The following is a 144179-nucleotide window of genomic DNA, read 5'->3' on the forward strand; positions in this document are numbered from 1 at the left end:
GACTTATCTGTATTTACACTTCAATAATTGCACAGCAGTGGAGGAAAGAGACAAGTCATTGCCCTCTGAATGCGATGTTTCCGACAGTCTATGTTGTCTTTACAGGGATTTTCAATCATTAAGATATTTAATATGCAAATCACATATTTAAAATGAAAAACTTTGAAAAAATTGAATGCCCTTCAAACGGGCTACGAACCATACAGGTGCGCTCCACAAGCGTCAAAAATGCACAACACTTTTAATAGGTTGCAAGTAATATTAAGCGATAATAGTGATTTACTTACCATCCAATCATCCAGTGCACTAGGGCTTTTTAATGTGCCCAGTCAAGCCAGTAAACTGGTGGCTCGCGAGGTGCAGGACAGGGCATACTATGGTTTTTTTTTAAGAAGATTAGATCTTGGTTCACACATTACAGCGTAATTTCACCTCTCCCATCAATCGTTCGTTTTCGCATGCTGCCTCGGTACACAGCTATTGTCTCCGCATCGTTCTTGGTTGGAAATGAGGGTTTTGCAAACGAGCTGTGCAAAACTCCAGCCCACCGAGGTCGTCAGCCAATGGCAGCTCAATTCGAGCACTAGCGCGATGCTCCCCTCGCCTCCCGCTGCCTCTCTCCCTCTCTGTGCGTGTAATCAAAGCCGGATTTAATGAATTACGAATTAAATGCCTCAAGATATATTGAGGTCCATATTATATTTCAGATCAAAGAAATTCATTTCGATTCGAGTCATTGTAAAGGCCGGTTCTTTTTTTCAGTTAGTCTTCATCATTTTCGCATTAGATTAATAATGATCAAACCTGACCTTTGGTATTGCCACTTATACATTTTGTGATTGCGTTTAATGAATTCCATTCGCATTGTTGCCTAGATGATGCACCAGGCCTTCTAAAGGCAACTTTTAAACTTAGCAAAAATCAAAGAGTCAATTTAGACGAACTACTCATCTGATTTGCCCATTAGATCATTTGCTCATTTACGCAGTTTTAAATTTCACTGACTGCGCGTTTAACTTAACGTTTGCTGGCCATGTATTTTGTAAATCTCTACCCCCTTTAAAAAGGCTGCCCTCTTTTCAAGATACACTGTCATACGAATTCTGTATACTTTAGCGTCAACTCTGTGAGTCAGCTATAGTGAATCAATACTGTTTTCTAATGCAAATGTAATCAGTCTGGTTCGTTCGTGTATAAAAGTAAAAAAGTTCAGTGTGCAATGACTTCTTTTAGCATGTACTCAAACTTTATAAAGAGATTACATATTAATAGCTAAAACTGTATTCACAATACATTTGGAAACAGAAATAACACAGTAAGAAACAGAGAATAAAATAAAGAATTATAAAATACATCTTAGAAAAAAATCAATAAAATTATGCAGAAAATGTGGAAAATATGACAGAAGCTCAATTTGCCATAAAAAAAAATAAAAATTAAAAATTATATGTTTGTCATTACAGAACATTTACCAATAACATACAAACATTTTTTTACTGTTAAAAAAAAAGCCATACTTGCAATAGTGCATTGATTTACCATACAAAACTGTTACATAGTAAAGAGAGTAACCCGAAGACTAAAAATCACAAGAGTCAATGATTTTATCATAGAACATTTGACAGTAGTTTTGTTAAAACACATTTTGAAATACATTTAAAAAGAGCTAAACTGAAAAAAAGAAAAAAAAAATCGAATAAAAAACAAATAAACACATTCTAAACAAATAAAAACAACTCCAGTGTCTTGGAATGCAGATGCTGAGCCAGGTTTTTGATGCGACACAGTCGCACGTTCTGTGAGTCTCCGGCGCTGTACACCCTGTATATGTGATACCTTTCTTTTTCCTTGAGGGCAAAGTCTAGCTCGTTGGCGGAGAGGTGAATGAAGTGTTTCTCGCGCTTCACCGTCGTTTTCACTTCCACGAAGACCTCGTGACCTTGGCTCTCTCCGTTCCTTACCGCGAACGTAAGCTTGAAGTCACACGGCTGCCCGGTCTCTCCGTTCTGGTTATACCAGACGATCTCCTTGGGAGCCTGGGGACCTCCGTTCTCCATCCAGTGGGTAAGGAATGAATGCACCAATCTCTCCCCCCACTCCCCAATGTCTACAGTATCGCCAATGTCTTCTGAGAACGTCACCATCTCCGGCAGTGTGCAATCCAGCGTCAGGTCCTCCAAAACCGCCTCTACCGCCGTCGCTTTGGTCCACACTGCATTATCCAGCGCCATGGGAGGTCGAAGTGCACTTCCATTGCCTTGGAACTGACTGGATACCACTTCTGGTGGTTCGGCTGGTTTATGATTTCTAGATATGAGAGAAGAGAGGGATATGAAATGCAGGCTCAAAATGGAAGGCTCAAATGAAACGCAGAACCAATCAAGAGACCTTTGCTAAAAAGGACCATGAAAATGACAGAATAATAATCCTCACTGTTGAGAAGGCTGGTGTGTATGCTGGTCTTCGGAAGAAGAATGAGGGGCTGTCCTGTTGCTACTAGGCCTGTCCACTTTGGGTTCTGTTTGGTCACCCTCTGTTTCTCCGCTGGAGCTCATGTGAGAGACATCAGTGGGTTGGACCACAGGCATCGCTTTAAGGTCCTTTTCATGGGGTAATGCTATAGAAATGGTGGAGAATGCGGTTTCACAAAGAAATGAGAGATCAATTCGGTAACATCAGCTAACATCGCCCAGTCTTCACGCTTTAAAGCAGAGCACCAGAAATTTTTGATTCCAGCCAGAATACATGTTTTTTTTGGGGTGGGGGGGGGTGGGGGGGGGGTTTGCACAGATTCTTACCGGCTGAGTGTGCGGAGCTGGTGTTGGTGCTGCCACTCGACCTGAATCCCTGAGGGTGCGACAGTCCTGATTCTCTTGGCAATGGCGGCTCCCCTGGGCGATCATGGCCGCTCACACCCCGCGAGATCTGCTCCTCGCCAGAGCTTGGAGGTGCAGGGGGAGGCCACATCTTCATCACCGCCTCCACTGCTTGAGCTGGATTCACAGTCAGTCAATCAGTCAGTCACACTGAGCAGCACTCGATTCAGCATCAACAATACACCGCAAACACCCACGATTACCGCTGTCTCTTACTTCAAAGATTACTTAGTGCATGGGTTCACACATTCCCAGTCACTGTATTTTTCATCTTTGTTTACGGTCCTACAAAATTCTGCTGCATATGTTGTGTTACCTGTATGGCCGGCTCCAACTTTCCCAAAGGAGGATTTGGGAGGCCAGCACACCAGTGTGTTCTCTCCATCCCCCTCTGTCTTTCTCTCTTCCTCCTGTGCACCTACAGCACGAGCCAGTTTAGCAGCAGAGGGCACTGCGATCGGAAGGGTGAGGACAAACACGTCAGTGTTGTTTATTAGAGATAACACACATCAGCCATTCAGTCTGAATAGACATGACATCACAATAGAATTTAAAAAAAAAAAAAAAAAAAAGGCATTTTCGGGGTTTCCAATGCACTTCACTGGAACGTACAGAAAAAGTGTATTTTTTCCTTAAAATATTAAAAAACGATTTAGCATCTCTGTAAAAAGAGAGAGGGCCCGTAGTTTTTCTGCTTGGCCGTTTTCACAGCTGAAGCATGTCTGTGTGCTGAAGACAGGGATCTGCTCGCAGCCATATCTGAGCCCTGGCAACAGCTGCTCTTTCATGTCAGCGAACACAGTGACAAACAAACCCAGATTAGCATATGTGCAATACTACCACTGCACGCGAGTTACCCGTCCTCAACGCGTGAGGGGAAAATGAAGGGGAGATAGGAACTAAATGACCGGGATTAAAACAGGGTTACGGAGAAAACAGAAACAGATTACAGAACCAGTGTAAACCAGTGACTACTATATATATATAACAGTCACACGTTTTTTTACTTATTTATTTATTTTTAAATGAATTCCTACCATCCCAGAACATCACACTAATGGTTCACTGCTCAATAAACAACAAAAATAAAAAAGCAGAAACAGAGGGGCAGCACGTTTTCCCTGGTGCCACTTTCATCTCCTGTAAATCCAGATTCCTGTCTTATCCTTTCAAGAATCCAATCTAGAAACATTACCTGTAGGTTCAGGTTTCATTTCCATTGGCTCCGGAACTTCCCATTCCTCCTCGTCGCTTGGAAGTTCGTGAATGTCATGCCTGTCTAGGAACCGCTTCAAAGCAGCTTTATCCTGGTTTAAAACACATCAGAATGACAAGAGACGCAAAGATTGGTATCCGACATCGAACCTACCCCCTTCTATAAAGAACAAAATGATTCATTTGAAAACATGACCACAAGACAGCTGCTTTTTACCACTGCGCTTTTCATAGAATTATAAATGGGAAAGGAATCTGTGATCTAAGGAGATGCCAAAATATAATTTGGCGCATACATAATGACTAACACGCACACTAATGATAGGGATCACTCAATAACAGACTGCTATGCTCATGATACTGTTCCATTACCACCCACCCCCCCCCCATCCTCTTTTTATGTTAAATGTTTCCCTTAGATGCATAAGTGATGTTCTAATTAGCGTAATCTTAGCATGTACTCGATCGGCTCATCAGCTTTATTTGCCAAACGGGTTTAATAAATCCCCCAGAGACTTGGCACTGTAATACGAGCTCCTTTTTCTGATCTCTGGAGAAAGCAGCATGACTCATCTGCTCATCTGAGTATTAAACACAGCTCCATATCTACGAGGGGACAAACAATATCCGTCGCATATATACTACAAGTCCCTTTATATAGCGATGCCACCTCCATCAGCAGCAGAGGCTTGGCGTTGTTTTTTGCCCTCTTCATTTAAAAGTAGAAATAGAGCATGACATGATGTTACATGGTTTAATTAATTCAGTCTTTTAAGCTAACTGAACACAACAGGCATGCTTAGCCCGCAGCTGGCTGAGGAAAACGAAGTCTCTTAAATTGGTCTTAAAAAGGGGTTTTGCAGTTGGGTATACTTACAGTAATAGAGGCGGCGAGGCCTCCTAGAAAGTGTTCCAGCTCCTTCCCAAAGTCATTTTCAGAGCTGAACAGTTTTACCAGTTCTCTGCAATGAAAAAGTACAAGAGCAAGGTCAGTCAACAGGAGGCTGAAACGGGGAGGGGGGGGGGGAGGGGGGTTACTGATTACTGCCATTACTAAAGAGTTCCATTGGTACCTGCAGATGTCCAACTTGGATGAGAGATTATCTTTCTGGACATAGAGCTCCTTTTTGTCTTTCAAAAGACAAATGATATCCTCGGTCTCAAAGATCGGATCCCCGTCCGGCACATCCAACCGATAATTAATGTACAGTTTTCCCACCTGCACAAACATGATTGCTCTGAAAGGTCTGCACTCGATTTCACTTTAACAAACGTTGCAGTGAGGTGAAATGATTCATTACGTCCTGACGCTATGACACGTAAAGTATTTCACCTGGAATAAGCAGAGGTTATAAAGCCCGGATGCCTACCTGTCCAAACTTCAAGTTCTTTATCTGCTGGCTTATGTTGTTCTCCTTCAGTTCACTGTAAACTTCCTCAAGTTTCTCACTGTGATAGATGAACCTTTGAACGTACGGCACAATGTTTCGCACGAAGGTTTGCATGGCTGGACAAGGCCTGTAGTTCTCTGTCAGAGCTTCAGCGATGACACACTCAGAGAGTCTTTTAACTCCACAGATCTTCAGAAACAGGTCTCTGTCCTCCTCACTGAACGTCAACCTCTCGTCATTCTGCAGCGTCTTACCTGAGGAACATTACCCGAGTTACTGAGCGAACGCTAAAATCCACATCACTTCACATCGCTTGGTCCTCAAAATGCCAATACTAAAGAGGGAAAAAGAAAAAAAACAAACAAACAAACATGGAAAAACACCTTGTTTGGTCTTCTTAGCTGTTTTCTTCTGTGCTGGAGGCAGGTTGAGGAGACAAACTTGACGGTGAGATTTGAAGATCTTCTCCAAGTTTGTGCTGTCTGGTATCATGGGTTTACGAGACAATGACACCCAGCCACTGTTTTTTGTGGGGAAAACTCTCTGATCAGTCACCATATCTGTTCAAACAAAATACGAAAAACAACGAGATGAGATGAGAAGTTATACTTTAAAAGGAGTTTAATGAAGAGACTGGTGAGCATCTGAGATCGAATTCATGCACAAATTAAGGAACACTGGCAGGGCATAGTCATACTCACTTTTGAGAGAAGTGCAGTAGGACTTGTCAAGCTGAACGGTGTGATCTTGCTCATCATGCACACGGATTTTACATTTGTTGGCTAAAGTTAAGAGAACACAGGAACCAAAATCAAGAATCTCGAGGAGTCAGACAATCACCTGTCGGCATGGCAGAAAATTCAGTGCAGTTATTTAACAGCACTCACCCAACTTGGCAAAGATGATGGAGACATCTTGAAGAACCTCTCCGGTGGGAAGTTCTGATGTCTCACAGACGAGCACCAAAAGATCCACATACTGTTTCATAGATGGATGGGACTCCACTTTCAAGATCTAAGAGAATATGACATACCGCTTCAAACGCTTTTATCTCAAAAGACATTCATCTCTACCTCCCTGCCACTTATCCTCCTTACATAAGAAAGTGAGAAATCTTGTTAATATTTTTAGTCAATAACAGCAGAAAAAAAACAAGGGATTAAGAAGTGTACCATCATGAAGAGCTCCCTCATGTCTGGCAGATGGCTGTAAAAGGGAGCCAGGACCCTGGGCTCCTGAACACCACCATCAGATTTCCGGATTGCCTCCTTATATCTCACAAACATGCCAGTAGGATCACTCCAGCACACTTCTTTGAGATGATAGAATTTTCCAGAGCACCAGTCATCCTTCCTGGAAAAAAAAACAAAACAAAACATGAGAGATATAAACTAGTACGTGCATAGACAACATTACTCATTGTGCAGTAATCTTGGGACATGTGTGTAAAACTGTTTACAAGAGCAAAGATGGTATATACAATGGTTAATAAACAAACAAACAAACAAAAAAAAAAAAAGACAAATGGACTCAAAGAATGTGAGGCATTCTTAGGAAACTTTGGAAAGTAACGTTAGGCTTTCTTTTTGCCTATGTATCTTCTCTGACCTCTCGTATTCGATGAATACAGCAGGAGACCGCTGAAACAGGCTTGTCAGCTGGCCTGGGGAACAGCTGCTCTGAAGGTACTGATAAACTGTGTGGATGTGCTGAATGGTAGTGGTGAAGTGGGCACCCTCAGCCTCAGCTTGGTTTTCATCGGAGACCTTAGTGCACCATTGCTTCAGATAGTCAACCATGTCCTTCACCTGCACACTGTTCCTCATTCCTTATGTAAGGCAAACAGAGAGAGATTACAAACTTACGCTGTGTCCCACGTATTCTGCAGGTCTCACATGAAATTTTGTCCCTGAGATTTAAAGAGGATTGTGTTTCACATCATCAAAAAAAAAAAAAAAAAAAAACCTCTTTGACACAAAGCACAGACGTGGAAATGACCCATTTGTCTTCTAGAAAGCTCACCTATAGTTCTGGAAAATTCACTGGGAGTCATGTCCACATAACTGACATGGGTGCCTAACAGACGGTACACTTCATCAGAATAGAGATAAACGGAGCTGGGACGCAGGTAGGACCAAGAGCGACCCTCGTCCCGGCTTAACTTGTAGGCGGGCATCCACGGAAGTTGTGTGAGGAAGTGGCAGAAGGAAGACTTGGTGTCCCTGAGGCTGTGACCTCCATTGTCCAGAACATGAGCTTTGAGATACTGGGAGTATTTGTCTCTGAAACAGACAAAATTCAATTGAGGTGATGTGCAAAGAAAGAGACAGAGAGAGAGAGATGTGTTTGTATACCTAATAAATTAATTGAACCTTTTATTACAGTGGTCATGAAGTAAAAAGCACTTTATCTAATCTCAAGACAAGATAGAAACGAATTCCTTGCTCAGTCCTGCTGCATTAGCGGTGGCGGCATCATAATCTATGTATTTGTTTGTTTCAAAACGTCAGTTCTCTCAGAAAAATCTCCTGTGAAGTAAGTAATGCAACACAAACCAATCAGATCACGCAGTCAAAAGTCACGTTGCACAACGATAAATCTAAATATGAAAATTAAAGCTAAGTGCCTGAGAAATATGAAGCAGAGAATGGCTGAGAGCACTTCTGCTTGAATGCGATAAAACGGCCTTAAGTGTGTTCCATAACAAGTATAACCGGGACAAATAGAGGACAGTAGCATGAGTCACACACGGCGGTAACGATAGCTAATGATGGGGATCGCCCATCACAATCTGAGTGGTCTATCTGATAGAACACAGAGTTTGGAACAGTCAGTAACACATATTCCCCCCAAGGCTGGATGTTATATTTTGGGCCACACTCCAGTTTATTCCTATGGGGGGAAAAAATTATACGCTGATTCTGTATGTTTCTATACGGTCCCGATTCAGAGGGTGAGGAATATTTCACGGATCACAAGTGAAAAACCTCTTTTATTTATTTTTTTTGGTCTTATTTCAAAGAAAATCATGCACCGTGGAAGCGGTTATTTCTCCAAAAACGAGTTCTTTACACATTTTAATTGTGACGTAAATGCACCGAGAAATGAGTGCTTTGCCGCAGCCAGATCTCGGTCAGACAGATTCCCTGCAGGGTGTGAATCTGTAAACATACATTTATAAAACAAGCATATGTTAAATTTAAATGCATAGTGAAAGCTAATATAAAGCCAACACTGTTCTCGACAGTTAACCAGCAAAAAAAAACCACACAATATTTTGTCTTTGCAGAGCTTATGAGATCAAAACAGATAAAATGATAATAAGGACTTCACTTCCTTCAAGTCAACTGTTTAATGTGCAAGTCCAGCTGGTGTAGAGTCAAGCTCATAACAACTGGTAAAATAATAAGAATTTCATATCTGTTTTCTGGGAATATATCCGCAGGAAATGGAGATTCAGAGCATAGTCATAGAAAAATGGTTGTAATCTGTAGATGGAGAAAAAAATGGATTTCCTCACACCCAGCAATGAAATGTGAGGACTGGAGTATCTAGCTGGCAAACAAGCAGGCATCGTATATGTCTGTGCTGGAGTTCATTTATAGTCATATTCACAGTCTTGGTCAGAATAATAGTGTGACCGCTGATGTAATTCTATCAGAGTAAGTATGAAACATTTGTACTGTGATCTGTAATGTGAACCTTGCTTGGGGTACAGTGTAATTAAAGTCAATACAGGTTACTGTCGTGTTGGATGTATGATGAAATGTACTGCTAATGGTGCGAGAGCTAAATTACCCAGTGTCCCAGTTCTTGTCCAGCAGGTTCATCAGGGTCTGTCTCTGCTGTCGTTTTTGTTCCTGTGGAAGTTCGTCTGCGGTGGCCAGCGAATGGAACTCTTCACACTGGTAATCCTCTATCACCACATCACCTCCTGTCTTAGGCCAGAACTCACTATCCATCCCCCAAGGGCTGGAGCTCTGAGAGAGAAAGAGAGAGCAAGGAGGGAATGGGTGGGAGAGAGAGAGAGAGAGAGAGAGAGAGAGAAAGAAAGAAAGAATAGTTAATAGTATTTCAGCAGAGAACTACATCTTTAAACTCAAACTGAACATAAAAACAGGTCTTTCGGAGTTTCAAACACAGGCTGGAACGACTTACGGGAAAGAGCTCGAATGTAATCAATCCTAGTACCACATTAAGGGAACTTTTGTCATTTTTCTCATACTTAAATTGTGTTAGAGCCGGTTACAGTAAAAACCCAACCTCTGTAACACACAGGCATGCACTTATCTTGGCAGGGAAAGGAAGGGTTAATGGATGAGGGCACTGGGATTAGGGTGTCAAAGCCCCTTTAATACCAAACACTCTAAACCAAGGGGCTTTACAGGGAACAGTGTTTCTGTGGTGAACTCGATTATGACTTTAATTATGCATGGCACCAATGTAATGACTGCAAGTTTTTGGGGGGGTTTTTTTCCCAAAAAAGGTGAACAATCCGACAAATGTTACGGGGTTAGGCGTTAAAACGGTAATAAATACAATTCCAATCACGTCATTTATATCTCAAATCTTTCCCTCTTTGCCCCTTAAAGGGAAATGAGTGAAAGATACCATCATTACTCAAAAACACAATAGTGGAAAAAGTGGGAGGTATTGTGCAAAATCAATTTGGGTGAAGCTGCTGGCACAGGGTGATCCATTTGTCATGGTCGGCGCTGCATGCATTAGAAAAAGGGCCACTGAAAGACAGGTTTAGTGGCCCGTTGAGAGACTGGAAAACACGGACAATGGTCCTTGCGTAATCACTGCTGTAACTACTGTTTGACTCAATCACTCCAAAGTGTTATGTCTGTTAGTCTTTCTCATTTTATAAGGAGAAACTGACTCATGCCCCTATTTAATAGATGAGTCATGGGTTTTTGTAGAACAATAAACTAATAGCAAAAATATGAGGCACCTAGACTTTAAAAAAAAAACAAAAAAACATTGTTTAATCCAAGAATGATTCATAGAGGTCTGAATTTCATTGTCCTTGATCCCCCCCCCCCAAAACCAATGAATGTTTATTGTTTTGTCCACGTCTCGGAGATGGGAACTGTGCAGCTGGGACAAATAAAGTCACTTTTCCTGATGTCTTTCCTCCTTTCACCTAAATCCTACGGCGTCCATTGAGAAGAATCCCACGCCCCCCCCCCCCCTTCCTCCCCACCCCTTTCAAAGCTGTACTGTAGTACACTCAGCAGAAAATCAAAGGGAGCACTCACACGCTTCATTAAACTGGCTTTTTCTGCCATCAGCAGGACATGCTATGTGTCACTCACTAGATCTACTCTCTTGCTTTCTTTGTGTGTGTGTCTCTCTCCCTCTCTCTCTCACTGCCTCACTTTTTTCCTTCTATCGCGCACACACACACACACAGACATGCATACACGCAAGCCAGAGAGAGGGTAGTGTGGTGCGGGCAAAGACGTGTGATCTCGTTGCTGCTGCTCTTCCTCCCCGAGCACAGGGGACGATTGTGCCCCACACACAAAGCAGACTCAGCGGGGGCCTCCGTCGCTCGTGTCACATCCATACTTCGTCAGCCGCGCATCTTACCAGCTCCGTGGCCGTGAAGCGGAGCCTCTCCTTTCTAAAGATCAGCAGGTCTCGCACCCCCAGAGAGCTGAAGAGCTCCCTCCATCCGTTCAGGTCATCGTCAGCCGCCAGATAACAGGGACTGAGCAAGACCCAGTCCACTCCTGGTAGGGTGACCCAGAGAGAGAGAGAGAGAGAGAGAGAGAGAGAGAGACAGGGTGTGTTGAGAGACAAGAGACAACAATTCTAAGCGCTGTCCAAAAATCCTTCCCGTCCGGCCTGGGCCAGGTCGGCTCCGGAGAGGCAGGTCAACCATGCTAACAATTTTTCCATTCTCTGGTCTGTTCTCCGTCACTTACGTAACGCTCATTCCTCCACATTTCATGCTTTCTTTCTTCCTCACAAAAGACAAGCCTGTGCTCTAACGCTGTGCCAGCCCGGCCCCGTTTCTACTCCCAAATATGAACAATCACCTCTTATTTGGGATAGCACAAAAAAGACAGGGACAATGTTACTGACACAGAAATCTGGTTTCTCCTCAATGCTTTCTATTAAGTATAGAGTACAACTGTGCTTCGGAAAAGTCTATTTCTCAGTTCAGGCCAAACTGAAGGGGCTCAGTCATTGAGTATTCCAAACATGGGTCCACTCACACCACTCATGCCTACTAGAGTGATTTGGGGGGGGTTGTGAATCACTATACTCCTATCACTCCTAGTAGGCACTTGAAACATGGTGAATATTACAACAGCCTAATATAGCAAAGAGACAGAGAAAGACGGGGGGGGTTAGACTGTCAGAGTGATGAAACTGTGCTTACCGGGCAGTTGGCTGGGTAAGTCGATGTTGCCATAGTCTTTAGAGAACCATACTTTGCTCTCTGCTGGGCAACGGAGCCCTTTGTTAGTCAGCGCTGGGATGGTTAACCCTTTGTAGTCTTGGTCCTGAGAGTGCTGCTTGATGAACACCAGGTAACTGACCACAATGTCCACTGGCTTGGTCTGAGGGATTAGACAGGTACACCAGAAAACTTCAGAAGAGCATACCTAAGATGTACTTGTTATAGTTTACATTGTGCAAGTTCCTACCAGTGTAGCTAGTTCAGTTTATGACACACTTTATCATTTAAACAGCTATTAAACTTAAAAATTATAGCACAACCACAGTCTCTACAGAAAAAGACTAAAACTGAAAAAAAAAAAAATCTCCCCCATGGCGCCTCGTGACTCAGCTTTAGTAAGAACTTTTTCCTACTTTTCCAGAGGCCTGACCGGGGAACGTCCATATGAGCTCTCACCTTCCAGGAGCCGTTCCTCAGCGCGGGGTAGATGTGTTCACGCAAGACCTGCCGCGGCTCCAGCTCGTGCACCTGCAGTCTCCGGAGAAGCTCTCGCACCTGCGAGTTCCCCAGGTCGTCCAGGCAGGACAGCAGCCCCGGCTCCACGATGCTCAGGTCCCTGTAGAGGGCCTCCATGCCTGCACAGCCAGCACGGGAAGAAAGAGAGGAGGAGGGAGAGAGAGAGAGAGAGAGAGAGAGAGAGAAAGAAAGAATGAACGCCAGTGACCCACTTCCTCCAGCCCTGGCACGGTCTCACCGGATCTGATCTCTCTTATTTAATACATGAGAATCCGGCTTTTAGCAGATACACTCTACCTCATCTGACAAAGGGACTTAGCGTTCTTCTCACAAATTCTTGGAGGACAGACTTTTTTTTTTCTTCTTCTTCTTCTTCTTTCTTTTTTCCTCCAGATATAAGAAATGATTTCTCATAATTAACGTGACGGCGCAGCAACGGGAATGGGACATGTCCACGAGCAGGTTCAGAGAGACTGCATGGGAATTTCGTAAAGAGTGTATAGAGGAATCTACAAGGCTTGATCAAATACTAAGGATTCTGCTTGAGGGATGTAAGACGAAAAAACTGAAGCATGCGCGAGTTTGTAATGATAAATATTGTAAGCAGACTCATGCAATATTTATGGTCTGAGCTTCATTCAAAAAATGCCCTTTCCCTTTGCTTTGTGGATGTGATGACGCAGGTGGCTGTTTCGCCCCTTGCGACTAGTGCCGAGTGACTCACTGCATTTATTTTGAGGCAGAACAGTGTGAGAAGAGTAACCTTCAGTGTGCAGGTGGGTGAAGGCAGACTTTTCTCCCAATGTGTGGAGGAAGCAAAAATACATTTATTGAGGTTCGGGTTTTCTCGTCTGTCCAGAAGCTATCTGTGGGGACAGAGCAGGAAAATGGGAAGCTTTTTAAAGGAGATGCCGCGCTTACCCGTGTGAGCGTCTTTGGCATCGCCGAGAGGGAAAAACACCCCCTCCCCGCTCAGCGCCACCACGCGGCCGTCTGCCAGGGGGAGCATGGGAATTTCTCTAAGGCCCTGGAGCAAGGTCTCCACCTCCCCATACTCCTGCTCCAGAGCCCGGAAGTTACACACGAGCAGTTTAGCCAGTTTCTTCAGGTTATCAGCTGAAATCAAGACAGACAGAGCAGCCGTCCAATCACGGGCATGAACCTTTTGATACACAGCTCGGCTTCTGCTGTTAGTTCACATTTTAAGGATTTAAATTATTTAGAACAGCCAGAGTAAATGTGGATGTAGAGGATCTCTTTAAGCAGTGGCAGTCGCTTGTTTTCTGTTCTACCTGAGTGGAAGTTGCTGGACTGAGCTAGTTCTTTGACCAGGGCACAGCTGACTGCGGAGACGTCTGCTGCTCTCAGGCGGTGTACCCCCAGGGCAGACAGCAGCGAGTTAGTCAGGGCTGACTGCAGCATGGGATGAAGGTAAGACAGATTGAGATGTCTGCTCAGGTCTTCTCCTCCAATCACATCCTGGATTAGAGGATCCTGACACACCGCCACTTGAGAAGGAAGCTTGAATTCCACCCTGCCATCTGCAAGGAACAACAGTCGCAGTCAGTGAAAACTGACATTATTACGTCCTTACAAATTTAATCTATGATATGTACCATAAAGAAAACATTTTAAGAATTAGTCAAAGAGGAAATACCAGTAGAGATAATATACAGAAATACATATACATTATACAGTATATACATATACATTATTTTCTTTATTCTGTTGATGGTATCGCACATCATAACTAATCTGCATCATAACGTTGGAGACAAAACATTACAGTCTGGATTAAGAGGTTCTTCCAGTCCAAAATCAGGCTTAGTAGATTCACCTGTGTCCTCCTTTGTTGGCAGGAATGGTTTGCCTTTGAGTAACTGTATGATCTGATTGGCCACTGGGTTGAAGAAGTCCAGAATCTCACTGGGTTGAGGGATGAACTGTAGGAAGTAACAGAGTCCTTTCAGGCCACTGAACTCCGGGTGTTCCTGTGTGATTTAATGGAGAAAAAAAAACATTTTTAATAAATACTATAAAATAACCATAAACACTCTACATTGTGCAACAGGAAATACTATCTCTTCAGGAGAGGCTGTTAGCTTTTCTACTAGTCCAGAGGATTCAAACCTTGCCTCAGTATTCATGTTTTGTTTATGCGTCATGAATCATAATGGGTTTTACACAAGCTACTGATTAAAGCATTCAGTTCCGGACTGTGTACTGATAGACGGTACAACCTTATGGTGTAGTACCGGTTTAGTTTGTGAGAGGGAAAATTGTGCCTTACACTAAACGTGTCCATCGCGTGCAGGAAGAGCTGTGGGATCTCGGAGCGGAGCCATTGGTTCCAAGAGCTGTCTCTGTCTATGTTCTCCCGCGAGGACGGGATATCAAAGTCAGCTGGAGTTAAAAAAAAAACAAAACAAAACAAAAAATATATCAACAATGTTTCATAGGAGGTTCTCCTTTCCACATACCAACAACATCTCTCTGCATCAAACCCCTTTACATTATATCTGGCAACCTCTGTTATGATTATTTAATTCCACCAACGAAACACTACAACAGCGTGCGGCCTCCCTGACCTTGGATGATGAAGCGAAACCCGAAGTTGCAGAGTGGAAGGAAGGCAAAGACAGGCTGTTTCTGAGGTTTCATGTCAGACACGGAGGCATCTCTGAGCTGGAACGCCAAGGCCAGCTCCGTAGACTCCACATCTTCTTTAATCTTTAACAACACAACAAAACATGTAGCTTTTGAGTGAAAGAGCCCTCGAAAACGTGTTATCTTGAAAACAGTCACAGTCACTGTTTGGGCCGTGGACAAACTCGATAAAACCGTATGTGACTGAAAGTACTTAATATACGCTAATGGCAATGGAAAAAGCCTCGCAACTAAAGGTCCACGGGCTCAAGTCTGACTTCAACTAAGTGTGATGAGCAGTGCAGCATTATTTTGTGGAGGTGGGACATGTCTGATGAATAAAAAAATCTGCATATAAATGCCGTGGATACGAGTCAAATGACTAAATGTAAACGTAACAAAAGACTTTCAGACAGTATGCATTCAGTCCCTTATCTCACAGTAAAGGTGAGGAAAAAGAAAATGGATGGGGAGAGGAGGAGGGGGGGTGATTTATTTGAGAACACAAACCAGGAGAGAGCCCTCAGACACACCGAAAAACAGAGAGGGTACACTCTGTCTATACCTGCGTCTGAAATGTCAGAGAGTTTGCCCCTAGCAGAGAAAATGTATTCACTGCACTCTGTTAATGAGTACGCCTGCATGAAGAATGAATAAGATCAGAGTCAAAAGTGTTTTCAGTCTCAAGGGTGTTAGCTGTGGGACGCTTATATAACACAGAGAGAGAGCCCCCAAAAAGACGCACTTTAAAAGAAGTCAGCGTGCCGAAAGATGAACTTTCCAGAAGACTTTTTGAATTCCAGTTAATGAGAGGTAAGACTGGGACCAATTGTCTGGGATAAAGGAAGAGGCCATAATCAGTTTTTGGCCCCATCTATTGTACATGGACATATGGAAAAATGAGCAAAGAGAGAGATATATATGAAAATGAGAAAGATATAAGGGGTGTGTGCAAAGGTGATGTGTGTGTGTGTGTGTGTGTGTGTGTGTGTGTGTGTACTTGTTTTTGCTAACTTAAGAGAACAATTTAATTAAACCACACGGTTCTACCGGAGACACTTGGTCAAACTGGGGTCAAAGCCACAGGCTCCATTAGTGAAAACAAAAATGGTGCCGATGCTATTTTTTTTTTAAATAAAATATATTGCCGTTATTAGTAAAACGAAAAGTGTGAAAGTGTTTTCTGGGGCAGGATTAGAGTCATGTTTTTATTTTTTATATTTGCTGTAATAGAAGTCACTGAAGGTTACCCAGAATCTAGCACATAAGATACATGTGTTTGTGTGTGTGTGTGTGTGTGTGTGTGCATGTGGATGTGGGTGTGTGTGTGGATGTGGGTGAGTGTGTGGGTGTGGGTGTGGGTGTATGTGAGTGTGTGTGTGTGTGTGTGTGTGTTTTAGAGAGTGAAAGTCTTGCCTTTTTGGGGTAAAGGATTCTTTTGACCACCAACCAACGTTCCACACCATCCGTGTGCTCCACCTCCAAAATGTTGTGGCTCAAATCTCTGCGAGTCATTGTCACCAGCTGCTTATCAGTCTGTGAGGGAACAGAAACAGGGGACGGACTGTTAGCACACAGCTCTGAGCTACACCGGCTAGCGCTACTCCTCTGTGCTGTCAAACTGTCTGTGTTATGCTTGTGAAGGAGAGGCTTTGTACCTCACTATAAATAGTGACAGAGCGCAGGCGATGGAGGAAGAGAAGAAGAGAGGGATGAACGTCGTGGAAGAGATTTCTGGTCTGGTAGCTCTCTGATCGCAGAGGCAGCGAGATCTTTGTGGTCCAGCTGCAAAAATAGCAATCAGGTTTTACACGACCGATTTATGCAAACAAGACAACGCAAAAGAATTCTTTTACGCGGAGCGTGGAAAGAGAACTGGAGAACTGAAAAAACGGATAACGACTAGAAACTAAACTGTAAAATAGCTTTTTTTAATACTGAGAACACTCAGAACTTTGGCACATTTCGCCGGTATTCTTCGGCTTGCATTTGAGATACTCGGAAATCAATGTTTCACCTGTTCCGTGTTATCTCCTTGGCAACAGCTTGAAGAGGCCTCTCTTCCTCAACCCAGTGGGGAAGAATGTATCCCATGGGGCCGCTGGTTTTGTCAAAACGAATGTGGAAGTCATTGGAATGGATCTCTGGGCAGTCAGTGACTTTGAAAACGGATTTAAAGCCAATACCCTTTTGCCCTGTGTTTAAAAAAAAATGTAATTTGAGAATTAGTCTGCATCTTGAAAATTTAACAGAAAGTTATAATGAAAATACACAGAAATTAATGTTACTTCTTCACAGTTTATGTATGGTGAACTATGCTTCTGCACTGAACTATGATGAAATCAAAAACAAACTCAACCTAATTCTAGAGCTATAGTTATATAAAGCAAGAGGTTGCACTTCATCAGAGCCAATAAAAAGCTCTATAAAGCATTTTTAAGAGCTGTGTCATTGGGCTGAAGGGGCTTTTATAGGCGAGATTCCCAGCAGGTCTGTTATCACCTGCAGGAGTTAGCACTTCACTCATCTCACAGCCTGAGGAGAGACTCAGTGCACACGATACAGCAGGCTCTCCAAAGTGACAGCTGCTATCTCTCAGAACTCAGTGTTTCCCAAACTCATGACCCGGAGAGACAGAGACAGAGACACACGGAAGGGAGAGAGAGAGACAGCAGGTGAAAAAGATAGAGTGAGAGAGAGAGAGAGAGAGAACGAGTGAAAAAGAGAGAATGAGCAAGAGAGTGAGAGTGAGAGAGGAGGAGAGAGAGAAAGAAAGAGAGAATGAGCAAGAGAGTGAGAGAGAGAGAGAGAGAGAGAGAGAGAGAGAGTGTGAATGGGTGAGAATGAGCAAGAGAGTGAGTGAGAAAGAGACAGACAGAGAGAGGGAAGGTGAGCAAGAGAGACATTTGGAAGGCATTTGACACTGTTTAGCACAGCACGCTGACAGCTGTTTGCACAGCACACACGGTTTCCAACTTGGTTTGAGGGTCTGGTATTCCTTCAAAAAAATTCAGACACGCGAGTTCTGAGATGTTTCTGGAAATGTCGTTGTAAACATTACCTATGTAGCCATATTTGTGCTTTCCCTTGGTGCTTCTGCCCACATCACAGATGGCACGGATGTTTTTCTCCTCAAAGCCACACTCATTGTTGAGAATGGTGATGCAGTCTCTCTCGACCACAAACGCCAGCGCGGGCTGAACAGATTCACCCGAGGGGTAGCAGTTGTCGTCCGCGTTCTGCACGGGAAAACGTTCGTTTAAAGCACTGTTTTGGCGCTTTAACACGTTTAAAACAAACTGTCTCCTGAGGAAGAAAGGCAAATCACCTGAATAAGCTCCAGCACAAAGTGGGTGTCTTTGCTGTAGAGTTCAGTGGACAGTCGCTCCAGACTACGGCCCAGTCTTTCCTGGTTCCTCTTCATCAGGTTCTGAACTTCTTCGTTTAACTCCACGCCAATACCAAACTCACTCTTCCTGCATACGCAGAAAATATTCCCAAAAAAAAGGAAGAGAAACATCCACATGATAGAATTACAGCTCTGGGCAGACAAATATCTATTGTGAATATGACTAATCACCAATAATTAAACTGAAGACTGCATTTGAGAGACGTGACAAGTGAAATTTATGTCGGCTTCTCTCTTAAGTAAGCATAAATCTTCAAATACTACATAAGGAGATCGATTAACGTTTTCTTCGTGCATATATACAGTAAGTTGACCTCTACTAAAATACGCGCACATTCAAAGACTAATGTGCGATTTGTGAGGTCACGTCCATGAAGGTTTGGTTTGTCAGTAGGGTTTTGACGTCCATACCTGATGTCATCGACGATAGCTCTGTGTTCAGTGAGCCTGTCCTCAGTCAGAGCACGTGTCGAGTCTGCTCCCTCACGTTCTGCTCCAGGTGACTCCTTCCCACTCTCTCCCTCACCATTAGCACTGCTGTCTGTCTCCCTGTTCTCCTCCGGCAGCAGCTCAAACAAATCCTCATCTTCGTCATCATCATCATCATCATCGTCGTCGTCATCGTCACCACCATTGACGACCTTCTCGCTACCAGAGTCATCTAGAGAAAAAAAAAAAGGGTTTGCAATGTTAGAAATGTTCGCATTCCGCTACAGCTTTGAAGAAAAGAGAATATGTTATTTTGTGAACTGGTGTATCAATTCTACGATTAATTCTAATGCATATGATTCATAAACATTAACAGCAGCAGGGTGTAATAAAAAATAAAAGCACCCATAAATGTATCGTTTATCTCCAGTAAAATCATTTTGAATGAATCTCACCTTGGCGACCGGTCTTGGCGGTCACTGTCGCAGGCATAGTCTCGTCTGCGAGGTCCACGCTCTCATCACGACTGAGCGCCGACGAGCAGTTGCTCCGTTCATCATCAGCTATTCTCTGAGGGAAGCAAAAGTACATTAAGAGTATGAAGAAAAAAAAAAAAAATTTTTCAAAGTCTGATATGCTTAAACTAAAAGAGCGTCGTCAGAACACAGAACTGCACGCTACGTGAGAAGCTTCCGAACCTTGTTCAGCTGCGTGGGGACTTTCGGGAACTGAGGTAAGACCAGTTTGGTGTGGAAATCCTTTCTCCACTCTGTTATACCGAGCAGAATACCCATCTGGTGGAGTTTCTTTAGGTGACTCATGTCAGACTTAGCTGCCTCCAGGAGAACAGCTTTAGACTTGGCTTGGCCAAGCACTCTGGACAGAGGCTCCAAAAACACCTAAAACACACGTTTTCAACATGTGAAATACACAAGCTTGTCGCAGACACGGTCAAAGGTACTATTAACAAACGCATTCTTCAAACTTGCTGTACCAAAAGCAGGTGAGTAAATTAACACTAGCCTTAACCCTAAACAGCTCTGGGGTTTAGCAATTTTTTTTCCTGCCCTTTTGTATTAAAATGATATTGTATAATGAGTGCCAAAGAGCAGCGCTGGAAGCCAGACGCTAAAAAACTGACAGGAGCGCTTCTTCTTGACCCCTCCAGGAATGCACAAAGCAAACTGACACGAAGTAACGGTTGGCATGACAACAACCTAGATATTTCTTTTGTCTGAAGCTGGTGGCCACCCACCTGCTGCCCAAACACTGAGAGTTCTCTCGAGTTTATCTCAAAACAGACGAATTTTCAACACTTCACACTTTAGATCGTATCTGTCTGAACGCTGTCTGAAGGTTATATGAAAATATGAAACACTACAGACTTGTATTCTGAAGACAACTACCTTCACGCATAAGAGAAAAACACATTTGGAGAATGGCAAGGTCAAGAGATGAAGTCAATGAAGTCAGTAACTTCTCTAAGCTTTTCAAATGGTCGTCTGTACAGCGCTGCGTCTTTCTGTTTAATGTTTAAATCAGTTTTGATTCAGCACATTCAGTGCAATGAGAACTGATGACTTATGAACTGAAGAGGAATTTGATTCAAAAGTCAGAGATAAACACAGACGGTTCTTTCTCAAAGCCCAGTGAAAGTGCAAAAACAGCCAGTGCTACGTCTCTCTCAGCACATGCTGTCAGAATGAATTAAGACAGACAGAAGTGTACCTGCTGAAGGAGCTCTTTACAGATTCTCGTTGGCATCCGCGTGATGCACTCAAGGATGAATTTAGCAACTGTGCTGAAAGAGGAGACACCCTCAGCATGTGGTAAATCTGAACAAAGCAAAAAAGAGCAAAATTTGAGTTCTCGCTAGTACCTGAACTTGAACAGAACATTGCACGCATCTTAAAAAGACTTACAGGGGCAGAGCAGCTCTTTACATATTATAATTATTATTATTAGTCATCACAGAAAAGATATCATGATTATAACAGAAAAAAGTAACAGAATAACAGACAACAAGCAGAAATTACTGGTGCTATATTAATTGGTGGTAAAGTACACATTAATCAGCTTCTCCTAAGCTGTGTGTCTGTGTGTGTGTGTGTGTGTGTGTGTATGAGAGACAGAAAAGAAAGAGAGAGAGAGAGAGAGAGAGAGAGGTCATGTGCTAATGTGTAATGACCAAGCCAGTTCACACCAGTTTGAGTCACGCTGGTGTAGCTGACAGTGACTAGCGCTAATGACACAGCGCGATGCCACTCAGCCCGTGTTCTGGTGAAACCTGGGGACCACCTACCTTCATGCGCCACTGCGGCTGCCAGCGAACTCTCCATGTGGTTGGCCAGGAGAGCCGTGGGGGCGTTGGAAACCCCATCAGCCACCACAATAGAAACCAAGTGGCCAGCAGCCTCAACAGGGTCTAAGGCAAGCAAAGCCTCAGAGAACAGTTTGTCATTGGTAACTCTGGTGATCCTCAGTAACACACCGGGGGTCAGTTCCAGGGCAAGCAGATCTGTTTTGTCTATGTCGTAAAAAGACAAACAAAACAAACAACGCCTCTTTAAACGACAAGGACACACCAACACTGCTGACTAAGATGATACATCCTGGCTGAATTCCTACATTTGACCAAAACTGGCATGAAAAAAGAAAAAAAAACAGAAATCATCTCTGCCCTACTAACAGACTTTGGTCACTTTCCGTCCCCTCCTGGATAAGATGACCTACCACAGTTTTTCTCGATGAACTCCTTCAGTGAGCCCAGGCTGGGCTGGAACACCAGCTCCCACTCACTCCACTGTGCGAGGTCCTCCAGCAGGGGGGCTGACAGGAGGCATGCCACAGCCTGTTCACGGGTCACATCTCCCAGAAGCCCCACTGTCTCTGCCACCCAATCTCTGAAGTGACACAGAGGACAAACACACACAAACAGTGAACACAGCGTGCTTTTTTTTTTTTTTTTCCCTAACACACTTTCATAAACTCTCACCGAGCGTTAAAATCAAGCAAAAAAAAAAAAAAAAACCCTCAGCCATAACAGCTGAGCTGGGCTGATGAACACATTGAAGCGTTGAACGTGTGAATTTGAATTTTGACCTTAAAGTGAAGTGAGTTTTTGAGCATTTGAACTTTACTCTGAGCTTTGCGTATAAACTTTGCATTGGCTCACACCTGTTTTGGCTTCATGTGATATAACGTTGAATCTTACCCTGATTTTTTGGAGAGGAGAGGAGCTTCGTAGCGTATCAGGCTGGCGCTTACTCCTCCGCTCAGCTCCTTCTGCTTTTGGGCAAGGTTCACCATATTGTGGAGCTGCCCCCATCCCAGCTCCCGGACGTCTCGAACCTTATAGTGACTTCTCAAAGCTGCCTCGATGAAAGGTAGCTGAGGCAGCGAGAGAAAATTAAAGGTACATCTTTTTTTTTTTATAGTGAGTTGTATCAGATTAAACATGCTTTTAATATATTCTGTTACACGCTGCTCCAAAAGAGGAGTGTTTTTTTACACTGTAAATCCCATGGATACAAAACACAGAAGACAATTCATTTAACGCTACAGAACCGGAAACATATATTTTCATCTTTTGGAAATGACTATTAGTCTGTGAGTGAGATAATACTAGGAATGATTATCTTAAATCATCCAAGCAGAAAATCCATTACACATCATACATGCATAGGCATGTTCAGTAGGCACTGAGAACTCACTCTGTCAGAATCTCCATCCCCACACTGTTTGATGAACTCATACACGTCCTGCCGGCTGGGCCTAAAACCACAGGCTTGTACATCCTGGTTGCCAATAGCTACAGCGCCCCCTGCAGTCTCTTGTAAGATCTGCAAGGAGAGGGAGACTATGTCAGAAATGTAGAATCCTTCTTCTCAAAGGGAGCCTAACAAAATCAAATCATTCATACAAACCAAGGCAACGTTTATAATCATGCATTTTATAAATTCGCATGGCTTTTTAAAGGTAATACCAACAAATCCGTAGGATTAGTGTGTAACTGGATGTGTTTTTGTCACTTTGCTCTCTTCACGGAAGCCTTTTGTCAAACTCAATACCGTAACGGAGACATAAGAAAACTAAAGTGCTGTTTCTCTAAACACTGTTACTTTGAAGAAATGTATCTAATATCACGCGTATTATTCATTCACAGATTACACCAGTTTAAACAGTAGAATTATTGAGCACGTTGATGAACCTTTAAAAATAGAGCCAGTTTTGGTTTTATCAAAAAGACGGACTTGACTTGCCTGTGTGTGTTTTACAAGAAAATCCAGGAAGGTACCCTTTTCCAGCTGATGAAAATCTTTGAATTTGAAGTGGGTTGCCACCTGCTTTTCCAGTCTGCAGAGGTAGGGCAGGGTGACAGTACCAATAAAGCAGGACAGGCGCTCCTGGAAGAACTGCTTTACTGCATCTAAGGCAACGGATCATTGAAGCACAACTTTTGTTTAGTATATCAGATAATTGCAGCATTAGTGCGAAGAGAATGACATTAACCAAATGGCATGTTTCTAAGTAGAGAAACTGCTTAATATGAAAGAGGCCAATCATGAGGTGTAGAACACACCGTACACACCTTCTGTGGGAGGGGCTTCCTTTCTCTCTGCTGTCTTTCTCTCCTCTGTTTCTTTCTGAGGTTTCTGCTTGGCGACCAGGTCCTGAGGGACTTCGAGGGAGCCACAGCAGATGGCCAGCTGGAACAGGGCTCTGGCCAACCTGTCCGCAGACACATGCATCAGGAAGTCCTGAACGCGCTGTTAGCACAGACACACACACACACACACACACACACACACAAAAACAAACAAACACAGTTAGGGCTCCAGCTGGACTTCTGAATTCATCAGCAAAAGAATGAAAAATGTATTCCCACTGAGTACATTTGGTCAATTTCACCAGAACAGCAGGGTGAAAAGGACATACTTACTTTTTTCATAAGAATAGCTCCACACCCCCCCCCCCACCCCCCCATATACACACACATACCAGAAAATCCCAAAACTAAACAAAAAAAAAAGTTGGTGATGTAATTGGCACCACTTAATGGCCTTTCCATGAGTTTTGACTGGGATTAGAAGATTATAGAGACGGCATCATATTAATGAGCAGGGAAGCAGGGAACATTTTGATCCCTCTCTACTGCTAGCCTGTCTCACACACACACACACACCCACACACTCACACACTCACACACACACTCACAGCCTTAACATGCAGCTTATAAGGATTACCACCAAGGCTTTCATGCCCAAAATGCAGTATAAAAGAAAGACAATTGTGTTATGACATTTTATAAGGGACACAGGGACAAATCTCTGACAACTGGATATCCACTCCGCTCATCCAGTCAAGTGTAATATCTCACGAGCTTTATTAAGCCCTGTCTCATTACGCCCTGGGTACGAATGGTAAGAGAGCAGAGGGGAGAAATAAGAAGCCAAAATAGGTGGAAATTTAAAGAAAGAATTACAGCGGGTTATCAGAATTCTGTCTTGCCAAAAAAGAGGCATGAGTGTGATTTACAACATAATCTGGAATCCTTCTGAATCAGGCATAATGGAATAACACGTCGGTTCAACTAGGCAAAACGTACAAATTACATGACATCTTTACACTGTCTAATGCAACTGCTTTTAAGTGGTTAATCACTGAAATACGGATACTGCACAAACAATAAATAGCTGCACGCAGTTATTCTCACAGCAGCGCAATCTATGCAAACATGTTCACTTTCGCCATCAGAAGCAACCACTGAAAAATCAAAAACAGAACAGCATACCCTGGTCATTCTGGCATTAAAGATCCCCTCTGAGTTGGTGAAGACCTCCAGTACTGCCTCAGCAGCAGTCAGCGTGGCATACTTCTTCCTCTGGTCTAGACTTCCCACAGAGGAGAACATCATGGCTCCCTGAGCTGGCTCCAGCAGGCTCCTCTTGATCTTCCTCAGCTTGTCCTGCACCTCCTCTTCTATCTCCCTCTGGATGGCTTCTCTGGCCCTGTCCATGCAGCCGTGCTCAGCATTTGACGCTTTTATCAAAGTCTGTCAATGTCACAAAGGAAGACAAAGTTGGTCACGAAGCTGTGGTGCCGACCATGAACATTCAGCTTTGAAAAAACTGACAGATTTTTTTATTAACATCACAGTGTTTGGTACCGACCGCAATAGGTAGGCCAACGCTCTGGATCCTGATGCCAAGGTCATAGGGTGTCTCACAGTTGTACTGGTCAGCCAGGTATTTCATGAATTCTGCCAGGTCCACTTTAGGCTTGTTCTGCTTTTTCCTGAAGACTCGAAGACTCTGCATCACCAAAAGAATAAAAAAAAAATTAAAGGAAAAACAAACTGGACTGGAATATCAGAGAAGAGAATATCTTGGATACATTTCTTGTGAAGCTACAGTCAAGGCTGCTTGTAACTAATTTTCACTTCAACAACGAACCACAACTTGAAGCAAAACCAACAACATATAGAGGCTGGATGATAACAACTGTCTCTCACTTACCCTTAAAATATCCACAGTTTCAATCTGATGGATGTCGTCATCCTTGGTGTTGCTGTCCACCTTGAACATCCTGTGAATGAGGGGGTTCTTGCAAAGAGGGCCCAGATGAAGCTCCTCAAATCGCTTCTTATTCTTGAGACTGGCCAAGGCTTGTCCCAGTTCATGAAGAGTGCACACAGCAGACACCGCCTCCACCGACTGTGATCAGACAGACAATGTTCGAGAACAGAACGCATTATGACAAGCACTGGGTTCTAATGTGAAAAAGAATTTAGAAACAGAGAGGTATGGGGGTTGGTCTTGAAACAAAAAGGAATTAACAAAAGACACCAGAAGAAATACTCAGTGAATATTTTGGAAGCAAATATTTTGGAAGGTAAACAATAGCATAACCAAGGGTAAGAGGTTGGGGGGGGGGGGGGGGGGGGGGGTTAACATTGGGTTAACCCTGAAAGAGAGAGAGAAAGACCTCTTACCTGAATGAACATGTTGATTTCTTTAATTGTGCGCTGAAGATCCTTCAAAGCAGGCAGCTGCCGATAAGGATCAATCCTTATATGATGCAAAGAAGACACTTGCAAAAGATGACAAACCCTGAACATCACCTGCGGAGATTAAACACGAGCACTGTTCACCTACAGCCTTAAGAAAATTATTCACAGTAAAACAGCGGTCATACAAACATGATCAAACACGATCGGTTCTTCACAATCTGGAACCTTTTCATGGGTGACGAATTCTCCCTCCGCAGAGATGGCTCGGATCACGTCCTCCACCAGGCTGTTCACTTCATCTGGGTCCCTAACCTTTTTCCGCCGCCTGTCTGTAAGTTCGCCTTCGTTTTCCAAGGCCTCGAACGCCCGAACATTAGCCCCATGCACTTCCCTTTGCTGGGTATGGTAAGCCTCACGGAACACAAGCGATCCCTCTTGTTTCAACTTCTTCTCTTCAGCTTTGGATAATTTGGAACCCAAAGCTGGAAAGTCAGAGGTGGACAGATTAGCGGGTGGAGTTAGAGGTGCGGATGATGGTTGGAGCTGGAAAAGTGGGGCCCCTGTTGTCAATTTTTTCAATTCTTCTAATGCTCCACTTGATTGCTTTGCCTGTGCTTCTTTACCGGCTTTCGCCTTTGGTACTTCTGCAAAAAGGACAGGACAGGGGCCAAAATCAGCCTAAAAAACAGAACCAGTTTGATAAACCAGCAAAAGCTGGCCTGAACTAATTTTTTTTTTGCGAATTAAATTTTTTTTTTAATGCTTACAAAACTTGTATGGTTTGTTGTTTAATTACCTGTGGAGCACACTGCTCCTTGCGCTCGGGCGGACGCTGCTGGAGTTTGATCGGTTGGCTGTTTCACTACAACATCGTCATACAGAGACATGTAAAGATTCAGCGGTAATGCGGCGCCAAAAACAAGGAAATAGCCATTCTGCAGCTGAGTGATGGAAGTAGCCGCGGCAGGATAAACTTTAATAACTTCTGTGACCTTTTCCAAGAGCTCTTTCTTGGTCATCTCAGCGCCAGGGCTACTCCCAGAAGACAAGTGCACGCCAGAGGTGGAAGCCTGTACGTCATTACCTGTCTGTGCTGCGGTGGGAGGAGCATCCCTGTGAGCTCTGTGGAAAGCCACATCCTTTTCCACAATCAGATCCTTACGCAATGACTCAACGAATCTGGCTATGGAGGGGAAGCCTAATTCCGACACAGCTAAGTTCCGCTTGTACTCCTTGTTGAAACAATTTGCTAGCTTTTTGAGAGGAATACCTTTAGGGTGTTTTCTGACCAGCGCTATCACATCTTGATCCATGTTTACACCTACAAAACAAAAACAAACCACAGTCTTAAAATGCAGCGCAACCAGAAAGAAGGAGAATAGCACAAACACTCCATTAACAGACTTTCTCATTTCTGTCTTCTGAAAGACATACATTTCCCTCATCATACACACACACACACACACACACACACACTAATATAAAAGCAAACAGCAACCACTTCATGATTTACATTGCCTGATCAATCTTTTGGACTATTGTTCCTTTTCTGTCTGAAACATCATCCAATCTTCGCTACTTCTAAAATTCAAGCCACAGGAATTTTTCCTTATTGAGCAACAGAATTGGGAATATGATACAATTCATTTTTTCTCTTTAAGCTTTTCTTTTTCCTGAAAGTGCTGGTATTGGTATCATGTTTATCTTCATAGAGGCATAGTACAGCACTCTTACATACAAATTATTGCACACAATAAGTCATTAAATACACAACATATATGTAAAATGGAATATATGTAAGATGTATCAACTGGACAAGATTTATGTAAAATCATTAGACTAAATTTTCATAACACCTCAAAATAACCAAAACGTAGCTATGGTAGAAAAAAAACCCTTGCCTTACCAGTGTCAAATTTTCAGTCTCATATGTTGCTTCCTGTGTGGTCTGAGACCTGAACAGACTAAAATATAACTAAGAGGATCTGTAGACACTCCTACTTTGAATGTGCACAAACACCCAATGACAACTGCACAGTTTTTAGTTACCAGAAAATGAGTATGAGTACAGCACACTGTTAGTTTCACTTCTCAAGAAACAGAGACAGAAAGCAACATTCCTGAACCCTTCAGGGTGCTTAGAAAACGACATTTATTTGGACAGAAATATGTGCTCAGTGTTAATTCCCAATCCATTAAAAGCTTGGGTTAGAAACTTTCATGAGTGTATGTTGAATATTTGTTTGTTTGGTTTTTTTTTTTTTTTTTAAATAATTAGCCAGTCACCACAGAAACAAAACAGAAAGGCTCTGGATGATGACATCACTGAGCATTAGGTTTCGGTTTCCTCCTGTTTGTGCAAACAGCTGATCAAACGACGGAAGCCAAGGAAATCATGTGACCCAGTTCTTAGAGGCTGCAGCGTCTGTTTCACTCACCAGCTGCAGCCTTGGATACACGACAGACTCGACATTCTCGGAATGCAAAACTAAGTGGCGCCACGTCCAACTCCGGTTTCATCAGTTTCATTTTTGCTAGGACTAACAACTTTCTGGAAAGTTCATTAAGATGAAGTTAAATTTAATCTGGCCTAATAACTTTGCCCATGCCGTCTCAGACCAACAGAGGGTCATTTCGGAATGTGACATTACTCAGTTCGCTGTGACAAATTAACAACCTGGGATGGGAAATGTCACAATCCCTTTTCCAGCCGGACAAATTATCTGAAAGCATTCTGACAATCCAGCTAACCAGGGAAATTCTTATCTATTTTACTTGTAAAATGATTAACTGAGCATTCGTGTGTATTGTATATATGATGTCCTTCGTGAGATTAGTGGAAAGGACATAATAAAGTAAAAAAGCAGCTCTTCCCCAGATACAACATGTAACTGCACACATCAATACCAAGTGTACACAGAGTAGATGTAAACCGCCACTCACTCATTTAAATAAGACACGTTTGGACTGTAAAGTAAAAAAAACAAAACAAACAAACCGTGCAGCACTCACCGTGCTCTGTGGGAGAGTCCGGAGTTTCTTCACATTGGGCAACAAACTTGACCACATTTTTATTATTAATCCTCTCCACGCAAATCTGCTCCCCTAGCAAAATAAACAGCTCTTGGAGACCTTTTAGACCATAAAGTGTCAAAGGCCCAAGTGTCTTGCCATGGAGTCTCTTGTATTGTCCACTCAATTTGGCCACTTCAATGCCCTGTGGGGCGAGCCGCAGCATGTCCAGCACCTCCTCCTTAAGCTTCTGCACTGAGGGCCCTATGAATGCAAAAAAAAGTCATTTTCAGACATGATATAACTCCATTCATCAACAGAGCATTCAGTAGTGTTGCTATTTATTAATGAGCAATTAAATTTGGCACTTCAAACTAAAAGAAACAAAGATAAGATACTGTAGGGTTTTCGTACTCTTAAGACTTTCTCTGATGCCTGAGGGTTCACCTTCACTGGCATCAAGTGCTGCAGGTAAACGGGATTCTCCATGGCCAGAGGGATCGCGGATCAGGCGCGAATGAGAAGCGTTCTTCTCGCGAGCAAGTCGCGTGGAGGTGGCTGTTCCAGGTTTATTTGGCCTGTGCGCCATGGTTATCGGTCAGTATTAAGTCCGCACTGTGAAACCTGTGAAAGCTTCTCTTCGTGATTAATATATGAACACAGTCCAATATTCAAAATACTGAAGAGAGAAGGAGTAAAGTGCCATCTGACAGTTGTCTGGCTACTTGTCTTCTGTGTGAGCGCTGACATGCCTTCAATTTGCATTAGTGTTCATTTCCAGACATAACCGACCTTGTACAATGGGCATTACTTTCCAAGGATGCAGAAATTAAGCACAGTTTACTTACTGAGCGACGTTAAGTGAACTTCCGTTTTATCTGTTAAGTACATTTATACCCTCAATATTACCTGATGATGGCTGATCTAGTGATAATTGCGAGCGGTAACTGCAACATTTACTGAACCGCGATCTCAGAAACATCGCGGCAGTTAGGACCGCAGCAACTAATACACCTAAATGCTTTCATTAGATCGATAGACCTAATAACATCATATGAGATCTGTACTGATAACTGATGCGCTCACAAAAGCACGAACTGCTGTTAGCCATCTTGCAAATAATTTTAAAATGAATGTGTACAGAGCTAGCGAGCCAACTAACTGTGTATAACGGAGTGTGCACTTGGGTTCCATTTAGTGTTATTCTTCATTTGCTGCTACTGCTGTAACTTCATTTGAGCCTGACCTAACACGCACATACTCCCACCGCTGCGATTTCAAAATATTTCCGTTGTTGGACTAATATGTACATCTGTTGTTCCATTTGATCGAATCCGCAACAGTAAAGAGAGAATGTTGCCCTCTGGAGTGTCGGAGTATACTACGAGTACTATGCACGCTGACAAATAAGGAAGTTTATTAGGAAACTCAGCAGAATTTCTTTCAAGGCTTATCTAATATCAGCTTTTGTCATCTTTCCTGTACTGTACTAGTTGATTCATGCTCTTAGATTAGCGCAAAAGGGCAATCACTAGCAGGAGCCGATGCAGACCTGCAGAATTACTTCAAGCAAGGGGATCCAGTACATCAAACAAAGCTGCTACGAATGTTCAGATAACAGAAGGACTAACACTTTGTTAAATTATAAGGAAAATACATGAAAGGTTTAAAATGAAAGGGTGAATCTGCACTAAAATACCAGTTCTTTGAGGTACTGGAGAGCATAGTGGGAAAAGAGTTAGCCTCATCTCATTTGCCTCATTTAGAGGGAACTGAGATGAGAGAACACAGAATTCACTTGTCTGTTAGTGTAGCCGATGTGTAAATGTAATACATTTATATTTCACCAATAATCCATTTTCAATTTCCGTATGCACTTTGTTGTTTTTCTGTGTACACATGCTTATGTATATGTATTTCTTTTGGGGAGCTTTGATTTTATTTATTGTACTTTTGTTGTGTGACCTCTGACATCTAGTGAGGTTACTCTGTAAATTCGCGGCTTTCTCCTCAGTCGGCTGGATGCTGTAATGAGGAGAGAGATGTACATGTAGACAATCGCTTGTATGAAGTTCTTGTGCTGCTGTTTTTGTGTGTCACACGGTCGGCTGGACGCTGTGATCAGGAGAGAGTAAATCTTGCCCCTGTGTCGGCCTCCGTGTTGTATTTTTGTTGTGTTTGCAGATTGGGTGTCAGAGTGAGAGGGTTGTCCTGGTTGATATCGGGCACCTGGGTGTTTTGATCCCCAGGTGTATAAAAGCCTAAAGGGAACTGATGGTCGCCCACCCCCCACCCTTTTCTCTTTCTCTCTTCCTCAGGCCTCCACCATTTGTTTCCTGAGGATTTTGGTTGCTGCATTACAACACCCCCACACTTCTCTAACACACATCCATACTTTGCCTACACTACTGATACTGCTGACTACCAGTCTAATCGTTAAATTATGGGTGTTTTTTTCTTTTATAATAAATTTGCTTTGTCCTTAATGTGATCTGTGTGTGGTCTGCCCTCCTTTTTTGTCACCTCTGTCGAGCCGAGTCGTGACAAAATGGGGGCTCGTCCATTCTTTTTTTTGGTTGTTTTTGGTACAATGTTGAGGTTGTAGGGTTTTTTGTATGTTTTGGCCTTTGGTTTGGTTGGGCAGGTCATGCATAGTTGGCTTTTTATTTTCTCTTTTGTTGTTTCAAAATTTGTGGGGAATTTGTTTATAGTGCTTGAGGGAGGAGCTCTTTTGGACCTCCATTGTTTTGTGGCCTGTGCTTTGTGGGGTTAAGTTGTGAGTTGTGGCAGGCCTGAAGGCAAGCCTGATCCTTTGTTTTGTGACTGTTGGTTTATAATCTGGAGCTATCTACCCGTTAGGCTTAACCATGTTGTCCCCTATTGGACTCCATTGGTGTTTATTTTTTTTATTAGTGTGGCGGTGAACGTGGATGCGGCAGTTGTCCTGGGAGCACTTCCGTGGTGGCTTGGAGTCGCCATTTTTCAGTTGCTTCCCGTGCCAGCGGGCTTTTAGTGCATAAGTACCCACCACAAGTAATCGTATGAAGACTAGGGTTGAGGTTAGTTAGTTAGTTGGACATCCCACTTAGTTAGTTAGGGGTGGGGATGCTCCAGGTAAAGTGCTTTACTGTTGCAAAAGTGTTTCGTGTTGTCGCAGTCTTTTGGATCAGTGTTTTAGATCGATTTTTTTCAGGAGTTGTTCAGGAGAGCACAGGATTTAGTCCAAATGATTTGGTGTTTGGGCATACGGAGCGCGGTCTTTTAGCTGTATCGAGTGACGATTGGAAGTCTTCAGAACCCCCTAAAAATTTGCTTGATTATGTTAACAGTTTTCATTATAGACTGTATGTCACAGCCTGCACCTCCATTTTGGACTCTTGTTTTGTTCTGTCTTTGTGCTCCTGTTCTGTGTCTGCCTCCGCCCCTCACCTGTTCCTGTTTGTCTCGTTTATTAACCTCGTTAATTTGTACAAATCATGTTTTGCCCTGTTTAGTTCTCCCTCTGTATTTAAGTCCTAGTGTTTGCCTTGTCTTTTGTCTATTGTTGTTTGTGTTTTGAACACACTGTTTTGCTGCACCTTTTTGTTATCGGTTTGGTTCCTGTTTGCACCTGTATTTTAATCTTCATTTTGTAAGTAAAGTCCTCCTTTTGTCACCTTCATCATCGTGTCTTGCACTTGGGTCCTGCACCACTCCACCAGCGTGACACTGTATACAGCTGGAGAGTTAGCAAAACAGAAACTTGAGGTTTCTCAACGAAAAATGAAACAATTATATGACCGTCACGCTGAACAGCGACAGTTTAGTCCTGGTGACCAAGTCCTGGCCTTATTACCTGTTGTAGGTTCACCATTTCAAGCCAAATTTAGCGGTCCTTGTACCATCACTCGTAAGATTTCTGATCAGAATTATCTGATTGCGACCCCCTCTCGTAAGAAGTCCACTATGCTTTGTCATGTTAATTTGTTGAAGCCTTATTATACACGTTCAGCTGAATTGGGGCCTGTTGAACAGAAGGACTCCGAAAAGGTCCGTGCAGTGTTGTCGGTTCATTCTGCTGCAGGTTCTGCTTCTATTTCTCATTCAGGGGAATTTCATGGGGAGGAGGACGAGTTGTTGGCGCCTGACGATGCCGTATTGCGGGGTCGACTGAGAAATACTGAGTCACTTGCAAGGTTGCATGATTTTTTGGGCTATTTGGAGGAGCCCCATCGCAGTGAATTGGTTGCTCTTATTCAAAGTTGTCCAACTTTGTTCTTAAATTCACCTTCTCGGACACATCTTATCGAGCATGATGTGATTGTCGGCAACGTTGAGCCAATAAAACAATGTTTTTATAGAGTTAGCCCAGAGAAACGGAGATTATTAGAAGCTGAAGTCTAGTATATGCTGGATAACGGGATAGCGGAACCATCTCGTTCTAGTTGGGCGTCTCCTTGTCTGCTGATGAGGAAACCCGATTTCACTTTCAGACTTTGCACAGATTATCATAGAGTTAATAGCGTAACCAAGACAGATTCTTATCCACTTCCTTGGATGGAGGATTGTGTTTATCAAATTGGTTCAGCTACATTTTGTGAGCAAGTTTGATTTGCTGAAGGGTTGATTTACTGGCAGGTTCCTTTGACTAAACATGCTCAGGGGATTTGTGCTTTTATTACTCCCTTTGGCTTATATTCTTATGCTGTAATGCCTTTTGGTTTAAAAAAAACACACCTGCCACATTTCAGCGTTTAATGAATCACGTAGTTTCAGGACTGGAGGGTTGTGCTGTTTATCTGGACGATGTTGGTTGGTTAACCAGTGGTTGTCTTCTTGTTATACACAATATACAACACAACGCAGAGTTCAGACAGTGTCAGACTAGACCGGTCACATTAGCGCTAACCAAAAAGCATTTCAGCATTTTTGAGAAAAACAAACATAACGCGTATTAACTTCATAAGTACTTACACCTGGCTTTTAAAATGGCTAAGAAACTATTTGTCCCTCAGCAAGTGAACCTAGCCTTTAAAATTGTCATTAAAATATATCATCACATATACCTTAACACATGTTATAGCACAGAGAAGTGTTTTTTTTTTTTTTCACAACAGAAAAAGAGGTAAATGTTACTGTTTCAGTGCTGTTGTTAGCAACAGAAACACGTGTAAAGATACAGCTGAGGATGACAATCACATTTTTTAAATGTTTTATGTCTAAATAAGTCAAGTACAACATGAGATGAAGAGTGAGAATCTGAATAATGGTCCCTCATGACATAAAACTATACGGAAATCTGTTTTGCAGACCTGTCACATTTGCTCTTTATGATAAGACTCAATCGGCATGACAGCATTCACAAAATCATAAAATCAAAATTTGAAAGGGAAATAAAGAAAAAAGAATACCAGTTTTTAAATACCAGGTATGGTAGTCATGCACCAGTACACGTGGTCCATCATAAAACAAAATCAAGTCTCCAAACTGAAAGTTATGAATAAACAAATAATATTTTGAATGATGATTATGATTACGAACAAAGGATTCATATTTTGGGTTTTTTTTTTTCTTTTTTTCAATGAATGAACATGGACGTGTCAGCATTTAAATCATAATTTGAATGAGTTTTTTTTTTTTTTTTTTTTTTTTCAAAAAATTCATTTAATCCCATATAAATTTAAATTTAACGTCCCTCATTTTGTCCTTGTATGCAGCATCAAACCGTTCTGCTTGAGCTACAGTCAAAAGATTTTTCCAGTCACCAATGATTCCTGCAAGAGACATAAAAGCAGGTTATGATGGCATATTTCCTTCCAAGGCCATTAAAACATTTAAAAAAATATTTGCAGTCATTAGTAAGAGCTAATGATACTCTGAACCACAACTTAGAGGTTCCTGTTTACCTTTCCTGTTTACCTTACCTTTCCTGAGGAACTCCGATTTCTTTTGGTCCATGAACTCAACAGGCACTAAGGAATAGTTAGACATCTTGTTTTGTTTCATGACCTTGAATGTGCAGTGGTAGGCTATTTTCTCAGTGACCTCCTCACTCAGAGATTTCCCAAGAAATTGGGAAATTTTAGAGATGGACCCCTTCAAATCCTAAAATAGATGAGAGCAAACAAATATATATATATATATATATATACAGAGAGAAAGAGAGAGAGAGAGAGAGAGAGAGAGAGAGGGAAGAATAAATTTACCACACGTTTTTAGTAATGATTTAAGAAAAGTTACTCTGCCTCTTTTGGACTGCAGTTTAAAGCAGAATACAATTTGCTAATCTGAATATAATTTCATTTCATTATGCTGATATTATAAGATTATTATTATACAGTTCTTCAGTTCTTCATAATGATAACAAGACTTCCAATTACTCATCTACTGGTAAATCTCTGCAGTACACAAAAATTATATAATGTACAACCATTACATGCACCTACCAAAATCAAATCCTCATATGCAATATACGAAATGTGGTCTTGATCCTTTGCATTTAGCCATCCCTTCACGTGGTCAAACCATGAACCAAACATAACTGAAACAAAGAAGACCATGAATAATAAATATGGAGGTCTAATCCATTATCACAAGACTACATTATCACTATATATATAGTGATATAGATATAGATATATATATATAGTGATATATACACACACACACACACACACACATAGATATATATATATATATATATAGATATATGTGTGTGTGTGTGTATATATGTGTGTGTATATATATATACACACACTTCCACCTCAGATCTGCATGTGAAAAGCTGATTAAAAGTACAAAATAGGTTGATGTGTATAAATGATTCAGAGACAAAAAAACATAAAAGACAGTAAATAGTTCAGTGAAAATTTGTTGACTTGGAAACTTGGATATTTCATTCAGATTGTGGGGTCTGTGTTTTGTTCTTGACAATGTCACATAAAAGCGGTTTTTTTTTTTAATCTTTACAAGGGATATCAATGTTTATAATGTCATTCCCAATTTTATCTATACTCTTACTAAGGTGAGCATTCTAGATTTCTTAACAATACTGTTTAAAATAGCAAACAGCAAAACAAAGTTAAAATTAAAAAAAGTCTGAATGTTTTACTTTTTCCATCAAGGAACTTCTCCAGAAACTCGTCTGTTGTTCCAGGATTCACCATGTATGAGGCCATCCCATAGTAGTGATAGGAAGAAGTGAACACGTCCTTCGGGTTTCGCATGACATAAATGACCTTGATAACATGTTAAGACAAGTAGCAGTTATTGTGTTGTGTTTACTAAATCCATTGATTGACTACAGTGCCAAATATTTAAAACAGATACACATCTCAGTAACTGCAAGTTTTCCATATAGAAGCCGCATTATCATGTATGATTATTTACATGACAGAAAAAAGACCCGCTGCAGAACTGCCGACTGGTCGTAAAGGTGTTTCATGTTCTCAGGCGCTTAAACCTTAGGTTATTATCTTGTTAATGTCACACCTAATCAGAATTACCCTGGGCTTAACTTTGAAGAAAGACTTGTTCATCATGTCATACTGATAGTGAGTTGCGAAGATTCTGGGTGAGGGTTTTTGCTCCAAATTCAGTATAATGGCTCGGTGTTCCTCCAGCCATGGTACCCGGTCCCAGTTTGGTACTGTGTGCACAGGGGTGAGGTCACCCTCGCTCACAATTAAGGGTACGATCTCCTGCATCCATGTCGTGCCTGTTAAGCAAAGCAGCGTATGTCAGTGTAGTTTACTCTCCTGTTCTTATGGGAGTTTAAGGCGTCACGACAGTCACAATTCTAATTCAAAAATCAAACATCTGATTAAGACAGCATTTCACAATGATTAATAAAGCGTGATTTATAACCACTTGTAATTGTATTGCTTCTGCATGATTACTCTTTTGTATTATTTATTTATTTATTTATTTATTTGCTTAAATGCCGGTCCTGTAATTGGCCGGGACAACAGTTTTGAGACCCAAGGCTAAAGTAGTGGAGGCCGTTGCGGTGCTGTCTGTCATAACCACAAGTAGGCCGGAGAGGTTGCTGCACTAACTTCACGTCAACTTAACTCGTCATTTCAGTAGATATTCGGCGAAGTGTTTCTCTCTCTTAGCCAGGTAAGTTAAGCCGAAGAAGTAAAGACTGTCTAATGGGAAAGTCTTCCCACTGGAAAGTTTCGATTTCTTTCAGTTCAAGTTGTCTGACAGAGATATTCAGTTTCGTAGAATATATTCGATGTCACATAGCTGTACGACTGTATGCGCTTACCTATGGCTAAAACTCGTTACCGGAGTTGCACGTCCAACAAGCCTTCTCGCTTCCTCCCGATAGTAGATTGACTTCGATCCGCATTGTCATGGCTTTTTTTATACTAATGTGTGACTAATAACTAATGCTCACAAGGACATGTGACGTAGTTTAATTTATTTAACGCTCAGTTCTTCACCAAAGTGTAACTTCTTATTTCAACTGTCCTGAAAGTGACGTTGAAGACGTAAGACCATAGACTGTCGAAATATATAGATTAAACCTGCTCAAAAAGAAGCGTTTCTGGCAAGGTGTTTTCACAGACGTGCACATCGTAAACTGCTTTTTTTTTACAAAGCTTTTTAAACTATAACGTCATACCTGTGGCCACCGAAGATGGGCTACTTACCAGATTTTGGAAAAGTCACAATGAGGATATCGTCCTCCCGGAAAACGAAGTCCTCATAATATTTCAGACTCTCGGGAGGATGGAGGTCTCTTGGGACATAAATTCCCTTGTACACTGCATACAATTCCTTCTCCGACATTACATTACCTACAGCACCTACTTAACTTAAAGAACCACGCAACGCTTAATACGACCTTTGGAATTTAAAAAAAGCCTCAGCGATTCCCTCTCAGCAGCTGACACACCGCACGAACGCTCACTATATAACAATCCCCCCCCGCTTGCACCCACACACACACACACACACACACACACACTCACTCTTTTACCGAAACGTCCCTCTGGCTCACAAGGACATTTCTTGTATAAACATCCTTTTTGATGATTTAACAAACTGTAATCGTATGATGATTTGATCCCTTGAGTGGAACCTTTTTTCCACTTTAAAACTCAAAAGGCAGCAGACAGAACAACCAATACAAACAACAATTATTTATAAGGTGAATATCAACAGTTTTGTTTTTTAAGTTCAGAAAACAAATCCATCAACATTACATAAGTATCACAAGAGCATTTTAAAAACATACTTAATTTAAAACTTTATAAATTTTTTTTCAGAAAGGAAATTCGCAGTGGTAAATTGGCACATTGGACAGCTCCTAGATGAAAGATGGAGTTTAGTCTAAGGGTAGTCTAAGCATGTGGTATCAGTACAAGCCTGTCATACGTAGGCTACATCCACATTAAACATGCAACTGTCAAATGTCTGTGAGGCATAACACTGCTTTACAATGTAAATATGAAATGTGAACAGAGTGTTCAAAGTTTGTGATAAGTGATACATTGTTGTAAACTGAATTACTAAAAGTATACTGTGCCTATTCATTTGTGCCATTAAAATGCAGAAAAAACAGAACTGAACTTAGTAGTCAGATATGAGTCATTTGGTTTTCGAAAATTCAGGAATTCCAAACTCCAACCTTCCCAGGAAGACATTAGGGGATTTTTAGGCCAAATCTGGCCTATTTTAAAAAAATATGAAACTTGATTAGTTAATCACAGATGTTGTATTGTACATCTATCAATAAATATGCATTCATTTGCCTTGAGTTTGACAATTTACATATATTTTTCATATATATGATCAGTGCTTCATTTGCAAATCCCAGAACGCAGAGAGGGTGCTGTTTCGGCGGGTAAGGGGAGAGAAAAGGTCATGGTACGTTCTATTTACAACCACGAAAAGCAAGCAGGCTAAGAACTCGAACTAAGTGACGTGTTCTGTCTGTCTGTCTGTCTATCGATCTCCTCTGCACCATTTCAGTACTATCACAGCACAGTTCCCACAAACAACAAACAGCGCTGTGAACAAACAAGCGATTTACAAGAAACTACAATGGGAAATAAAAGAATGAGAGAACAGATAACCTTAAATATTACACAACATTTATTTACAGATTTTGATTGTGACGAAGGAGGTGCCGGATCCAATCAAATAGGTGCCGGTCTCAATCTGGGAGGTCCCGGATTCTGTTCTGGCAGGATCCGACACAAATTAAACTTCTGTACGTCACATGAATGACACTCTTAACACATCCAACTGTGCTGAGACAAAAAAGCAAACCTGAACAAAGTAACACAAAGAAACCAATTCAGGTTAAAAAAAAAAAACGAGGGGTCTGTTGTGATGCTAAAAGGATAAAATTCATAATTAATAGGTGAAAAGTGCACCTATGGGTCTCAAGTGAAGTTTAGGACTCAGAGGTTTGGCATCATGTCCTTGCTTGTGCATTTAGACCTAGCAACCAATAACCGAGGCCTGTCTCCTGATTTCTGAATGATTTCTCTGCCGCTAAAAGGTAAAAAAAAAAAAAAAAAAAGAAGAAATTATTAGCCTTACCATGCATGTGCACAAAGTTGTATTGACCACATACTGTACAGCTCCTCATACTGAATATCTTTTTATTATCTTTTTACTATATGTGTCCTTCTATGTTTAAGGGTAATATGACAAACTCTTGTCCACTCACATATGGTAGTCGACATTCACCAAGCTGAGTCCATTGACTGCTAGTATACGATCACTTGGACTCAGTCTGCTGCACATCGCTGCAGGAGACTCAGGTATTACTGACTTGATGTAAATGCCGCTTATTTTAAGTGGCGTTTCCTGTAAACCAGCAAAAAATGTTAGTTCAGCTGATGAAAACCACCTTCCCTGCCAGTTCACTACTAAAGTAAATGTGAATGGGAATTTTCTCCACTTTGACCACATGGAGGCGCTGTCTGACTAAAACACTATTGTAGGTCATGGACAGTCTTATTCAAAAGATAGAGTTCACACATACACCTGAGTGTCTTAAACATTCACAAACAAATTTTCAGTTGGGAGCGTTAAACACCATAGCATTATAGTGTGGAGTTTTAAAGGGTGTAATCAAAACTATTAAGTACAAAGGGTTAGAAAAGTGATATAACTATATATCAAGATATCACAAAATCATTAGATTTAAAAGAGAGACCAGACCTTCTGCTCCAATAATCAATTGACACACTTACCGCTCCATTTACAAGAGCCAAGCCTAGTCCATTTCTCCCCCTCTGTAATTCCACTGTGAACACCTCTTCTCCCTTGTCCTCCTCACTCTTCCCTAAAGGTCCAGACACCACACAAACCACAGACTGTAAAAGCCTGAAAATATCTTTTGGTGTAGAAGGTCTTATACAGTATTCTCAACTTTAAGTGCTGAAGGCTAAGACAACATATGAAATGATAAGCAAACACACATAGACTTATATTAGACATTAACTGGAAGCTCAAGTCAACCGCTATCACCTTCCTCTTGCTTGAATGTATCCAGGCTGTTGCCAACATGATGGTGCTGAGCACCAAGCTTTTGTTGGTCCGACTCTGAGTCCAGTAACTCCATACTTTGCGGTGTATTTGGGGGGGTGAGCAAACACGAAGGGTCCAAGGCTGAGCGCTTAGGACCACTGTAGTCTGGCTCTTTCTTCTGAAGTTCAAGACTCCTAAGCTTTTGGGCCAGGATGGCTTCACAGGAGCCCAGACCACTTGTTCCGACAGAACATGATGAGTCAGCGTCTTGAGGCAAAACAATCTCTGTGTGACTCAGTTCCAATTGTGCTTTTGGGAGAACTTCTATTTTGGTGAGTTTGGCTTCCATTGGCATTGGAGAGTCTAGCTGCAAAGCAATGGACAGACACAGCATTGCCTGTGGATTTGTTTTTCTTTGAAATGATGAGATGCAAAAAATTACAGTAACTGCCATGAACTCCCATCAACACCCATGAAACACTCATTACATAGGTAGAGTAGATGTTTACCTGAGGAGGTTCCGCCATGTTTACTTCTGACTCGGTAACAGAGAGGCTTTTGATAAACTCCTGAAGCCTGAAGAGCTCAGTTAGTAAACTAGCTTCATTGATAGGCCTCTTCAGTTCCAGAAAAAAACCGTTAAGGGGCAGGTTAAGGGGAGGATGGTTGTCGAAACTCTCCAAGATGTCACCTGTAGATAAGTGTTGGGGAAAACTCGGAAAAATTACACCGCGTCTTAATTAATTAAAAAAAAAAAGTTATAAAGATAAAAGTTATGCACAGCGTATGTTTATGTTCACAGCATGGACAGTACCATTTGAAAATCTGTTGCGACACTGTGAGAGCAAGCTTGAATTTCTCATAATTGTTTGTACATTGTTGTCTGTCAGTTCTGCAGATGACTCACATCTCAAAGATAAACAAAATGCAAAAAGGAGAACGGCAGAAGAGACCAAAATTTGGGATTCCCTTGCTTTCAGGGAAAACGTCTCACGACTGTGAAAATACTTACTGGTTCTGAGGGCGGCGCTGGCTTCATCAGTGGATGGAGTCCAGGCAGAGGGGCATGAACGCCGTGGGTTGTACTCTCTCAACATGTGGTGTAGCTGAGCTGGGTTCAACAAGGCAAACTCAGTCCTTAAGGAGCCCCAGGATGCCTGCAACAACCAGAAAACTCTTTTCATTTCAAGAACTTTCCAGCACAATACCATGAGCGTCGTTCAGAGACGGCTGTCTCAATCTGCTGAGCGTCAATCTGTATCACCGTTTACTGATGTCCAGTTCACCTCAGATGAACATACTTAGTTACATTTTAGTAGCTAGATCTGTTCGTGTCATTTTATGGATGGTAACGCTGATATTCAGTTGTAGTAAGGGTATACTAAAATGTGGTGTCTTGTAAAAAGAAGAAAAAAAGAGAAAATGTTTGAAAATGTTATGTTCTTTTCAGATTTGTACAACTGATTTTTTAGAAATATTTATTTAAAAATACATGTGGCAACACTTTCCTTAAGGCAGTAGATTAATAATTAAAGCATTTTTCCATATTTTCACTTTCAGTATTTCCAAGGCCTGGTTCATTCACATTAACAGATAGCGAACCTTAATATGACCTGTTTTTGTTGGAGATGATTTACCGCTTGCTATTAACTACCTATTACTCACACTGAAATAACGGAATGAGGGTAGCAACAGGAAACATGCAAGTGGGAAAGCAGGACTGGAAATGTTCTGTTCCAGGAATCATATACGTCACTGAAAGTCATGTCACTGAAGCGGAAATTAGTGGTACAGCTGGGCCAACATTCAGTTCTGTCTCTGTTATCGGAATAAAATGCTCTTATCAGAAAATGAAGCTCTCAATACCCAGATGTTTCTACATTGTGGATGTTGGAAAGTGTAGCACTTCACCGGTGTACAAGTTTACACAGATTTGTTTTTGCAGTGCTTAAAATGGGTTAGTGACACGAGATGCTGAGTGTAAATTGTTGGTTTTGTGAGAAAACCTCAACAGGTTCTCACGAGTAAAGCACATTTCTTCTCACACCCAGTGAAAAATATTTTGAAAGCATCCTGGGAACATACGTTTATGCTGGGTCTTGTATACTGACAGACCCAGTCTCATAATGTTTGGGGTTTTTTTTTGTTTGTTTGTTTTTTCTAATGAGCTTCATCTTCATGAATTTGCTTTCTTAAATAAAAATGGCGTAATTTTGAATTCGCACACCTCGTAAGAATGTGGCAGGAGAATGCTAACACCACACAGAATGTGGACATGAAGTACAGCACTTGAACACAGCACAATACTATCGTCATCTTTATCCAGTGTTCATGAAAGAATCTTTGTATTCACAAGTCCTAATCCTTTAATAAGTAATACTTCCTGTTAATTATTGCCGAAAAAACAGAATGACGTCTACAGAGATAATACTGAAAGAAGGTCTGTGTAAACAGGGTGAGAAAAACGCAGAAAAGTGATGGGCAAACGGTGTAAAAAAAATGAGGTTTTCAGTAGGATCAAACCTACTGCATTGTTTTATGGGTAGATGCTTTTCTGTTAACATAACAGAGCATTTATGATACCATCTGATACACATAAAAGCCCATTCCTGCTCAAACATTCAACTGTGTTATGTAGATATAAATTTCCTGTAAAATTAGAAGTAGCTGTTCAAAGTACATGCCACTGATGTAACGCTTCAAAGTAGAAAAAAAGTTATTTGAACTTGGTGGCAAATTAGAGGGCCCAGTCTGCAAATGAGGTGCAAAAAACAGTATCAGCACTCAAAGAGAAGACATCACAAAAGACCATCCGAATGAGTCTGCAAAAGTATTTCTGACCTGTAACAGGTTTTCTTTAGGCATGGCCAGCAAGTTGATGGCAGAGGAGAGTTTGAGGAGGAATCCTTGCGCAATATCTCCGAGACCTGCACCATGTGACCAGTCCATCAGTAGGTCTAAATTAGCCCTGATCTGAACCCCACGAGACCAGTGGAAAAAGGTCCCTCCTGAACCTTTCAAAAAATAAAATTTAAAAGAAGGTAATTATAAAACAGTGCGACAAACACATATGGTCAAGCGCATAAACAGAGGAATTTATGATGTATTTATCTCAAACAATCATGACTATTTTATGTACCTCTTTCCATAAGCAGATTGAAGAGAAAAGCATTGATGAAGAAGAAGAGATAGGTGAAAAGTTGCATGGAAGCGTCCGGGTGTACATGACAATCTTTGAGCAGTTGCAGCGTCTCTTTAAATATGTCCAGGACAATGCCAACATCCTCTGGGACCTGCAGCTGACCACTCTCTGAGAAAGGGTTACTGTCCAACAGGCCTGGAAGCACAGGGTACAGGATCTAAAGGAGGAAGAGGTTGCACTTTACAGACATGAAAAGTCACACATAAAGAGAGAAATCACAAGAGAGCCCTCATTCTGTTAAGCCTCTGTTTGCGAAAAACTTAAAGGCAAAGGATTTGTTCTATATTCATTCACACCATAGCAATGAAGTGAAGGTTGTTACTATGGTAATAACTACTGCTCTTCAGTGCATAAGGTACTCTTTTTCACCCCAGTGGCTAATTACACAATTATAATATAATGGCTGTGATTGGAGAACAAAGAAAAAAAAATCTAGAAAAATATGGTGGGTGAAGATATTAATAGATCGGTTACTTATGGTGAAAGTCACATACAGACCAACAGAAGATACTGTTGCGTTGGGCTATTGTTTGTTTCTAATCCTTATCAGCAAGCAAAGAAGGGATCTGTGGAGGTTTGTGTAGAAGTTCTTCCACTACTTTAGAGGAAACAGACTCTTCTCCAGGGTCTAAAGATCATCCTGTCATGTTAGACTATCATTTCGCTCCAACGTTTTATAGGAATGTCTGTGATAAGATAACTTAGCACGAACCGCTATTCTCAAAAGAATCGGTTTCATGGCCAAAGCCACAAACAAAAACAAACGATGTTCTTTCTGTCAGTTTTTCCTTCACTCTTCTTTTTGCCAGCTTCTCCTTTCCCTCCGTCCACTCTTCCTTTACTTATAAGAGATCAAAAAAAAAGGAAAAAAAAAAAAAAAGAGAGAATCCTCAGAGAGGAACAGGATCGTTTGGAGAGCAGAGAGCTGCACATGCCCCATCAGACCAGTCAGTAATGGAGCGAAGAGAGACACAAGAGTTACTCTGTGCAAAGAGACCACAGTAAAGAGCTCTCTGTAGCCTCCGCTTTTTCCATCTCTTCCCCACTTTTTCCATCTCTTTATGCTCTATAGACTCAAGCTTGACAATGCCGGCTTTGTTGTGTCTAATTATACACAGACAGCTGCGTCCATACCGCATTTGGCACAATCAGCTCAAACCATCTTCTACATTTTCTTAAACATCTGAATATCTTGACAGTAAACAGGGTCTTGGAAACTGTAAGCCTGCTTACAAAAAAAAAAAAAAATCATACTGTAATTAACAAGAATTGTTCATAGTAGAAAGTATTGAGCACTAAAGATAGTTCAGTTTCTCAAGATCTCAAACACAGAAGGGGTGTACGTCAAAACTACATAAGATTCTAGAAGGACTACACCACTTCATAGCCAGTTTGATTACTTGTACGTGATGCCAAATGTAAAAAGCAATGTGTTACAGGCTCCTTATTCTTAATACTCATTAATTCTGAAAACAGTGTTAGGTGAGCAACATGTGTATGGTAGTGGACCAATAAGACACCCATTTTAAAAGCCTAACAGCAGCTGTTTCCCCTTTAGTCAGATTGTGCAGTGTAAAATGTCCCCAACGCAAACAAAGTGCTCAATTTCTGTTATTTTTGACATTGAAAAATCATTTGGTCATTGTGGAATCCATGTTTACTTTTCATTGCAATGTTCTATTGCAAATATTGACCATATTTAAAAGAAAATTGGCACTGCACAGACACAGTTAAGAATATTTTGCTTAATCGCTGTGAAAAGGCAACACACTTCGTTTAGCAGGAAAACCAACTGCAACTCTAACTCTAAACACCCTTTCCATACTGCTTCAGTTAGAAAACAGTCAGGGGCATATGCTATTATGAACCACAGGAGACAGACTCACAAAATTCAAAGGGTGGAATGCTTTGCTTTGCTGTTTTATAATCTAGTCAGTGCTACCTACAATGTTTTTCAAGCTACAATTACCACTTCTGCTCAAGAGAAAGAATGAAAGAGCAACATAACCAAGGCTTAATATATGCTTTCACAGACAAGCAGTTGGAGACGCTTGTATTTATCTAAACCTGTTTTAAATGTGACTTGTCTTATTTTAATGTAAATTTTGGAAAACAAAAACCTGTTGATTTGGTCTCCATCACGAAATGTGATATAATATTTCAACGTAGCAAAGCATGCAGAAATCAGCCCAGATGTCAGTAAAGAACTATTTGCAACACCTAATCTTTACAATACCTCAACTTCTGATAAATAGTCTGAAGATGGATATATACAGACCTATCCATGTTTATTTTCCAAGAGAAAAGCCCAGGTACGTTGTAGATAATATAAACCAAAAAAGTGTGCTGTACCCACACAAACAGTCCTTTCTCATAACAGATAATCTCTCAACACAATAATGAACTGACATTTTCCAGACAAGAAAGGCCTCAAGGAATTTCACACGCAGAAAATGGATGAATCCTAAACCTAGGCTGTTCAGAAATGTTCCGCCTGAACGGAAAGGTTAGAAGCAAGGGATGGGCACAAGAGGGAATAAGGAGTTCTGTCTGTTTCTGTGTGTAGGTCTCAGACTGACATTTGTGCAAGGATCCCAGTGAACATCTGTCCCTCTGTCTGCATGCTTATGATATTCGTGAGTAAAATATCCAGCATTTTCATTAGTGTCCTTAATTGTTATTTGAACGGTCAAAACACAGGAGCAGACTAAGTTTAAGTCCTTCATTCACATAGCTCAGACTGAGAGTTAAGGATAATTCTTTGCTGGGAGTGGAGTTGTGGGCTGAATCCATCACCTCCCCCCAGCTGGATCAAATTCCTAACATTCTTACATCCAGCATGACTGTCAGAGTTACCACAAGAGATTGTCCCAGGCCATGGCCAAAAGACAGAAAAAAGGTTGATGAAGACAGACGGCGTTATCCCGACATCATGGTTCATCTGAATTAGGTAAGAACACTGAAGCACCACCACGAAAGAATATGAGATCATTTATGCTATCACAGATCCATAAATAATGACTTCTTTTGTTAGAGCCAGCACACTGCAATGCAATGACAGACCGAGCTGAGCACTCGTCCAATTACCCCCAAAGCTATTTTGAAAATAATATGCGGAAATAGTAAAAGATTAAGCATCCACGGGTTTTTGAATAAGTCTGCGGAGGGCTGTTATCAGATACTAGTTTTCTTTCCACTGAGCTGAAGGGAAACTGTGATAAGAGTCAGCCACGATTCAGCCAAACTGGAACAGCCAAATTCACTGAGGACTGAGGCTGTGAGTCCAAGCCCGATTTGGCTCTGGTCCCTTCGGATTAATAAGACAGCGATGGCCAAAATTACACATATTCGGAACTATGTTTCTTATTTAGCCAAAATGCAATCACGCATATTTGTGCTGACGCCCCTGTGAAATGCTCAGGTTTTTTTTACCAAAAAAACAAAAAAAACTGTGGATCTGACCTAAGGTCACTAGATAGACTTGCCTTAAACATTTCCCTCCTACACAGAAAAAGATGAGTTACAACGCATGGATTCTTTGTCAAAACTAGTAAATCCTGTACGAAGTGAATTGATCACAATAACAAATAATATAAATTTACTATAATAAAATAGAAATTTACTAGGTACTTTCAGTATTTATGCATATTTACATTTTATACGAACTTTAGAGAAAGAAATCCTCTCAGCCATTGAACAAAAAAATCTTTTGGTGAATTTCTTTCTGTTGACTATGAAATTCCTTCATTATGCAATCACATACTTTTTCTTGTTATTTTTAGGTTATTGATTATAATCAATCTAAGCTCAAATTCCAACATCTTCCATGGAGACAATTAACAAAGGAATCTGGCATCTGGAAATACTTCAGATCCACAGTGCTGAGTTCTTAATGACAGGACACGTACACTGAGCAAACATTGTGCATATTTTCCAAGACCCACAGTGCCAATGCTATTTGGTAACAGCTTACCTATTTGGCCATGGTCACACTGATAAAGACTCATTCATGATAACATTACTAAGATTCTGTTCATTCATACGCCGTTCAAAAAATAGGCTCTCAGGCTGGGTCTGGTCTCTGATTATTTTTCTTGCTCTGTTTAAATAACTAAACAAAATCAGTGGCTCTATTTGGTCAATTACGCTTTGAAACTCCTATAAGACATTTCTCAGTTTCCCCCGTAGTGTCTCGCATTGAACCTGAAATCAGAAACCTTAAAGAAATCAGAGGTGAGTTACACTACCAGCTTTGACCAGGCAAGTTCAGAAGCTGAATTCTTATCCAGATAGTACGGTGAAATACTGACCTTGGTGAGGTAATAAACACATTGTTGGAAGGTAAACATAATGACCTCCTCCAGGACAGTCATGGCTTCTTCACTGGCTGATCGAATAGAAGACAAGCGCAACTCCAGCACAGCTGACATTGCACAAAATAAGAACAGAACAGGAAACACAATCACTGTCCGGTGTCTCTGACAAGGCATTAACATTTTGGTAATATTTTGTGATTTGAATGTTGGTTGGTCAGAGAAACACAGGGGTTAAAATTAGAGCTAACACTTACCCATACAGTCTTCCTCCTCTTCCTCTTCCTCTTGGGAGATTCCATGAAGCAGAAGAGGCACCTCCTGTTGTATAAAATGAAGTAGTTCAATGGAGTTAGCCATCCACAGGACCAAAGGCTGCAGGCCAGGGATCAACTTCTCCATCGTCAGTGGTTGCAGCCCTTCTGTGTCCATGCTACCGTCATTGGCACTGTATCAAAAGGAGAAATGCTTCAGAAAAATACTGTCATTCGAATCCCTGGGAAAATGAATCCAGCGATTCCAATAACTGTAATGACATTATATAGAAATTTCTCTTACATTTCAGGCTGAATAGCTGCAAGCTCCTTAGCCTTTTCCTGTGTTTGAAAGGAAGCAGAACTCATCAAAAACATCATAAAAAGAGACAGCCGGCCATAAGACAAGATTACAATAACATATAAAACGCAATAAGACTTACCCATACAGCTATCTGAACGTCATTAGCCGCATTTAAAATAAGTCGCCGAAGGTCAGCTGTTTGGAAATGCGTGACAGACCGCTGAAGACATAAACACAGCAGAAAAGACGTTGTCAGACTGTGCGCTTCATGGCGCTGGTTCTCCATGGTAAAGATATTCTTCAGGACCTCTGGCTCATATTCCGGATCATACACTACGATGAGCTCTCTCCCCTCACTGTCTCTGAGACAGGGCAAGGCTTTTCCCAAAGCACAGGTCTCCCCTGGGGTCTCAGACAGAGATAAGACACATGTTTTACAGAGCGAAGGTCTCCTGTGAGAACCAGACCTCACAGTGAGGCAGGGTACGGACACAGCTGGAGAGGCCTCCATCGCTGAAGCAGTGGGATCTTTGAACATAAAAAGGTAGTGGTCGCCCAAGCCTATAATATCCCCAGACTGCAGCTCAGCCTCCTGGCTGATGGTAACTCCATTCTTTCTGACCAAGGCACCATGATAGGGTTCCAGTACTGTAATGCAACCTCCTCTCCTACTGCTTTGTCCCTGCTCAGAGCTTGGTCTGACGTCCAGGCGCCACACGCAACAGTGTTGGAGCAGAATATCATCAGCCCAGAGCAGTACATCAGAGGCCTTTGACTCATTCTGCCTGTGGGTTTGCTCGTCGCAGCGGCCGAACACCGTATTCTTCCCATTCAATGGATAAATGACAAAATCCTGGAGGGGGTAAACACAGAGAATAGAGAATTGTTTTTCTTTCTGTGAGAAACATAATGTAGACTGAAAATAAAGTGAGGAACAGTGACAGACTGAGAAAACCTGGGACCAAACCTGGGACACAAACACGACCGTACACATTCATGTCATGTCTCTGTCGGTAGCTGTATAAATAAGATATTAAAAGCTTAAAGAATAACGTCCACAGTTTCAGCATTGTTTCTGTTTAATCACTTTTAAACAGTTTAAGTTATTAGGTGTGATTATTTGTAGCTGGGCAAGCACACAAACACCTCAGTTATTGTTGATAACTGGCATTTGAAGTCGGCACTGCTTACCGTTATAAAAAAATTTCATTGTTGTGTACAGCTCGCAAACCAGCAAAAACTTATGCCACTAATAAGCCCCATTCTTACTGCCAAGTGGTCAACTACCGAATTAAAATATTTCAAATAAATGAAATAGCATGTTGAAATATGAGTATTTTTCTGTGTTCTATAGTGTATGATATTCCTGAAAATGGAGAATCATAAATCAGTCAGACATTGTAACGGTCCACTCATGCGCTGTTGGCGAGTGTGTGGTGGGCATTCAGAGATCAAATGAAATAGCTGGAATTTTGATAATGAGGCCACAGTGGCCATCCACAATAGCTGGAGCACTCATTAGAGACCAGTCTAAACAGAGTTAGAAAAAACAGTTAAGTGAGGAAAAGACCTGGCCATTTTAGTGATACCATTCATTTTACTCCTCATGAGAAGCCTAAAGTTTATACAGTGCTTTTAAAACAAGAAGAATCAAATCACAAGTACAGACTCCGTGGGGCCTCTCATGAGCATGTTAACCTCACACTATGACACACGTCTGTTGTCGACGAATGTTATTAAGTTAAGCTGGCAAAGAATCCCACAGGGACCACATTTTAGGTACTTAGGAGTGGCCCGGTCACTGTTGTCTCATGCATCTCGTACATGTGTGTGTGTGTGCATGTGTCTGTGTGTGTATGTGTGTGGTAGTTACTCAGTGGGCAAAACTAATCTGTCAGGAAATGTGTCCACCCATTGGTTACTCTGCTCTGGACACACTACTTCCTGCCCTGTGTTTACATGCAGTGTGTTTTTGCTCACACTGCCATTTTTCAGGGGATTTTCCTCTCTGTTTGGCACTTAGCTTCTCTGTTATTTTCCGCAGGGAATGAGGGGGACAGAGAAATCATAGATTGTTCCATAGTACCACAACATCACACTGTTAGTATTGTCTCCACAGGGTATGAGGGACCAAATAGAGGAAAAATTTGAAGTCAGACAACATGATCCATTGCACAGTACCATATATATTACAAGAGAACATTTTTTGTTATAACTTACGTCCATATAGCATGACTACCATACGATTCAACCGTGCTGCTTTTGTGATGTGGAATGTGCTCACACAACAGAAATACTGCACACACATTCCTTGTGGTGCAAGAAGCAGACTTCGGGGGAAAAAAAAAACAAAAAAAAAAAACACACCACTGTGTGTTCTCTACAAGGAGTGTGTGTGTGGAGGTGGTGGGGGGGGGGGGGGGGGGGGGGGGGGGGGGGGGGGGGGGGGGGGGGGGGGGGTGTGCCAAAATCGGAGATTGATAAAAATCTTGACACCACGAATTCCTGAAAACCAGTACAGCTTCCATCGGATGAGACAGAGGAGAATAAAAGCAAAAGAGCGAGAGGTAGACGTATAGCCGGGGGGGGGGGGGGGGGGGGGGGGGGGGGCGTGGGGGGGGGACGTCTTACCTGTCTGTAACTGTGGCCCTGAAGTAGCAGGAAATAGGGGAAGTCTAGGGGCGGGTGAATGGAATACTGTGTGGAGCTGTCGTCGCTACTCTCCGTCTCCTCCCTTTCGTTGGCAGGACAGTGGGCTGCTTTGTGGGCTTCTTCTGACTCGACGTCCTTCCCCTGCGATTGGACTTTGTAGTTGCGCCGAGCCTCACCGCAGCCCGACCCGCGAGGGCCTTGGCCCTCGGCCACGAGATTCATCTCGCTGAGGCTTCTCCACAAAGCCATCCCACAGTCCATCATGTCACCGTAGTCTCTCCTGTCCAAGAGAACCGACCTCCCTCGAGAGCGAATCTTCTGCAACTTACGCGCCTGAGCATTGATGCCTAATTTAAGAGAAACACGTGGACGTGACGATGGAGTTTGCATGTCTGTGTGAGTCAACTGGATGAGGTTTGAAAGCTGTTTCCGTGAATTCTCATTAACTAATGTTATGTGTTAAACGTTGTTTTGTTACAGCAATGACACACATGGAAAAAAAAAAAAAAAAGAAGAGAGAGAGAGCTACTGGAATAGAAGAGGGGACCTCCTAGCATAACTTCCCGCAGAAAGTGGCACCAGTAAGTGTGCCAAAGTTAACAAAAACACATGGGCCCACTGGGGAGAAAGAAAATGAAAACAGGGCCACTCATTTGGATGCAGAGACTAGAGATAAACATTCACAGGGTAGGTCTGACAGTTTTGTTTTGTTTTTGGACATCTACACTATCACGTCTCTCTCATGTTAACTGAGAGCAGGCTGGATTCAGGGAGCGCTTAGCTGTATGAATTTTTCTTTTTTTTTTTTTAATCAGACATACCGGCTGTCACCGTGTCCTTGTCTTTGGAACTCTTTTCTTCAACGCTGGTTCGTCGCTGAATCTCAAATCGCCGGGCATAGCCTTCTTTAGGTTTCCATAGCGACTGAAGCAGAAGAGGTTTCTCGTTGTCACCCACTACACGAAAACACTCAGTCCTCCACTGGTGGTCCTTAAAGCATCCTATCACATCACACAGAACAAAGGCATCTGCCTCCGCTTTGTTCAAACTGTACCTGAACAATCAAACACAACAAACACAGGTTAGCGAAACAGGCAATAAAACACATTCATGAATTATTCAACAATATCTGTTCAGCACCAGAGCTGAAGTCTGTGTTTGCATTTGATGCAGCTCGTTTAATGCCGCTTACGCTCACACAGCATCTTAAAAATGAAATCTGGCTTATTTAGAAAATACACAATAATTTACTTTTGAACTTAAACCATATACGTTTCTTTTCACATTAAATAGTATTCTCTGTCAAACATAAATCCGTTCCTGTTGTAATTTCTTGATTTATAAGAACTAGCAAATCACACAAGACACGCAGAAAAAACATCAATTTCCCCCTTTTTCTCATTTTTAAAACACCAAGCCTTAAACCCACAAAAACACCCTCCTATATTTGTGGTTATAAAATAAGTAAAGAATGAAAGAAATGTGGTCATGAGAAGAATAGACTCAACAACCTCACCAAAGAGAGGTTTCCATTCACACTGGAATTTAGTTCTACTTGAATTTCCCACGTCTCCAAAGCAAATGAAAATTTTGGCTGATGTACCTAGGCATAAAACTGTCACTGTGTATAATACAGGCAGACATATATAAGCACAGCCTTAAACTGAACATTACTGTGAACCTTTCAGTGTGATGAATAAAAAAAATCAGTTGTCTGTCGTGTTTGGTCTCAGATGGGCAATGTAAAAGTAGTGATCCTATACTGCTTTTCCTCTGATGTTCTTTTTCAGTATCCAAATCACATGCACATTCATTTGATTTGTGGAGCGGGTCTGGCAAATTTGTGTTTTACACAACACTTACTTATACATACATTCAATTCAGACAAAACAGATTTACAAAATCTAGAAACCTGCCAAACGGTCCAATGTGTTTTTTGCACCTTTTTTCATGGTGTAATTTAATGAAAATTTCAATTCACTTCAAACCAGTTAAATACTGCAGCCATTATGAAAATATTGATTGATTCTCTGGTGCATTAAGGCTAATAAAGAAAAAGTAAACAAGGCATCACATACAGTTGTCAGCATCAGGGTAACCTCACCTCTCAAGCGCCTCTTTGACCAACTCCTTGGCACTAGAGAGGGTGGTGGCCAGCACACTCTTGTAGTTGGCTCCTTCGCAGATCTCACTGCCAAAAATCTTCAGTATACCTGGTGCTGTGATGTGATTGGACAACTCCGATGGGTCCTCTGTCACCGCTTGCTGGTCTCCTGTGCAAGCCATTTCCCTGGTGCCTCCTGGCAGACTCCGGCTGAAGACAGCTGACAGACGGTGATTGTGCCAACGGATCTTGCTCTTGGCAGGTTGCCTAATGCCCACACTCTCTGCAGACTTGTCACTGGAAGAGCTAGATCTGCCCGGCGAAGACAAGAGAACCGTCCTCACTAAATGCTGAGATAAACTAGCAGTGTTGACCATTGACAAGCAAACCTTCAAATAACAACTCCTCAACCTCGTGAATCTTCATTTAGCTCCATGTGGAAGGCATGAAACTCTGGACGCCTTTACTTCAGTGATGTTATTCCAATCTGCACCAGAGACTCTTTTAATGAACGTGAGCCCGAAGAACTCAGACAAAGATGTGAAACTGCCCAAACTCTGTGCCTTGCACTGCTTTACCTCTGAATAAATCAATGAATAGTTTCCAGATTATAACTGATCCTATAATCTCCTTAGTTCAGTGGTACAAGAACTCTCTTTCAGCATTAACTGTTGCACCATCCTCATGAAAGACATTTTCTTTGGGACCACAGCAGGCATGTCATGGGGTTAGTGCAAGATTTGAACCACCAGAGGGTATGCATCGCATTCATACATTAAACTTCTACATTTCAAAATGAACTTCAGAGTGATCAGTGGAGGACCGAAATTTGGAGACACACACCCATAAACTTATCAGAATTATACATACTGAGGTCAGTTCAAATTAGCACCCCAGTGTAATAACTCTGTGACAATGACTGACATTTTAGTTCAGGTAAAGAGAGTTCTGTTTTGTGAAGTTTGGGTCCAAGAGTACAGTTAAACCAAACTTCAGCAGAGTATTGTATAAAAGGTAATAACTGTGTGATAAACACACAAAGTTTTACAATGCTACCTGATGCCCCCTGAAAAGTTAAGAATAAGTCACTGACATATTGCATTTGTAACTAAATGAATCGCTACAGAATCAGGGTATTCAGACACTGTCAATTCATGATACAACAACTTAATGAACCTGTTTGCATGTAAGTAACACCTGTAAAGAACATGGAGGGAGTAATTTTACAGCATTTTTACCTATAAGAAGTAAAATTTATTATACCTAAAAATATTCTCTACATAAGAGTATGTAGAGTATATGGTCATTAATATGGTATGTGCTGCATGCAGAGGAGAGAGAGAGAGAGAGAGAGAGAGAGAGAGAGTTTTTCTTTTGCAACATATTTAGAGCAGGTGAACGTCATGTTTTGTCCTATTTTACTTCCCATGATGAAGTCCTTAGTTTTTAATTTGTTCAGTTGTAAAATTGTCACTTACTGAACCGACCCATTGCTCTGTTTTCTCCCGACCTTGGAAAATCGTCTCTTCGATGCACCGACCGGTAGGCTGACAGATGAGGAGAGCGGTGTCTTGGATGTCCGTGGGCTTGAATGGCCGCTGTCTTCTGATATCATTATTTTTAGCAGTATCTGTTCAAATTCTAAAAAAAATATTTTTCTGAAACATGAAATCCTAATGACTCTACTTCAGTACCGTCTGTGTGTTCCACACCAGTAGCCCATACATCGCTTACTAAATAAAGGAACGAAGTAATAGTGCTTAATTAGACAGTTCGCCACCATACTGAGTTCATCATTACACTTAACATCGGACTATGTCACTTACTATCTGCAACAAGCATCCAACAGTGAAGACGAACTTTACGGGTTGCGAACTCATGTGAGGAATCTCATTGGTCGATGTTCTCAGTACGTTGACGGAGAGTTGCCATCGTCACATTTCAGACCAAGCATGTTGTATAGAGCACATTCATTTAGATGCGTCTGCACAGTTGAATAACTGACGGTGTTCTTATCTTTAAAGGTAAGACGTTGTGTGGAGTTTTGCGATGTTCTCTATAGCCAACATCTCTACACAGAGTGGACAAGTAATGTGATGAGGGTGGGGAAATAAGTTCTATGCTTAAAATGCACTTGAAAAAGAACTCATGAAAAATTTCACTTTCAGCATGAGACGTAGAAGTGTTAAGAAGGCCGTGTTTGACATTTACATGTGCTTATCTGTCTGAGTAACAGTTAAGAAACGACATAAAATATCGGCTAAGAAATTATTTCGCAACTTCTTCCTCTGTTCAAACAATAATGAATGGTATCCAGCTATTACATTTCGATTCCAGATGACCAGTTGTCTTTGGAAGGGTGCCTGTTTTCTTCATTTCATATTTCATCATTTTTATTTCATATTCCATATTTTAAAGATTTGCATAAAACCTTTATATATATATATATGTATATAAAAAGTCCAAATCTTTTCCCTATCCAGATGAGTCACTCGTATTTCAACATGTTCATTCATGTATGTTCATGAGTGATGATAAGTTTACCGTGGAAGTGAAGGAGGGGAGTGGTAGAAATGAATAGTACTGTAGAAGTTCTCTGCACAGCCCTTGGGTTTCCTGAGACAGTCCTCTCTGAGAAATTGTATTACTCCATCTTGTGGCCAGTATGTGGGCTCGCACAAATTGTGTTACAGTGTATATTGTATATTGTGTGAGCTTGTAGGTTGTATGGCACTACATCCTTTTCGGACGGAAGGTCTTAGAGTTAAAAGGTCTTGGTCCAGCTAAGTTCAGATGTAGTTGTCCTCGGCTACATTTGATGGCTAAATCTTTGATGTCAAACGGACGTCAAAAATTCTGTTTCGTTGCACTTTACCGTTGTGTACAACACAAAGATGGGGATATTGACAGAAAAGGGGAATATTCCTTTGGAATGTGCGTTCCCCTCCTCATAATAGGCAAGTTGTCTAATAACTTGCAATCAATCTAAGTCAGTTCTTGCATGTTGTGTTATTTAACGATGATGATGATGATGATGATGTGATTTTATGTGCAAAGTTTGAAATAGAGGTATGCCCCTCCCAGTTACGTGTAAACATATGTAGAGGAGATAGAAAAACTTACAGCTGAAACTCGCAGTTTCATAATTATAACTATGAATTGTCTGAAGATGTTTCAGCTCGCGACGTCCCAAAAATCGGTTACGAAACTAATAAATTAATGTGAGTAGAATAGCCTTTCGAGGGTGTTGTGTTTAACCGCTAGATGGCGTGTGGTGCTTTCCAAAATAAATAAATAAATAAATAAATAAACTGTGTGGGTGGGAGCGTGTCTCCAGTTTACAATGAAGAATTGTAATATACAGTCGAAAAAGACATCCTGGCGCTTACATTTGATCAAGTTCCTGCTAAAATTTGTTTTTATTCAAAATAGGTTTGGACACATTCCTGGCTTGCACCACCGTTTTAGAAGCACTCCCTGGGTCTAGGAAGTCAAAGTAATACATACAATCATATTAAATTGGTGCCACATCAGTCCTGCTCTCTTCGGCTAACTTAATAGTAGACACTTCATTTCACTGTCTGATTCAGTGCTTTCTTAAAATATGTAGGTGGACAGAACAAGCAATACACCACGTGACTAGTTAAAATTCATTTAAAAATTTTCTCCGTTCGTTATATTCACCTTTCTTTTGGATCATTCACTTTGTATTACATTGCAGTGTCATGCTTTCTTCCTGAAGATTTTACACACGGAATTAGATTACTGCTAATAATCCGTTCAGAGAAGTCTAATTGACGATTCAGCGTATGACTATCAAAACACAAATAGTTCAAACATTTTAAAACAAAACAAATAAAACGTGTAGAAGAGACTTGGCGTGGAGAAAATGGTAGGCCTAGATCTCAGAGACTCACTGCATAGCACCAGCTCAGGTCAGGCTGTTCCTGGAAACGAAGTAGATTTTAATACCTGTAATGAGATCTTCCTCAGCAGGGTAAATCTTATATACTGTCTGCTGAGTCTAGGACATCAACACCGCCTGAATCAGAACCCAGGAGATTAGAAATCCGCTCACTGATTATGAACCTAGGTACATTACAAATTAAATGATCTGGTGTTATTACAGAAGGCTGTGTACGTCTTTGCCTTCAATCCGTGCTGTAAACTAGAAAGTGAGAAGGAGTTCGATATTTCGATGGCTGGACTGTTTTATCTTATTTTGTTGTGCAAGAAAGTGTTGTCTGAAAGTAATACCGCAGCAGATTTGCATGATCATATTATGCCCACCTTGTGTGCTCACCTGCACCAGACCACCAAAAAAACTAATTCGTTGCCCTTTTGTTTGCAACAAAACTTCGCGTTTTAAGCTATGATATTGTTTTGTCATGATACACCTTACAATACAGAAAAGCGCGTACGACTAAAACATTTTTCATTTTTAAGAATGAATACTATCAGACTTTGTTTGCTTGCTCGTGATAACTGTGAGGATGCAAAGTCATCTCGTGTTTGTTCGCGTGTACGAGCGCGTGTGCATTTGCTCGCTTGTTTCGACATCTGTGTGTGTGTGTTTATGGAAATTGTTTCTATCTACAGGCGTCACTACAACTACAGACATAAGCCGAGCAATGGGCGGGCCCATGCCGTGTCTTGACAACCTCCAAATGACTTCTTTCCTTCTCACAACGACAGGGGGTACTTTTCAACGTCATACGCTCGAGACGTGGAGGAGGGCCAGGAACTTGGCACAACTATTAATCGAGATTAACTGTCTGTCCGTCAGCGTAGCTGAATTCATGTGTGAATGTGTATATGCGTGTCTGTATGTGCAAGAACAAAAGAGGAGAAAAGACTCGGAGACACATCCCTTCAATATAAGGAAGAGTTCCATTCAAGAGCAGGACCTCGATGGAGCATTTATGTGGACCAAAACTTAAATTCTGGGTAAGTCGATGGCAGGTTGGGGTTATGATGAGTTCATCGCAAGAATTTTTAAAAGAAGGCACTGTTATGTGACATGTCTTTCACATTTTAAACACGAAGACATGTAAAGCAGCCGTATTCCACCAGCTCGTTTGAAAGCTATGGAATGTACTGTGGGGTTACTGTTCGCTACCGCTTTTGGTAGTACCCTTTTTGAACAAAAATTGCGTCCGCACGACAGCCTCGTTGAGTGAGGACTTGTGTAAAATAGTAAGTATATCGTGATTTAGTGTCGACAGTTCAGGGAACAGTAAAAAACAGAAGTCGACCGAGCATCATTGTTTCTCTCCTACATTGGTTTGCATTGAGTCGTGCTGCTCCCTGATGTTTCACGACTACAGTCCGAGCCTTATAAAACAATGACAGGGTAACTTTGGGATGTTGTTCTTCCGTTCCTGTTTGACTTTGTGGTCGTACTGTATCATGTGTATAGCCTACATTAATCGACATGTTCGGCTCATGAGTAAAAAGTCTAGAGCACTCTCGCTCATATCCTAATACTTGTGACGTTTTCTCGCTTATCATGCGAGCGTGTGAGCTTGCTAGAATGTGGGGTGTTTCTACAGCCAAGCTCAGGTCTGTAAACCTCCTGACAAAACCCCCCTAGCGACCTCTGTTTGCTAATACTTTAATCATCTTTTCTAAATTGTATGGCATTTCTAAATTCGCCACAGGGTGGCAAACATATCGTTTTATTTTTTCAAATATTCCAAGTTATCCTCACCGGGTTTATGTGTGGAATTGCCGTTGTTTACGAGGTTATCCGAGGTAAAACCATCCTTGTACGTGCCCTAGTTATAGAGAGGGATACAGCACGAGGCTCACACTTGTGGACACCTGAGAGAGTACACTCTGCTCGCGTGAACGTAGCCTTCCTTCGAAATGATCAGTTGTCAAAGAAATGCATGGGATAAAAGAAACGATGAAGATAATGATAAGAGTTTGTCCCAAAGCAATCAAAATCGACCCAGTTTTGATCCCTCTGTTGCTCCTTTGTTTTACAGCATATCGATTCATTCATTAAATTTCTGTTTTAGTAAACCAACCACGGACAAAGCTTTGCATTCAAATTGAGTATGATTACCAATATTTTATTGTTAAAATTGTCTGACCTCTTCATCATCAGTGCAGGGTTTAGCTTACATCAAATAAATTTTAATGATAGACATTAGACTAGAAATATATGACTACTGTACCATGAGCATTTCAGTGAAAGTCAGAATCCTAATAAAGTTCTTATTGATTGATTGATTGACTGAAGTCCACAGTATGCTGTATATGCGCTATTGCATCAGAGTGTATTGTGCCATTGTTGTCTTTGGAGTTAATTTTCATCTATAGTCCACTGGTGGCTGAGAGATGTTCTATGAAAATAACAAGCAGTGAAACGATTCAAAATTAATTCAAGGCAGTAACAAGAGGGGGGAGGGTGACAGATGTACAACTGGCATAGATTGGGTTATGTGGTCAGCAGTGATTGGGTCTTGTTTGATTGTGTGTGTATATTGTGTGATTGTTGTTACTGAGTTTTCATATCTGTGGGTATGAGATTCTCTGAAATAACAAACCGCTTCAAGTCGCGATGCTCTGACACCTGAAATAATGAATTAGTTAAATTAGCTTTTCTCTGTAAGGCTCAGCACACTCACAGTCCTGCCTTTCCCCAGCTCATGAAGATTTTTCCCTACGTGACTGGCCCTAACCAAACTGAGATTGTGGTGGAGTGGGCCAGTCCATTTAGAATCTTAAATGTGTCACAACGTTCTCAAATCCCTGGAAGTTCCCTTTGCTTGTAGTAATGTAGTGATGGTTCATGTGAGGTCTTACCCTTTTGTGTGAAATTTTTAGCGTTGTGTTCAGTTAATCATCTAGTGGTTTCTCAGGCACGTAGGTGAAGCTGCGGGTGAAGCAGTATGGGAAATTTAAAAAAAAAAAAAAAAAAAAGTGTAGTGTTCGCTAAAGATAGCAGCATAATTTGACAGAGAATAATGAGGATGTTGGAATCTAAAAATCAGGTACGTTTTCTCGGTGAGTGAAAGTCTTATCGTTGAAGAAAGAGCTGGAGAAACTGAACGAGGGGATAGATGTGTGTTATTGTTAGTCATGCTGTTAACAGAGCAGTGGAACCGTTTCAGTCTTTCAGAGGGGCCTCAGAAGCATTCTGTTAAATTTGTATACACTGTGTGGACATCGAACTCATTCAGACGACTGGCCAAACTGATCTTTGTTGAGCTGTTTCTAGACTTAGCTATTGTTGGTGGAAGCCCCTTGGGAAACTACCAGGTGGGCAGATAGATAAGGACTTAATCAGGAATGTTTGGGAGCGTTGTTGAAGGGACTAAAAGCTGTGTGTCAGGGATGCTAAGCACTGTCTGATGCTTTCTTACATACACAAACTATTTTAAATCTCTCCGTGTGTCGTTATTGTGAATGTCTCAAGAATTGAAAATGATTATAGTACATCAGGCATGAGTACATCAGACATGAATAAAGCTTAACATAAATTTCTGTAAGCAAAGAAGGCTACACAATATCTTTCCATAAAAAGACAGCAGATCTTACATTTGCTCTTTGTGAATCCATTCACTGAATATAAATATTGTAATTTGTGCATTTACAAATTGTCATACTATATTACGTTCTTAGTGCAAATTTCAGACATATAAATATCATTACAAATCTGTGACATTTTAGTGCGAAAACCCACACACTTTAATGTTGCATTGGAAGCCTACTGGGATATGTAAACGTGCATTGTAAGGCTTCAGGCTAAATAAAAAAAGAGTTGTTTCAAGCGGTGGTGATGAATTTTCATACTTTCTACATCTTGGCCTTGACTTTAGCATCTTTGCAAACTGTTTCATTGCGCCTCTGGCAAATGCAACCGTATCTCTCTCATCACAGCTCATGACACAGATGCCTGTATTCATTTTCATATTCATGCAAAGTATCACACCTAAACTTAGGCAGCCTGATCACACCATAGATAATTTTGACAGGTACAAGTCGCTTCAGTGTGACAATATTTAATTCTTTAATTCACTACAACCTTTTTTTTTTTTTTTTGGATTTGTGACAGTCACACGAACACAGAGGTTAACGACTGGCACCTCCGGTAGTGTGAAATTTTTACACTGGTGATTGGTGGAGAAACACATAAAATAGATTCAGTTCCAGATTATTACAGGATAATTTCCAGATTATTACAGGAAGTATGAGTATATATTCGTTTCATTCACATATGACACTGACTGAGTAAAATATATCTTGGAACATTCTGTTCCTTTTCCACTTGGCTTGTTTGTTGGATGTTACGCTGCATTTATAGTGTAATATAACGTGTAATAAATCGTCCAAAAATAATTTTCTGTCATGAATTCACATGATCAGCTCACATCTTCGCATATTGTATAAAATAAAGCATATTTGATCATCAACCAGATGGGACTGACAAATAATTAATGCCGTAGTCAATCAGTAAACTTCAAACAGCAGTTAATATTAAAGATGTAATTATGCCATCATATTATCCCTATTACCACAAAGCAACATTTAGATGACTTTAACCTTTATACTGACATTATAAGCAATGCACATGTTATTATAGATGGACATTTTGCAACAAAGAGCATAGCAAGTGTAGAGGCTTGTTTAATGATTTACACACCTAATTCAGCTGTAGATTTTTTTTTTTTTTACCGTGGATCCCTGTAGGCTTTGGCTAAAATATGTGCCACCTTTTCATGTTCTCACAGATGTTTAAGACCCTGACTCCTGGGTCGGGAGTGAAAAGGCTCAGACGATGCTGTCTGGCTGGCTTCTGTTCCCTTCATTCTCCTCACTCAGATTTAGATTAGCTCACTCAAAGCCACAGGGCACGTAAGGTAACTGTCAAATTGTACCGCATTGCACACCGATTACTCGGGAAAGGCGGAACTGTGTCATTTTGATGGTGTTCTTTAGAGCAATGGACTACCATTTTTTCTTCTCCTTTTCCTTCCTTTTTTCTTCCTTCTCTCACTCTATCTCTCTTTCTCTCTTTTCTCTTGCTCTCTATCTCCCACTCTCTCCCTCTTCCCCCCTTCCACTCTCTCTCCCTTTCTCTCTCTCTCCCTCTCTCTCTCTCTCTCCCTCTGTCTTTATGCAGTACACCATGTTCATGTCCTTAAAGGCCCTCTGTTCACTGATAGAGGAATAACATGCCAGACTTCTTTGAGTGATTTAAATAATCTGAAGAAAAACAAGACATCGAAGATGCCGGCTGAATTTTTATGAAAACAGACGTTATGCTGAAAATCTACTGTCCGGTAATTGAATCAGGCAGTGTCGAGATATCGCGACAAGGCGCCCATCATTTTCAAGATCATGTTTTTCGATCTAAACAGACCCCATGAGAACGCTCATCATAGCATTTCATTAAGCGAATCAGTCATTGAAATTACTCATATTTTGGTGACAGGGTTGGCATCCAGTAATATTAAGTGAAAGTGTACATCTATTTCATGAAGAACTACAAGAATATTGCATCGTTGAAGAATTCATCTGTCTGGCCAGTAAATATTTCCAAACATTTTCTGTAGACAATAATTCTGTGCTCAATAGATTAGAACAGATCAGATTCAACTTTGTTGTCACTGCACAGAGTACTAGTACAGGTACAACGAAATGTAGTTTGTGCATCTAACGAGAAAGTGCAAATAGTAGAATAAGGTGCTGATGAGGCTGTGACAGTAATCACTGTCAGAGATAATGGCATAACTGTGTTGAGAGTGACAGTGTTACTGGGATGCCGTCTGTAAATCTTTCTTTGTCGTCAGCGAGAGTCCTGTCTGGCTCAGGACACAAGGGGATGCAACCTGAACTGGGTCAGTTGTGGGAAATGACCTCCTCTCTTAGGACACCACCATTCCTACCTAGAGATCAGAAGGAATTAATTGTAGACGTGCTGCTGCCCTAATTTCAAATGAGTGCAAAGTGGTTTTAGATACCTAATCTGGAAAGGATTATCACAAAATCTTAAACACTGCACATTGCAGTTACCAGAATTAAAGCAGTTAATGGCTGATGCTAAATGTCACGTAAGGTAACTAGATAAAAAACGCGCTCCCCCCTTCTCTCTGTCTTTTACATCTTTGGCAGAAATAAATGCTTATGATAGTTTTTTTTGGACCTTGTGATTTTGTAGAAAGCCTGACTCAGCTATGTCGACTTCCTTGATTTTGACAGGCGCGTGCATTCTGTGAAGAACACCTGCATATGTGAAGACTGTGAAGACGCTGTCATGTCACATGATCAGAAAGTCTGAAAATGTGCATTGACAGTATTGCCATCATTTTCCCAGTGATTTAAGAGAAATACAACAGCCCTCAGGGACTATTTTTTTTCTCTCTTTTTGCTGATTTTCCTATCCATAGTCATTTCCCATTACATTTCCTTCAGTGTTGGTATCTTCATATTCGCATCCCATAATCTTAAGACAATGAGGCAAAAGTGAGATTTGATAGTATATACAGAACTGTGAATAATACATAGTATTGAAGTTGTGTACAACCAGTTCATTAGCGCTGGGGTGGGAAATTGGGGTTTGGGGAGGAGTGGCTTATTGCTTATTGTATATTTATCCATAGCGTTCACTTTATTTTCTTCTCTGCAACTGTGGTGCGATTAGTTGTGACAAGGAAGGCGTGAAGTTTGATAGTTTTCGGAATTTATTCTCGTAGGTGCTAATTTATGCTGACACCAAACGATGTTTGTGCATGCTTCACAATCACCTAAATTTGTTAAGCTGAGTGACAGTTCAGGGTTGCCTTCCCCTCTACATCGTTTATCTCTATCCATTGTTGACTCGTCTGCTCTTTCAGCTCCTCTTACAATGTTAAGCACAGGCTTTATTTTAAGTAGCTGCATAAAATATTATATAAATATAATATATTTAAAAAAATTGTATTGAAAAAAAAAATCGAGATAAAACTTGCATCTCTCATAGCCATAAACCAAGCTACTTAACAGTAGCAGCAATACGATATGAGCTTTTTGCGTTGCCAAGATTACAATTTAAGTTTGCATACACAGAGAGATAAAGAGGTGAGTCAGCCGCGCGAGCGCCGAATTTACAATCTCTGAATGAAACGCCGCAGTAAATACAATACGAGATGGTCAGTAACACTTCCTCTGTGTGAAACAGAAGCCCCGACCATGGAAACACCCGAAATCCACGTTTCTCATCAAAAAAAAGGTTTCGTTTCCTCTGGAGAGTTTTCTGCCTTTTTGTTTCCCTTCGTATGCGTATAGAAAATCGAAAGTAACAACAGGTCAAAAACATGTCGCCCATCCCTGTGGTTAGAATACAAAGCTCGGTAGTCTATGAGACCCTACATTTTTTTTTGTTACACATCCATCAACATACCACACCACATATTCTGTCTGTTATTATTTAAAACATGTGATCTAATCCTGCCTTCTCCTGTGTGTCCGAGATAACAGGGCCCTGTTCTGTTTCCTCTTCACCTAGTTTACGCAGCTTTTGTGCTTTCATAATAGGGAAACATGAATGGCCCTTTTTTTTCAGTTTGCAGGTTTTTGTACGAAACTATAACATTTGTAATCATATCTCCTTTGTTTTCTTCATGACATGAATCACTCATTTAGCTGCTTAAATTCATCTTTAATTCATCATCTGTTTCCTTCCTTCTTCTATCCTTGGCAAAGTTTTTTTTTGGTTTTTTTTTTGCCAATGGCTTATAAAGGTAACGAATGTCGTCTTTTGAGTGCATCTCTTTTCCATTGTATGGAGTACAGCAGTAGTACAGCAGTCTTCAATGTCCATGTAATAATTCTAAACGAATGGAAATCCAAATGAATGGAAGTACATTTCGAACGATCAGTAAATGAAATATGTATTGCATCTCCTGTACACCCACCCTTGCCAGTATTCACGCCCATGCGGACTATAGGAAAGCTATTCCTTCACACTTATCATCGTGACCATTTGGCCAGAGCAGTGTTTTCCCTTCAGTAAATCAGGGCTTGACAGTAAGTTCAAGAGCCGAATCAGTGTAATATATCCTTGGCCAAACTAAACATCCCGGGCTGAGGACACAGGGGCTCAAAAGAATAGATTTGCAAACACTGCTCCGGATCCATGTCAAGGCCTCAAACCATATCTGCCACCCTGGCCATGGGCTGAACCACAGGCCGCCCCCCCCCCCCCCCCTTCCCTCCAGGCTCATCTGGATTAGATTATGTATGGCCACAGAAGGGCACACCCCTCCCCCATTCTGAGGCCAAGCCTGCTGAGTAGTTTGTATATTCTTGGGGAGTTCTATAGAAACAGTCTGTGGTTGTCTTCCAAAGTTGTTCAAACAATCTGTTGATGGACACACTGGCAAGGATGTGCAAGTTAACACTCACATAGAGAATTCCAGAACACGTCGCTTCTGAAATGTCTTGTTGCTGTACGTACGAGAAGGCGGTCAAGAAATGTTTCATAGTCTGTATATAGAACAAAAACGCTTGAAGAAGAGCACTGTTCTCTGCCGTACTATGACTCTATTGTGGATGACTCCATGACCCTACTGTAATTCCATATGAGGAGGTCTGAATAAGGAAAAACAGATGAAATTGCTGTAATCATAAATGAAATGAGGTAAAAACACGTTTAATATTTTGTCCCCCGCCCCCCCCCCATCCCTCCAAACGGTCCTTCTCAATTTCTGTATGTTTGCTTTGGGATGTATTTATAGTGTTGAGAATTGTACAGTATGTTCCTGAAAACACAAAGACGTGCCCTCACTGCGGTATAGACTGTCAGACTGTTTGTCAAAAGCGAGCAACTTTTTTTTTTTTTTTTTGACAAATACCGTTTGCAAAGACCTAAGCAACATGCATGATGAAGTCGTTGAAATCAAAGCCTGCTCTGACCTTTTCCTCCTTATATAAATGTTTGATTCTTCTTCTCTGTTTTCTTTTATAAGTTGACATGGGTGGCAACAGTCTGTGTAGGTTTTGATCTCATTATAGAATTCTCCCTTTGTCTCCTTTTGATTGGTGGAAATTCGCTTTGTCTAGCTTTAATTGTTGGAAATTGGATTTTAAACATTTTCAGATTGCGCATTCATATCACCCAGATTCAATTACCGACCTGTCCTGCATCGTTTAACCACGATACTTTATTCTGGAAGCGGAGCCGTTATTTAAAGAAATGTATTTAAAGGTTTTGCTGTGTGCGTGCCCTGATGTTTCTCTTATCACCTGGACCAGAATGCAGCACATTTCGGTTTTACCTGACGGCCAATGTCCTGCCTTCTCCCTCTTGTTTAAGGGTAGAGTGCAGATCCTCCTTTTGGAATTCAGCGTGTGTATAGAGGTTGCAATCCTTTTACTTGGCTGGGTGGCGCAGTTACTCATGCATACCATGGCTGAACCTTCTGTACTTAGTTAAGCTGAAAACCAACAAAATAGACAGACTGTTAGCCTCAGTGCATAATGAAATTAGGTGTTCTTCCCAAACTTTTGCTTACATCTCAAAACTGTCACGGTTTGACACGTTTCCTGAAACCAGATTAAGATCCTAATGGAACCTTGGCTGGTTTGGAGGTGATCCTGTGATTGATGTGGTCAAGTACCGAATCACTGCTGAATTCAGTCGTGAAAAAAAAATCTACCTTTTGGACAAATAAAATTCTGAATACATTTTTATAGATGCGTATATGAAAGGAAATGGTGTAGAATGACTAAGGAATAGGTTGTATTAGTGAGGTGTCAGTCGTTCTTATTTCGTGCTTTATCTTAACAATTGAATTCATTCTCGCTTGTCATTCCTGCGAGGCAGTTCATATGTTGTTTCGTATGATTCACTGATGCACCATTTCTCTTTCCTTTTGCTTTCAAAAGACATCTGTCACTCTCTCAGAGTTCCTACACCCTCCCTTATCTATAGTTCATGTTTTCAGTTGAAGATCAGCTGAGATAACCAGTGTATGTGTTTGTGTGTGTGTGTTTGTGTGCGTGTGTGTGTGTGTGTTTTTACATATGTGTGCGTGTGCACTGCTGATAGCTGGTAAGAGGAAGCAATGCCAACATTTAATATTAAAAAGCTTGAAGCAATTCTATTTTCTTAACATGGTTTTAATTTTGTTATTATAAGCATAACTCTGACAGACCAATGCAAATTTCTTGGTAAACACAAAAACGTGTTTAAACATAAGCCCTTCTTTTTAAGTACCATGAAAAGAGTGCACTTGAAAAGCTCAATGTATCTGTGCTTCAGTGGTGTTTTGACATACAACCTCAATTTTGCAGCAGTTTTGACATACAACCTCATAAATAGTGTGTAATGTTTCCAAGGAACAAAACTACAATATGCATTTCTGAAAACCTTCAGTATATAGCTGAACTTTTACAACTGGTCCTTTTTTTCTCTCTCTCTCTCTACACCTTCAGCATTTAATCTCATTAATATTATCTGACTCACCTACTACAAAGGTTATTTTCATTCTCTAGCCAGTTTGCAACATGATATTGGATCAGTGTGAATCAGAATAAATGCACGTGAACCTAGAAAGAATGTCCCCTTTCTGGTTTGCACAGCTTGCCTTAATGTTGTTTGTGTAGGCCCGCTGATTAAGATGAAAAGCATAAAGCAAATGTTGATTGATACAGACTGACCTTTCTCTAGCTTTGAGTGGAGCCTGATATTGCCCCAGCTGGCATCCTGCTTAGGGCTTCTAAAAGGTTGGGCTAAGCACAGAAGAGGTTTAGCACCAGGAAACTGCTAATCACTTCAGATAAACACCAGCAGAAAGTCCTGTCACAAACTTCTCCCAGACTACGTCTAGTTTTCCACCCACAAAACGTGACTAAAGAGGCTCTTGTTCAACAGGAAAGATGTACAAACTCAAATGTTTTTCTTTTCTTTTTCTCTCTCTCTCTCTGTCTTTTGTCAAAACCTAAACGAAGAGGCAGTGCGTTCATTCTGAGCGCTGCAGTGCAATTATGTGCCCGGAGTGCCGCCCCCACACCTTTGTCTCATATGTTTTCTAAGTGTTAGCACAGTCTTGGAGGCTCCACGGTTTGTAATCATGTCTGCGCTTTCGTGCAGTGGATGTTTTCGATGTCCAAATGGGATTGTTCGGTTGAATCCAAATGCCGTCGTCCTTTTTTTTTTTTTTTTTTCGTATTTGCCTTTTAAAGAAATATTTACAAATATTTGTCTGAATGTCTAGTCAGAGTTATCTTCACTGCTCATCCTCTTTAGCTGTTTCTGTAAGCAACAAACTTTAAAGGGTCTGCAATAACGTATGTGAAGCTACTGAAAAAATCTTTGGCCGAATCTTTCAGAAGGGGCTAATATTTTTCGTTTAAAAGCCTCTTAACGTTTTTAACGTCCGCCGTCCAGAGCGTTAGTTCACGCTCGTTTGCGGCCGGGCCTCCGGACTTGTAGCATGTTTAACTCAGACCAGTGCTATAACCCGTCATTAACCGGTTGTACCTCAATGAAGCGGAATGCTGAGGTTATGTTAGCCGGTTAAGATGGAATGAGTAACAAGTGTTAAGAGGGAAAAACGACAGTCTGTGTGGCTTATAAATGGTCTTTTTTTCCCCCCCTTCCATTACCGTGTGCCCACACACAGGATCGTGTTGATAGACAGAGAGATACACAGCCAGCTGTGTTTATCCTTTGGAAGGCCTTTTTTTTTTCATTGCCTGTGTACATTTATGTAAAGTATGGGGGTATGTTAACAGGGGTTGGGGGTGTATTCCCATTGACTAGTATAGAGCATCTCATATTCCACATCTTCACTGTGCTTATGTGTGGAATTGCTGTGAGTTTAACCAGTACAGAATGGTCGTTTCATTCATAGGTTCTGTGTAAAGAGAGGAGAAACTGGTCAGTGTGCCGTTAGCTCCTCAGGCATAAGGTTGGGATTCCTTACGAAGAAGTTTTAACTTTTTGGATTATCATGATCATGTTTGAATCGTGCATCTCTCCTTGGTGAATTAATATCGAGGTCTGCGGTTGAGCCATTTGCCATCCGAAAAAAAAAATGAAAAAACGAGGGCACTCCATTGGTGATCCTGACAGCCAATAGCATCCCATTACTGATGGAACAGGACGTTTGTTACGTGGTGGGGCGACACCGGTGCGAATGATACCTGATACCCGATGCCTCCCCAATGAGCTCACGCTCACACCGTCAGTTATTCCTCATCTTGATTTCAAGACTTCAGGACCCTGAAGAAAAGCCTCAAACAATCTAATTGCCTAATCTTTTTTTGCCCTTGCCTTTTGTGCGAAATTACATGACAATTCATGAATATGTACAGCGCCATGAGGACTAAATGGTGTCATAGAGCATTTTACACAGACAGGTTTGTTGGGAACATAAAAGCTTTAGCGATGTGCAGTGAGAGTCTATGGATGATCTGTCTGTATAATTTATGAGGTGTAGTTAAAAAATATATGTATTTTAAACTACCTTATGAATATAACATCATATGTAAACAGTTCCTCTGGGTTGCACAGGAGCCGAGCCTTGCAGTACCCCATCAAAAATTCGAGTGTTCTTTCCCACGCACAGATGTGCTCACGTGGTCTGAGTAATATGGGGAGTTAAACATGCTGTTTGTCTTACATCATTAGGTTTTTTTTTTTTTTTTTTTTTCAGAGAGATCACACATCAGAGTTAAGACACGTTGAGAGAAAAAAAAAAAACTTGCAGCCACAAACCACCACTGCACAAGAGCTGATTGCTGTAGAGAACAAAACAATATACTTTTCACTCCTCTCAAAATGTGTTCTTTGCTATACCAGAATGATTTTCTCTCTCTCTCTCTCTCTCTCTCTCTCTCTCTCTCTCTCTTGCTCTCGCTCTCTCTCCTGCTCTCTTTCTCTCTCTGGATTTTTTAAACTCTAGTGTTTCACTGTTTACAGTTGATATCCAAGAGAATAACTCCTATCTCTGGAGAACGAATCTAATGCAGCAAATATTTCCATCTGGGTTGCCAGATTGGAGCTTTCACAGGTGTTGTAAAATGGAAAAGCCGTAACGGGTGTTTGATAATGCATTGAGAAATATTCTGTGTGTCATGAGTGACCTGACGGATTTAGATCTTTGTATTGTACCATTGTCTCACGTTCACACACACACACACACACACACACACACTCACATTTTAGGTTAACGGCAACTATTTCTTTTTTCCACAGGAACCGAATCAGACTCTGTACACGGACAGTCCTGACCTGTCAGAATGCTTTCAGCTGTCTGTTCTCTCGTGGATCCCCTGTATCTATCTATGGCTCGCCTCTCCTTTCTACATACTCTATCTCAAGAGGAACAACAAAGGCTACATAATGATGTCTATTCTAAATCGGGTCAAAACGGTAGGCAGTGTGGCATGCACTGCATGTTCTCATGTTCTCTGGTCCCTCCAACAATGGGCTTTGCTTAAAAAAAAATGTTTTCATATGTTTTTCGACGCACCCGCTGGCAAGGAATGCCTTACTGTTTTCATTACGTCTGTACCATAGTCTGGTGGTTAACTATACGTCTCTGCCTTTATGCAGGTGTTTGGCTTTATATTATGGATAGTATGCTGGGCAGACCTTTTCTCTTCCCTTCATGAGTGGCAGCAGGGCCATTCCAAGCCACCGATATACTTTGTTACCCCTTTAGTGGTTGGCATGACAATGGTAAGTATGTAAATATCTGTGCATTTCCTCTTTTCAACTCATGTTTAGATAGTGGAGCTATGCAGAGCAGTAAAGCAGGTTTACTTACCACCAGCCCAAAACTGCTGTAAAGAAGTGGAGTTACCAGAGGAGTCAACAGCTTTTTTTGAATTGCGTTCATAGTGCTTCAGTTTCCCAGGGTTACACAGTGTGCTAGCACTCCGGTTTTGCTGACATTTGAGACATTTAACCTAACATTCCTAAGTTATATTTGCACTGCCTCATAGCGCTCTCTCTCTCTCTCTCTCTCTCTCTCTCTCTCTCTTTCTCTCTCTAAGCTGTTAGCTACCTTCCTGATCCAGTTTGAGCGTCTGAGAGGTGTGCAGTCATCTGGAGTGCTCTTCATGTTCTGGGCACTGTCAATATTGTGTGCCATCGTGCCTTTCCGCTCCAAGATCATCCAGGCCACTGAAAAGGTTAATCTCGCTGTGTCATCATCTGATGGGGCTGCTTATTTGCGTTAAAGATATGTGATGAGATTCATATTACATTTATATTACTCCGTGTCTTTCTTCACGAAACTGACTGCTCATTCCATGCTGCAGATGTATTCTTAATTTTTTTTTTTTTTTTAGGTTCTTGCATTTAATTCATCTTCTCTCTGACCTCTTTCTTTCTTACTCCCAGTTCAGTTTATCTTGTATTCTGTCTCTCACCTCCTTTGACCTCTTTTGCCTCAAAGATTCTTTCTGATGCGTCTAAGCCGCCCCCCCCCCCCCTCTCTCTCTCTCTCTCTCTCTCTCTCTCTCTCTTTTCTTTCTTTTTTTTTTTTTTTTACTTTCCTCCCCTCTTTTTTTTTGCCTCGTTTGTGTTTATCTTTCGCCCTTCTCTCCTCCACTCGTAGTCAGTAAAGAGCTTAGTATGAGTGGAGTTCAGATGAGGACAGAGCTGTTTTGAGGGAGAATAGTAGAACTGTTGTTCCTTCAACAGAGTTCCTGCTCCTAGACAGCTTATCTGACCAGTAGGGCTCCAAGGCAAGACAGACAGAAACACAAGGCTGCCATACCAGGCCATAAGGTCCTATGGCTGACATTAGCAAAGCAGTCAGTCAGATGCTAGCCGTCAATATTGTCACACATATGCTTACATCTGTACATTGCCTCTGCTGAAAGCTAGTTTCCCTTTGATGAAACGGAGAGGATTTGTCCTTTCGTTTCAAGTGTGAAGAAACAGAAAGAGATATTCTCTGCTGGTGTGTTTTATGGTTTTTTTTGTTTTGTTTTGTTTAGGAGGTCACAGACAAGCTGCGGTTTACAACGTTCTACATATATTTTGGCTTGACTCTGGCAGAGCTTATACTCTCCTGCTTTAATGAGAAGCCCCCTCTGTTCTCCAGCGTGGTCTCAGACCCTGTGAGTGTGTGTGTGTGTGTGTGTGTGTGTGTGTGCGCGCGTGTGTGTGTGTGTGTGTGTGTGTGCGTGTGTGTGTGTGTATGTGTGTGTGTGTGTGTGCGTGCGCGTGCATGTTTGTTTGTGTGTGTGTGTGTGTGTGTGTGTGTGTGTGTGTGTGTGTGTGTGTGTGTGCATATGTGCGTGCATGTGTGTGTGTGTGTGTGTGTGTGTGTGTGCGCATGTTTGTTTGTGAGTGTGTGCGTGTGCACATGTGTATGTTATTGTGTAATCTTGTGTTTACATATGAGAGAAGTAAGATAAGATAAGATAACATTTTATTAATCCCCAGTTGGGGAAATTTGGTCGTTTTTGGTAGTTTTAGTAGTTTTTTTTTTTTTTATGGATGAACATTAAGCAGAACAATCTTTGAAGCCATTAACATCTCAGAGATGAAAAAAAAGAAAAGAAAAGAAAACAGATTGTTGTAAACATTTTATTTACATCGGTATTATGCGTGCCAATTTAGCAGTCCATTAGCGCGTATCAAAATTTCAGCTCGTGGGAAAAGCAATGTTTGGTGCATAGTAAATGCGCTGAATAAGTACTCATTTGTATTGATTACAATAGTCTGTATGTTCTAAAATTTTCAGGAAGGCCAAAGCTTTAGACTAAACTGCCTTTGCCTTTTGTTTATTTTCTAGAATCCGTGTCCTGAAACAAATGCTGGCTTCATCTCAACCGTGACCTTCTGGTGGTTTACAAGGTGGGTATTTAACTGAGTTGTATTACACCAACTTATTTTAAGCTAAAAGGTCGTATTCCATAACGTTACAAAACTTCCAATAATGTTACAAAACACACAATCCTCTTTTGTCCTGGGGAGCACAATGCACATGCCTCACCTCTCGTTGGGCTTATTTTAAGGTTGCTCTGCAATGTGCTGAAATGAAATATCACTTTAAATGTGGACTGTTTTATTTCTCTTACGCAGCATGGCTATCAAAGGCTTCAGATCTCCCTTAGAAGCCAAAGACTTATGGTCGCTGAACAAGCAGGACAGTTCAGATGTTGTGGTGCCCCAGCTGCTCAAAGAGTGGAACGTGGAGAAGTCCAAAGCACAGCGGTACGCTTTACGTTTAAAAAAAACCGTTTTCTGTAACTCACGGAAGGAAACGTTCTACTCCGCACGAACGCGCAAAAGACATTCTAACACAGTTCCTCGGATAACAAATCATCCCTTCTAAATAACGGTTTGTGCATAACTACTCACGAGCTTTTGAGTCAGCGTGTAAATTTTGGTTGAAAATGTTAGATCTTTTTTTTTTTACACTCAACTGTTGGCGTGGTGTAAAAACACATGTGCTGAAACTGAGACTGGCTAGTATGGTTACAGGTATGCGTTATATGGTTTGTTGTAATGGTACGGCGTGTTCTGTTCCAAAAGGTAAAGCGTACAGAAGGAGAAAGGAAAGGGAGAGTTGAATAACAGGAAAGCGAAAGCATTGTGAGGGCTGAGTTCTCAGCTGAAATGAAAAAAAAAAACAAAACAAAAAGGACTTTTCACAGTTGCTAAGTATTGAAAGTTGTGCTCCAGCAGTAAAAAAAAAATGCATGTAACACTTTGATTTTTTTTTTTTTTTTTTTTTACTTGTTTCTTTGCTGATATTTAAGTCTCTCTTTGAGCCTGGTGCTCAGATTAAGCAAAAGGTCTGGCAATCTTGTTTCCCGCTGCTAGGGAAATGGAATCTCCTGGACAAACAGTCCCTCCAATTAAAACCTGATTTTGTGCCCCTGACACTGAAACAGGAGTGGCCTCTCAACTTCCACCTAAAATATTTTTTTTTTGTGTGTGTGTGTGTGGACTTTCTTTGTTATCCATCTCTTCTGTTCTCAGGGTTGAAGTGTCACGTTTCCTTGGGCAAACATTTCTTTGTAAGGTGATAGTAAGAGTTCTAAGCTTGTTTAACGAAAGCAGAATTTGAAAAAAAAAAATGAGTATGAAGCATTAAAAAATGTACCAGATCTTTGTGTTTGCGTTACTGTAGGAAACATTTAGTTTGTATTACAATCAGTCTCATTTCAGTTGACATTTCAAATCAATATCTCGTGAGAGTACATTTTAATGAAATAACTTAAACTGAGTCTCATGACCTAAATCAACATAGGCTCTCAAAGGATTCAGATTTACAAAAATTACAGTTATTTTAAATCCACCTTTTAAGAGCGTTTTAAGTAATTGAGATCTGTACAGAAAAAAAGGCTTCTCAGCTTCAACCCCTTTATAATTCTTTTAATCGCAGCGAGCAAGACATGAACGGGCAGGCCTTGTACTCAAAAGCCGTACCCGGCTCGGAGACCAATCACGTCGGCGTCGCCCCAGAAGAGGTGGAGGTGTTGCTGTCCAAGCAGAAGAAGTCGCACCAGCCCTCCTTCCTCCGCGCCCTGCTGCGGGCGTTTGGGCCATACTTCCTCATCGGCTCGGCCTTCAAACTGGTCCAGGACCTCATCACTTTCGTTAACCCCCAGCTGCTCAGGTGTGGGCCTTTATTCATCAGGCTGAGTGTACGGAATCTTAGGAAGCTCACTGAACAATGAAATTACGACTTTATTACGCGCAGATGAGATGTTGCCAGGCTGAGTTTATTGCAGAGCTGATATGAGATCATAAATTACGTTTTTTGTCTGTCTCGTCAGCCGCTGATCGTTAAATTTGAGACACCGTCTGTACTGCAGTACAAAGAAGAAAAGAGATGATTAACAATCTTTAGTTGGTTTTATCTGCTGTACTCACTGCATTTATGACAAAACTGTAAATAATCTTAGAACGTTACAGGCGTTTTTAAGTTCCTCTTCATTTTTCACCGTCACTTCTAAGAATTAAGTTTACGCGCTGCACAGGGTTAGGGGTCGTAAGAGGAGCGAGGAGCGGCAGTTGTGTAGTGTTAGCCGAAAACTATAATGTGCCTACAATCATATCCTAGTAACAAGGACTACGCCTCTATCTTAAAAGCAATCTGCATAATTTCTGTAACATTTGCTTAGACCATATAGTGGGCAGAAAGGCAAATACACATTTCACGGTGCCTTTATCTGTTTACCTGGAATAGATTAAGTAAATGCTGAAATGCTTTTGCAATTACATGTCCAGAGCTAGAACAATGCCCCCGTGTCAGGCTATTTTCCAGGAAAACTACCAGGAGCATTTGCATTTTGTTAGTGTTTTTGTGCCGAGACGACTGTGACAGTGCCACAGTTGTTTGCGATGCAAAGTGAATATGCAAATTTGTTATCGTTGTGATACAGAAATGGAAGTCGAGTAACAGGGATACAGCGCTGCGTATATAAAGCCAATTGCGGTACATGTTACTTGTTCATGATAGCTATATATGGTCACCTAAAATCCATAGTACAAATGTTCCAATGTATGTGTGTATTTATTTACGTATTTATTTAGATATTTGTGTGTGTAATTTATGTGTATAACAAAGGCAAAGTGAACGTATCACTAGAGCCTGAGAAATTAGTGATTTAATCACAGAGCCTCTTTTTTTACTCTTCTCCTTTCGGCAGCATGTTAATCTCGTTCACCAAGCAGAAGGGCGCTCCGTCGTGGTGGGGGTTCACTCTGGCCTTTCTGATGTTTGGCAGTGCCCTGTTACAGACCCTTATCCTCCACCATCACTTTCAGTACTGCTTTGTTACTGGCATGAAACTCCGCACGGCTATCATAGGAGCCATTTACAGGAAGGTAAGGCTAACCCAGGGATGACTAACGCTCAGTGCCTGCCGAAACGTAAGCATGTGGAAGTACAGAGGGGCCGTAGCCCGATCCGAGGTTCACCCATCCTTAAATTTCCTCAACAAGTTTGACATGTTGTATGACAGTTCGTATGTATTTCCGCAGAGTACGTTATCTAATGCGCAGCTTATCATTTTTTTGGGTGTAGTAAGGGCTTATCTTTGGGAACAGGGAGTGAAACTGGCCCGCCGAGCCTCCTGAGAAACGTGAGCGACCATGCTGACCTGAATAACCGCTTGGCCTGCATCGCCAAAGTAAAGGGATTTTGGAGGATTTATTTTCCCAAATTAAAACAATTCAGTTACTATGATTGTTAGACCATAAGTCTAACATGGACCTTGTTAGACTTTTCTTTATGATCTGCTTACACACCTCTGACACATCAGAACACAGATATAAGACGGAGTTTATTCGTCAGGTCCAGCGCTGTATTACATTGAGCTGCGGGCTCCCTCTCTGGGTGATATGGATTTAGGTTAAAGATGAAATGAACATCCTTCCTGTCAATGGAGGGCGTGTTTGCACTTTCACCCAATGTTGCTTTATGGTTCGTTTCCGTGCAGGCCTGTCCCACTCCTATTCTCTAAAGCTAACATTTACTCTCTGCCATTTGTCACTGTCTCTCGGAAAATAGTCATACCTATGATGTTACACCTTATACAAACACACATTCTTGTCTGGGGCCGTGTGTGGGCATAGGAATTTTGCGTGACTGGTAGACACTACAGTGGCGTTTTAAGACAGTTCCGAGTTGTTGAATTAACGTTATGAATGGTGTCGTTCCAACCAGTCACTCGTCATCACTAACGCGGCCAAGCGTTCCTCCACCGTGGGCGAGGTGGTAAACCTGATGTCTGTGGACGCCCAGCGCTTCATGGACCTCACCACATTCCTTAACATGCTGTGGTCAGCGCCGCTGCAGATAGTCTTGGCACTGTTCTTTCTCTGGCAGGTGAGCTACTGTCAACAGTTCTCTGTCTTTTTCTACGGTTGACACACGCACTACTATGGCCAATGTTTACACACACACACACACACTTAACTTTTTTTACTCTGATCCTTTTCTCACACCAACTTCCGGTATGACACAATGTTTTGGGTGACTCTTTTTTTTTTTTTTTCTTTACCTTTGAGTCATGCGAGAGCCAAGCAGGATTAGCACAGATATAAGACATTCAAGGGCTTGAATTGAGTCGTGCAATGTTAGCGCAAGATGCAATGCTCTTTCACCTAATTACACACAATTTGCGTGTTATCAAAACAAGGAGGAGGTCATTTTCATGTCTGCTTGTTGACTTTTGTGTAATTTTTTATTTATCTATTCATTTGGGTTTTTTTGACCGGTAGAACCTGGGTCCCTCTGTGCTAGCTGGAGTGGCTGTGATGATTCTGCTAATCCCCTTCAATGCAGTCATCGCGATGAAAACCAGAGCTTATCAGGTCACTTCTTTCCTCCTTTCTTCTCTCTTCTCTTCTCTCATGTCAATGAAGGAGCTTTCTGAGAAGTGTTTCTGACATGGCTGACCATACTCAGTCTTGCAGACTTGATGCTGTAATTTGTGGCTTGTGTTTGTGGTCTGTGGTTGAACCACCCACGCTGCAACTTGTTCCATCTCTGTTGCTTTATCTATTTAGCTCTAATTAAGGGGAGATAAATACTGCATCTCACATCTCAAGCCTTGAAAAACACTTTCATTTTTATTACAAGGAATGCAACAGAATATAGCAATGTCAATGAAAACCTGCGTTGTTTGTCAGATAAACTGTAAGTGATACTAATGATTTTAGAGAGTTGCAAAATTAAACAGATGCGTAATGGTCGCATAATGCTTTATTACAAATGCTTTATCCTAAATTTCCTTCAGGATCAATAAAGTATCTATCTATCTATCTATCTATCTATCTATCTATCTATCTATCTATCTATCTATCTATCTGTTTTCTCCCCGTTGAGCAGGTGGAGCAGATGGAGTACAAGGACGCACGTATCAAGCTGATGAACGAGATTCTGAACGGCATAAAAGTGCTAAAGCTCTATGCCTGGGAGATCTCCTTCAAAGAGAAAGTGCTCCAGATCCGACAGAAAGAGCTCAACGTGCTTCGTAAGACTGCCTATCTCAGCGCCCTCTCCATCATGGCCTGGACCAGTGCTCCCTTTCTGGTAAAAAGGCCTCATTTGCACTGCTTATCTTAGTTCTTTCATCTCTGTGACATTGTTTACAGCAGAGATGTATGCAAATGAATTTGCAGATCCTTATCTGTTACAGAGACACGTAGGTCGCTCAGGATACAGAACAGCATAGTCATACGTTGAGACGAGGATGGAATGAGGGGCAGAAGTCTGTAATAGAAAAAAACCCCTGAAATGACAAGATAAAGAAATGTTATCTGGAGATGCAGCGTCTGAGAATCATTTGTAAACATCAAAACTTAGATTGGATAACGACAGTTAAGCTGTTTTTTTTTTTTCTTTTCTTTTTTTGATATCAGATACCATTTTAATGCCAAGGCTTTTTTTTTTTTTAGGTTGCCTTGACAACATTTGCTGTGTATGTGACTGTAGATGAAAATAACGTATTGGATGCTGAGAAGGCATTCGTCTCCCTGGCTCTGTTCAACATTTTAAGGTTCCCTTTGAATATGCTTCCGCAAGTCATAAGCAGCATTGTGCAAGTACGTACCCATTCCATGTTTATAACTGTTTATATTCCCGTTTGGCGGCTGCAAGGTTTAGTTTAAATTCGCGCAAATACTGCCTTTGTATTCCTTTCAGAAGTTGTCCAAATAAAAGCTCACTCAGCCTTGAGTAGTGTTTACATGCCGCGTCATCATTCACTAACTCTTAATCATGCATTTTATGATGTTTTTCCCCTTTTTCTTTCTTTTTTTTTTTTTTTTTTTTTTTTTTTGCATTGTCATGGGTAAAAAGGCCGGCGTGTCTTTGAAACGTATTCAGAGTTTCCTGTGTCATGATGAGCTAGACCCTGACAGCATTGACAGAAAACCAACAGCTTCGGGTAAGCAACGAGACTCTTGGCTCTTTTTTTTTTCTTTTTTTTTTTTCTCCTTGAATGTGTGAAATAATAAAACCTCTTCAAGCAAGTCTGAACTAGTTCAGACTGCATCTCATTTTGATGAGTCATACTGAATGTGGATGTCTCTGCACTTTTTCTACTGATTGTTTTACTGATGTGTATAGACAGAGAGTTCGAAAAGTTTTCGGACAGTGACATTCTTGTCGTTGCTGTTGTTGTTGTTGTTGTTGTTGTTGTTTTGGCTCTATCTTGCGGCTCTGTGGCTCTAAAATGATACAGTGAGACTGAGGCGTTGGACGTACAGACTGTTAGCTGTAATTTTAACATTCATCTGTATCAGATCCATTTAGAAATGACGGCACACTTTGTGCCTGGTCCCCCTTATTCTAATCCATTATAAGTTTATTACTTTTTAAAGTGAGCCCACAGGTTTGGTTCTGTTAAGTAAGGCATGTCTAAATCTTTGGCACGTGCGTAGGAAAGGTGTCTTGTCTTTATTCTAGGCTTTGAGTTTTCTCTCGCACCCTGTCGTTGGGACTGGGCAGTATAAGGATGGAAGACATGTCAGCACAATTAAAAAACTGGCCAGCATGAGACACCGATAATCAGAATAAATCAAACAGAGACACTGCAAAAACATTTGACATGCCGCAATCTTTTTGAACAAACAAACAAAAAAAACCTGTATACCTACATAGCCAAGTAAATGCTTGTTTTGTTTTGTTCCTCTTACAGGTAGCACGTATGAAAGGTTATGTTGTTGTCTTTTTATGAAGGCATGTTTTCATCCTGTCTTGTAGAGTACGCAGTAACTGTTGTCAACGGGAAGTTCTCGTGGGCAAAGGAAGATCCAGCTACTCTTCACAAGTAAGATAATGAACCCCATGAATGTCAGCTGCTTACGATGAAGAAAATTACATATCGATGATGGTGTTGACGATGGTGATTATGATGAATCATTGTCACCGTCAACATCATCGTCATCATCATCTTCTTCATCATCATCATCACTACCATGTGTTTGTTAATGTGATGGATCCCTGTGCTTCAGCATTAACGTGATGGTACCTCAGGGATCCCTGTTGGCGGTCGTCGGACACGTCGGCTGCGGGAAGTCCTCCCTGGTGGCCGCCCTGCTGGGAGAAATGGAGAAACTGGAGGGACAGATCTCTGTGCGGGTGTGTTGGCGGAGTCACATATTGACTCGTGTCCTGGGGTTTTTTCGGTAATGACAAATTGTGCTGTTTGTCACACATCTCAACGTTTCATTTGTTCACAGGGCTCCGTGGCTTATGTGCCCCAACAAGCGTGGATCCAGAACGCCACCCTGAGAGATAACATACTGTTCGGAAAGCCCTACGATGAGAGAAAATATCGTTGTATCCTTGAGGCCTGTGCCCTCACGCCAGACTTAGAGGTGCTTCCTGGGGGCGACCTGACTGAAATAGGGGAAAAGGTAAAGACGTCTTCGTTTCTCTCGTCCAAAAAAATAAATAAATAAAATCCTCTATAAAATTACAGTAATTTACCGGCAGCAATTTCATCAGTATTTTGAAATTACAGTACTTTACTGTATTTCCAAATATAGCTGATTATTGTATTTCTGCAGTTTTTTTTCTGCCTCCCTTGTATTTCTAATATGTAGCCCATTGCTTTATTTTTACTTTATAAGTGCAGTATTACAGTTCCTCATTAACAATAGATAAGGAAGAGCAACGATTTTAATTTTCCTGAACGGTAGCTTTCATTTTTCATAACTGTATTACACTCAGCTTAGAGGGAAACCATCTGTTTTGTTTTGTATTGTTTTGTTTTGTTTTCTTCTTCTTCTCTGGGAGATGTTCCTCTCATGTTTGTCTGTGATCATCCGTTTGTTTTTAAATGACATTACGAGTTCTTCTTCTACACATTATAATCCTGTTTTAACTGTGTTATTGAGGTTCCTTACAACGTTTTAATTAATTCATGAACTACTTTCATTATTTCATCGTCAGTGCCATTATAAAACATTCCGAACCGATGGACCCATAAAAGACGTTGCGTAAATAGAATTCGCTGTTGTCATTGCTCTTGTGTTTTGCATGAATTGCCATTGTAAGCCGTGTTTCCACAGGGTATCAACCTGTCTGGGGGGCAGAGACAGAGAGTGAGTCTGGCCAGGGCGCTGTACAGTGAGGCAGATATCTACCTGCTGGATGATCCGTTGTCTGCAGTGGATGCACATGTGGCAAAGCACATTTTTGACCATGTCATCGGCCCAGAGGGAGAACTTAGTGGGAAGGTATTTACATAATGCGTCCTTCAAAAAGTTCGTTATGCCTTAAACACAATCAAAGCCATTTATTCTGGCAACAACAACAAAAAAAAACAAGCTTAATTGAACTGAGAGAAAAACAACTTGAGGAAATTGTCCAGAAATGTTTATGTTTGAAAATAACTCACAGTTCAGTGCAATATGATTAAATATCATTTTATTCTGGTTTTAAAAAATACAGTCGAGCCTGTTTTGTTTAGTTTACTAAAATGGTCTGGGGTTTTTTTTCTCACTATCCTAGGAAGGAAATACTTCTCCTCTCTCTGGTTGACATAATTAGTCAATAGCAATGAGCATTCGAACGGAGATATCGAACCCTGGAGCTCAAGCTGTGTTTGATTGTGTGTTTCCTCTCGCAGACACGTATCCTGGTGACCCACGGCATCAGCTTCCTGCCTCAGGTCGATAACATCCTGGTGATGGTCGAGGGTAGAGTGTCGGAGATGGGTTCTTACCAGGACCTTCTCAAACAGAACGGTGCCTTCGCAGAGTTCCTCAGAAACTACTCTCTGGAAGACATCATCGAAGATGATGAAGTCACCGGTACAGTCGCGCGTAAAAAATATTTCTTTCACGTGCTTACATGTTGAATAACTGGAAGGATGTGGTACTGACGTGACACGCTCATTTAGAGGTACTGCTGGATGAAGAGGAGTCCTTCCCCGATGACGCTCTGAGTAATCACACAGATATGGTGGATAACGAGCCTGTGGTTAACGAGGCCCGGAGACAGTTTATGAGGTAGCCATGTGTTTTGTTATGTTTTGTTTTGCAGCTAGTTTTAATAACTTCCTTAAAATGTTGCAGCCATTTTCTAATAATTTCATACATGGATATAACAATACTCACAGTGTTTCACACTGACAACCATGGCAGATGTCCAAGGGGAAAAAAAAAAAATGAATATGTTCCCATAGGTGGGTGTGTCGGCCAGGATCGCTCTACCTCATGCAGTTCGGTATTAGTCACTGACAGCCGCCTAGTTTACTTAAAGGTACAGCTAGGCAAACAGCGCTCTCCCGTAGGCGTGTTGCTTCATTTGGTAGTATTACTCACCTCATAGTGTGATAAGGCATACTGACTGTCTCTCTCCTCTCTTACCTCGAGTGAGGTCAGTCCAACCTAAGAGTGAGAAAAACAGCTTATTGGATGTTCCCAAACTGGAGGGAAAAACAGGAATTTTTTTTTCTAACAACTGACAATTTTTTACAATCCATGTACGGAAAAAATAAAAACACGTCAAACCCATAAACCCCTTCTCAGTTAGTTCCTTTCATCCTAGGTGGGACAGGAGGCTCTAACAGCACTATGCCGTCTCTGCCGGTCTTTGACGCCTGTTTCTGATAAAGCCCGTGTAGCTCTGCTTGAATCTAACAGCTCCTTTCCTCTGGCCCTAACAGACAGCTGAGTAGCATGTCGATGGATCCGGAGAACCCAAAGACCAGGTCGGTCCGGAGGCGTCGCTGCAGCGAGAGGAGGCCCGGCGAGCCACCACAGGAGAAAAAGGATCAGAAGGTGGAGAAGCTGATTCAGGCCGAGACCACCGAGACGGGACGGGTGAGCGGTTCGCGGCAGCCTCGCCTCGCTTCGCTCTGAGTATCGTTTATCCGCCATTTTAATGGTTCCATTAACGCTTATTAGATTGTGCACTTAGGTGTCTTATATTACAGAAGGGAAGTGGGGGGTGGAGGGGGGAGGGGTGGGGGTGTTTTGTAGTCTACAGGTTTACTGAGAGTACTTTAACCTCTTCCTCCTCTTAACTTGTACTTTCTGTTCGACATGACGTACAGCTGACATCAGCTCCCACTATATCAGGTTCTCCTCGAGGCTTCGACTCCTCCTCCATTCCTTTTTGTTCGACCTCTCTTCATCTGTTTAGCGTTCCTAGTACGTTAATAATGCGTAAATTCTGTCTGCCCCCCCCCCCGTTTAGGTGAAGTTTAAAGTCTACTGGGAGTACGCCAAAGCGGTGGGGCCTCTGCTGTCTGTCTGCATCTGCTTTTTGTACGCGTGCCAGAACGCAGCTGCCATTGGAGCCAACATCTGGCTTAGCCAGTGGACTAATGACGCACAGCTTAACAGGACTGAGGAAAATGTACAGATGAGGGTGGGGGTGTACGCCGCTCTCGGTATTTCACAAGGTAGGCACCTCTATGGCATAAATACATACATACATACATAAATATGCACATGTATATATATATATATATTTATATACACACACACACAGAGACACATATATATGCATACACACACATACATCTACACACACATACATACATATATACGTACTTGCATGTAATGTATGGACATAATGAATCTGTAATTGTCTCAGACTGAATGGATGTGATCTGATCTGAGTTTTCACAGGTTCTGTATAATGATAAGTCTAAATCTGATAAAGATGTTTTAGATAATCCTCGACAGCAGAGACAACCCGAAAACCTACCTTCAAGCAGTCGCTTAACGACGCAGTTGTGGATAATATAAAAAGCAACCACGACTGTAGATATTAACTCATCATTTTTGATGTGAGCCATCTAATTTTACACTCTCTCTGTCTTATTTGGTTGCCATGGTTGCGATCAGGTGACACGCTGACATTTACATTTCATACTACATTAACTCAGCGCAGACTGTTCAGCTAATGTTCCACATGTGGAGTGTTTGGTCTGTTGGGTTTGATTGAGGAGTGTGAACTTGGGGCTGTCCTTCGGGGCTGTTTGTTTTGAGTTTAAGACGCATCCTTGAACTCAAGTCACCCACCCCCCCCCCCCCCCCCCCCCCCCCCCCCCCCCCCAGGTCAAAACAGCTTTGTGACTTTTTTTTTTTTCTCCTATCCTCTTCTGGTCTCTCTATGACAGGCCTCCTAGTTATGCTCTCCACCTTTACTATGGCCCTGGGAAAAATCCATGCGGCTCGTAAGCTGCACCAGGTCTTGCTGGACAACAAATTTCATACCCCTCAGTCTTTCTTTGACACCACTCCCATAGGGCGGATCATCAACCGCTTTTCCAAGGACATCTACGTGATCGACGAGGCTCTTCCCTCCACCGTACTCATGTTCCTGGGCACCTTTTTCTCTTCTTTGTCTACCATCATCGTTATTGTTTCCAGCACACCCATATTTGCAGTGGTCATTGGTCCGTTGGCATTGATTTACTTCTTTGTGCAGGTACTGTCTCTGTTTTGACTGTGTTACAAACAACATTCAGCAAACCTGAATAATCTTGATTTTTTTTTCCCCCTCTTCTTTTTCAAGAATAATATATTTTTGCATGCCAGGGACGCAAGGATGGGGACGCCAGTGCTGTGACCTCTTGACCATTTCATTTCTCCCTCCTTTTTTTGTTGTTTCTTATTTTACTCTCTCTCTCTCCATCTCTCTCTCTCGCTGTCTCTCTCTCTCCCTCTTTCTCTCGCTGTCTCTCTCTCCCTCTCTCTCTCTCTCTTCCTCTCCCTAACCAAGCAGTTATTTCCTGTCTCTCCACTGCCTGCCTACTTCCTGTTCTGCCTGCTGCAATCTGCTTTCATATTCACACACAGATAATCTCAAACTTTCTCACGCATAAATACATACACGCACAGACCACATAGAGAGGAATTAGTGTGGAAACCTGTAGTTTGTCCGCTGGGAGCTCGAGTTGTTTACGTTGGTCCTTTACCTCAGGGTTTGGGTGTACTGTCATAATCCTCCTCCCTGGAGAATCTCAGCAGTTAGGCTTGAAAGCATTGATAGTCTGGTGAGATACTGACCCCTGGTGGTTAACATATAGCACAGCAGCTCAGTTTTCAATGGCTCTGTGTTCAACATCCAGCAGTGCTGAGGATGTGAAATGCAAAATTCACAGACAAGAAATTCAGCACAATGTTTTAGCGATGTTAGGGGTTTTTTTTGTTTCTTTGTTTATTTGTTTTTTAGATTATAAGATTCATATAGTTTTTTGGTGGTGTTCACTGCTTCAGTTGACAGTATTACATAGTTAAAATGGTCATTTTTATTTTTCCTCACAGCACTGCTCACCTGATCTGAAGGACACAGTTCCGCTCCATTCGCAGTACAAATGCAGGGATTTTAAAACAATAAAACCATAACCAAAAAAAAGAAAGAAAGAAAAACAACTTGTAACAACAGTTCTTCCTCCTTTTACTTACCTAAGTCTCTCATTCATAGATGACCACCCTGGTCTCATTTCAGACACTGGATCTCTCAGACGAGGCCTTTGTTTTTCTCCTAGATGTGAACCATGTGGTTAACGGAGAGGCCATGCGTTCCTTTGTGGTGCCCTTCACCTGTGACTAACCTTTGTTTTTGCGTGCTGGTGCAGCACTTTCTTAAACTGTTACAACATTCATGGTGTACTCCATCCTCAATCACCCCGAGGATGTTTTGTGATGGAACTGCTGTGAGCGTTCAGACTTTTTTCAGGCGTGAGAGCGTAAAAAAGAATGGGTGAGAGAGAGAGAGAGAGAGTGAAAGGATGAAAGTGAGCCCGCTTGCTTACCCGTTGTGTCTCGTTCTGCTGCTCCCCCCCACACAGGTGCGCTGATTCTGGCTAACTGTTTACTGTGCCGGGCCTACAGTATGCTGAAGGCAGCTCACACTACCCACCTCAATATGCTCCACGCCATTCTGAGAGCTCCCCAGGGCTTTTTTGAGGCCACTCCCACTGGGAGGGTCTTGAATCGCTTCAGCAAAGATGTGGACACAATAGACACTCTCATTCCAGACAATATTGATATCTGGATGCGCACTTTCTGGTACACAGTAAATGTGCTGCTCATATGCTCTGCCCTCACCCCTATGTTCCTCATAGTCATAGTGCCGTTAATGATGTTCTATTGGTGGGTCCAGGTAAATAGGAAATAAGTCTGCTAACTCATTAATAAAGCATGCTAACGTGTGTTGTTTTTTTGTTTTTTTGTCCTAGCTGCATTATCACTGTCCTAGTGTTGTAGTTACACCATGTGGTTTGGTCATGGATATTAATCACTCTGGGGGTCTTGGTCGTTTTACGAAAAAAACAAAAAACAAACGAATTGAAAAGACTCGACGCCCCAGATTGTTTGTCAAAGGCTGTTCTTTAGCACTCATTTGAGTCTGCTGAAACATTTTACAGATTAGTGCGCTATATCAACGAGCGTGAACCTGAAGTAATATGGATAACGCGATGTAAAATAGTCTTTGAAAGGTTCACCAAATGCAGAAGCTAAGTCAAGTGCATTTGCATGCATCGCATTTCAAATGCATAGCAATGATTTGACTTTAGTGTAAGTGGATGCTTTGAACAAGCATTTCCCCAAAGATATGAGCTGCAAAGTAAGTGTCACATGACAAGTGATTTAAAAAAAAAAAGGATCTATCATCAAATATTAGTCGCAAATACACTCATGGATGAGCGTAAAGAACAGCTGTGTGTAGTTGTAGTTGGTAGATTTTTTTTGTCTTTAGGAATTGCAGTGAATTAGTCTGTTTATTGATATTGTTCATTTCCTTCTCTGGTTTGAGTGTGTTTTATTTTTGTCATATGTTTGCATCTTGTTTCATCAAGCAGATCTTAATTCATGAAACGCTAGCATTCACACACTTTTAACCCAAACTAACAGTTTATCGCTAATGGTGTAGGGCTAATCAATAATTTATACCTCATAAGTGATCAGGTTTCCTTAGCAATAGCGTAGAAATGACTTTTCCCTAATCTGGCAAGCACTTTGTTAACATGCAGTAAGCCATGGACTATAAAACACTCAACAAATCAAGCCGTACTCACCTAAACTGAAAATTTGCTGCTAGGTGCTGGAGGTGGGGGGGGGGGGGTTAAGGTGCCATCAAGCTTGTTCTAAAGAGCTAATATAATATTACTGTAGCGCTCACATTAATCATTTTAAATTGCCGACTAGATTACTGAGAAGACCGTACTAGCATTGAATCTAAGACACCATGCTGACTCTCAGCATCCTTTCTGTTATTCCAGAGAGGTATGGCGTTAGTGCGTTATCACTGATTTTCAGTGGTACCTGTGCCATTAAGCTTTGAGACTCTGTTTTGGTCTTTGTTCTCCTTTGATTCTCAAGAAACATCTGTCTGCACCTCTGTCCTAAAGCGCATGTGTTTCTGCTTACACCTGGAATCTGTCACAACGTCGTCTTAACTTTCTGTTACAACCTTTATAATTGTTTTAACTACATATATTCCTTTTTGGTATGGCTTATGTTTTGCATGGCTTTGAGAACTGTATCTTCCCTCTTATCTACATGCTCTTTTGCTTTGGGAAAAGGGACTGCGTGTTAAATGGTTTAAATGTTTGGTGCATGTTTCATAAACTCAGATTTTCAAAATTTTAGGACGTTTATTTAATTTTTTTTTTTTTTACAAAGTTTACTGTTGATTGTTTTTTTTTTCTTTTAAATGCTTTAGAACTTTACGATAACACTGTATTTTAAATGTATTACTGTACAGTGTTACATGAGAAATGAAATTAGACTTTATTTAATGAAAGTTGTAATTCTATCAAAACTTTATTTTTTTCAGTTTCACTTGTTAGGATGTCTGTGCATTGAAATGTTCAAGGTGAAAATTCATGAAATCCTCTGCAGAGTTAACAAAGCACCTTATAATGGAATGATCCTCACCAGACATCATGAGAATTACTGGCATAGTGTTAGTTTTGTTTTTTTTTTGGTGTTGGTCAGCAAATCATATATTAAATCATAGTTTACAGTGACGTAGGTCTCAACTTTTATAGGTCAACCAAGAGCCAAGAGATATAACTGCAAAAACAGGAACAGTCTGTTACTGAAACAAATTGTCGTCAGAGGTAATGAAAGCCAAACCGGTCTGCAGATGATCTCTGAATTTTGACCTTAACTTCTGTGTTACTGTGATGTTTTTGATGTGTGTCTGTCGGTCATATGTAGAGCAGTTAAACAGGATAATTGTTTCTCTCCCCTCGATTTCCTCCGTAGAGATTTTATGTTGCCACATCACGGCAGCTAAAGAGACTGGAGTCGGTCAGTAGGTCACCCATATACTCTCATTTTTCGGAGACCGTCACTGGCACTAGTGTGATCCGTGCCTACGGGCGAAATGAAGCCTTTGTGCTCATGAGTGATATGAAAGTGGATGAAAACCAAAAGAGTTACTACCCTGGTATTGTTTCAAACAGGTAGGTCTTGCTTTACTAACTCTTGGATGCATGGTTCTGTGCAGATGTAAGAACTATTACTTTTTTTTTTATTTCTTTTTTTTTGCATGTCTCCTTGATAGGATTTTAGTTTTGATTTGACGCAGGTGCGTAGGGTGAGATACAGTGCCAAGCCTCTGTCATTTTCACCATCAAAATGAAGTTTAGAACATTACATTGCATTTATTCATTCAGCAGACGCTTTTATCCAAAGCAACTTCACAGAGAGGCAGACTACAAAACTGAGAATGTAGCCATTAAGGGGCCGCCTGTGGCCGCCACCATGGTCAATGTTAGACCAGGTTCGCGTGCACAAAAAAAGTGTAAGACAGTAAGCGAGTGAACTACAAATAGATACAACTTGGTATACAGCATAGCCCCATAATCTAAAGCCATTATCGTGTACCTGCCAACATAAGGTATCTCAAAAATAAGTGCTAAGTGGTACCCATCATAGAGGGGTAGGAAATCTACATCATTAAACTAAGTGCACGCAGGATTAGAAGCAGATGCTCTTCTCGTCTTGCTTTCTGTTCTCTACACCGTTTAGTCCCCATCCCCCCCCCCCGCGTTACCCAGAAAGGTAACTACCGTAAAAGGAACTTCAAGTTGGGTCGCAGTTCATTTGAGAATCCATTTGAGATGTGCCGCTGATCTTTCGAGTGTTGTGACTGTGTGCTGTTTTGATGGGACCAGGTGGCTGGGGGTGCGCATTGAGTTCATTGGGAATTGCATTGTGCTGTTTGCCGCTCTGTTTGCGGTCATCGGGAAGGACAAGCTGAATCCAGGCTTGGTTGGGCTCTCAGTGTCATATGCACTACAGGTGGGATGAAACCCTCAGTATATTTTTTTATGCCAGTTTTAAGGCAGCAAAGTATTTATTCACTTTGGAACATATGTATATACCTCATACAGTATCCATTAAAATATAAAAGTATAGCCTATATTATCAACATGGAATTTAAGTTCTACAAAGTATATTCAAAAGCTCAACACAGAATTTCACCAGGTATCTGATAAATTGTGCTGAGTGCATGGAACTCTCCTTTTGCAAACCTATGTCACCATCAGTCCAAGATATATGTTGTGATTTGATGTCTTTTTTTCCTATGAACCATGTAACAATATTGATTCAATGGAATAGGTCACTATGTCTTTGAACTGGATGGTGAGAATGACCTCTGACCTTGAGAGCAACATTGTAGCTGTGGAGAGAGTGAAGGAATACTCAGAAACACCGACTGAGGTACAACAGAATGATCCAAATCAATAGCACTACACACACACACACACACAAACATGAACCCCGTGGTGTGGTCAGAAGTATTTTAGAGAGAGAAGGTGAAGGAACACTACTGGTATTCCCATCTCCTTCTCTAATGAGAACCTGTGGGGTTGGTAGCTTCTCTGGTATGGACTGTTGAAAATTGTTTAGTTTCAGAATTGTTTAGTTTGTAGCAGTTGAGTTTTCTGGGGGGGTCTTGTTGACTGTCTTGGAGGACACTTTTGCAGTCTTACTTCGGGCTGTATCCTGCACTGGTCGGTCCTGCAGTCTGTCACTGACCACTGATGTCTTACACATTAGATGTGTCAGGTGCACCCTATAGGAAGCTAAACACCAACACTTGGCACAAATCACATATACTTATACACTGTATTAAAGCGCTGTGTTACGGTATGTAACCTGTTGAGAGTATTGGTTTAGATTTTCAATTCCGTGTTTGAAGATCTGAGTGTTTGATTTGCGCCAGTTTCATGTGTGTTTTTGCAGGCTCCATGGGAAGTAGAGAATAAGAAGCCTCCACATGACTGGCCAGCTCAGGGGAATGTAGAGTTTGTTGACTACAGCGTACGATACCGGGAGGGGTTAGACCTGGTACTCAGGAATCTCTCACTGAAGGTCAAAGGAGGAGAAAAGGTCAGTAACATCCACACATGCACCAAAGGATTGTGTTTACACTATGTTAATAGCTACAATGAAGATATCACACCGCATTAAAGCTATTATGGCTCATTGGTATCCACACAATGAGTGATTGATTGCTCTAGTTAAGATAGGGTTAATTTACGGCTTCCAGAATCGATAGTACTCGAGGTAAGTTTAAAACAAAATTCATAAAACTGATGATCAAATATATAGCAAATATATAATATCTACTTGCCTGCTTTATCCATTCAGGTGCTTTTGTGAGGCTTTTTTTCGGTTTCAAAAGCAGCCTGATCTAAAGCGCTGGTGCTTTGATCGATTCCACACAGCACTCACCACAGTCTTCATTTCTCAGTGTTGTTGCACTTTGTGGTGGTTCTCTCAGTCACATGACTTGTGCTTCATATGGTTTTTGTTTCGACCCCGAATCCCAGGAATTCTCTCCACATCGCTGCTTTCGTGGTGGTCACCTTTTCGTTTACTCCACAGATTGGAATTGTGGGAAGGACAGGTGCCGGCAAGTCCTCCATGACTCTGTGCCTGTTTCGTCTGTTGGAAGCGGCAGGTGGTGAGATCACCATCGACGGGGTGAAGATCGCTGAGATCGGACTCCACGACCTCAGGTCCAAACTTACCATCATCCCTCAGGTCTGTGTGCTGGCCTCCACGCACCTCTGTCTTCGGTTTTAATTTAAACATGGCATACCCTTAAGGGAAAAGGCTATTTATTGTAATAATAATATTCTCTCTCATGTTTTGTTTACCATGTCAGCAAAAATCTTCTCATAGAGTGCCATAAAGCTTTTTTTCATTGTAGTAAGTTGTGCCCACTTTAAAGGGAAGTGTGAAAGCCAAGCACCTCTGGGCTCACAAAACAGCTTGTAATATTATTTCAGTGGCTAATTAGCTCTTTTGCGTCAAAACACAAGCGTGGCTAATTGGAAGCGTACTTGAATCCAGATTGTTAATGTTTTTCGGTTAGTCTTCGTTTTTGTTTTCTGTAGTAAAAAACCCATTCTAAAACGTTGACCCTAATTCACTTTTTAACACATTCTTTCCATACCCACATGCAAACCTATTGGCAATGTGATTTATCCTGGTTTGTTGCAATTACTTTGTACATCCAGGTAATACTGGATTAGTTTAGGGATATTTTAATCTGCATTCCATATCCTTAATCAGTATCATATGTTGTTGTTGTTTTTTTCCCCACACAACAGCTTTATTTGATTATTTACTGAAGTATGCACTTTATGAATGACTTGTCGTTTTTTTTAGGAACCTGTGTTATTCTCTGGGACTCTGCGGATGAATCTTGACCCCTTCGATAAATATAACGATGAGGAAGTGTGGAAGGCTCTAGAACTTTCTCATCTTCACAAATTTGTCAGTAATCAGCCTGCTCAACTCAATGTTGAGTGCTCTGAAGGAGGAGAAAATCTAAGGTAATCCAAAACTTGATTTATAACAATATGCATGAAATTGGCTATAATTCTTTATACTATGACTGTTTATGAACTAAACGGTTAAAAATATTACTACTTGTATGTCGATTGTATGTATGCTGTAAGACATGGGTAGACGTGTTGCTGACTGAAGTTTAACTGATGCAATATTTCTGTATCATTTTGCGTGAACCATGTGTATGTTTAACCGTGTGTATTTGTTCAGCGTGGGTCAGAGGCAGCTGGTGTGTCTGGCAAGAGCCTTGCTGAGGAAGACCAGAATCCTCATCCTCGACGAGGCCACCGCAGCCATCGACCTGGAGACAGATGACCTCATTCAGTCCACCATCCGAACACAGTTTGAGGACTGCACAGTTTTCACAATCGCTCATAGACTCAACACCATCATGGACTACACTAGGTACAGTAAATCAAATACACATCAGATTTTATGCCCTGATGAACTCAATATCCTCACAGATATGCACAGCAGTTCAAATCTTAGCCCAAGTTCAGGCTTCCACAGACCTCATTCCTCCTCAGATCCCTACATTATGTGCAAAATTGCATGATTTTTTTTTTTGCACACCTGCAATGCTGTAGATCAAAAACGGTGTTTTTGAAGCTTCATTTTTGAGATACCTCAGGCTTGAGATGTCTCAAGTTTTTAACTCCCTTTTCATTCCAGTGTTGTTGGAGACAGTACACAGACACCTTAAACATACTTTAAGAGTTCTAAAATAGTAACATCCAACTTTTGTTTAAAAAAAAAAAAAAAAACCAGTATACAGAGTTCTTACTAACGCATTTTAGACCAGATGGAGACTGGTGTTATTAGTACATGTCTTGCTGTTCAGTGTTAGCTCATGCTAACATGTTTGTCTTCTGTTCTTGTCTGCAGAGTGCTTGTGTTGGACAAGGGACAGATAGCAGAATTTGATACACCAACGAACCTTATCGCTCAGAAAGGAATATTCTACGGAATGGCAAAAGACGCAGGGTTGGCGTAATCTCACTACACTGTATAAATCCAACAGTGCCTTCATGCAAAATAGAAAACCAGTGAATGTATCTTTTTTTTTTTTTTTACTCAGCAGTAAGCTGCATCCAGGACCTATCTATGTTTTTATGTCATTTTTTTTTGTTTGTTTCTTAAGAACTGCAGTGCCACTGTTCTTGTGACGAGCGCGTTTGTGATGAAGCCGTCTATTTTTGTACTGTATCGTTTAAGTTACTTTTTTGAGCTGTTCTGTAGGGAAGATTACTGCTCAGATAATATGTGATTCTTTTTTTTTTTTTTTGTAAACCAAATCTGTTAAAAAAAAAAAAACAAAACAAAAAAAACTTGAATTCTATTACCAAAATTGGAGTGCTGTTATTACATTTATTAAAAAAAAGAAAGGAAAAAAAAAACAATTTACTGTTCCCATTGTCCTTCACTATTTTCCTGTTCTCTCCCTCAGAGAATTAGCTTTTCATACGGCGTTGGATAGCAGTATGCTACTGTCTGTCGCTCCAAGATGACTATCTAAAGTATCTTCCTCTTTCTCGACCTCGGTTGTTTTGACCAACTTTTTTTTTTGACCGAACACCCTCTTGTATCTCAGCGGTCAATCTCAATATCCACTGGAGTCGGTGCCTTCAATCCACCATCTGTGTTAACTGCTTTACGTAAATGTAGCCAACTTGTCTCCTTATCTTACGATCTTCTACTTTTTCGCTCTGTTCAATGATTCTCATTGTTCTTCGGCTTTTTCCTTGCTGGCGCTTATTTTGCGAACGTAAACAGAAATGTCCACATCGCACGTGAAGAATTTCTAACATCAGATATAATCCTCAGCAGTTATAATTCACTTAAAAAAAAACAAACAAACATTTGTTTTAAATACTTTTGAGTAATATTACACAGCAATTAATGAAGGTATGTGAGTAGAAGTAGTTTGACTGAACAGCGGGAATTGCGCGCGAGGAGCTGTATGTATAGAATTTAAGAGGCAACACGGTTCATTTTATAGGGTTACTGTCTGTGACTTCATGGAATGCATAGGTAAGCATATGGTATACATTAGATTTAGAAATATAATGAGCCTTTCATTTTTAATATTTCTTTCAAACATATATAATAGGTTTATTGTTTAAAAAATGTTAAAACTGTTAAGTTTTACCTCGTTTTTTTTTTTTAAATTGGCGTCAACCGCTTAAAAAAATGTTAACAAGGTTTCTAAAACATTTCTGATTGAATTTTAACCTCTAATAATTTATTCTCTAATAACGGAGGGATGATTTTCAAAAAGACACAAAGCTTTTCCATTTTAGACGAACAACGTAAGAAGACAAGATAATGTTTGCCGACACGTAGCAGTATAATCTCAAGAATATTATTTGTGATCTCCTCTCTCTCTCTCTCTCTCCCTCTCTCTCTCTCTCTCTCTCTCGGTCTCTATGTAAGTGTCTCTCACTCTACAACACACATACTCTTCAAACTTTACACCACAAGAGGGTGCCTGTCTGACACTTGGTAAACGCTGCTTTTGTAAGAAGCAACAGTAAAGTTACATCCTGTCATGAAAATCTGATGCAGCGGAGACACCTTTTTGATTTGACCTTGTCTTTGATGTAACGTCTTTGAATCTTTGATGTATTGTGTGCTCTTACTTCATAGTTTATAACTGGAACCAACAAACATTCATTTAAGGTTTTTTTTCTTTTTTTAAAGATGGGATTTTCATTTGCAGCAGCCAGAAATGAGCAGTTCCCATCTCATTAGTTACAACTAATAAAGCTACTTCAATAGCTTCTAATCCTAACATTTCCTTACCACTCAACTGTGGAGACATGTCTCGTGTACAGTAGTCTCAAGTCAGCGGTCTTCGCGTATCTTTGCTATAATATTTTTGCCGTAGTAGTATGCTATTCTCGCTCGCTCATTATCTGAGCCGCTTACCCTAATTAGGGGTGCCTATCCCAGCATCCATTGGGCGAAAGGCGAGGAAACACACTGGACAAGTCACTGGTCCATCGCAGAGTATGCTATTCTAAAAACAATTATTATATTATGAAATAAGCCACGTACTTTGTGCAGATTTTGTTAAATCCATTAACTGGAAGCATTCATTTCAAATGTCAAACATTTCATCATCTAAAATTGCTCAAATGAATGACATGGACCCACAAAAATCTCGACTATCACTCCATAGTTATTATTGCCTCTCGAATCAAGCTTAGTCATGACATGTCTGCCTAATCCAAAACTTGATGAATCATTTGATTCATCATAAAAAAACAACTTCTAATGTGGTTTAGTTAAAGTGACAAACGTTGGCAATGTTACAGACTTCCTAATGGGAGACCAGTTTATTTCGAGCTAATCTCGCAAACAAGATGTATCATGCTCTACGGCTAAGTTTGGCTTGGGGGGAGGGGACATGAGGTTGGCTTTTCCTGTGCTGTGTTCTTAAAGTGTCTTGGTGCTGTTTCTTCATTAAATATCACCACTCCCCACTACCACTTTTGACAGGTGATGGATCCGGTTAGACAAATGAGTGCAAAGTGCCAAGATTCAATGCAACACTGTACCTTAAGGGAAAGCCACATGAATGGTTTGGCTCCTGCCTCCTGTTTCCCAGATCACTCGATGCTGCAGGCTGAGGAATTACGGATGGAAAAAAAAGAGAGAGAAAGAGAGAGAGAGCAGAAGAGAGATTTAAGTCGTGACAAAGCAAGATCCATCTGTAGAACAAAACAAAGCAAGATTTGTTAGACAAAAAATTCTGTGCTGTGTCAGTGAATCAAATCGACTTTGGATGTGTGTAGCAATGCGTACTGTCATTGTTACTGCTTTTACATGGTTGAAATCCAACAGGGTATCTTTTATGGGTGATGGAAGATTTGCTAGAAGTTTCTTATCCTCAGATAACCTTTGGCTCTCGTCGTCCGTGTGAACGTGACGTTACATGTTATCATAACCCAAGAGAACGTTCAGTACACATACAGGAAACTCTGATCACTCAGAGGTAAAAGAAGCTGAATATATTGTCTGGATTTAATTTTAACATCTGGAAAGTCTGGAAAATTAAGTTTTAAATCATATAGTTGAAGGGTGTGAAGATACTGCCTTACATTCAAAACATGTTGCTCAGCCTCCATGGTAGTGTGTATCCTTAAATAAAGCAGCATAAGTCGGCAACACGTAAATCACACCTTTTGGTTATCCGCTTAAATATGCATAACTGTATATACTGCAATAAATATATATACATATAATACCACAGAAATACACGAGGCAGGTTTTGCTTTTGAGCCAAGTTTAGTGTGATATTTCCCTAATGGGATCTTAACATAAATGTTATATTTTTGTTGTTTAAAAATCAGAACAGGCTACACTAACAATCGAAAGGTATTTTGAGGACAGCGAAAATATCTAATACTACTTTTTGCTTAAGAACTTTTTTAACAAATCACATCATGTTTCAAATTGCTCCAGTACAAATGATTTGACGAGATAAAGTGATAGAAAAGATATTCCAATTAAATGCAGGAAAAGTACCCAAATCCAACTCATTCATAATCAAACCATTCCCGGTATTTTAAGCTGTCGTGCTATTTGAAACGTTGTCTATCATATCTTTTCGGTCTGCCAAAAAAAAAAAAAAAAAAAAATCATTCTATTATTGTCTACCCTTTCATGGCCTCAAGTTTTGTCTGTCCTCACTAACATCTTACACATTTGACAAGAGTTTATTTCTTCCTGTTCCAAATTAAACATTTAACAAAGATTGTGTGTTACCTCCTTAAAGGGCATGTAAGGTAACGTGTCTCTATGTGATAGACGTGAAAGAATGTACTGTGTTGTTGCACACCTCCAACTATCAATCATAGTCATTGGTAACTCTCAGCATGCCAGTAGTCGGGTCTAATCACTAGGTTTAACACTGCTTTAGGCCACACTGTCCTAAACCCAATTCTTTAAAAAGAAAAAAGAAACCACGACTGTGATGTTTAACAACCGGACACAATAAGCCTGGTCTGAAATGTGTTTTCAGTTGTCGCCTGATTTATTTGGACAGAACCTGTGCAACTAGATTTGGACCTGTAGCTCCATATGCACCTAAATTCCTTAGATATTGGTTTAAAATGTGCTTTTTTGGGGGGGGGGGGATTGTAGATGTTTATTCAATAGAGGATCATAAGCAGATGAAATGCAATGGAGTATTCCTGATGAACAGGGGTTACAGATGAAAAGCTCTTCTCAGAAATGTGAGTGTGTGTGTGTGTGTGTGTGTGTGTGTGTCTCAGATCAGATGCATGCATTCAGATGAAATCTTAATTCAGGAACTGTCTGCTCCCTGTCTCCTGATGTTAGATTTGTCCAGCCTCAACTTGTAAATCAGATTAACAAGATCAATAGGAATTGTACACACTTTGTCCAAATATCAGACAGTATAATAAGCGTATAGTTTTTAATCATAACAGCTTTAATTTTGATGGGGTTTGGGGGAACTTGTCCTCATTTGACACAGAGACTTGTACGATGTGTAGACTGTGGATTTTTTTTTCCAGAGGGTATTTGAGGCCAGAGAATTTTCAAGAATTATGCGTATCTCCTCAGTTTGTTTACTGGAAAACTAATCCATGGCACAAAAACAGGCATTGTAAAAGTGTGTGTGTGTGTGTGTGTCTGCACGCGCATGTGTGTGTGTGTGTGCAGGTGTGCATGTGCGTGTGTGTGTACGGAGGGGGGGTGAAATGAGGTGAAAACTCTTAAGCACAACCAAGTGTTAAAAAAAAGTTGTAACCTGAAAATACCTTTACTCTGGAAATTAGTAGGGCACTGGAAACAATCACGGGGAGAAAGTAGGAAATTCCAGTTCCATTTCATTTCATTTTTTTTTTTTTTTACACTTTAATCTTTTCGTTTTGAATAGGCAGTCACACGATTTAAAGCAAGATTTCCTACTGTAAAAATGAGAAGTCACCATGCCTTATAAAAGCAATGCAACTTAATTCTTTTGATATTCTTACTGGTTTCAACCATGAGTTTAAGAAAGAAAGAAAGAAAAAAAAGCAGGGTCAAAGTTGCCTTATAATTGATGGCTGCTTTTTGTTTGTTTGTTTGTTTTTATAAACCAAACCTGAGATGATGATTTAGTACTTAGCTGTATGGTCACATCAGTGTTCGTCAGTGTTTTCTGTAAGGAAAGCATAATGCTCAGTTCCAAGTAAGGGCAGAGACTACGTCTGTGTCAATGTAAGTATGTTAGTACGATCGGCTGGGAGAATGGCCTCTATTAAACAAGAAAACTCTGTGTCACTCTCCCTGAATGAACTCATCTGTGTCGACTCAAATGAATAACGCGCATATGCAGGCTAAAAATGAACAGGAATAGCATAATCCCCAATAAGCTATTATTATCATAATTAGTGTAATGTAATTTTTCGAACCTTTTCATATTTGTCTAAATTATGCATCGAGGACTCGTATTTTCTCATGATTCCAACGTCCTTGAATGAACTTACCACGCATTGTTATGTCGGAAATTAGCAAAAAAGTTCTGCTTTATTTCCCCCAGAGTTCCATGGGCAATGCAAATGCCCAGTGTGTGTCCGTTTCATATTATTTATGATGACATGAACAAGGAAACATTAAGTAATAACTCTAAAAGATACAATGTCCTACAACGTGTCAATAAAGCTCAGCTCGAGAGTTTCAGAGTGCTCGAAGCCATGTCCCTACTCCTCGGTGGGTTTGAGCAACGATTGCAAGGCGTACGCAGACGAGGAGAGACAGGTGTTTATTGCTCTGGGTGGAACATATCCCTTCAGATCATGGTTCTGTGTCTTTTGAGACGACAACAAGAGATGACAAGAGTCATTTCACAATTGTCATGAAGGCAAAACTCCTCTCTCCAGTTTCCCTCTCTCGCGCCTTCTTCTCTCTCTCTCTCGAAACAGACCACACAAACCGTTAAATCATATGTATTAGTAGTAGTAGTAGTAGTAGTAGGAGTAATGTAGTAGTAGTAGCTGTAATAGTAGTGGGAGTATTATTGTTATTGTTGTTGTTGTTGTTGTTGTTGTTGCAATATCATATTTCAGATTAAAAACTTACAATGAAGACACATTGCTTATATTGTGCATTAGGCATTATTAATATATATTAATATATTGTAAACTCGATCAAAATTCGATCAAAATCAGGTCTGAGTTTGCCAAGATCTGACAGGACAGGGACAACATATTTTCCTTGGCATATACCTTTTTAGGTTTGCTGCGTAAATCTTTGATTTATAGGGTCACTTAAATGATTGTCCCTTTACGTAGAGGCATTTTAATGATACACCTGACATACATATGCTGTCCTCTATCAGTCAGCCCGCACCTAGAGTTTTAGCTGTAACAAAGTACTGGATATGAAACTCGTTAAAATGATTAAGTAATGATAAACATGTAAGCATCAAAGCTGCGCACTTATCGAAAATACGCATTCTTCTGCAAGCACGCGGCTTACATCTAAAGGGTTAAAGCGCGCTACAGCAGTTTTTCTAATAGGCAGGTGTTCCAGTACCAACCCAACTTTAGGCAGATGTTTTTAAGTCTCTTTCAAGACCTAGAGAGCAATTCATAACTGTCATTTGCGCGTAAGGGCGAGTTCTGTGGTCAGGAGAATAGCCTATGTTTATAAAGACAGGACGTTCTACTTTAAATAATCGGGGTATAAATAGATCGAACTCATCTTTCCCGACTTCATTGTAGAATCTCATCGATTCCTGGGTTTAAAATATTTCAACTTTTCTTAAAAACTTGGGCATATTTAGTCAAGTTCCTTAGCTACATGATTGATATCTTAATCCAGTTAATCCCGAGACCCATTATTGGCTCCAAAATGTGGTGGATGCTGTTTCCACGCTGGATCTGGTTCCTGGCTGTACAGTCCTTGATCTTCCTCGTGAGCGACACCGTCAAAGGAATGAGTTTGCCAAAAGTAATGTACTCTCACGCGGGTATCTGTCCGAACGAGATGAACCCAAATTTGTGGGTAGATGCAATGAGCACCTGCACCCGAGAGTGTGAATCTGATCAGGTGAGTTTCAGTTGTGCATTTTTTTTTTAATGGAGTGGTTTATTCATGCACACACTTTGAATACCTTGATGCAAATTTGTTCTGATTCTTCACAGAAGTCATTTTTTGCACAAATAAGTTCTTTTTCTCCAATGCATTAAAATGGTTGAGAAACTGTTTATTAATTTATTAACTGTTTATTAATTCTTATATTCCTATACTAAGATGATGTGTCAAATAGTGAGTCATTTAAAAAAAAAAAAACTCAAATAAATTTGCTCAAGAGTGTCAAAAATTTCAAAATGTTTTTGTTCTTCACTGTACAGGAATGCGAAGTATCTGAAAAGTGCTGTTCAAATGTTTGCGGGAACCGGAGCTGCGTGGCTGCCCGCTACATAGATGCGACAGGGAAGAAAGGTCCTGTGGGCATGCCCAAAGAGGCAACATGTGACAAGTTCATGTGCACTCAGCAAGGCTCTGAATGTGAGATCTGGGACGGGCAGCCGGTGTGCAAGTGCCGTGACCGCTGTGAGCGGGAGCCCCACTTTACCTGCGCCTCAGACGGAATGACTTATTACAACAAGTGCTACATGGATGCGGAAGCCTGCTCCAAGGGCATCTCCCTCTCTGTAGTGACCTGTCAGTTCCACCTGACCTGGCCCAACACCAGCCCGTTACCTGTAGGCACGACGGCCCACCCCACCACCGCGCTCTTAGAGACGACCCCTGTGGATATGCACGCACCTGTCATGGCGGGTAGCCCACCTCACCAGTCTGTGTACGTGGGAGAGACGGCCAGCTTCCTCTGCGAAGTGACCGGTCGGCCTAAGCCTGAGATAACCTGGGAAAAGCAGTCAGAGGGGAAGGAGAACGTGGTCATGAAACCCAACCACGTACGTGGGAACATTGTCGTCACCAACATCGGCCAGCTGGTCATCTACAACGCTCAGCCTCAAGATGCGGGTACGTATACCTGCACTGCAAAGAACTCGGGTGGTGTGATCCAAGTTCATTTCCCCCTCTCTGTGGTCCAGAAAGACATAGAGAAGAAAGAGGACCACAGTAACTCTACCCGATTTCCTGCAGAAGAGTGCCTCAAGCTGCCTGACACTGAAGACTGTGGTGAGGAAAAAGTGAGCTGGCATTACGACGCCAAGAGAAACGACTGCTTTACCTTTACCTATGGCAACTGTAATAAAAACCTAAATCACTTTGACACATATGAGTCATGCATGCTGTCCTGCCAGAAAGAGCTGGCTGCACCTTGCGCCCTGCCTAGCTTGCAAGGACCTTGCAAGGCATACGAACCACGCTGGGCATACAGCAGTTCCCTTCACCAGTGCCAACCCTTCATCTACGGTGGCTGCGGAGGCAACGAGAACAACTTTGAGACGAAAGAAGCCTGCGAGGATGCCTGCCCGTTTCCCAGAAACCACCGCTGCAAGGCTTGCAAGCCGCGACACAAGATGGTGACAAGCTTTTGCAAGAGCGACTTTGTCATCTTGGGTCGGATGACGGAGCTGACGGAGGACCAGGACACGGGCCACGCTCTCATTACAGTGGAGGAGATCCTGAAGGACGAGAAGATGGGACTCAAGTTCTTCGGGAAAGAGCCATTAGAGGTGACCCTGCAAAACATGGACTGGAACTGTCCGTGCCCGAACGTCACCACTTCTGACGGCCAGATCATCATCATGGGCGATGTGCACAACGGCATGGCTGTCCTGCAGCCCGATAGCTTTGTCAGCTTGAGTAACATTCGGCGAATCCGTAAGCTCCGGGAGGTCATCAGTAAGAACACGTGTGACATCCTGAAAGAGTTCACCCAGTAATAAATATACTCCCTGTCATTACACAGTGACTTCAAGTCCCTTAATCCGACATCAATGTATAATATGTAAATCCAGGCTATAAGTTCACAAAATAAGTGCAGAAGTTGATTTAAATGACAACAAAATATATATATATATATATCTAAACATCTTGCATTACAATACATTCTGCATTTTATTTTACATTTTATTGCCCATCTTTGCATATTTTCCCCAGGTCTCCCTTTGATTCTGTGTGTTAATTTATGCTGTACAGTACTCATAGCCTCGACATTCCAGCCTAGCCGGGGATGTTTGCTTTGATAGGGCTGAACATACACTACGAGACAGTATGAATGTACAGATCTGTTTCTGCACCTTGCGAAGACATGTTCGCTGGTTGGGCAACGTCAACTTTAAAAGTTTTCATAAGAAACACGTTAAAGTATCCCTTATGTTTAAGTGAAAGAACATATTTGTGGACATAGGAAGAAGCGTTAATGAAATCCATGTGTTCGCCCAAATCCCAAGGCTCTCTCTACACTCACTTCAAAAGGCACCTCAAGCCTGCCATATAAATCCAAGGGTCTTTTTTTAGTTGGTTCTTTCAGAGCACTTACAAAAAAAAAAAATCTTTTTATGGTTGTTTAACGAATGCAGAATGCAGAATGCGGAATGCAGAATGCGGAATGCAGAATGCAGAATGCAGAATGCAGAACGCAGAATGCGGAAAATGTATATTCTTACATTGTATGCGTTGAATTTTATGTCTTTGATGGCTGAGGTTTTAAAACAGTTTCACAGAAGAATTCATAGTGTTTTTGCTATAAAAAAAAAAAAATAGATGATGCAATCGACGACACATGGACGAGTTGTAATATATTCTCAGTGAGGTCTGTTACACGCCATCACAGAGTTTCTGTTATAGTATGTATCCCCTCTGTGATCCATTGTTGTGTTAGAATATGAATGTACATGTTTTAGCAAAAACTGACATTGCGTATTTTCTCTCTATTTATTTTAAACTCTTTTGCTCTTTGGTTTTTTTTTGGGAGTAAAAAAAAAAAGACAGCATTTATCATTTCCATGGAGCACTTAACAATTGATTATAATATCAACATAAACACTGTGTTTTCCTCACTTGATTTCAGTTCATTTGATCAATGTTTATTTTTGTTTTTCTGTGTATTATTATTATCATTCAGAAATAAACTTTTTGGACTCCTAGACTCTCTCCTCTCTCCTCTGTCGCGCTGTCATGTTCTCTTTCTCTCTTCACTATAATGAATATGTGACATTCACATCTCACATCATCACATATTCATATATATATATATACATAAGCAAAATATGCTTATATATGTATGTATGTGTAGCAAAACATGATCCTCCAGTAAGCAGTAAATAGAAGTATTTACTGTTTATTTGATGACACAGTTTGAACACCTTATTGAAATGATAAGCTGTAACGTGCTTGTGTTTGAGGTGAGTCCTTGGCAGAGGCCAGGATTAATTAAAAAAAAAAAAAAAAAAAACATATACAGGGCCAATGTGAAAATGAACAAGATGCAGGAACAATAAGACAGTGGCTTCGTGGATGAAGTTTTACTGTTTCAGTCTTATTTAGTGAAGTCTGGTCAATAGGTTGATACTTTGTATGGTCTCATGTAGGTACAGGATGTCTTTCATGTTGAAGAATGAACCCCCCCCTCTCCCCCTCCCCCTCCCTCCCCTCTTTGCTCTCTCCTCCAGAGAGGCCTCTTCCACCACACACAGACTTCAGACTGCGGGCCAAGCTGTGTGAGAACAGGGAGCGGGGTTGGAAGATGAAGCAATGTTTGGATATGAGATTTGAGCATTTGGGACCTCAACAGCCGGAGATCTAATGTCTCACCAGATGGTTTCCTTATAGTTTCCAGGGTGGGCTTCAAAAGACGGCTACTGCAGGCGGTGAAAAGCAAAGCCTTGACCTTGGATGCAGGGAGTGGCTGAATGGAAAAATATCAAAAGAGAGACTTTCATTTTTTGGCTGCCAAGTGAGACGTTCACCTATTAGGGGGTTAGGGAAAAGTACTAGGGATTTCGTTTGGATCCTTGTCAGGCCGCGTCACTCAGTTATGTGAAATAATAAACCTTATCATGATAACATTTCAGCATACAACTTATAAGAACAGTTATATAAGGATCACACAAACAAAACAAAAAAAAAAAAAAATAGGTGTTAAATGCCATGTGACGATGATCAAACGTTAATTTGTCCTTACGCACTACTAAGTCCATGAGTATCTGGTACTTATAAAAATGATAGATAAAATGAAATATGAAGGAATGAATGAAAACTTACTCCACTCAACATGGTGACTAATCTTTCATTTGAAATATCTGAGTTTAAAAAAAAACAAAAAAAAAAAAACATGGACTCATAAAATGAAATTTATTGTGTTTGTGTCCTCCGCCAACCTTTGATAATGGGACAAGAACCAATTTTTTCTCTGGTCTGCCAGAAGTAGGTTTTCACTCCTGGGTTATGTAAATCTTGTTCTATGGATGTGGCTTGGTTGTTCCTGTCTGGCAGAATCTGTTGCTTCCATCTGGCCCACACAGGACTACACTTGCTAAGCAGAGGTGCAGTTTTCTTATGTGGAATAGTTTGGTATGAGAGTTAAAATGAACCGTTTTAACTGTAAATGATCAGTAATTCTCACGGTAATGTTCAATGTATCGATATTCCTGGTGAATATAATCGCAGTATATTTTCAGCTTTATTTATTGAGAGTGCTGAAAAAAACAGTACTAATACTAACATCATTAAAACTATTATTACTATTACTACTTTGATCACTACTTCTAATTACAGTAGTAATACAAGTAAAACTCTATGAATTGGGGTACTGCATAAGGGACAGATGAATACTAGTTGAAGTAAAAGCTTCCAAATTGGGAGGATTAAGCACATATACATGTCTGCTGCTGATTTGACAAAGCAACTCTGTTAGAAACAAGAGTGTTATAGATCATAGCAGTAAGATGCATTGTGGATCCGATTCCAACAAAGCTATTAGGACTTGATGATGATGATGACGATGATGATGACGATGATGATGATGATCATTGTTCTATTCAGTGACCCTATTTAGCTCTGACCACAATAAATAATTTACTGCCTATAAAGACTTTAATAGTGTTAGTGAAAACAGCTTCTACCACTTAACAGTATGGGCAAACTTTGTTATTTTTTAATTGTTTCATTTTATTTCATTCCAGATTGAATCAATTCCTTCAAATGAATCTATCTATCTATCTATCTATCTATCTATCTATCTATCTATCTATCTATCTATCTATCTATCTATCTATCTATCTATCTATCTATCTATCTATCCATCTATCTATCATCTGTGTAATTTACAGGAGCTTCTTAACTGGCAGCTGCCCAGGTCAATACGTGCACTTAGAACAAAATGAAACATTACAACAGGACAATGTGGTTCAAGGCAAACGCCTTACTGAGTCTGAGGGTCTTGAGAAAAAAAGAAAATATTAATTTACTGTTTTACCCCAGCCCTTAAAGTTGCAGTACTGCTGCTGAACCACCATGAGACAGAAATTATCGGTTCAGCTTCTGACTTATTTTTCCAAAAATCAGTTAAAGAAAAAAAAAAATAGCTCGTGAAGTCTTGTAATGTTTACTACTTTAAGATCATGTCGATGTTTCTTGCTTCAGAATGCTCTTAATGATTGAAATGGCTCCTGGACATCCTCTGGTGCTCATACGTGATGCACGCAGTAAAGAAATATGTACTGAGGTTTACTACTGTTGTCAGAACAAGATCATGCCCTGGGCGTTTGTGCTCTTTTAAGAGTAAGGAAGTTCTGATCTACATGCATCACACGTTTACTGACATGGTTTAAACAGAAAGGTTAATTTATTTGCCAGAGGACTTTAAAAGGGTCTTTTCCTTATGAGCTGCTTTTTCTTAACCTATCTTAACTACTGAACTCCACAAGTTGGTTTCCACCCGACCAAACTTTTTTCTACCGTTTAAGGGTTCCATTCGTGGTAAACTGTTAGCGATCACTAAAGTAGAAGAGATTGCCTTGACCCACTAGATGTCAGTATTGCACTGCTAAGAGCTTCGCCATTGCAGAGACATGCGGCGTAAAGCCAGCCGAGAGGGAAAAAAATCCAGTTCTCTGCATCCCAAACTGAACCTGAATCAAAGAGTAAAACCTTAAAACCTTAAAACCTTATTCAAGACTGCTCTCCCCTTAACGATTGGCAAGGTCAGACGTGTGGCAAAAATTAATTGTAATGATATCATACAATATCGTTTATTATTTTAAAGGGGCATCTCACCGGTTGATTTGCGCGTTTTTTTTAACCCCCCCCCCCCCCCCTCACTAATCAACCCCAAACGTAACACTAACATTACGCTAACAAGTTCACAAACAAGAATCCGGTTAATATAGCGAGAACTGGCCGCTTTCTATTCCTTTGTCTGAATAATATGTCGGGATAGCTGTGGCGGCGGTATGCTCCAGTGTTCTAATGAAGAGCTAACTATTTGTTCTCTTTTAACACGGACTTCACCAAGGCATGCAGCTGAGAGCTGTGTTAACGGGAATTAGGAAAGAGAAGGGGCCAGTGGTTGATGTGCACTGTTTAATGGGCTTGTCATTAAGCTTTATTAACACTGGCACATATCGTTAAATCACTCATCCGCAGGGAACACAGGAGCAGTTAACTTTTACTGCTGCTGCTGCTGTCCATGCTGTCCTGGGTGTCTTTTTTTGCAAATGCGCCTTTTATTTAGATTGAAATAATGGTGTAATGTACTATTTATAATGTATTTAATTGAATTCAGATATCAGATCAGATCAAGTAACAACATATCATCAAAATTTGAGCTGAGTTTATTCCAAAATTTTAATTACAGTATAGAAAACTAAATAATCTTGAGAAAAATTCTACTCAAGCAGATACCTCACACCACTAGGCGGCGCTGGCGTTTTGTTTGGGTGAATCTGTCTGTAGAATAATTTCATCTCAGGAGAGAGTGAGGTTTTACTTGGACATCGACAAAACACTGCATGTATGTTTATATGTATGTGCGTGTGTGTGTGTGTGTGAGACAGATCACTCCTTTATTGCCTTTTATTTTTGGAACAACACACAAGGGGGTCAGAAATAGAGCCCAGTCCAGTGGAATGACCTAAGTGCTTGTGTAACAGCAGTCTGGTGGGGCCAGCCTGGACCTGTGGGCAAGCCAGGGTTAATCCCTCTCCTCCTCTCTGCCTCAAGCCGGAACCCTTCCATATGAGACTCCTCTAGGTGTCTCATTTAATCACTCACACAGGCTCTCTCTCTCTCTCTCTCTCTCTCTCTCTGTCTCTCTCTTGCTCTCTCCCTCTCTCTGTCTCTCTGTCTGTCTCTCTCTCTCTCTTTCTCTCCCTCTCTCTGTCTCTCCCTCTCTCTCTCCTTTCGTTGACCTGAATTCATCTCTGCTTGCTTCTTATGTAATTCCTCCATCAGAGTGTGAGAGACGTACTGTAGCAATGGAGAACTGTTCCAAATATCCACTGCCCCTGTTCTAGCAATTATGCAATCAGCTTTGAAGTTCACACAGGGTGTTGACATATGAGACAAAAAGCAATGACCATTAGAATCAATACACACTCACACATAAATTTCAAACCAGACTATGTGTACGTGTAATGATGCAAAATGATTCCCTTGTCTCAGTCATTTCCTGCTTCATTAGCCATTAGATACATCTGAAAATTAACGATAAGAACACTCTTTCTTTCAGTCAACCACTCCCCCCCCCCCCCCCCATGTTGTTTTCTTCCTTCATCCCTATGTAAGCTATACAATTCTATGGTAAGTTTGCAGAAACTACCGCACTGAAGTAAAATGAACCTGCACTGAAGTTCAGCCCCTTATGACGTTACTGCTAATTCAATCCTCCTTTAATTTCAACTGTAAGATGATATTTGCTGAGACTTTCTATATGCTGGATTATTGTTTGCTAACTCTAAATAATTTGCTCATTTAGAGTGAAGCAAAGCCTGTTAAACCCTGATTTCCCCTGCTCATCCGCAAGCACACACTATCACAACCCACAATTCCCTGCACGGGGGCCCAGGAAACTGCTGGCAGTTGCTTGGAGGAGGGCTCTGTGCCTCAAAGCAGCTTTTGAAGTCAGAATTACACATGAGCAGCTTTGCCAGGTGAACCAGCCACTCTCCACAAAATCAGATTCAGAGTGGGCAGTGGAGTACTTTGAGGAAAAGGTGACTTAAGATGAGAGAGCAAGGACCCAGCAGTATCAGACAACCTCTCATCCAGCAGGGAGAGAGGGAGAGAGAGAGAGAGAGAGAGAGAGGGAGGGAGAAGGGAAATGAAAGAAAGGTAGCTCCATGAATGTAGTTAAGCCATTTCGTCTAACGGTGTATGTTCAGTTACGCTCAGATATTGTGTGGACATTAACAGCCTTGTTATAGTGTCAAAATACTCAATATGTCTACAGTACCTCATGTTTCAAAGAGTTAGAATAAATAAATAAACATCGTACAGTCACCAACACTTCCAAAACACCGCCCTTATCTCCCCATCTCTTTCTCTCTTTTTCTCTCTCTCTCACTTTCTCGCTCTCTGCCCGTGCAGCGTGACCCTTTAACTAAATGGAAGGGCAGGTCATGTCAGGAGAATGCAGACCCATGTGCCAAGAACGGAATCTGTTAAGGATGGTTCAGTCAATGCTCAGTCAATGCTCTTACACAAGCTCTTTGCACTCCCTTACACACTCCATCTTAACCGAGCACAACAAATTTCCATTTACTGCGGCCTGAACCAACACAAAACAAAGCTGGAGTTTGGAGTTGTCAAACAAAACTGTGCTGTATTTTCTGTACGTGTCTGGCCTCAGGTGCACGTGGAAGAGAAAGACAGAGAGAAGGAGACAGGGAGTGGAGAGAGAGAGAGAGAGAGACAGAGAGAGAGAGAAAGAGAGAGAGAAAGAGAGAGAGAGAGAGAGAGAGAGAGAGAGAGAGAGAGAGAGAGAGAGAGGGAACATGACTCTTGGTGCCCTAGCATACTGCAGCAACCCCCTGCAGCTGAACCCCAGCCAGGAAAAATATACTTCAGCACACAATGTACCATCCAAAGCCTTACTCAGACACAAAGAGCACAGCTCAGTTGTCATCCCGGCAAAAGGGCCGACGAGCTCACCTCAGCTTCCTGAGAGATGCAAATCCAACTGCAGCACCTTGCTGAAAGACAGCACAGAGATCTGACAGAATAGAGTGAGCGAGTCTGGCTGAAAGCACTGATGTGGCAGATGACAGTGCAAAAGTAAAGGATCTGTTTGACACAGCTGACAGCTGAGCTGTCTTGCGGTGAAGGGGTATTCTGAATCTCAGGACATCTTTTTATGGAAACAGATTCAGTGCAGGCTACGATTCAATAACACCAGACACTCACCTCATCAGTACTGTGTGTTTATGTAAATGCTTTCGGTCATTTATATTGCCGGATAGAGGCACCGCGTCCACACAGGCACAGCTGCGATATATGGGCGCGAGCGTTCCAGCTCCAGCCATCTCCGTTTTTTCCTAAACCTGAAACGCTAAGGCAGTGCAGCTGTACCTCCTTTGGTGTTTGCCTCAGACAAACCTAGAGGCTTTTTTTTTCCTTTTTTTTTTTTAACGGCTGTCACTTTACTCTTCTCTTGATTTCCGTATGTGCTGTGGCATACTGATGAGCTGCTCATTCTGCCAACGGAATTGTGGACCAAACACATTGTGTGCCATGACGACTGCTGTGTGAAAGTGAAAATTATACTGTATTTAATACACTCATCACAGTCGCGAAGTCAATCGAGCTACCCGTTTAAGAAGGTCATGATCCAGAGCAAATTATAAACAAATGAAATGCCTAATCACGCAAAATTTTCACATTGGTGGAACCGTCGGAAGCATATAATGCTATTTGTTAAGTGCAACTAAGCTTCACTGTGAATATTGAGCAGGTTAATGTCTGAACGAAGGCAGATTTGGAGATTTGCATAACAATGCATTTTGAAGTAAGTACAGGCTGGAGTTGGGCAAGTATACTCCAGGATAAAATGACACCTCAGTAAGAGAAAGCAGAGATCATAAATTTTAGCATTTCACTGACAGAAAAATATCAGTGAGATACATTTCAGTACCATGACAAAAGAAGACATATGAGAAACTATGAATCATATTTTGAGTTTAGAAGAGTGTGTTCTTTACACATTTATTTTCCCAGCTCTGTTTTTTTTTTTTTTTTTTTTTTATCATCTTTATGATACTTGTGTTTATATGTGTGTGTGTGTGTGTGTGTGTGTGTGTTTGTGAGAGTGTGTGAACACAGTAAATGCATTACGGGGCTAACGCAATCCCAGGAACGAGATTCTCTTACTCTCTTGCCTCACTCCTCTATTTTTGGAGTTTATCTCCAGGCTTTTAGTCCAACAGATGACAAAACAGTAGCAGAGATAGGAGCCTGGAGTCACTCAAGTCTCTACATTGCTCTTAGCACAGAAAGAAAGAAAAATAAAAAATATACACACACACACACACACACATATATATGTGTGTGTGTGTGTGTGTGTGTGTGTGTATGTATGTAAATAGCATATAGCATATATAGTACATAGCACTATGGCCAAACTGTGACTGATATATAATAATCACATTCACTTGTTGTGGTACTATATTCACAAATACACAGATTGTCCAATATTATTCACTACTGAGTTATACATGTCTGGGATCTTGTACATTTATGACCTAAAATGTGAAAGACATAACAATTCTTGTTTGTTTTTCACATTTAGTGTGACGTGCTGGATAGCCTAAATGTTTTTTCTAGATTTCTGTTTTTCTGTTTTCTATGTCATTACCAAACAAAAGTCTGTTCTTAAATCTCCTCACCAACATCACAAACAGAATTACAGTATCACAGACACATGTTTGTTGTTCTCTATTTTTGAATCATAATTGAATTTAATATCACAAGGAAGTGTGTGTGTGTGTGCATGCGCGCGTATGTTTGTTTTATTTATTTATTTATTTATTTATTTTTAGTATAAAAAACTACATAAACAAACGACCCACGTGACGCTCTAAGAGGCACTGTGTACTGCCAAGGTTATTATTAGGTGAATACACACTGTAAGAGACAGATATGCACTCTGGCTTAATCGATAACCTTCCCAGTAATGTAAGGTGCTGATAAAGGCCCTGCTTGGACTGATAGTGGGGGCTTAAGTGTATTCAAAGTGCAATGTCTCTAAGGTGATCTGAGATATCACAGGGAACTAGCCAGTAAGCACACCCATTATTTACCATAAACAGTCCTTTAAAGCATTTGCTGTGGTCATTTTTCATGACACCACAAGAAACTCTTGTTTTCCCTTTAAGTTACTTCTGCTCCCTGTTCATATTACCCTCCAGGTTTATAAGGTGATCAAGCTCAAATCCAAATCATCCTCACCTGCTAACAGGAAAGGAAGCGTTAACAAGGCTGTGTCATTGAAATAATTACTTCTGTTACTTCACTGGTGATAGCCATCAAGCCCTAATCCAAGATTATGGTTATAGTCATTTGTTAAATAACTTCTAAGCAGGTCAAATCAGTATTTACACTTACCTGTGAAAGCTGACTGTCTCAAATTCAACCATGTCCAGTTCAATGTTAGCTAACCCTTGGATACATTTTTTATTTGAACATTAAATCATACAAATGCATCAGAAATTTAAACTAACTGTAATAGCACATTAAATACTCTTTGTATTGATAAAGTACAAAGAATTAAATAATAGAGCAATCAATTCGATTTGATCAACGTTTTTGACGAAATACGTCGAATATTAATGTTTGTTTTAAAAGAGCTTTTTTTTTTCTTAAAGTTGGAAAAAAAAAATGTTAATAAAGCAAATAAAGCAAACAGTTATGATCCAACACACAGCACATTACCATTTGCCCTACCATTTATGGGGGTTTGTCTCCTTATCTCTGTGAGAAAGGACAGGGCTACCAAGCTCTGGGCTGTTCCCTGTTCTGTTCTCCCTCCAGTCCCTCACTCTGACCTTGAGGAGGAACTAGAGCCTCTTACTCTCTGCCAATCCCCATGCAGGTCACTCTCTCAGCACATTGTTGGCAAGGAGGGGGAGGCTTGGGAATTAACTGCAACTAACTGATAGTGAGCTGATCAAACAGATAACCAACTTAAGTAAGTTAGTGTTTAGCATCTACTGACTAACTGTGCTGGGAATGTTTTTCTCTCTCTATCACATATGAACACCGACATTCTCTCTCTCTCTCTCTCTCTCTCTTTCTGTCTCTCTCTCTCACATACCCGCCCCCCCCCCCGACACACACATACACACACACATACACACACACACACACACACACACACACACACACACACACGAGGATGTCACATGATTGATTTCTATCCTGTGGGCAACAGTTAGATTATTTCACTAAGTGTACTAGCTGTTGACCTTCATACAGATATTTGTGTTCTGTCTTAAAGGAGCCATACATAATTACAACAATGCAGAGTACTAACCTTCAGGCTGGGTCTGGGAACATTGCTTTACTTTCATGGAGTACTGGATGTGAGGCCTGAAAGAAGTCCACTTCATAAATTTCAACAAATGTTGCTGAAGTAAACACTGTTTTTAGTTAGTTAGTTAGTTAGTTAGATAATTAGTTAGTTTATCTTAAAAAGTAAACTAATTAAACATAGCAGGGTTTCTCAGCACTCCCTGAGCTGCTTGTTGGGTTTTTCATATCTGACAAAACATTACCCATGTTGTATTTTTTATTATTATTATAATCACCAGGCTTATGTGTTCCTATTAGAGTCAGTGCCAGAGAATAATAAGCAGACAGGGCACAGGGGCTCACGCATGTTGGCCCCCTTTTTACCGCCTTCAGGATTTCTATTCATTGTCAAACATGGCAGTTGACTGAATCAATACTGAACTACGAAACAATGGCATATTGAGCACTCATTAATTTTTATACATTAGCATCTGCTCTTTTGCTTCAACAATCAAACATTCTATAATACTCCACATCAAAGATTGATTGTCTGAATGCTCACCAGCTGTTGGTGGACATTGTTCTTCTTCTCAGTGATTCGATTCATTTGATTTAGTTCACTTGGAAGATTTGTTAACTGATTGTTGTTCGTTCAGTGTTTTTCATAATGGGTGTAAATTTGGATGTGATTCTTCCGGCGAAATCTTTTTTATTTTTAGGCTCACTCAGAAGGCATAATCCTATTGTGCTGTGCATGTTTCAAAAACAACTACTATATGAATTCATTTTACATGCTTGGCAGTAAATGAAACCATCCACGTTGCTCACGTTTCAGTCATAAAGCTTACTTTAACATTGTCATTGTCAACAGTTTTCAAGGTGCAGAGTGCCACACTGACTGCACAGTTATAAGACAATATAGTTTTTGGCACGCTGTTGATAGTAATATGAGTTTGACTCAGCCGCAAGCCACAGCCTGACCGTGTGAACAAATTGCAGAATGAACAAAAGTGTGTCGTGTCTTCACTCACTGACACACCCCTCGCTACCACTTTAAATCAGCCACTGGTTGTTGGACAGTAGGTTGCAGGATAGGGTTTGCAACTTGTTTGATCACATGTTCAATCATCAGTTCATTCTTCATCACTACTTTGAGTTGAGAAACTAGTTATTTTTGGTGAGAGACAGGATTCCACACCCTGCTGAACAGATCAGTGCCTGAGTGATGAACAAAAACGTGACATGGATGTTATCCCAGTCGTGCTGTTCACCGAAACGAATCGTCGAAAAAGAACAAGTCATTCTCAACTGACAGTCCACTATAACCAATGCAATGCCTACACCTCTAATACCAGCAGATTCATTGTTGGCTCTGATTCAAATGTGCTACTGCTAGCAATGCTGCCTGAGGAGTCAGTGTGAGCTGGGCTCCTAGCGCTTTTGCCAGACAAAATGCAGCACTCTCAAAAATTGCAATATTTTAGCAGAGGGGTTGGGCATCTGGGCCAAGGTACGTGGTGGTGAATGTTAGGTGATGATGAATCTAGCCATTCTCTGATTTCATTTTGATGGACAGTAAGTGCAATATACAGTAATCATCAAACATGAGAACCTGCATTTTTTTGGGTGGGGGGGCGGCATATCAAAAAACTTATTTCTTTGAGTATATTGTCGGTATTATTAAGACTCTAAAGTGAAGACTAAAAAAAGTGGGTAATATATATTGCTGTCATAACTCTTTTCATTTCCTGATTCCTTCTCGGTTAGCCAGGAATCCCTGAAATATTTCTTGTATGTTTCACTTTTATCTGTTGACTTTTTTTTCTTTTCTTTTTTTTTTTAGCACAAACTTTAGCAGTGGAACTTTCTCAGCATTGCTATGGAAAATTTGAGAGAACTGCTTCTGGGAGGTTGTGAGTGAGCTGAGATTAACTGAACTGTTCTCTTACATAGAGTAATTGGCAGGGCACATTTTCTAAATAACTGAGTAACTCTTAGCAAAACATCCATAACCCCTTGTTAAAAAGAAGAAAAGTAAAGTTTTAGTCAAAAAAGTAAATGTTTTAGTCAAAAAAATGTTGCAATGAAAACATTATTGCCAACACAACTACCACTACTTATACTACTACTACAACTACCACTTAATAACAATAATAATAATAATAATAATAATAATAATAACATTAATGATGATGTTGATGATGAAACTCAGGATCAGGAACTGCAGTTCAAAGTGCAAAAGACCTGGAATGTTAAAGCCCAAGTCATCCCAGTAGTCATGGGAGCCCTGGGCAGCGCTTTCCCAAAAACTGAACAGACACCCAGGATGCCTGCCTGGAACACACAAGGCCGCAGCCCTCGACAACCACCAAGGCCACGGCCCTCGTCCATGCAACGCTCCCTGGAAGTAGACTCTCATCCTCCCCAACATCCTTGATCTCCCAGAGGACTGGTGGGAACTCTGAGATCCAGAAGAACACCAGCCAACCCAGAGGAAAGAGTCGTGACGAACGAACAATGTAACAATGAGTGGAAAACAGGTTTCTTTCGCTGCGAGCACATTTCAGCAAAAGTGGAACAAATATCGCTATTATTGGACAAAACACTCAGAAAAAGGACTGGGTCTTCCAGATGCTGCTTTAGTAAATAGGTAACTGAGTAAATGTAACATGTTACCGGACTGCAGAAAAGAAACTAGTTCGCTCTACCAGGGGGACGATGAGGCAGCAGGGCACAGTCAGCTGGCTTTCACTCTCCCAGTTCAGTTAACTATGAGCTCAGTTATAGAAGAGTGATTGAGACAAGCACATATTCTTTTTTTTTCTTTTCTTCTCTTTTCTGTGTCTTCCAAGTCTGCTAGGCGTCTTTTTTTTTTTTAACGATAACAATTTATAGTTGGAGCAAAATGCCATGCATTGTTAGACTCTTTAACATGGAGAAGAAAACATAAAAACATATAAAGTATTCGCTATGAAATCACAGCAGAAAACCGAGGAGCTGTGGACAATTCTATATACAGTTTTGACATGAAGTTACGTAATTTATGAATTTCTCACCACCGAGAGCAAACCACGGTGTCATCTCAGACCAGGCTTTCACAATGGATGACTCTTCACAGTGAACAATAGACTTGCTTGCATAGGATTGCATTCACATGCGCTAAGCTAAAATATTCCTTACTAGGAATTCCACAAAGACCCAAAGCCTTTGTGGAATTCCTAGTGAGTTTGTTTTGAACTCAACCACGCAGAACTGATTTGTCAGTCAGAGCCAGGCATGGTGAGATTGAATCCTTGTAGGCCTGTACAATATAATCTTACAAAGATACTATTGGATTAAAAACCAGAAAAATGGGTGTCTCAGTACATTTTAAGTCGTGCAAACACAAAAGGCTAACACTTCTGAAAATCAGCTTTTGAAATGCCATCAACCACATCTACTGATCCTACGCCAGAAAGGAAGTTCGTATAATAACTCCATCAACTATGCAACACTTTTCTAGAACCCAAAGAGAACCCAAGCTCGATGCAGATGGACACTAACTCACCATTGCTGAAGGAATATTTTGGCTAGAGCTGGATCACAGCACGCCTGGTTTGAACTATTATTTTTATTACTACTATTTGAACCTATAGGCCATATACTCACAGCATTACTGCATCATGAATAGAGGCAAGATCACTGTTGTCACAGTCCTCTGATTTGACCTCTGTCTTCATGACAATGGCAAGATAATTCACATGTGCTCTGTACACAGCTCCTACACAGCGACTCAGTGGTTCTCAAACTGTCCTTGTGGCACCGTCGAGGGCGTTTTGCTGTCGTTCTCTGGGGACCTGAATGCAGCATTTTCTTCATGGAGGCACACTGGTTTGCCCTTTCATAAAAGTATATACACACTCTCAGCGCAGCACACACACACACACACACACTCAACATTAAGTCACTTACAAAATGATTTTCAAGAAATGAATTCACTTTTCTATCAGTTTTATTAACCTGGAACAATCGATGTCTTCTGCATATAGATAAAGCATTAAATCAGAGCGTGCAGTTCCCTGTATTTGACAGTCCTTGTCATGTGCTTTGTTTACGCAACGTAAAAGTAATTTTGGCGTAAAGCTCATTTGTAATTCCTATGTCCGACTGTCCTGTCGTTCAGCCGATGGCATGACACTTCTATTACACTTTTATTCAAAGCAGTCTCATGAAACATTTTCAGTGCACACAGAAGAACTCAGATCAATATCACACAACATTTACCTAGAGCGATTGCATGCTTTGTATTGTCTTGTTCTCTTCAGCCCATAGTAATGACGATAGCATGAGTCAATGATTCACAATCCCCCAGATTCCCTCGAAGACACATTATTCCTCTTTTATAAATGTAAAGCCTGTTTTCATGTACCTGTTAATGGTTAGGTTAAACATGTGTCGTTGTAATGTTACAGGGTTAAAATCCTGCTGGATGGATCAGTTAGATTTCCTGTGATAAAGCTGATCCAGTGGGAGACTATGATTAGCCTCTCTAATTTTGCGCGGGAGAGAGGAGTTACAACCCTAACAACTGGTGTTATTATGGCTTTCAATGTCAAGGCATTCACCCCTCCAATAGAACAACTCAGCCTTAGAATTGCCTGCCAGCTCACACTACCATTTCGAGTGTGTGTATATGTATGTGTATGTGTGTGTGTGTGTGTGTGTGTGTGTGTGTGTGTGTGTGTGTGTGGTTGGGGGGGGGGGGGGCAAAAGGTGATTAATAACCAGTTTTGCATTTAGATTGAATTGCAACTGAGCCCACATCCGTGGTGACATTCTGTGTCAAAGTGCTCTATTACAAGCCATGCTTTGAGGACTTTATCATCCCGTGTAAAGAGACATTACATAAGGCAATTGTGGTAATGCATCGTGGCCTGTGGATTTGTCAAGCGGGGGGGGGGGGCAGGACGGATGTTACTTAACGTAGGTCTGCAGCACAGTGACCTGCTGTTGACCCTCAGGACAACCGTGATTGGTTGAAATGTTGTGGAAAAAGGACAGCTTAAAAAAAAGGGGTTAATCTCATAAACATGGTTCAAAATGATATTTATGGAACGTTCACATTCTTTCAATATCATTTTACCTTGAGTGTATTTTTGGACTATGTGGTGCGTCTCTGAAATTTCTCTGTCTACATCTGAAAAGCCCCTCGTATATCTTATCATTATGTGACGTTATTAGAGAGAAGAGAAAAAAATAGCCTGTCGTCTAAATCCTGCATAAAGAGAATTGCCTAAGATGAGTATCGCCACTACTGCTTGCTGTGTTAAATTGCAAAGCTAAATATTCTGCCTTTTTTTTTTTTTTTTTTTTGTCTTACCTGCTTTCTCCCCACATACCCTGGATGCCATCATACTTGATGTCGTCCTCTCCGTTTTTTTTTTGTTTTTTTTCTTTTCTTCCCGCCTCAGAGTGGTGAATCAGTCGTTACTTTCCCTGCAGAGAGCAGTAGAAAGGAAGGTCCTGATCACAAATCACAACTCCCACAGCTATAATCCCATAAAACAAAAAAAAAAGTTCAGTGTCTTAACCAGGCAAGCCACCTCCCCCCCCCCCCCCCCCCCCCCCCCCCCCCCCCTTTAATGTGCGTGCTAGAGAGAAGCTATCGGGGCCTCAGATACATTGCGGAGTCTCAAGACTCACAAAGCGCTGCTGTGGCTTTTTTGATCTGTCATTTTAATGTGCAAACCCCGGGAGGAAATGTCACAGCTCTCTGCAGACCAACATTATTTATTATCTTCATCGTTCCTCCCGTCCTCAAAGAGACAGTTTTACAAAATTATGACACGAATCATTTTTACGTGGATAGGCTTATGAGATTGAGTGACATTCATTGTCAGTATAGCTTGATGTGATGGACCGGCATTGTGTTAAAACAGCGTATGCGTTAGTCCGCGGTTTATCACACTTATGGGTTTATACAATTCAGTTTGTCAGCTTCTCCAGTGTAATCATGAAATGTTGCTTTTGGAGATGTTATCAATAATTTAGAATGAAAGAGCGCACGAGTTTCGCTCTCTTTTCAGCTGGCCTTCTTTAGCTCTTCCCTTTGTTCTTTGAAAGAAAATAATGACAAATCATGTGAAATACAATCAGTTCTTTGTACCGTGTTTCAAAAGAGCATTAGAAGTTTAACATAGAAAGACGTTGTTTTTATATATATATATATATATATATATATATATAAAGTCCTATGAGGTTATTTCAGATGAATCTCAAACATATTATTGTTTATTATTTCATCGGAGGGTCCTTGTCACAGCCATAGTAAAGTCTAAGCCATCTTTTATAAATATGGTTGTGGCTTTGACTGGGTCTGTGTTTATAACATATGCGTACTGTAAAGGTACACATAATATTGTCATTTGGGAACTATTGTTATGTTGTATCCAATTTATGCCCCCCCCCCATCAGACCTGTGCCACAGTTTTTCTTTTCCAGGGGAAAGGTTTTGCTGATGGCATAGTGACGTGCCAAGTCCCCAGGGATGTCATCTCTATAAATAACATCTGATGTGTTTGTGATGTAGCTCTTTCCATGTTTGGTCTCCCAGGACATGCACTTAAAAAGCCTGGTTCGAGACAGAGCGCGACACAAGCTGACACAAAAGAGGACCAGGGAGTAGCAAATGAAAATAGCTTGTTTGTTTCAACCAGAGGAGGAGAAAGAAAAAAAAATTCAAGGAGTCCGTGTGTTTGCCTTCCCCTGCTTTCATTATTTTCCATAATTCAGTAGATTCGAATCAATGAGCGAACCATTAACGTGTTCGGAAGACGAAAATTGCCTCTTAGGTATGTTCAAAACAATGATGTATTCCTAACTATTATAAAGTTACTACCTTTACTGCCCGATAACAAGGCTGCTGTCTCCTTATTTACAGCGTTGAATACTCAGCTGCATCCATCATGAGCCGAAAGATTTACATAACAATACAGCCTTCACCTGCTCCCTGTATTTATGCTCAGTGAAAGGCCAGAGGATGAAGAGACGACGCACACAAGCGTGCCACGTTCATTCATATGACAGAGCCCCTTATAAAGCCATGTCCTAGGCAACAACTTTCGTAAACAACTACCTCCTTCTATTTCTGTTGTCAGTTCCATTTTACTCCTGGGCCAAAAACACACGTGCACGCACACACACACACACACACACACACACACACACTCTCACTTACTGTTGAGGTACTGTTAATAAGTATGCATATACACAGAAAGCTGTGATAAGATTCTGGGCTGATTTTCAAAAGGAAATTTCAGAGAGTGAGCTCTGTATATGGAGTGGCGTTAGTGCACTGTTGTAAAGATAGACAAGCAATAAGTCTTTGTATAACAGTTACAGTACATCATATGCTCTTTTCAGTGTGTGTGTTTGTGTGTGTGTTTAATGGGCACTGTGTTTAGGATGCAATGTTTTGGTGTGGGTCTGGTGGCCTGATTCCTGTTGGCATCACTCACACAGCTCAAAGACACGAGGCCCTAAACGTGAGGCAACACGGGGGGGGGGGGGGGGGGGAGGGGCTGAGACATGAGTGGAGGGGCACATCTGAAAATAATCCGTGAAGAGGAGACTTACCCAAGATCTTACACCCAGACTCATTCTTCATATCTAAACCATCTCTTAATCCTGACCCCTACACATGAGAAGATAACACATTCTTATATGTTTACCAAATCCATTTAGGGAACAGTTATCTATCACAGGCGTTCTTACACCGTCGCCTTAGCGCTTTGACAGGTACATCACGTTTGTTGGCACAGATTACATGCCTTGCTCTGAATGGAGTTTCTACACCAGAACTTCATGTCCCTACGTCACACCACGGCTTACAAATCAAAACAATTTCGCGATAATTAAACAGGTTTGCTCATTACGGACAAGCTTTGAATAATATTTTGTTTAAAAAGCGAATAGAAAACTGATGCGCTTAAATAAAATACAAATTTTAATTCAAGGGAAATTAACGTTCACTGCTATACATCATAATGCAGGATTCCACAGAGACGGCAGTCACTGATAAGACTGTTGTTGGACTCTGCTCTGATGCATAAACTCAGGGCTGATAATCATGTGAAGCTGTGGTTCTAAAGTCAGTATTCTGATGTTGACCCTAAAGTAGAGCAGAGGCCCTAAGATAGGGATGGAGTGAAAATAGAGAGCTTTCTAAAGCAACACTTGATACTATAGAGTGTGTGAGGAGCAGTCTTCACAGGACCACAGTTTGACTCTGGGTAAGGATGATCTGTGGAGCTTATGGAAAGTCAACACCACGTTTGTGTAACACATATAGGCAGCATTAAAACGATGCAAGGTTCCTGAACGTCCTCAGATGTTAGTCACAGTAGGGTTAATCCTTCACCCCTGCTGCAAAAAGCGCTCAAAAAATTTCCCCCTGAAAAAGTGCTTTGAAACCATTTTTTAAATTCACGCACTGAACGTCTCTTACTGGCAGTCAGTATTACGCTGGCGTTACGATGTTTTCAACTTATCTTACAGTGCATGTGGGCTTAACCGCAGTTCTGCTGTTGAAGTCAGAGGCTCCCGTCCTGTCAGAGACACACTGCAGTAACAGATAATGCCTTCTTTTTATTCAACACTGCTAGTCTTTTTATTCAACACTGCTCTGCTCCTGTTTCCCAAAAAAACAAGGCGATGTGCCTGTCTGATGTTTGCATTTAACATTCAGGGCTTACGCCCCCCCCTCCCTTTCAGTGTTTAGTATGCAGCCAAAGCTTAGTGAGGCTTCTCACAATCAAAACAAACAGAACTTAGTGGAACATCTCTTTATTACCCTGGCGGTGTGGCTTAATTAATCACGGCACTGTGAACATTACTTCTAAAATTAAAGCCAGCACGCTGCCCCAGCTGCCTCTGCGAAAAAAGCCAGGCCGAAGGGAGACGAAACCCGAGAGAGAGAGACGGATACCAACAGAGAGGAAGGAAAATAGAGAGCACAATGAACAAATAAGAACAAGGTGAAAAAAGAAAGGGAGAACCGGAACTCAGGGGGAAAAAAAGAATGGAGAAGTGAAATTATGTGACGCTGAAGCTCACGGCTTTATCCTAAAAATAAAAAAAAAAAGGAAATTGAACAGCTCTAAGAGAACTAGTCTATTTCTGGGAGTAAAAGTATACGGGGGCGAGTGAGGGGCTCATGTGACGGCTTGGTCTCCTCCCCTCAGTCCTCCTGAGCGGTTTGTCAGTCTCCCTAAGGACATTCCTATATACTGCAGAGAAACACAAACACAGCCATACGTTACTTACAGACACAGACACCAACACACACACACACACACACACACACACCTGTGTAATAATTCACCAGCGAGTGTATTGCTGTGTTCATTCATGTAAATGAATGTGTTATAGGGGAGGGCGAGTATTGAGGGGGGGAGGGGGGTGGGCACGAGCAAGAGCGTGAGTGAATGAGAAAAAAAGGACATTATCACTGCTTCATTTCCTTGGACCATTATTAAAGTATCACAGCCCCGATAGTAACCCACATCTACTCATTTTCTCACGTTCCTTGTTCTTCATTTAAACCAACGTTAACCCATTGGTACGAAGGTCACCGGAGCACAGGCTAACGGTATTGACAGGACATCGTTTCGCCCAGATGGCTGTGACACCAACTAGATAACTAAATATCGTAATAATAATCCTACAGACCTTCGGGTTATGTGTCATTGGACACATAATGTAGCTCGTAAGTTGAACTCTTCCATCCCTTCCCTGGCGTAACCGATGGCTTAGAGCGAAATCAGCCTGGTAAATCAGCTTTCCCACTGAGAGTGAGCAACAAACATAATGGGGTTTATTCGATGGAAGGTTTTAGCTGCCGTGAACCACTTTTTTCCCCTCTTCTTTACGTATTCAGCGCGCATCGGGAGCTAAATGGAGTGATGCAGTCAGTTCCCATTCTCTTGTTACTGTCAGCCCGCTTGACCCTCTCTGATGAGGTAAGAAACAAGACTCTGAAAGCTAGAGTACTTTGAAGTCGTATATTCCAGAGTAACCTTTCTTCGAAGGTTGGTATCAGGTAAGGCTTTCCACAGTGTTATTGTTTTTCTTTTTGAAGCATTAATTATCTGTCCAATTCCCCCGCAACAATCTACACTCACCACCCAGGCACTGGATTATAAAATTGTTTCAAAAAGCACTTCAGAAACCCATAGCGCTCACAAAGAAATATTTGATTTTGCCTCAGCTTCATCCTTACCTGAGACGTTGACGCGCACGCAATGTCGTAATGAGCCGACATCTTGAAAGCATCTCAATTCGAACTTAAATAGAGCTACTTTCAAACTGCTCCATTAAAAAAGAAAAAAGAAAAAAAAAACTCGCCCAACGATTCAGTTTTGTCAATTGTTTATTGATTTGTTTTCGCACTCAAAACAAGCTCTCTTCATTTTCTTCTCTGACAAGGTACTCAGTGAGCACCTGCGTGTCTCTCACGTCTATGAGCAATGAGGCATAAGACAACTCTGCTGAAAAGGGTGGAGGTGATTTAAAAAAGAAAAAAACAGCCAAACTGTTTGAACTTCCTCCTGGTCTGATCCCACAGGCCTTGAGGTTTCCTACCAGTCATAATAGAGTATTGAAACTGTTATTTGGCAACTGGCCCAACTAATGTCGCCACAGAGGTTACAGCTGTCCCTTTTATTTTTACTGTGCTGTTGCCATGTCAGACTATGTGAGAATGAATCATAAGGAGCTGAAATATGATCACAGTCATTAATGTCCAACATGGGGTTGTGTGTGGGAGTGTATGGTGCAAGGCAGAGAGATAACATTTCAAAACTCAGCTCCCAAACAACTATATCTGATTATTTTCATAAAGCAAAGCATAACATTTGGCAGTCATTACAAACAGATAAAAATAGCATGGTTCGGCAGTGCCTGTGTGACTCTCTACTTTAATTCAGTGTTCACGTGAGGGCTTCACTGCTAGGCTTGGGGGGGGGGGATTGGATTAAAACAAAGCAGAGTTTCCGTAATTGGAAACGACAAGATCTGGTCAGTGAATTAAGGTGAGACCTTCAGGTCACTCCTCAATACATCTCCCACTGAGGATAATACACATATGCCTCTAAATGATCAAAATAATTTAAAATGATTAAAAAAAATAGATGAAAGACAGAGTTCCACGATACAACTCTGCCTGGATTTAGAGATTTTTCTTCAGAAACATGCACAACTCAGAAAGAAAATTCTAAAATCTCTTCAAATACCAGCATTGTTAGCATTGTCAGATGAATAGTATTTTTCTCAAAGTGGTTCATAAGAGATGCCTAACTGGTCATGGGGATACTTCACTGAAAAGGCAATATGATTGACTGCTGTAATAAGGTACCAGAGCCAGACTGTTTGAATAATCCTTGGCAATAGAGAAACTTCAGGAGGTCCAACAAATATCCAAGCAGAAAAAGTTAAATTGTTTCCCAACGATTCTCCAGCCACCTGTAGGGTCATTCTTTATGCAGCTCCCCCGCATCTTAACATTCTGAACGTGTTTTCCTTTCACTGAAAATGCTTATCCACCTTATTGTGCGCTAACAGGAACTGAGCGCGAGCTGTAATTCATTTCAGGTTGTTGCTGCCTCGTCGAATTGCTTTTCAGAGTAACACACAGCGTGGTAAAACTGCTCTGTTGCTCTCTTCATTCAGTTTAGTTCTTTATGTCTATTCCATTGTGTACTCACAGTTAAGTCCAGATCTACAAACCACATTTGCGCGGGTCACCACAGTTCGCGAATCCAAAAACATGACCAACGATTGACCGTTCAGCCCAAATCCTTCGGCCAATCGCTGACCATGTTACTGGTATTGCGCAAGTAACAACAAACTCTAAACAGTAGAGTCTTTACTGGACCAGGCCCTTTGACTGAGCACACATTGTGTTAGCGTTTCACAGGGTGCTGTCTTTGTCCCTTGGCTGAAGCTTGAGCAGTCACTCCCCCAAACAAACAACAAAAAATGGCCGTTGAATAGCCTTGCTTAGCCTGTAATTGATCCTGCTTGAGCCCCTGCCAGGTACTCAACTAACCGTCTCGGTCTTTCAGTGACACTATGGGAACACTGCAGGAAAACATTGGGCCTAAAGTTCAAGTCTTTCTCATTTTAGGAGGCTGCTAGCAACTGATACCAGTGATGAGGTGTGACAGAGTTTCATGGAGCCAGTTCTTATTCAAATCCTCTCATGTTACGCCCAAAAATGATTAGTCACATCTCAGTGTAACATTTACGTAATAGATTGAGTGTAATTAAATTGATTACGTAGTGTATGGTTCATGTATGAAATGGAAACGTGAGGTCAGCAGTACAAACTCAGTTACACAAAACACTAAGACAAATGAGAAGTACAAATGAGAGGATCGCACTATGTGCTCTGTACAAATGAGAGGATCGCACTATGTGCTCTGTGCACACCCAGTGACCGATTTATTAGGTACACCATCCTGTTCATGAGAATGAATGACTCATATAAAGAGAAACTCACATTGTTGTGAGTTAACTTGCTACATAAATTAGGCAGACAGACCTCAATGGATTCGGTTACTGTTTAATCGAACATTAAAGCGGACAAAATAAGGGACCTTAACAAATTTAAGATTAGTATGATATTCGATGCCACATATACCAGATCCAGTTTTTTTGAGAAATGTTTGCCCTCTTGGGTTTTCCTTACATGACTAGGCCTAGGATTTGTCTTGAATGTTGGGACAAACAGAAAATGGCTATAGGCAAAGAGAGTTCCTTGATTATATAGGTTGAAAGTGAATGACAGTTACATGTGAGATATCAGATTGGGCGCAAACAGGTAAATAAGGGCTCAACAGAATATTGCTGTGCAGAATGACATCTCAGAATGAAAAACGTGTCAGTCCTTGTCACAGATGGTCTACAGCAGCAGACAACCAGACTGTGTTCTACTCCTGACAGCTAAAAACAAGAAGAGACTGTTCCAGTGGGTACACAAACGCCAACAATGGAAAACTGTGGAACGGAAAAATGTAACTGTGTCCAATGAATTGTGAGTCAGACCCTGGTGTAAACAACATGAACCCATATCCGTGAACCCATTCTGCATGGCCAAAAGTACAGGCTGGTGGCTGTATTATGACGGTGTGGGGAATGGCTTCCTGGCACCCACCAGGTCCTCTGTTATCAACTGATCAATGTTTGAATGTATATCAGCACATCTGACCATTGCTGCAAACTAGGTGAATCCATTCATGGCTACAGTTTACACTTTATCACAAAGATGCTTCCAGGGAGACAATGGCTCCCATGTGCTAAAACACAAATTGTCTCAGAACAGTTCCAGTTACATCACAGTACATTCACTCCACCTGAGTGCACCACACAGTCCCAGAGGCCTCAGCCAAACAGATCTTTTGACAGATCTATAGGATCATCTCTCAGGCCGAGAAAGAACGGGCAGTTTCCAAAACAAGTGTACCACTCTCCAGTCTGTCTATCTGGATGGACCTACATAGCCACAGAACATTTCTGACACCTTGGAGAACCCAAGTCTCAAAGAATTAATGCTGCTGTGTAAGCGAGGGGACTCTGAATTGCTACCAGACCGGTGGACCTAATAAACTGACCAGTGAGTGTGTATTATATTTCAGTCTCTCTGATGATACAGGTAGCCATGTCAAGCTCTAATTCATTTAAGCCTGTCCAAAAGCATTCACCTGGAGAGCTTCTCAGTACCTAAACTCCACATATTCACGTGTTGTTTGTGGTGCGTTTTTTTTTTGTCTCAAAGGCAAATGAAATCACAATTTTATAATAAGAAAAAAAAAGAAAGAAAGAAAATAACGATACGGCAGAAACATCCCCCAACTCTAACTACCTTAACTGAGAGGGCATGCATGAATTTCAAAGAAGAAGCTTCGTTATAATGACCGTAGTAATTGAAAGGCAGAGAAGCAGAACAGCTTTGAAATACCCCCCCCCCTCCCAAAAAGGTGTCTGAAGGGTGAATGAAATACTTTTACACTATTCTCTATTCCATCCTGAATCGCATTCCATAAGCATAAAAAGAAGGGGGGGGGGTGTTGTTCGCACTGTGTAGCGGTAGATTGCAATCTCACACTCATTAACTAGCAGCGCATATAAAAATGCAGATTCCGGCCCTCTGGCCGTTATGTAATAACACACACCAAAAGATCCTTCATCTCACTGTGCAAAGATCTCACTAAAAAGATTACTGATTCTGTTAATATTCCACAGCATCCAAGTTATTAAATATTCATTAGGATGTGGGTACATTTTTCTCCTTTAATGTAATTTTGTCTTATATCTTTACCAAAATAATAACCATTCAAATCTTGGTTCAAGTGGTTAAAATCTTTACAAAGTCAAATCCACTTCAATCTCACATCATTAAGCTCCAGCAAAATCCAAGTGAGAGTCTGCTTGGAAACAAAGTAGAAACAGCCCAATAAAATAAAGAGGAAAGTTGCCACAAATCCAATAAATGATTCTATGATGATATAATGAAAAGCCAAGTACAGCCAAGAAAATTCTAACAGACCACTCTATGTGAGAATTAGATAAAGTTCCACAGTAAATCGCATCCACACTCCTAAGACTTAAACTACATTCTTGAGGGTTAAGAAAGGGTTAAAACGGCCTGTCACCCTGTCGATAAGTGCCTCCACTCTTGCAGGAGAAGTCATAAGAGTCATGGATTTTTCCATTCTGCTATGACCTTTATTGAAAATCATGTAGCACATCAGTGGCCCTTTTACTTTCACTGGTGCTGAATAATTTAGACTAGGGAGAGTTCTTCTAAGTGCTGCACTGATTTTCTTACCTCACTGACATATGACATTGCAGAAGTAGACATGTAGTGTAGAAACATGAGCCAGTTTGCCTGTTCACTTAGAAGGAATTAAAGCTACAGTAAATCATGACCTTTCAGCTAATATAAGCAAAAACATTTAAGCCAGTGTTCTGGAGCGCACCATTTTAACACACACTCTCGTTTTACCTCAGTCGTGAGAACAGAGATTATAAACGGGCAGGTCACACACAGTGTTAAGGTGATAGATGGTTTCGTATATGTCATAAACCACCTGACCAGGATTCCATTGGCTTGAATCAGAGAGGAATTCTTGAGCCTTGACACGAGGGGTGTTTCCCCGTAAGTCTTTCCAAGGGGATGTCAACACGTGTTTGGAAACTGTAGCACAACAGTCCCTTAGCAAGGCCTCTTTGCGAGCACACACAATTCATCTGGACCAAAAAGGAAGGATTAGTGTGTCATAGGAGAGGGCTTTGAACAATCAAATGACCGGACTGACAGGGCATACCAGCTGTGATAGCACGACAAGCCTAAAAGGTTTGTCATTATCATAATGAAATCTAATGTCTAGCAATTACCGTATACGACCATGGTACTAAAATCCTTACAAGGCAAAGGGGCAAGTGGCAAGGTTTACCCTCCGTATCTAAAGGGTCAGAATACATGATAGAGGCATAACAATTACAGTGAAAGTTAAAGCAAGCTCTCTGTGGCCAAAACAAACCGCCGTCTTATCTGCACTGAGCAGAGGCAGCGAGATTAGAGGAGAAATTGTGTTGCTGCTTCCTATTATAAGAGCAGAGGTTTATGGGTGAAAGCTGCAGGGAGTCGTCCGAGATTAAATTACACAGGCCGGGAACATCAAATACTTGAGGGACTGGGGGTGGGGGGGTGGGGTGGGGGGGTCTCTCTACACCGTGAAAGGAAGACACAGCCACTGCAAACAAAATCTATCAATACTCCCTTCAGTTTTTCTTTCTTTCTTTTTTTTTCTGGTCTCAGTGACAAGTCCCTCACTGTGAAAGCACTGTTACACGGTCGTATCTTTCCATTCTTTCCACGTAAGATCAATGATTGTATACTTTGTCCTGTCGATGGGTTGGGTGAAGAGGTGTTTTTTTTTTTGTTTGTTTTTTTTTTAAATAAGACTAAATATAGAAACTGTGACATTTTTACATGTCACAACCTGAGGTCTGCTTTGAATGCTAAAGCACATCCCCCTGAAAGAACAGATATTTGCCTGAGGCCACAACGTTGACATTACAAATTCTGTTGTCATGGTTGCTTTATGATCAATGTTATGAAGGGGTGTGTTATTCTTGTGGGGAACAACTTGGGGAGTTTAAAGATAAAGAGATTAAGAATCCAAATATATACTGTCTGATTGAGGGTACAACGTGATGAATAACAGATCATGTTTTCAAAGAAAGCATCATTTACTATTACTCCTGCTGTTCAGCAACTGAAGTCCTAAGACCAGGGAACATAATGGGTCAATTTCCCTCCCGTGACGTATAATGTGTAGAAGGAGTACGTGCACACATTTACTGTAAGTATCCATTTTGTTCCGCCACTACTGAATAATTAAAGAATTTTGCCGTGCTCGACTGACCTGTTTTGCAGGATGTTCCTCATGCCACTGCCAAGGAATTTCTCAAAGAGGCAATGACCTTCATTTAGCTTAGCAGCCAGGCCCCACCTCCCTTCTTACAAAAGACACCCACTTGTACACAGTGTGAAAGGTTCATTGTCAGGAAAGAAACACTTAGTAGAAGAGTTCACTTCAAATGCTTACAAATGCTCAAATTGACCTAAAAAGTGTTAACGGCATATTATTTATGAAAGAAGCCAGACTTTGGATGACTTGATGGAGTACCTTTACACTGGAATTCTGTCTGGCTTTTCGGACAGATGCGGAAGAGCATGGATGATCCTTGCTCTGCATGGTGAAATGACTTGGCACCACCTAAAAACAGATGCTGGCCCATGTCTGATTCAAGTGAGCCAAACTGTAGGCAGAACTCATATTCACTTTATCAGGACCATCAGCTCTAGATCTAACATCTAAGAGTGTCTGGGATTTAGGGTAATCTCACATTTAATAACAGTAGTTTTGCTTACTTTGATGAAAAAGCTAATAAAGAAACACGGGACAGTATCTTTGGGTTAGAGAAAATTGAACTGTTTCTGCTTGGGCAAGGCTATTTCAAAACAAAGAGAAAATTCTCTTTCGGTATGCCTCAATCACAATGCTTAAAAATCAGGTTTAAAACACACATACACACATGCACACACACACACAAGCACACCTGGGGATATATTTGAGTACAAGCTTTCCAAACTACCAGAGCTGATTTCCGTATGGAAATCATAACCTCAAGGTATTAGGGTATGGAGCTACTTCACAGACCAAAATAAATTCAACAACAACAACATTTGGTAGGTCTATCCTGTTTTGAGCATAAAATGTCCTTTTATGTTTGGCAGGGTGTCACACCTCTTGCGGTTTACATATGATGTACTGGCCTTTTGACAATAGGAGACCAGTCGTGGTTAGAAATTAATGTTGGAAAAAACGCTCTTCACAGGATGATGGTAACTTTCTACAGAAATTCCCTCTTAAGCTGGGTCCGGTCAACCTGGGACAAACTGTGCTGAGACCACGTAGATAATTCTCCACACGTGGTAACTCCTAGACCAGTTCCAAAGTCTACAGTTCTTTTAATCTATTTTCACAAGCATTAACAACTTCTCAAATTCATGCTAGAGACTATACACTTACTAATCATGCAGAAACATCTTGATAAAAAAAAAAAGAAATATTTACATTCCATTTACTCAATATCTAATCATACTGCCATTTACCTGTAGTAAAATGTCAACTGTACACTTATTCAAACACATGAGACTTTGCTTTAAGCTTCTAAGGAAAGCTGTTGAACACCGAATCCAAACACACAATCAAACTTCAGGAAACTGTTCAGGGTTTGAGATATGCGCCTTCTATAAGCAAAAGTTCACTCTCCAACTCTCCCATTAAAAATAAACAAACGTGCTTTGTGAATTCCATGAGTACTATAATCTCAGCTCTACAAAGAGGCCACTTATAAAGGCTTTCCACTTCAGCTGCAAAAACAAAGTGCACATTTGAAGACTAACCTCTGAGTCTTATTGGTATGTTTACATCACTAACATACCCCTCAGAGAAAAAAAGGGTGGATACATTCATGGAGAGGGAATGATTGGCTATAAACATTTAACATTTTTTGTCAGGTTTGTTTTTTTTGGGGGGGTTGTTTTTTTTATGCAGCTTAACCCGATAAACATATTAAGCAGCAAAACAATTTCAAACTGGAATGAATGTTCTGCTTGTGTTGTGTTCCTGCATGCTTACATTTGCTAAAAGCTAATACTTAGCTCAGGCAACAAAAACATTAACTTGTTCCTAATCCCATTTAATTACAGCAAATCTTAGTACTGTCAGCTATGAAGGCATGTATTCTGCCGTAGGTATCACAAAAACAAACTCCTCATGAGTGTTGGTGGCTGGCATTACCAATTTATCCTTTTTAAGGTCATTACATCCACACTTCTCTCAAGCACATATTGCTTATGACTGTTTGGAATGCATGTCACTCCAAAGTGCTACATTTGTTATATCAACATAACCTGGAGTCAAACCTCATACCTTATTCATCTATGGCTCCAGCATGAATATTTCAGACGGACACCAAATTCACTCTTAGCCAAAACAACAACATTGGCTGCTGGTATTGAACAAGATGTGGATGCTCTTGAAACACACAATACACGGAGTATATTTACAATGGCGCTGGTACAAGACATGTCATACTAAGGGTTTAAAGAAATCCTAACAAGCCAAAACAACTCCTTTTGTAATAGTGGAATAGTACAATGAATTCATGCAAAAATCTATTTGCTAACATTTGATCAGGCTATTTCACCTTGTAGGTATGTTATATTGCTGATTGGTACATACATTGATAGTGTACAGTCTCATATACAATAGTCCTCTTATCATTTCTCACCATCTAAGAATCCTTAAACTCTTTGACCAATGAATAATATTTGTTCCCTTCATTTTAACCATTAGTCCCATACACAGTTACACATAAGATAAAAATTTAAAAATGATTTAAAAGAAAAAAGGGGGGGGGAAGATATGTTTGTAACTGAGCGTTTGCCGTCATGCAGAGGAAAATTCAATTACTGTCAGCTCAATCTGTTTCTGCATGCCTGCCACTTAAAACTGACTTAATTTTCTACCCATCAGGAGAAATTCACACGTCTCTCATTTTGTAACGCGAAATCTAAAAGACAGCAAGATGATAACAAATGACAACAAGAATAATCATTTGAAAGGACCATCAAATACTGATAAGACGCCGATTAGCAGTTTTACCACAGAATGTCATGAGAGTATCTGGAGGAGAAAAAACAGAACAAAAAAAAAACAGAGCAAAAACAAAACAAACCTGAGACCTTGTTTTTGACTAACATTTATTTTATTGAAAAAGGCCAGGTTGCAAATATGAAATTAAAAAAAATAAAGACAAGCATATATTTTTAAGCCTTTTAATACAAACTCAATATAAACTATTTCAGTTCCTCTTGACATGTAAGACACTGACTCAAAATACTTTGTTATACCGTATTTTATCAAGTATTGCACAATGTAGGTACAAAATTAATATTTATATATATATATATATATTTATATATACGATTACATTGTCCATAATATAGCAAAAATTCTTTTAAATTCTTAAAAGAAAATACGACTCTGTGTTTCAAAAAAGCAAATATTCCTACACTTAAATTCCAACACTAAGGAATATTCTGTACACAATCTTTAGAGTATTTGATCTATTTTAATGATGAATTTCTTTAATTTTGTTTTTTAAAAAAAGAAAAAAAAAAACAAAAACAAAATATATAACATAAAGCTGCTGCAGCCATCACAGATCACTGGAGTAGTAAAAAGATATAAATGCAACAATGTCATAGAAACAATATACTCTGATATTTTACAAACTCTGTACTCAATTAAATTATACAATTAGAAAAGTCCAAGTAACCCATATATTTATTAGTGCCAATTCTTATAAAATCAGCCAAGTCTTACCAACTTTTTAAATACTGAAGGAGGCCAGAACTTGAAGCTTATATTTTTTCATGTTTTTGAGCTTTTTTTTTTTTTTTTTTTTAAACGGTATAAAATAATTTTGTGCTTTGTTGGCAAAAATAAAGGAAAAGGAAAAAAAAAAAAAAGAACATTTATGCCAGTTGACTTAAAGTAACCAAGCTTAGACAAGTTGTACAACAAGCTTTTCGTAGAAAGAAACTCAAGGGGGCACATAAAAAAAAACACCCTTGGGCACATGCACATCTCAGTGATGGAGGAATCTGTTTTCACATCCACATTTCCTTTTAGTTAATTTATAATGAGTGTGTGTGTGCTAACTTGTTTTGTCTGTGTGTGTGTGTGAGTGTGTGTGTGTTTTCTGTCTTTGCCAACAATCATTTATAAATATCTTCATTTATTAGTTAGCCATGACTGGCTGGAATTGCTGGTTAGAATACTGCATGTTGTTGAGACTGAAACTTAGGCCATCCATCAGGGATTTCTCATTGAGGCTCCCATAAGCTGCAAATACATCAAAGGCATTATTATACTGCAGTGGGCTGAGGCTGAGGGGATTCTCACTGTTGAACATTGCACTGGTGCTTCCCTGACCCTGACCCAGGCTGGGGAACACAAATTCCTTTGCGTTAGGGGAGAGAGCGGAGGCCTTCTGCTGCTGACTCCCCAGGCCAAGGCCGTAGAGAGAATGCATGGACGTGGAGATAGGTTTCTGCTTCAGCAGGCTGTTCACATTCAGGCCCAGGTTGGTGGGAGAGGAACGCGCCACCTTGTTCCCGTTACGGCCGCTGTTCTTCATTTTGGTGGAGCCGAACTTGGTGGCGGCAAAAGTGGCTGTGGTGAAAGTTAAAGGCTGAGTGGAGCGTGGCATGAAAGACGGGCTGACGGCCGCGGACTGACCGAACGGTGGGGAAGGGGAGCTGGACTCAGAAGAGATGCCCACAGGGTCATTGATTGGCATGAAAACCTGGGCCTCGGGGTTAAAGCTGTTTCTGATCTCCTTGTCCAGTTCGGAACCATTCTCGTTATTATCATCCACATAGAGCACCTTGACCGGTCCCTTCTCACCGATCTGATAGGACACCTCAAAAGGGTCAATCCAAACACTGAGGTCCTGAGGCAAATTATTACGGACATCTTCAATATCCAGGCCACTCTCTTTGGCTGCTTCTTCCACCACTGGGTCGACCTTCTCCCCTACGTGTATACATCTAAATCCAGATCCTTTGTATGGCTTGTCAGGGTACCAGTGTCCCTCATATTTCTTCTTCAATTGTCTCTCTAGCTCTTCGCCAAAGATGTTCACTCGTCGTCGCGGGAGTTTATTGTACAAATAAGATATAATGAAGTTGAGTGCTACTTGAATTTCAAGCTGCATAGCTGCTTCACGCTTAGAAATATCTTCTTTGCCTTCTAAAGTTGCTGTAGTGGAGTGTTGCAAAAACGTCCAAGGCAGTAGTGATCAATTTGGACTCAAAAAGTGCTGGTTGCAGAGAGTATATTTGTTGTCCCACAGGAAAGTCTTCTTTATCCTTAGAGAAGAAGGAAAAGAAGAGGCAAAATATTCAAATCGTTGGACATCTACTTGTAAGCTGATAAAATGCTTTGAGAAACTCCAGAACAGCAAATTCCATCTAAAAACTAGCATTCCACAGTATGGATACAAACACTTAAAATAAACCACCTTATACATAAATGGACACGCCTATTAAACTATTTTAGGGGGGGCGACATATCCGTCATAAATAAGAACGTTAAAATCAAATTTTAATTTCTCTCAAATCATGCAAGGCAAGGAGGGGAAAATAGTCATTGGTTTCTCTGTCTGTAGTGTGTGTGTGTGTGTGTGTGTGTGTGTGTGTGTGTGTGTGTGTTTGTTTTTGTTGACAGGGGTATTCTTAAAACGATTCGTCATTCAAACGTTTGAAACGGTTTGAGATCTTGCATAAACAGCAAGTGTATCCCTAACTTAGACTGAACCATACAACTCGACAAGAGAGGAGGTCTCGCTACGGCTGATGAGGAATTTCAAATCACGCACGAGTCCGACAAGGGACAAGAGAACGTGTTACATAATCTCCATTGCCTTTCTGTTCACAGTCTCACAATCGAAGGGGGAAAACGCCTTTATGGAAATATGGGGCAACTCAACACAATGCGACACTTTGAGACGACATTGCGCAATAGATTAGCTATCAGATTGCCTCTAACGAGCAACCAATGGTTGTCGTTGGAGTCGGGGTGTGTTAGCCTGTTCTATTATACTGTGCATTTAAGCAGAGCCATTTCCCTGTGCACACAGCTAACTCTTTTCAGTCTTACAAATGAGTGAAACTCACTGGTAAAGTCACATTTATAGGAAATCGGTATTTTGTACACTGCACTGCGATTATTGTTGTTGAAATTAATGGTCAGAATTTGGCTGCCACAAAACCGATTGACAAGCTAGAAACCTTAGATTAGCGTAAAGCTGTAAATGTTCGTCTAACGTTATTGATTGAGGCAGGTGACATTGGTTCAGTGCAAATGGTAGTAGTAAGCTAAGAATCTCGTTTTAACTAGGAAAAGAGGTTAAGAGAGAGAACCGAATGGGGACTGAATAGACAACGCTAATGTACGTTTTTGAAACCGTCAAGTCATGTACGCTTCCTGAGAAATTAATCGGTCGTCGTCTATCGACACAATGTAAAGAGTCTAAGTATGCTTAACGTATTTGCTTGACAGAGTATTTCTTCAGATATACTGGATTATATAGTAGATTATTGAAGCCCTGGTCTACCTGCATACCGTGACTTAATAGCTAGCCAAGTACACTGACATTTTGATGCGCCGGACAACCTTCCATTTGTCTTGTTAACGACACAACTTATCTAGTCAAATGTCTGGTTAACCCACATACATTTTGTTGCAATAACGTCGGTTCCTTGTCAAGATTACTAGAACTATAAAAGATTTATTTTACGTTGTTACACATTTGCTTTGATAGTAAGCAAAACAAACTGTCTACTTAAGGGGTGGTTTAAAATACGTTACCCATTTCCTTCAGAACGCGCAACCCCATCATTACCACGTAGCACTTCAAACTACATTGATTAGTAAGTCCCTTATTTTTTACCATTACCACTAAATAACAGAATTCCCATCATTAGCTAGTTTTATCGCTTGTCAAATCAAGGACAGGCTGATTAGCTCAATGAGATCTGAGCTGGCTTCAAATACTAAGTGTTAACTGCATTCAGATTGCGCTTCCATTTTTCAAGTATAGACGTTTACCCCCCTATTTTCAAGATAACGTTTAACAAACGAGCTAGCATAATTTAATACTTACATTTAAATTATGGACTCGTCGTGAATTCTTGAAGTGGTTTGATTTGCCAGTTTTTCGCTAGTTGCACAGATGATATAGAACTTCCTGACTTTAATGATGTCTTAAATTTTAATCTAGATGGTTATTCCAGTTATGGTGACTTAAAATTAGTTGGTTCCCCGGTTATTTGATGACTATTTTGTGTCTCTACTAGCAATCCGAGCCCCCAACTGCCTGGGAGTTTTTACAACTCTGCCCTTTAAACCAGGGACTCTGTAGGTTTTATACCAATCCTCCGCCACGGACACGATGTAGGCGGTGATGCGGTTCTCAGAGGTCAACAACCTAAAACACCACTGATTGGCTACTTGTTATTTGCGTCACATTATCCATATGACAATTTAAAATATTACTGGTCATATGGAGACGTCAATCAACAACAAGTGTATACTCAGAGTCTCCTCGAGCATAAACCGTCGTTCTCATTTTATTATCAGAACAAGCTTCACGGACATTTATGGCATGTATCAGTAGGAGTGTATCCACTAATCCTAAAAAGGATTCTGTTTGTCACAGAAAATCAGGTTTTAGTGTCTGTGTATTTGGTCCAATGTCTTTCTAACTTTTCTATTCAAATAAATTGGCTTTATCTAAAATGGATTTGTATACTTTTTCGGAATCGAAAGATCGTTGTCAAGTAATAATTGTTAAAAAAAAAAAATAACATGTATAAACAAATTTGAGAAGTTGGGTGAAAATCGATAGAAAACAAACAACCCTTTCCCCAAAAGCGTAATGACTCGTTTACTCCTACGTTGCACTCTGTCCTTATGTACCTTGCAAGGAGTTGTAGCAACAGTTCGATAAATGACGACGTGAGTCAGTGGGAAATACGGTACTGCTCGAGTACACCCCTCATAGCTATTTTGGCATGGGTAATTTTTGTTCACTTACAAGAGAAATAATTCGGTGTTTCGGTTACAATATAGATACAGAGTTCAAAATGAACAATAAAAATCACCCTTCTCACACTGTGATTAAACCATTTAAATGCACTTAAAAAGTGAATGTAAATGCTAAACCATGATATTATACACGTAATTATGTATGTCCACAAACAATACAGTACTGTTTCACCGTATTATCCCCCATCTCTTTCACAATCGAACTGTATGCAATTAGGCTTACACACCATCTGCAAGGTCTAAAGTTCTTGACGTCAGGCATTGTTGTTACCAAACATAGGATCTGTTTGCACAATAAGCTCAGCTGTCTGTGAATTACACTCTGTAGCATTAATTGTTTGTTAAAACGTGATGCTTCTCTTCAACAAATAGTTACAAACAAGGTCTTATGGTACTGTAATCGATCTGTTGAGTCAACTCACCTCATTCTGAGTCCAAGAGGTGTCTCAGGTCACCAGTCCAAATCAGACTCACTGGTTTTCAAGTTCGAATCTGAGTCATCTAAAAAGACAAAATCCACAATTTTGGCCAAAATAATACATAATTCAAACCTTAAACACTAATTTAGTAGTATTGTTGTTGTTGTTCTTGTTGTCATATAATGTGTAAAGGTTGTGTGTGCAACCAGCCCAGGAAATATTCCATTGAGCAGATTTCTGATTTAGCCAGATAAATTGAGGCAAAAGTCAAGACAACAAAGTATCATTCAATTATATCTTATTCAGTGCTAGTTAAAGTCTTTTGTGAAGTTAGAGAACAGTACTTTTCACAAGTCACAGACCAAGAACTGGTTGTGTCCAAATAATATTCAGTAACAAGCCAGTCAAGTTTGACTCAAGGAAATAGTGTTCCATACTCAAGTTTTACAGCTCTGGCTTAAATAGTAATTTAGGGGTCAAATTCATTGTCCAATCAGACTTTGGGATCTTTGGTCACCCAGTAAAACTGTAAAGAGTATGACTGAGATTTCTAGGCCAAAGATTCGATTAACAGTTTACAGCTTCTCAAGTTAAGTGGTTAGACAGTTTAAAGTTCCACAATATTTGTGGAGCCACATGGTCTCTGGTTTTGATAAATAGGAAATGTCTCTTAAGTTTCTGGATGCCTAAAGGAAATATTATGAGGACAACAATTCATGTGTCTTCTTTTTCTGCTTTACTCACCCATTTGATAACTAAATGCTCTCAGTCTCTGTTCTTAATAAAATAGCGCTGGGGAAACAACAAGTAGATAGTTGGCTTCTAAACAGAACAGCGGACAGTCCACTGGTTTTAGGGTAAGCTAATTTGCTAGAGGATATTTTGATCATTCAAAGTACAAGTAAGCAAGAAGAAGGGTGGGGTGGAACATGGAGCTTATGGCTTTCCTAGTTATTATCAATCTTATTAAGTCATAAGAAGCGCTGGTATAGTACTTGCTTCAGTTTGCCTTGATCAGTTTGTTTTTCCATTTGTTTACAAGGTTACAGAGGAAAGGGCTGCATGTCTTGAGAGAAATCTTTTGCTTTCAAGGCATCCAGATGAGAGGATAAGAATTCCCCCCACAGAGCTATGTTTTCCGTTGACATCATCTTCATCGATTCATATCTTACATTCAGGCCTCCTTGTCCTGCAATACTGTTCGAAGACCTCCCTTGAAAAGCATTAAGAGCAGCTCAGCGTAGCCAGTGTTCTGCAAATATATATCAATAATGGTAGGCACTGGCTGAGGAGGAGAGGTAGCTGTGAGATGGGTTCCAGATTGGCCCTCTGCAGGGGTGAGAGTATCCTGAGCTCCAAGGGCCAAGAAGATACCAACTAAGCATTTCCAGAATGGCACAGATTCACGTACTGGAGCTATGCCAGTACCAACAGAGTATATAACCCAAAACACAAGTTAGCAAAGTATCATGACAAAATGCTCTCATATCGTATCCAGACTAGCTACAGCACTTTGAAAATGCTATTCTGGAAACATACCTTTCAAGTCCCAGACCTAAGATGTTTTGAGATGTACAGTATCTATGGATGGACGTACAGCTTCTTTTCCACTGAGTCATTTAAAGTGATAGAGGATGCCTGTCTTACTGAACTTACCTGTTTGTTTCTATTTGGAAACACTAGAGTCTTGGCACGACATATGTTTCCTCATAGATTCTATCGTTTGGTGTTCATGCGGGCATGCAGTCATTACAAGACAGCAGAAGAATGAGTGCAGAGTGAGGTCTATAACTTTAAAACGAGTTTCTGGGACACCGCCTTTCGCCATGATGTTTACACATGATTGTGCTCAGTGAGGGTGTTCCTTAGTCACTCACTCGTGCCAGGTAAATGAAATGTTATTGATAAAAATCTTTCTAGTCAGCTTTTATTTACTTACACACAGGCCTGTGCATGTAAAACAATGTGTTGCCTGAGCGCAACTATTGTGCGCTTCAAAGATTTTCCAGAATATTCCAATTATAATGTTAAAATTATTCACATGTCAGAAGTTATCATAAACATGTTAAATCGCTCAAAGCAATCTGTCAGTCATGGTTTTGTCAAATGGTATTAGCATTAAAATGAAAATATGTATTTTTTCTTATGTAATTTATTGACAGAGTAATATTTTCCAAGGTTTGTGTGACTGATACAAGTATAGAAGATGACAAACACGTGGAACTGCATGTTCTCCAGGTATATGGTGTAACCATTTCATGAAAGCATATAGTCTCTATATTTGGATTACCAGTGTCATTTGGTGTACACTATATCCAAAGATGCTGTTCCATTTGATATATACACTTTCACACTGCTTCAATGTTACGTTTCACACTAAGCATATTTTCACAATTTACATCATTGATGACTAAATGAAACAAATTACAGACAAACACACCTGAAGTTTACACTCGAAAAATTCTTTTCCATTTGATGTTGTTCAGTCATTATATATTATATATATATATATATATATATATATATGTATATGTATGACCCAGTATTTTACTGATGTATATAAACTAATTCCAAACCCCTGTAACTGAGTTGTTTTTCTTTAAATATTTTCTATCATCCATTTGCCAAAAAAGATTACACCTTTTCTAGACTGTCATTAAGCCACACCAACCATTCTTAAAGATTATATGCTGTGATGAATGACAAAAAGGTGGAAGAGGGGGGAAAAAGCATTGTAAATACAACTAGAGTGAAAGAAATTGCAGTAGTGCAAAGGTCAGCTATTGTGATGTTTCTTCACTCAGGCTGAGAAGTGAAGAACGAGCCAAAACAATTAGATGAAATAGGATGAAGATTTTCCGACCTAAACGTGTTATTTGTCAAGGGTGGTGAAATAGCACACACTTTGTGATCACGCAGCACACTTTTTTCCTGTGCACTGGGCTGATACTGCAGGCGTAATGAGATGAGGTAGAGCCAGATTTCGCTGACAGACGACCAGGCAGAGTGTAGGAGAAAGCTGATAGGCTGTACAAGTGTGTAGAAAGCACAAAAGAACTGTAAGGCAGAGGAAGAACTGTCATATATTCAGCATCAGCAATTTAATATTCAATCTCCTGGGCATATGTACGTGTGCGTGTGCGTGTGTGTGTGTGTGTGTGTATGTGCGCGCGTGCGTGTGCTTGTGTGTAGGGGTTATATAGAGCAACTTGCTTTGACTGTTCTGTTAGTGCCCATTGCTATTTCCAGTAGCCATTAGGACAACTATGGAAGCACTGAGCTGTGTTAATATATGTTCGGCATTTTTTTCTCAAAAGACGATGTGGCCTCTAAGTGCATGTCCACGTGTATCGTGCCACCCAGAAAAAAAAATAATGTTCCCCTGTTTTGTCCTGAGTTTTGAATGGTTTCATATGAGGCTACCCAAGAACACACAATCAGCAGGCTTCTCCAGTCTGTGTTAGCTCATCCATACAGATTCACTGTTTGTATAGTATCAGAAACATTCAGAAACTACAAATCTGTGAAAACTGTATAAGGAATTGCTTTCCCCTAAATTATGAAAACATCTTGTAAATGTACATTAGAGTCTATGTGTTGGCTAGTGATTAAGCTAGCTCAAACTGTGTGTCTAGTTTGGAATGTGAGATTAGCCTCAGCTGTGGTTACCTCTTTCACATAAGTTGAATATATCAAAGTCCAGTGTGACATTCAAAGACAAGTACATGTAACCCTTAGAGTCCATTTCAATTAAATGTTAACAAAGCTCTCAGGAACACTTCAATTTATCTGAGCTGTTCATTAAAAAGCTGATAAACTGATGTGTTCAGCTGTCCTCACGAGCAAATAAATCGTTTCATATAAGTTTGGAATGTCAAGCTCTCACAATCTCATACTGCACAAGGTTGAGACACTTTAAAAAAACAAAAAAAGGCCTGCCGCAACTGAAAACGGCACATTCAAAATAGTGCTGTCGAAGTGGTTTTTGAAGCATGAAGAATGGGTTGTTTTTCTTTTCTTTGAGTTTGCTGATTTTTCTAGTGGGACTCATAAGAGTTAGAGATAAGTTGCTTTTTTTTGTTTGGTTTATACTTTTTTTTTTTTTTTTTTTGCCAGTCTACCCTGACCTGTTCTTCAGGAAGGGCAGTTTGGTCCTGTGGCTGTTAGCAAGCCTGCAGGCTGAAGCCATATCAGGAGGACATGTCTGACTTGGCACTCCACACAGCAGCCGGTTCTGTTAATCATTAGTTTAAGAGACTGCCACACTCCAGCTGCAACCTTTACTTTACAATACAGTTCAAGGAACTGGGTTCAATGAGATATCCCACTCCAAAAGAAAACATCTAAAAGGATTTTCACTTTTGCATAAATAAGCCCCTCTGTTTGAGCCTTGAGCTCCTGGACATACACTTTAAGATGTATCTGGATGTATCTTTAAATGGAAGCAGCTATGCATTTTACTGGGTTTCCTCTTGTCATAGTGTTATTCCCTGACATTGGGTCTTGAGCCACATTGATGACTGTTTCAAACCTGAGGGCCTTCTGTTTTGCCCTTCTCATCTAAGCAGAACTGATGAGAACTCATGTAGTTCCCATGTGAGACTGGCTGAATGCTGATTGGCATGTACAATGGAAAATGTTTAGTGTCACCCAAAAAAAAAAAAAAAAAAAAATGATGATGAATGATGGAGGGCTGTCTTCCATCCTCTCCACTTTGTTTTCATCACCTCATCTGTTTTTAGCCACTATGTCTGTTCCCTCGAGAAGACAAGAGTCCAAGGGGCTGTAAGCCTCATCTTTCCATGTGTTCACTTTGATGATCTCTGGTGTTCTTACAGTTCCTAGTTTTATTTGCATCTTCTCCCAGGTGAATGTGCGGCGGCTATTTCCTCGTATTATTACTGTTATATTTTACATTCACACAAACCGTAGATGGGAACAGTAGCTATAACAGATAACAATGGATTGATACCATTTCCGTTATAATTCTGAACTCATGTACTTTTTCTCATTTCAAATCATAGCCCTCCATTTATTCTGCAGACCGTCATAATGGTACAACTGCGGGTGCTCGTATCAGAAAATGTCTGTATTTTTCCTGGTGCTGATCTAAGGTCAGTTGTATGTGCAAAGCAGAGACAGATTAAGAATGTAACAGGGACGTGGGAACTGCTCCCATGTCAGTGTGAAAAGCCATTCATCACGAATTCTACACAATGGAATGGGAAGCCCAAAAGTCACTTAAAAAGCTTCCCTTTTCCCTCATTTTCACACTTCCTCACGGAAAGAGTGCGCTGAGTCTCTGGTCACTATAAACAGAGCTTATGTAAACCCACTGCTCAAATCCGTTAGAGCAGGAATGCTCCTGCTCCCTCTCATAGCAGGAAAAACACAGGAGTACAAAATAAAGCTCCTCTCCAGAATGTGAACAGCAGTTCAAACTAAACCACGCTAATTAGATTCCTTAAGAACATTTCTCCACTGAAAAGATGGATTCTTCAAATCGCTCGGTCTCCGTTACAGATATCAGGCCGTAGTTATTAAAATTGTCTAATGAGAATGAGTAGATGATTTTTAATTCCCTTTTGTTAATTTATTCAAGCTTCCTATTTCTTGTCATTCTGTCAGACAACAAACACCGTAGAGTTTTCCTCACAAACCTATACCAGTCCTTCTGTCTCTGAGACAGCTTTTATCCGCTCTATTTCAAGAGTTTGCATAAATATTTTATGGATTATCTCTCCCTAAAGAGGAAGAAACAAACAAAAAAAGAAACCAAACAAACAACAAAAAAAAACAGCGTCCAAATGCACAAGCCAGATCTAGACCAAATCTGGCAAAACTTCAATTCTTAATTAAACACAATCTATAGATGAAAATAATAGGCTAAAAACACATTAAGCTTGCTTTAACTCAGAATACGATGAAGAGTGTGTTTATGGTACGTCGTAAAAATGCGCCAGTTTCACAACACGCTATAAAAAAGAGTGAGATAATCATAACAATATCTTTTGGGAAACGTAATTTCCATAAATGCGCAGAACATTGCAATGCATAACACAAGCCATACCAACTTTATAAATGGCATCAGCAGGAAATGGGGGATCTTCTAGTTGTTCTGAAATTCCGCTGTCTGTTTTTCTGGGGTATTGTGTACTTTACATCACATTATACATGGAATAAATAAATATGAACATACGGAATAATGACTGAAAGAGCCAAGATTCTGCTTTCTCAAGGGACTTCTCATGTATGATCTGTAAGCAAGAGATACAACTGTATGACTGAATATTTAGAAGAGTCTTCTGCATTTTTTTTTTCTGATCACTGTTCACAAGACTTAAGCTTATCTCTGCCTGCCAGGTTTCAGGACATATTCATAAGCACATGAAAGAAAAACATGCGTCGATACATATTCATCATGTGAGAGGTTCAGCAGAATTCATCTCACTACACTGCAGTTTTTGATAGCGACATGTATAACATGCCTTACAGATCTTGAATGGCTCATTTGTAGGAGAGCTGTGTTTTTATGTGTTTTTCATAACAATTGCTGAGAATAATGGATACATTTTTTTAATCACTATTTGAAAAGTTCAAATAGGCTTTATTTCAGTTTATTGCAAACTGAGGGTATTTCTTTTCAGACATGTGTTAGATTTTAAAAGAACTTAAAAGCCGTGTTAAAAAAAAAATCAAGGGTGCTTTGTAATTATTTATCGTGGAATGTGTACTACAGCACTGAGACAGGATGAGCAAGCTCTTTTTTTTTTTTAAATCTGTTCTTACATAGTTAATTTTCAAGTATTTTTCAGCCAGTAATTACTGTCAGCTATGAAATGATTGTACATGCACTGGCTGTATCACTATAACTGTGTGAGAAACTGGTTGACTGGCATTGCATAAGACTTGCAGAGTGCCTTTATTTTGATGGTACATTCACACCCTGTGTTGAGCTTTCCTAGTAATTGTCTGACAGAGAGATGGTGAAAAGAAAAAAAAAAATCAAAACAATTTTAAAAAATTCACA

General features: G+C 40.8%; 8 protein-coding genes across 8 annotated transcripts; 2 read left to right on the forward strand and 6 right to left on the reverse strand.

Annotated features, from left to right (window-relative positions):
* Window positions 1-1718: 1718 nt before the first annotated feature.
* LOC115812613 (uncharacterized) lies at window positions 1719-7746 on the reverse strand. The gene is made up of 14 exons (XM_030775096.1): window positions 7505-7746; window positions 7091-7310; window positions 6655-6835; window positions 6370-6496; window positions 6184-6264; window positions 5866-6042; window positions 5462-5736; window positions 5165-5310; window positions 4969-5053; window positions 4072-4183; window positions 3193-3327; window positions 2799-2993; window positions 2434-2617; window positions 1719-2307 (listed from the first exon to the last, which is right to left on the reverse strand). Exons 1-14 carry the CDS (start codon window positions 7656-7658, stop codon window positions 1719-1721), a joined length of 2661 nt encoding a protein of 886 aa, XP_030630956.1. The 5' UTR covers window positions 7659-7746.
* A 4101-nt stretch (window positions 7747-11847) lies between these two features.
* Window positions 11848-17156, reverse strand: LOC115812614 (protein NO VEIN-like). Its single transcript, XM_030775098.1, has 10 exons — window positions 17080-17156; window positions 16721-16847; window positions 16479-16598; window positions 15005-15146; window positions 14707-14819; window positions 14254-14407; window positions 13709-13957; window positions 13338-13532; window positions 12357-12535; window positions 11848-12060 (listed from the first exon to the last, which is right to left on the reverse strand). The coding sequence occupies exons 1-10, from the start codon at window positions 17154-17156 to the stop codon at window positions 11848-11850; spliced, it is 1569 nt and encodes a 522-aa protein (XP_030630958.1).
* Window positions 17157-18999: 1843 nt separating this feature from the next.
* On the reverse strand, window positions 19000-19694 carry LOC115812615 (calsequestrin-2-like). Its single transcript, XM_030775099.1, has 4 exons — window positions 19599-19694; window positions 19356-19470; window positions 19048-19132; window positions 19000-19012 (listed from the first exon to the last, which is right to left on the reverse strand). The coding sequence occupies exons 1-4, from the start codon at window positions 19692-19694 to the stop codon at window positions 19000-19002; spliced, it is 309 nt and encodes a 102-aa protein (XP_030630959.1).
* Window positions 19695-34473: 14779 nt separating this feature from the next.
* Window positions 34474-37770, reverse strand: sult2st2 (sulfotransferase family 2, cytosolic sulfotransferase 2). The gene is made up of 6 exons (XM_030774078.1): window positions 37564-37770; window positions 36409-36620; window positions 36015-36141; window positions 35350-35444; window positions 34828-35008; window positions 34474-34677 (listed from the first exon to the last, which is right to left on the reverse strand). The coding sequence occupies exons 1-6, from the start codon at window positions 37700-37702 to the stop codon at window positions 34568-34570; spliced, it is 864 nt and encodes a 287-aa protein (XP_030629938.1). The 5' UTR covers window positions 37703-37770; the 3' UTR covers window positions 34474-34567.
* A 1551-nt stretch (window positions 37771-39321) lies between these two features.
* Window positions 39322-54843, reverse strand: radil2b (Ras association and DIL domains 2b). Its single transcript, XM_030775100.1, is given in 16 exon segments — window positions 39322-39415; window positions 39594-39733; window positions 40123-40194; window positions 40374-40766; window positions 40909-41090; window positions 41412-41556; window positions 43241-43413; window positions 43539-43758; window positions 47912-48024; window positions 48172-48362; window positions 48473-48510; window positions 48612-49325; window positions 51104-51471; window positions 51946-52178; window positions 53229-53540; window positions 54707-54843. Coding segments are annotated over 16 exon segments (3525 nt in total).
* Window positions 54844-58094: 3251 nt separating this feature from the next.
* Window positions 58095-93223, forward strand: abcc3 (ATP-binding cassette, sub-family C (CFTR/MRP), member 3). The gene is made up of 31 exons (XM_030773231.1): window positions 58095-58175; window positions 70423-70599; window positions 70783-70908; window positions 71226-71363; window positions 72177-72299; window positions 72980-73041; window positions 73270-73412; window positions 74617-74812; window positions 75849-76026; window positions 76868-77029; window positions 77425-77517; window positions 78035-78238; window positions 78604-78750; window positions 79007-79094; window positions 79913-79979; window positions 80164-80320; window positions 80392-80568; window positions 81226-81393; window positions 81786-81969; window positions 82059-82167; window positions 82827-82983; window positions 83360-83567; window positions 85968-86281; window positions 88393-88592; window positions 89307-89433; window positions 89755-89856; window positions 90382-90528; window positions 91027-91185; window positions 91816-91982; window positions 92209-92403; window positions 92884-93223. Exons 1-31 carry the CDS (start codon window positions 58140-58142, stop codon window positions 92990-92992), a joined length of 4620 nt encoding a protein of 1539 aa, XP_030629091.1. The 5' UTR covers window positions 58095-58139; the 3' UTR covers window positions 92993-93223.
* A 6641-nt stretch (window positions 93224-99864) lies between these two features.
* wfikkn2b (WAP, follistatin/kazal, immunoglobulin, kunitz and netrin domain containing 2b) lies at window positions 99865-101873 on the forward strand. Its single transcript, XM_030773232.1, has 2 exons — window positions 99865-100062; window positions 100368-101873. Exons 1-2 carry the CDS (start codon window positions 99865-99867, stop codon window positions 101871-101873), a joined length of 1704 nt encoding a protein of 567 aa, XP_030629092.1.
* A 30649-nt stretch (window positions 101874-132522) lies between these two features.
* On the reverse strand, window positions 132523-136005 carry tob1b (transducer of ERBB2, 1b). Its single transcript, XM_030773490.1, has 2 exons — window positions 135787-136005; window positions 132523-133990 (listed from the first exon to the last, which is right to left on the reverse strand). The coding sequence occupies exon 2, from the start codon at window positions 133834-133836 to the stop codon at window positions 132859-132861; it is 978 nt and encodes a 325-aa protein (XP_030629350.1). The 5' UTR covers window positions 133837-133990; window positions 135787-136005; the 3' UTR covers window positions 132523-132858.
* Window positions 136006-144179: the final 8174 nt, after the last annotated feature.

Source organism: Chanos chanos, chromosome 5, assembly GCF_902362185.1.
Source record: "Chanos chanos chromosome 5, fChaCha1.1, whole genome shotgun sequence".
Taxonomy (NCBI): Eukaryota; Metazoa; Chordata; class Actinopteri; order Gonorynchiformes; family Chanidae; genus Chanos; species Chanos chanos.

Coding starts and splice junctions, on each gene's coding strand:
- LOC115812615 (XM_030775099.1), bottom strand. CDS start 19,694: ATGGGTATTCTGCTCGGTATAACAGAGTGGAGAAAGGATTTCCACACC. Junction 19,471..19,598: donor TCCCCACGCAGCTGAACAAG/GTTCGGAAGCTT, acceptor TGCTTCCCTCAG/AGAATAGCTGATGATGAACG. Junction 19,133..19,355: donor CGCCAAGACCGGTCGCCAAG/GTGAGATTCATT, acceptor TTTTTTCTCTAG/ATGACTCTGGTAGCGAGAAG.
- sult2st2 (XM_030774078.1), bottom strand. CDS start 37,702: ATGTCGGAGAAGGAATTGTATGCAGTGTACAAGGGAATTTATGTCCCA. Junction 36,621..37,563: donor TGTGACTTTTCCAAAATCTG/GTAAGTAGCCCA, acceptor TTTGCTTAACAG/GCACGACATGGATGCAGGAG. Junction 35,445..36,014: donor GAAGTTCCTTGATGGAAAAA/GTAAAACATTCA, acceptor TCTTTGTTTCAG/TTATGTTTGGTTCATGGTTT.
- LOC115812613 (XM_030775096.1), bottom strand. CDS start 7,658: ATGCCCGCCTACAAGTTAAGCCGGGACGAGGGTCGCTCTTGGTCCTAC. Junction 6,043..6,183: donor CTACTGCACTTCTCTCAAAA/GTGAGTATGACT, acceptor TTGTTTGAACAG/ATATGGTGACTGATCAGAGA. Junction 5,737..5,865: donor AGCTAAGAAGACCAAACAAG/GTGTTTTTCCAT, acceptor AATGTTCCTCAG/GTAAGACGCTGCAGAATGAC.
- abcc3 (XM_030773231.1), top strand. CDS start 58,140: ATGGAGCATTTATGTGGACCAAAACTTAAATTCTGG. Junction 76,027..76,867: donor TAGGAGCCATTTACAGGAAG/GTAAGGCTAACC, acceptor CGTTCCAACCAG/TCACTCGTCATCACTAACGC. Junction 88,593..89,306: donor CCTGGTATTGTTTCAAACAG/GTAGGTCTTGCT, acceptor TGATGGGACCAG/GTGGCTGGGGGTGCGCATTG.
- wfikkn2b (XM_030773232.1), top strand. CDS start 99,865: ATGTGGTGGATGCTGTTTCCACGCTGGATCTGGTTCCTGGCTGTACAG. Junction 100,063..100,367: donor GAGAGTGTGAATCTGATCAG/GTGAGTTTCAGT, acceptor TTCACTGTACAG/GAATGCGAAGTATCTGAAAA.
- tob1b (XM_030773490.1), bottom strand. CDS start 133,836: ATGCAGCTTGAAATTCAAGTAGCACTCAACTTCATTATATCTTATTTG.
- LOC115812614 (XM_030775098.1), bottom strand. CDS start 17,156: ATGGGATACATTCTTCCCCACTGGGTTGAGGAAGAGAGGCCTCTTCAA. Junction 16,848..17,079: donor AAGGAGATAACACGGAACAG/GTGAAACATTGA, acceptor CTATTTTTGCAG/CTGGACCACAAAGATCTCGC. Junction 16,599..16,720: donor CTGTCACTATTTATAGTGAG/GTACAAAGCCTC, acceptor GTTCCCTCACAG/ACTGATAAGCAGCTGGTGAC.